The following is a 121,476-nucleotide window of genomic DNA, read 5'->3' as shown; positions in this document are numbered from 1 at the left end:
TATCTTTCAGATTGCCTCTTCTACATAGGATGTAGTCTACCTGGGTTCTCCTACCTCCACTCTTGTAAGTCACTCTATGTTCCTCCCTCTTCTGAAAATAAGTGTTCACCACAGCCATGGCCATCCTCTTAGCAAAGTCCACTACCATATGTCCTTCAAGGTTCCTTTCCTTAATTCCAAACTTGCCCATTACCTCCTCATCACCTTAGTTCCCCTCACCAACATGTCCATTAAAATTCACTCCCCAGCACCACTCTCTCACCCGTGGGAATACTCTCCATCACCTCATCTAATTCACTCCAGAATCTCTCTTTCTCCTCTAACTTACAACCTACCTGTGGGGCATAACCACTAACAACATTCAACATCACCCCTTCAATCTCTAACTTCAGACTCATCACCCTGTCTGACACTCACTTCACCTCCAGAACATTCCTCACAAACTCCTCCTTCAGGACCACACCTACCCCATTTCTCTTACTATCCACACCATAATAATACAGCTTGAATCCTGCTCCTATACTATGAGCCTTGCTACCCTTCCACTTGCTCTCCTGTACACACAGTATATCCACCTTCCTTCTCTCCATCATATCAGCCAGCTCTCTACCTTTCCCTGTCATAGTACTAACATTCAGAGTTCCTAATCACAGTCCTACACTCTTACCTTTCCTCTTCTCTCTCTGTCTGTGCACTCTCCTCCCTCCTCTACTTCTTCGACCAACAGTAGCCCAATTTCCACCGGCGCCCTGTAGGTCAACGGTGCCGATAGCGGTCGTTGTTAACCTGGGCCTCGACCGATCCGGTATGAAATTCGTATTGACGATTTGCATGGTTAAATTTGGCAAAGTTTTACGCCGGATGCCCTTCCTGACGCAACCCTCTCTATTTATCCGGGCTTGGGACCGGCACAGAAGTCACTGGACTGTGACCCCCATGGCCAGCTTCCCCAGTGGATTAGAGCAAATCAGGTAAAGTGGTAGAAAATGCCCATTATGAAATGACATGCCCCACTGATGGGGAAACACCCACTAGTGTTCTGCACAGAGACACACCTACATGATCTTCTGATCATCAACTACAAATCACTAGTGATGGCGAAGTGAAGCTTTCTTGAAGCAGTGAAGCTTTCAACCCACTTGTATCGGAAAAAGGTTAATTACTCGAAGCTTTTAAAATCAGAGTTCGATGAGGACTTCTCGTGGTGAAAGTGCTATCACAGAATGTTCCACAACCAAACAACGTATTAATATTAGAAGCAAAAACTAATGGATTAACAAATTAAGGATTGATTAGTAAATAAATGAATGAATATATTAAATACAATAATGTATGTTCTTATTGTATTTCTATAATTTACTATTTTACTTTTAATTATGCACAATGTACTTTGTTTAAATTTAAATTTAGAGAGAGAGAGAGAGAGAGAGAGAGAGAGAGAGAGACTTTGTTACTATTTTGATAATAAAATAACAGCAGCCCTTTTAAACCACTTAATTATTTTAATAATTAAAACTGAAGCAAGTGAATAAAATTTAAAGTTTTAGGCTTTTAAAAGGCTTTAACCTTGGCTGTTGGCTACATCTTGGACAGATGACCTGGCACTGTCATGCTTTGCACAAAAATGCCTCAACCTGGATGATGTATTATTATTATTATAGGCCAACTGCTGGGAATACTCAAATACAACACACGAGGGCGCGCCGCGTGTCGCGCACAATTTTAAACCTTTGAATCAGATAACGAAGCAGTCACGTGGTTGTGTGTGAAACGAAGCTTCGGACGTCATTGGTCACGTGATTTTGCCAGAACGAATCAAGCTTCGAAACAAAGCTTCAATGAAAATCGGTTAATTTTTTTTGACACACACATCGGAGCTTCTGTATCACTGGTAACATCACTACAAATCACTGTTAGTTCAATGTCACTGTCTCCACCTATGTGTGCTGTCGACTTTCATCACAATTTCAATGCTGATACTACACACTTTAAACATTGAAATGTCAATCTCTACCAAAATGATGGTTTGGATCAAAACTCAACATTGTATCAGTGTTACCATGCTGTCTGGGTATTTTCTATATGTTCTTCCTATTCTTCTTTCGTCTGCTCCTGTTGGGGTCGCCACAGCGGATACATATTCTCCTGTCTTCTGCAGCTTCTTCCATCACACCAACCACACCTCCTCCTTGACCTTCCTATTCTCCTCTTGCCCAGTGGCTCCATCTTGATTTTTATTCCAATTTACCAATTTTTATAGCAAGTCACTCTTGTCACTCTTCTCCATGCACTCCACCTTGCTTGTAATCTTTTCTTCAATTCTCCACCACACTCCATTACTTTGGACAGTTGACCCCAAATATTTAAACTCATCCACCTTCCTCAACTCTAATCCTTGCAATCGCAATATTTCACTACCCTCCCTCTCATTCAGGTGTATGTAGTCTGTCTTGTTCCTACTTACATTAATTCCCCTTTTCTCTAGAGTATACCTCTCCACTCACCACTGTCACACTGTGAAACATATTTTAAAACACCCTCCAAATGCACAATGCAACTCTTTCTGATCTTTTCTATACTTATCGAACAACACTCATAGCGTCTGTAATGCTCACTTCATCCATACTAATCCCCTGCAGTTCCTGATTCACTATCTCCACATCATCCAACCTTTGCAGGGCATCGACTAATCCAGTATGGAATTCTGGTTTATGATCTGCATACTTGATTTGAGACAAGTTTTACCCCGGATGTGGAGAATTCCTGACACACTTCAGTGGCTTGGTTAATCTTATGTATATAACCTTTGATTCTGTACGAAATTAACTGTTATTTAACATCTACAATTAAAACACAATATACTGTCTGCTGAAATATAAAAAATAGTATTGTCTTAGTTTGCCACTCTTTTAAGAGGTTAATTGTGTATTTTTTTCTTTTTTTTCTATAAACAATTTATAAATGTTAATGTAACTGATTCCAAAGAACAAAGAAATCTTTTAGGGTGCTTTCACACCTATAGTTCAGTTCATTTGGTCTGGACCAAAAGCAAAAAATGATACATTGTATATTTTTTTAGCAGTTTTGGTTCCTTTTCACACCACACTGATCGTTCTGTTCCGCACCAGTTGAAACGAACCAAAATGCAGTCATGTGATGACATCCACATCACTCATTGGCCGCATGTCTTTGAGCGTATTTACTAAACTGCTTCTCGATTGGTCAGGATAAACGTGCGGGAAATTTCAACGAAACTCCGGAAGTAAACAAAAAGAGGGAAATACATCGCTTGTATACAGCATTCTATGCAAAGTCTTAATTTTCAGAATGAAGCGCGGACGCGGCTTGAAAATATCATTTTAATGCACTGCAAACGGCGAAGCAAGACACTTCAGGAGGCGGCGAGCATTACTTTTGCGAAACTGTGACATGCTTATCTTCCGAAAATATTGCCAACGACCCACTACGGCAGCTGGTTTAGTCCAAAATGCGCAATACTTTTTGCAGTTAGGTCTATTCGATCTCGGATCGTGTTCGCACCACAAACGAACCGACCAGAGTTCGTTTGAAAGAACTCCTCTTCAAGGTCTCGGTACGATTGCAGAGTTCGATTGCTGCATTCTCACCTGCCCAAGCGAGCAATCGAACTCTGGTACGATTCAACCGAACTAAACAAGGCAGGTGTAAAAGAACCCTTAGTTAGTAAATGTAATAAACGATTTTATTGTATAAAATTCTAATCCACAGAATGTAAAAAAAGGCACATACAGATTTGAACAGACAGGCATTTGCAGGCGTAAAATGCTTGATGATAAATGCACCTCCCGTCATTATATCATGCATAGCATTTTCACCCCTTGGCCTAAAAACAAATGTTCTTTTAAAAAAAGGCCACTGCTGTTTGTTGATGGTTGTAATAAGTAATGATTACATTAACAACACTTGCTTAAAGTGTACTAATTTCTTAGAAATTGTGAAATATTACATTAGCTGATTTTTTACTGGGGCTTTGTTAACTGTGTAATAAATTAATTCTGATAATGTGATTCAGCAAAATGGCTGAAAATGTATATATAGATTTTGTGAAATAGAAAATAAAACTTTGTAAACAGAATTCAACTCACAGGTTGAATCTAATAAGCTAAATTAAAGTGTAACAAAATGACAAATACAATCAGAAAACGCACAAGTATACAGTATCTTACAGTGCACAAATGTGTAAATGCCAAGTGTAATTAATAGTTTCAGATGATCACAACACACTTAAAAAAATAATGCAGTAATTTGTATCCATCTAGGCATAGAATAATAAATTAATATAAAATAACACAAGAAGATAGCACTATTTTTTTGCAATTCAGACCTCTAATATATGCACCTTTCAACCTGAATAAGAATACAATTAGCAGACACTTTAATAAGATACTTGCATTTATCCAATCATGTGGCTGCAGTGAAATGCATAAAACATAGATACATGGGTAGAGCTTCAGTTATTTTCACATCAACAGAATGAGTATTTCAGAACAATGGTACCAATTGTGCATATATACACATATTTGAACATTTGTATATACATGTAGCTTTTGCGTTAATTATTGTACATTAGTGTGCGCTATTGTGCATTTTAGTTTCCATTTTCTGTGCAACATCATGGAACTATATTTCAGCTATTTTAAGTCTGTTTATATGTCGAGTTGTTTGCTCATGAGTGTGAGCTATATAGTTTCTGGAGGGCTGCCCTATTTTTTTAAATTATAATCATGTTTATATTATATTTATATTATATGCCTACAAAAAAAAAACCTCACCATGACACAAAAGAAAAAAGTCCATCTAGTGATCAGCTGTCCTTGAAGATGAAAAGTATGTCCTCATCTGTTCCATAGCTCATTCTTGCCTCTTCAAAATTGCTAATGCTTGTGCAGCAGACACCTGTTCAAAAAAGTCTGTTAGTCACTGAGCCTTCCAACTGAATATTTTTATTGAAGAGATCAAAGTTTTCTTTAAATCTTTAAGAAAATATTGCTCTGTTCACAACATTAACTTAAAACAGATTGTACTAAGCATATAAAGAAATGTAAACCTGATACATAAATTACATAAAGAACTTAAGTGATAAAATAATATTAAGGTCAAGTTTTTAAAAGGAAACTTCTGATTTATCTGGTCAAATGACATTCAAATGTGTAACTTAAAAAATAAAAACCCAACTGATCAGGACTTAAAGGCTATTGTATTATGATATTCACTGACTGGGCCCTTTAATATGAACACATGTAAGGAAGGCTATTGTAATCTAAAAATAATAGGGATCTGATCCAAGTCAAAGGTACGTAATCATTAAGAATGGCAAACTTTCAGTTTGTCCAGTGTGTGAGCTGCAGCATGTTTAGTAATTCTTTGTCCGTCATTACCATTTATATTACTTGTGATAAGTATATTTTAGTTAGCTCTCTGATGGAGAAGATAAGTTTGGAGGTGCGCAGCCAGACACTAGAGAGGGATAGTGATAGTAGTGTCATTTCTGTAGGGGAAAAAAATCTGGAGGCCTTAGGCGGAGTTAGTAACTTGGTGCTCCCAAAGGTAGCGCTAAGGCTTGCCCATAGGCGCACCACTCCTCTCCACTTCACATGTCTAACAGGTTTGCATTTAAGCACCCGCTGAGAAACCTGAAAGAGCTCTGGTTATAGGAGATTCAATCTTAAGGCATGTGAAATTAGCTAGGCCTTTAGGGGCTCCAGCAGCACTGGTTAGGTGTATTCTATTAGCCAGGGAGCCGGATATATCAGGTAATCTTAGGGTCTTAGGCAAGCATAGGTACTAGAAGGTAATTTTCCACGTAGGGAGCTAACAATAAATGCCTTCGTCAGTCAGATACTACTAAGAATAATATTGTAGAAGTGTGTAAATAAGTGAAGGCGATGTCCGATGCTGTAGTATGCTCTGGCACCATCCCAATAAGGTGTGGTGATGTAGCTTACAGCAGAACTGTGGTCGCTGAACTGATGTATGTCGAGTTGGTGCTCCAAAAACGATGTGGGCTTCATAGATAATTGGAGCACTTTTGAGGGTGAAGCTGGCCTGTAAGGATAGGATGGTGTCCTAATGCCAAATGCTGTAAATGTAAAATGTAAATGTGTCCATCCCACTCTGGAAGGTGCTGCTCTTATTTTTTGCAGCACAGCACATAGTTTATACAGACAAGCAGGCTAATTCTGACTGAGCTGCATTTTATGCTAACCTTATTAGCATAAAATTAGATAGTGAATATAGGTAGGTAGCTAGGACTATTAAATATAAGATTGCTTGCATCTAACGCTCTTATGGCTAATGAAACGATTACTGATCAGAAGTTTAATGTTCTGTGCTTAACAGAAACATGGGTCAAACCAAAGGAGTTTGTCGCATTAAACGAAGCATGTCCACCCGCTACATACACCAGCTATGCCTAACAGGAAAGGGAGGATGTGTCGCAGTGATTCATGATGATAAACTCGGCATCAAGCAAGAGTCTAGATACATGTTCAACTCATTCAAAGTTCTTTATATTAACATAACATATGCAGCCACAAAAAATAAGTCTACTGAGTCTTTGTTTCTCTAATTGCTATTTACAGACCACCTGGACCATATTCTGATTTCATTTCAGAATATGGTCCAGGTGGTCTAGTTGTTTCTTTAGACAAATCAGTAATTGTTGGACACTTTAATAATCATTTTGATAAGTTAGAAAATCCTCTAAGAACAGCAGTGTCTTAGATTCAGTAGGAATTAACCAGAATGTAAAAGGAGTAGTGGGACGCTTTACATCCCAGGAAGCCCTCATGTCTGTGCCACCTTCTGGCTCTAGCCTTTTAGTTATGCTGTCATAGCTAGTCTTGCCGGAGTTCCTGTCTGAACTTTGCACATAATTTACATTGTCCCTCACCTGATTACAATCATACTTAATTTTTCTTTTCTCTCTCTGCCACTCCTGAGACAATGGGAATTGTTAAATGCGCTATAAAAATGAATTGATTTTGAATTTAAAAATCTACAACCATGGTGAGCAAAAAATTAATATATCACAGAATACATCTTGAATCTTGAGTTTGCTGGGATACAAAAGCAAAAGAAAACATATTCCTGTCAGCAAGTATGAAAGAAATGAGGCTGCAGTGGGCCAGTGAGGCTGCAACTGTCCAGTTTTGATTAACTTGACATGTATTGCCATGATTCTGTGAACTGCATTGCTGCCACATAATTGGCTGAATGGATTGTTGCATAAATGAACACTGTACAGGTATTCCCAAGGAGTGTAGGACTGTCTGAAGGAGAAAACAATCTGACAAAAAACACTGCAGAAAGTGTTTTTGGTTATGGGCAGCATTGATTGTGTTAAACTTATTCAAATTCCCAAGGTTTATTTGCTGCAGAAATGCAATGCATTCTATTTTGGCCAATTAGCAATGAAAGAAAATAAAAGCTGATGTGCTACACAAATGTTGTAAACTATTTATTTAAATAATTACTAGACCTTTGTGGACTTGGCCAAGATGTGATTAACTTCTATAATTATATATTTGACCAGTGAATGAAGTGTTTCCGGATTATGTTTCTAGCTTTACACAACCTCTCGGCAATTTTGACTTCATTAAGAATAATATGAAACTAAACCAAACAGTAACTTAATAAACTTAATTATTTTTTACATTTCAAACTTGGCAAATAGACTAATAGGTTTGAACGTACCCACATAAAATTTTTTATAAATAACTACGATCCACAAACAATGAGTCACTAGACTATTCTAATGAACGTTTTAACAGAAATAAACCATTAGCCATACTATTGGATGCATGTGCAGTACTTACGGTCAGAATAAGCAGGATTGTTATAGAAAATGCACCCAGCAGTACGATTAAATCCACACACAACCACAAAGTGGCCTTGGTAATCAGGTGTACTGCAGAAACACTTCTGATTCACAGGTAGAAAGCAGCAGTACTTGACTGAAGTGGAGCAGAGTTCGCACATTAACACTACAGCATTTACCAGCACAATGGCCACATGTCCATGGTTCAGATGAGACTGGATCTCCTGAACAGGCACAGAGCTACGCACAAAAAAAAACTTGGTTAGAGTAATGGGACAGTAATTTTTAATCACGTATTTTCAGTGAAACATTTTCCACATTTGTCTAGATTTTCTATAGATTAATTTGATGGGTTTAACAATACTTCATTAACTATTTAGGAATTATGGCTGTTTTTTATTGTCCAACCATATTTACAGACCCAAAAGTAATTGGGCAATTGACTCATATGCTGTTTCATTGGTCTTTTCTGTGTAAGTTCATGCCTAATTAAGAAAGCAAAAGGTCTGGAATTCATTCTAAGTGTTGAGAACAAAATGATTTTAATAATCAGTGGATTAGTTGGCAGATCGTGTCCCAGGGGATCTCCTCCCATACGTGGATCAGGGAATCAATGAGCTCGGGACAGTCTGTCTTGCTACTTCTTGGCTTCAGATGCTCTAATACATAACTCCCAGAGGTTATCAACTGGATTCAGTTTTGAGGAACATGTGGGCCAGCAGTGTTGTATAAAGTACTAGAAAGCAATACTTGAGTAAAAGTACAAGTATCGTACTAGAAAAAGACTTTGGTAGAAGTGCAAGTTACCTTTTAGAATATTACTCAAGTAAAAGTCTTAAAGTATCTGATATATACTGTACTTAAGAATCAAAAGTAATTTTCTGATATTTAATGTACTTAAGTATTTGAAGTAAAAGTAAAAGGTAAAATTTCAGTGATTTTCGATAAGCATAAGAAGCACTTCATCTGGTAGGAAGAATCTTTCATTCCAATGTACAGAAACATTTCTTGCAAATGGGGTGGCCTGGGGATGGCCAAGGCAACTTTAGGGTCCACGGACTATGACACAAATTACCCTAACAAGGAGCATGGATGAATCCCATAATTGCTCATTAGAGATAGAATATATCTCTTCTAATCTATTTTATAATTTATAATATATTATGTTATAACTTTATCTTGTGCATGTCACACATAAATCAACACCTAATTACATTTTTATGTAAAGCCTAAACAGATGCAACCATCTATAACAAGCTAAACTTAAATTCTGAACTGGACATGTGACTGACTGACTGCCTGGTGGGTTCTCAAACCTGTTGGTGGTTCTTGTGAAGTCTGACTACTAGCATCAGGATGGAAGCTGCTCTGGGGTACTGTGCTGATGCAGGAGCCGGGGGCTGGGCTGGGGTCTGTTTGCACCTGATCTGTATGTGTTTGCTTCTTTAAAAAGAAGTCTGATATCTCTGCTTTCTTTTCATTTTTTATTGACCCCATGTAAAAATATGACACATGGATATAATACATTTAAGCATCAAATACAGATTTTTTTTATTCAAACTCAACTTTAACTACAAATCCCACTAAAATAATTGCTCTTTAAAATCAACTGTCAGCATAAATGACTACTTTAAATCACCTTTATGATAGCTAACAGGCTGTCTGCAATTGCAGTAATCTTTTGAGTAACGATACATAGTTTAATGACAACATTAAACGCTGACAGCTGTAAAACTAGTTACCTCATATTAGTAAACAGTTAAAGACTTACACACAGACACTGCACTGTATACTGTACGTGTATAACTATCAAAAATGTCAACCTAATGTATATTATGGCTAAACTTGGGAACGAACGATCTCTCTTGTCTAATTAATCTGTTAATAGCATCTAACGTCAATTTATATATATATATATATTTTATTTTTAATATTTTTCTGGAAAACTAAATCCTGAAGTTTAATCTCAAAATTTACCGAAATTTGATGTTTTAGTATTAGTCTGTTTTAGTATTCTCTAGCTCTCAACTCTTTCTTGTTATTGATTGATGGATTTGAAATATTGAGCGGCGCCGAGACCAAACGTCAAACGAAGACTTCTTTTGATGGGTGAAATGAGATGTCAATCAGCACCAAACTTCCAATGCTATAAAATAAAAATTCGGGGTGGCACCTGGGGTGGCCAATCAGATGTCAGGGGTGTTCAGTGCCACCCCGGACACTCCTCTGGCTCCGCCACTGCTTCTTTGGCAACATTACGCTGAAATAGAGCGTGCGGAGCTGCGTAATGCAATCTAGGAGCAGTGATTCACCAAACCTCCCTTATTGCAGTCGCACACATTTCTTCTGATTTTATTTTGCAGTAACGAGTAACAAAGATGCTTAGTGGAAATATAGCAGAGTAGAAGTATACATTTTATCTAGGAAATGTAGTGGATTAAAAGTGGACATAAATTTAGATAGCAAAGTAAAGTACAGATACGTGAAATTTCTACTTAAGTACGGTAACGAAGTATTTGTACTCCGTTACATTACAACACTGTGGGCCAGTGAATGGCATCAATGTCTTCATCATCCAAAAACTTCCTACACTCTGGCCACATGAGGTCAGGCACTATCATGCACCAGGAGAAACCCAGGGCTCACTGCACCAAAGTAAAGTCTGACAATAGCTCAAATGATTTTATTCTGGTACTTATCATCAGTAAAGGCAGCTTGTATAAAGCTTGGCGGTCTGTGCAACCCTCCATGGATATTCCTTCCCTCGCAAAAAGGAGTAGATACCCATCCTGCTGCTGGGTTGCTACAAATATTGACAAGGACCCCTACTAAAACACAAAACTAGAGATAAATCAGTCAGGATTTTTTTTTACAACCACACAGGTCGATAGGCCCAAGCCTGCAACTTTCTGGTGGTCTCCCACACCAAGGCTAACCTCCGAATGCACCTGGCCCCTCACACCTGTGGGATTGTGAATGTACAAGCCGAATTAAAGAACACCACTCCAGGAGCAAAGCTCTGCACGGGAATTATTTTGCCACATGAGCCATAAAACCACAGACCCTCACTTACAGACACTGTGTAGCCTGTAAATTACTGCTATTTTTTTTTTTTTACAAATTCATACATTCTACAGAATTCAACTTAATACATCAGGACTATGACTCTAAGGCAATCACGAACTACAGGACAGCTTCACCTGCCTGTGATAGTGATGCTTCCCTACCAGAGGTGTTGAATGACTTCTACGCTTGGTTTGAGGTGCAGGACAACATAGCAGCAAGGAAGACCATCCCTACCACCAATGATAAGATACACTGTCTGTCGATGGCTGACGTGAGGAGAACTCCACGCAGAGTTAACCCACAGAAGACTGCTGGACCAGACAACATTCCAGGCAGGGTGCTCAGGGAATACGCAGAACAGCTAGCAGATGTCTTCACTGACATCTTCAGCATTTCCCTGAGCAGCACTGTTGTTCCTATTTGCCTCAAGACAACCACCATCGTCCCCGTCCCAAAGAAGTCTACAGTGTCCTGCCTGATTGACTATCGTCCCGTCTCACTAACAACAATTGTAATGATGTGCTTTGAGAAGCTTGTCATGAGGCACATCATGGCCCAGTTACCACCCTCACTGGACCCCCCCACAGTTCACGTATCTTCCAAACCGCTCCATGGATGATGCCATTGCCAGGGCCTTTATTTAGCCCTCACCCACCTGGACAATAAAGACACATCTGTATGATTGCTGTTCATAGACTTTATTTCAGTATTCAACACAATCATCCCTCAGCACCTGACTGGGAAGCTGAGCCTGCTGGGACTGAACACCTCACCCTGCAACTGGATCCTGGACTTCCTGACTTGGAGACCTCAGTCAGTCTGGATCGGGAGCAGCATCTCCAGCATCACCACACTGAGTACTGGAGCCCCTCAGGGCTGTGTGCTCAGTCCACCGCTGTTCACCTTGCTGACTCACGACTGTGCAGCAACGCACATATAGAACCATATCAACAAGATCCCCAATGACACAACCGTGGTGAGTCTCATCAGCAGGAATGACGAGTCAGCATGCAGAGAGAAGGTGCAACATCTAACTGTCTGGTGTAGAACCAACAACCTGTCTCAGAATGTTGATGAAATTAAAAGAGATGGTTGTTGACATCAGGAGAACACAGTGCACCCACTCTACACTGAACATCGATGGATCACCTGTAGAGATCATCAAGAGCACCAAATTTCTTGTTGTTCATCTAGCGAAAAACTTGACCTGGTCACTCAACACTAGCTCCATCAGCAAGAAAGCCCAGCAGTGTCTCTACTTCTTACAAAGACTGAGAAAAGCCCATCTCCCTCGCCCATCCTGACTACGTTCTAAAGAGGGACCATTGAGAGCATTCTGAGCAGCTGCATCAGTGTCTGGTTTGGGAACTGCACCGTCCCTGCAGCGGATACTGAGGACAGCTGAGAAGATCATTAGAGTCTCTCTTACCTCTATCGTGGTCATTTACACAACCCGCTGGCCAACAGCATTGTGGATGACCCCACACACCCCTCACACACACTCTTCACCCTCCTGCCATCTTGAAAAAGGTAGCATTCGTGCGATCACGACCAGACTGTGCTATAATACTAATGTGTTCATTCCAGTATTTCTGCACATGTCACATTAATTAAACATTAATATTTATACTGGTTGGTACAGTTTTGTGTATTGTCTTGTATTTTTTTGTTTTGACTGTCTTTTTGTCTTGTCTTTCACTGTTTGCACCAGGTTGCACAGATGCACTTTATGTGGCTAGGACTACTTGCTAAGTCCTTAGCTCTGTCTTTGTTTTATGTAGCACCATGGAACTGGAGAAACATTGTCTCATTTCACTGTATACTGCAACAGCTATATATGGATGAAATGACAATAAAAGCTTCTTAACTTGAATTGACTTTGTAAATTATGTATTACGGTTTGTAAAACCTGTGCATTATTAATATACTTACAGTATATGCATACTATAAATGCCAGTTCATTATTAGGCTTTAATAATTCAACATATAATATATAATACAATAATTTAACATGTAATATGATGCATAACAAGTATGCTTATAACAGCAAGTATAAAACGTTTGGTATGTGTGATCGTCAAATAATTTCCCAAACCTTGGCAGTTTCTTGGCAGATTCTTGAGAATAATTTTGAGGAATCAGTCACAAAGTTGAAGTTACGCTGGGGCTGGATATTTCAACAAGACAACGACCCAAAACACTGCTCAAAATCTACACGGGCATTTATGCAGAGGAACAAGTACAATGTTCTGGAATGGCAACTGTTGTGACTGACACACTTCCTGGCACCTGTTGGTGGCGCTATGTCCGAGATTCACAATAGGCACATCGATGCGATCGGAATCCTTGGCCGATCGCATCGGGCAATTATGTACGCACATGTACGAGAGTTGGTACGCATATAGATCTCATCGACCCGAACAACTTTCGCGCTCTAAACTATGAGCTCTGCCCAACAGGAAGTCGGCCATTTTGGATTATTTCAATAATTGCATGCGGTGAACTTTTAAGTAGTCCTCCTAGGGAATTCATGCGATTGACATCAAACGTGGTGAACATGATGCCGAGACATTGCACTTGCTTAATTCCGAAGGGATTTTTGATATCTCGATCGTTGTTGCCATGGTGAGGCGACAAACTTATGGTGAATTCAGAGAAACAGGAAATATCTAATATCTAAAGCAAAAAATGTCTTATTGTGATGACACGCAGTGTGTATGTTCAGCCAAGGATTCCGATCGCATCGATGTGCCTATTGTGAATATTGGACATAGCTCCACCAACAGGTGCCAAGAAGTGGTAAGTCACAACAGTTGCATGTGGTGAACTTTTAAATACTCCTCCTAGGACATTCATGCGAATGACACCAAAAGTGGTCAGCATGATGCTGAGACGTTGCAGATGATAAATTACGAAGGGATTTTTGATATCTCGAACGGTGCTGCCATGGCGAGGTGACTAATTTATGGTGCATTCAGAGAAACAGGAAGTGTCTTCTATCTAAGGCAAAAAATGTCTTATTGTGATGACACGCGCGGTGTATGTTCGGCCAAGGATTCCGATCGCATCGATATGCTTATTGTGAGTCCCGGGTATAGCGCCACCAACAGGTCCCAGGTTCATGCAATTGAGACCAGACTTGGCCACCATGACTCAGAGATATTAGAGATGTGAAATTGCGAACGGATTTTTTGACATCAAACGTGGTGAACATGATGTCGAGACATTGTACTTGCTAAATTCCGAAGGGATTTTTGATATCTCAAACGGTGCTGCCACGGCCAGGCGACGAAGTTATGGCGAATTCATATGCCTATTGTGAATCTCGGACATAGCGCCATTATTTCAGGCATATTTAAGGCTTTTGGCGTGCTTAGATTAACTTGAAATTTGACACAAACTTCACTTTGTCAGCTGTTAAGTGTGGACAAAAAGGTCAGACAAAGGTGTGTCTCTTAAGTGGCTCAGTAACGCCCCCGTTTGGGGTTTCATTTACCTTCAGTCCCCAAATGGGTCAGTAACAACATAAAATAGTCCAATGATATTTACCCAATTCATGCACTTGCCCACCATGCATTGTTTTCTGGGAGGCACCGAATAGCAATAAAAAAAAACGTGCGAGGGTCCGCCATCGCTGCTTGCAGCTATATTTTTAAGTTCCTTTTTGAAGTGGATCTTTTTCAAAACCAACAACAAAACAACCAAAAATAATAATTTCATTCAATGAAAATCCAACTTTTTGTCTATTAACAGTTCATGCCTTAGAGTAGAAAAAGTGCATAAAGAAAACTAATATTCAGACTCAGTTTGCTACACTCTGATTTACTCTGCACATTGATCTAAGCCAGATACCTGGCATCTTTTCTTAGCTGCAAGTTCATCAATGTCTGGGGTCAGGCTCTGAGCTGAGGAAATTCTCAGGATGGATTGAAGGTGTTCATCACTTGCTAACATAGATATGTGCTGTCGAACCTAGAGAGCATTTGAGCAGCTTGGGTATGTAATTGGGGCATTGTTTCTGGGAGGAAACATGGAAACTGTGCAGCAACAACAGACTTATCATACTTTGATTTGAGTGTGTCACTACACTGGGGTTCAATTAGCTCCATATGGAGGTTGGTTGGTGCGCTTTCCATGTCGAATTGCCAGGTCCTCATACTTCTCATAAATGTTTCGTTTCATATTGTCTTCTTATGTTAAATTCTTTCGTTACAGACACATTAGCTCAGCACACAAGACAAACAGGTATGTCCTTTATATTCATGAACAGATAATCAGCCTCCCACCTGTCTTGAAAGCTCCTATTGTCCATCTTTCGTTTGGCCATTTTTGTGGAGGGTGGAATTAACTTGCCCGATGTGACTGTAGCATGGTTGTTAATGACTGTCAAGAGACAATGAGGGGCGCTTGCTGTTCGTGACTACATGTCAATACAGTGGCAAGCCATTCTGGGATTTGTAGTATTAGCTGAGCATGTGGCTAGCAAGCTGTAATGCACATTTGATATGATCTCGGGGGCCAAATATAATTACACCGCTGGCCAAAGTTTGACATATGGTCTAGAGGCTGTTACTTCTGCTAAAAGAGGCTCTACTAAATATTGATGTGATTTTTCTGTCGAGGTGACCAAATTTATGCACCTGTCTAATTTTGTTTTGATGCATATTGCGCATTTTCTGTTAATCCAATAAACCTCATTTCACTGCTGAAATATTACTGTGTCCTTCAGTTATTTGATAGATCAAAATGAAATTGCTGATCCAAACACCCAAATATTTATAAATGAAAATCATGGAAATTGTCAGGGATTCCTAAACTTTTGCATATGACTGTACTGTAAAATTGACAGAACATAAGAGAGCTTGTAGACCAATTCACAGATGTGTTATGGACAACAGTGTAGCATCTTGTACCAGTCATTTTAGATTTCATGTCCCAGGCACCCTAAATTTCAACATCTAACACAATGAGACATTCCTTTTACTAATAAAACCCAAGATAAGGTACTCTAAGGTTCTCATTCTTATAACCCTTTTTGTAATGTGTCCTTCTTTTAAGGCTTGCCTGACTGAAAATTATTTGCTCCTTAATTTCCTGACAAGGGTGTATTTTATTCATGTGTCAGAAAACAACATTGTATTTTAAAATCCGTTATACTCTATCATCATATCTTACTGATCATGGCATGTTAATGTATACCTGTTCTAATGCCGTATGCCCCTTTAAGGTCTGATGTCAGAATGTATACGAAGCTATCGTTTTCTTTTTACTTCCCTAATGAAAGTGCATCTTGTTTATGTTTCATTTTTGTTTCTTTGCCTTTATCTTTGCCTTGATTAATGATCTATGTATGTAATGTACCGCTGCCTTCATACCGTCATTACCCTTCATGTTTAGTATCCAAATGACCACAAAATTATCGGTTACTCATTTTTCAAGCACTGGTGTATTTTATTTGAGCACGAAAGGCGCCATACCATCTTAATACACCCTGGATCAAACTTTAAAGTCATCTAAAAGTTTGAGCCATACCATCTTAATACACCCTGGATCAAACTTTAAAGTCATCTAAAAGTTTGATAGCTAAATCACGCCCACAGACACCTGAAACAAAGGGAGTTTTTCCCTTCAAAATCCTGACCGAAGTATTGGTCATCTTCCCAAAGATGGGTGGAGTTCGCGACCTTTAAATTGTCAGAAGCACCACTAATCCGTGGTCAGACTTCAGGAACAGCTTCAAGACGCCTCCATCTTCCTTCAAAGAAGTTCCAGCAAGCTTCACTTCCAAGAACGACAACTTCAGGAGAACTTGGAAGAACGTCTGACCCCACCCTAACTGACTTTTCAGAGATTTCTCTGTTGCATCCGGACTCTTGTGCAGTAAGCCAATGCAAGTAACCGTTTCTTTACCAACCAATTTAGATGCGTAATTTTAAGTAGTAATCTTTCATTGTATCTTAAGGTGAATTTAAGTTTCTGTGACGATTTCCCAGTTAGGGTGTGATTAATGTTTGAGTCTAAGCTTGCCATTTCCTTTCCTTCCTTTCTCTAGTTTCTTCTTTCCAGTCTCTTCCTCCCTTTCCCCAATTTTAATTTCTTTTGTTTTATTTTATTTTTCATTTTCGTTTTCCCCATTTCTTTTGTTTGTTTGTGTAGTTAGTTTTATGTTGTGTTGGTCTCATTCATTAAATGTCATAATTTTGAGCCACAGGTGATTTTAAGGTACCTGCAACATCGGGTCTGAACTACATGCTCTATTGAGTTAATTTAATTTAAATTACGGTATACAGTAAAAGGAAAGCGAATCTTTCTTGGCCGGAAAGATACCGCCTTCATAGAATTAATAAAGGTACGCGGCCTGTTCGCCGGACGAACAGACCAAATAAGCGTAACCTTAATTCCAGTACCGTTAATTTCAACTTAGGTTAAAATATTTAGAAGCCACTATAACACGTTATAGTTACTTATAAATATTTACCTTGCTTCGTGAGCCAAAATCGCTACAACAGCAAGAATGACACACCTGGACCTGGTTGTACCAAAACTGAAATCTCAGACTGTGTAATGACTTCTAGGGGTCAAAGGCTTAAACATTTTACAGCTACCCCATCCTCTGCTTTATCTCTAACCTGGACCTCATTACCTGCTGCTAGATTCTAATTCATATATCCACTGTCTTCTAGCACATCACAGCTTCACAGCTCGAGTAGAAAAAATGACATTATCTGATAAAAATTAGACACCTACAAAAGTACACATCTTAGCTTAACAACACTAACAATGCTGGTCAGAGGGATTTGTCAGAGAGACAGACTCTGGGTGATCAGACCTTTCTCCTTACATGCACCAAATATACATTATTCAATTACAGAATTAACAATTAATTTATAGAGTTACATTTACACTATTCAAATGAGGTACTAAATTGCTCAATCCAAAATTTGCTCTTCATTGATGAATTCACTGCTGGTGATACTGAGTCTTAACAGCAAAATCACTGTACAATCCCATGGACAATGACTAAAACAGTCAACCCTTAAAAGTTTCTTCTAAAGAGCAAACATTTCTGATCAGCCTAAACAAGAAAACAGAGAACATAAATGTCTCCCATTTGAGAATGTTGCAAGGTAATATTTTTCATGCTTTATTTTTTGCGCAAGTGTCTATGTAAATTCTGTGTAAGAAACAACCATGCCACGGTCAAATAAATTTTTTCAGCAACTCATGATTGATATTAAAATAAAACACCAGTTAATCTGTATTTATATGATTTTATGCAATGTGCTACTTCCACAATTGCCTGATAGGTTAACTGCATGAATAAGGTGGAAGGTGAGTGGATATAGTTTACATTGACCCACGTCAAGATGGCGCTGCAGATGGCAGCCTCAGCACGACTCTCTCCACTACTTTCTTTCTTTTTGTTTACTTTCCCTACCGTGATAACTTACACTAGAGAAGAACTGCTTGACATCGGGCAGTTTACTCCAGACAACTTTTCACCAGTTTTCACAAACCCGGACAGTTTTTTGGAAATCTTAGTTGGAGGAGCAGCTGCGCTCTATGGTGTATGGAGGAGACGCTGGCGAGGGAAGCGCACCGGTGCGCTAGTGAAGCTGCGACAGAGGGGATTTAGAACTGCGCTCCCAGCTACCTGGCAAACCTCCACTCAATGACGAACAAAATGGACAAACTGTTTCTTCTCAACGTAACAAACAAGAACTTTTCACGCTCCGCTGCTGTCTGTTTTACTGAAACAGCGCAGTCATTAAATCCCGGACACAGGATTACTTCTCTCGGGCTTACACTTACACCGCGCGGATCACGTAACCGAGCTATCTGGTAAAATGAAAGGTGGCGGAATCTGCTTCTACATTAACAAATGTTGGTGCAATGTCACAGTGCTGAATAAATTCTGCAGCCCAAACCTGGAATTACCTGGAAACCCTTCTATTCTGACCGGAGTTTACATCCCACCGCAGGCCAACATGAGTGATGCACTGCAAAACCTGGCAAACCAAATATCTGGCTTGGAGCAAAATAATCCGGATTCTCTTTTTATTATCCTTGGAGACTTTAACAGGGCAAAACTAACACTTGAAATTCCAGAACACGGACAGCAATCAAGTTGCACTCACAATTTGTGAAGAGAATGTGAATCGGCTCTTTCAGAGACAGAAGACAAGGAAAGCTCCTGGCCCAGACGGGGTCTCTACCTCCTGTCTCAAAGCATGTGCGGATCAACTGGCTCCCATCTTCATCCATATCTTCAACAGATCACTGGAGCTGTGTGAATTCCCCTCCTGCTTTAAACTCTGCACAATCATCCCGATCCCCAAGAAACCCTACATCACTGGACTGAATGACTACAGGCCTGTCACTCTGACATCTGTTGTGATGAAGACCTTTGAACAGCTGTTATTGGCCGACCTAAAGACTGAAACAGAACAGATGCAGATCCCCTACAGTTTGCCTACCATGCAAACAGATCAGTGGATGATGCAGTCACCATTGGACTGCACTACATTCTGAAACACCTGGACTGCCCAGGGACATACGCCCGGATTCTCTTTGTCGACTTCAGTCGACAATTCCTTTAATACTAAAATTCCGGAAATTCTCCACTCCAAACTCCTAAGGCTCACTATACCCCCTTCCATCTGTCAGTGGATCATCAGCTTCCTGACAAGCAGGAAACAACAGGTGAGACTGGGAGGTGTCACCTCCAGCATTCGGACAATCAGCACTGGCGCTCCACGTGAATGTGTCCTCTCCCCACTGCTATTCTCCCTCTACACTAATGACTGCACTTCAAGTGACCAAATTGTTAAACTTCTGAAAATGGCAGATATACTACGCTCATCTGTCTCATTCAAGATGGCGATGAGTCTGCATACCGGCAGAAGGTGAAGCAGCTGGTGCTATGGTGCAGTCAAAACAGTCTAGAGCTAAACACCCTCATAACTGTGGAAGTGATGGTGGACTTTAGGAAAGACCCCTGAACAATACTCCCCCACACGATTTCAAACAGCCCGCTGTCATCTGTGGAGGCCTTAAAGTTTCTGGCCACTACTATTTCCCAAGACCTGAAATGGTAGTGCAACAAAAACTCCATCATCAAAAAAGCCCAGCAGAGGATGTACTTTCTATGCCAACTAAGGAAATATGGTCTGCCACGGGAGCAGTTGATGCTGTTCTACAGTGCAGTCATTGAATCTGTCCTGTGCACATCCATCATCATCAAGTTTGGTTGTATCAACAAAAAAGGACAGGAACAGACTGCAACGCACAGTAAAAACAGCGGAAAAAATAATTGGCGCACCCCTGCCCACTCCACAGGACTTGTGCGACACAAGAACCAGAAACCGGGCAGGAAAATTCAGCACTGACCTTTTGCACCCTGGACGCAACCTCTTTCAGCTCCTCCCTTCTGGCAGGTGCTACAGAACTTTGCTTACTTAAACTGACAGACACAGAAACAATTTTTTTCCCCAGGCAATCACCCTGATCAACAACTCACCATAACTATATCCACTGCTTCATATCTATAAGTACTGCATCAAATCATCTGTATATATTACACACACTACTGCTGCTATATATTGTACAAAAAGCATAATATTGCACAATATTCTATATTCATATTTAATACTCATTTTGTCTATATTGTATCTCATCATCTGCATTGTCTTGTCTGCATAGTATAGTGTTATTTATGTCTGTACTTTTGAGAGTCACAAACAGCTGGAACCAAATTCCTTGTGGGTGTCAACACACTTGGCCAATAAACCTGATTCTGATATACACAACAGAAAAACAGTTACTAAATTTCTACTTCCTTTTGTTGTGGACCACAAGGACAGTTTCCTTCAGCGGTAGTGGAGAATTCCAAATGCTCATTTGCTAAGTATGAGTATCCAATCTAAGTATGCCAATCACATTGTGACACTGACCTAATATCCAAACTAAGTATGCCAATCACATTGTGACACTGACCTAATATGGGCAGCCTATGACCATTCTATATCATGTCTCTGCCACAAAGAGATAAGTTTATTAAGTTTAAATGACTTCTTATTACAACTGCCCCTGCCATGCAAGGTGATTTGGAGCCCCTGTAATGCTATGCAGATCCAATAGCATCTTGAGGTATTGACCACTTGCCATGCATATATTCTCGATTCAAAGACTAAACCATCTGAATTACTAAATTATTATTTATATAAAATTTTGGCCTCATATTGCAAAAATTTATGCTGGATGAGGCACAAAAAACAAGTTTATATCAGTTTATGATATAGTTAATTTTATCAAGTTTATTATATCAAGTTTACTCAATAATACATTATGGTCCTTATTATGACAACTGTCTTCAGACAAGTGCTGCAATATTGTCAGTAGTTAGATACTAGCATGGACGTGTGGAGTTTGATATTAACCAGCAAAAGGGCATTAAATCAATTCTGTTTCATGAGCTGACAACATATTTGGCCACAACAGTCACATTACAGATGCCTGTAGAAATATCTAAAGATCTTAATCTGTTAACAAAAAAGGAACACTTTGTGCACGTTGCGCTTGCTGTCCAACTTCAGAGTTTACTTTATGTTTCTTCAAAGCATCAATAACTTGAGCTACTGTAAACCTCAGTAATATATGGTATCAGCAGTTTATGACTGCTGTCAAATTTTGAGGTGCACTATAAAGCACATTATAAATTTCATAAACTGCACTAATTCCAAAGTACACAATCCATAGTTATAAGATTAATTGAAAATTATCTGGTCACTTGTGTCATTCAAGTCATTGTGAATAGCCATAGGACAATTGTGACATACCAGGAACCTTAACTGGCTACCCATGTGGAGCCAAATTCACAAGGTGATGACTAGAAATTGGTACTCCAGAAAAACACACTTGAGCAATTAAGAAGCACAATTAACCTTCCATTTTCCAGATACTCTGGGAATTCTGATTTATGTACTAGGGCCTATAATTAAAATGGTACAATCATACAACATATTTACATATTGCATATATACTGAAAAACAAGTTTATTACCATTTCTTTACCATTATGCCTCTGCTCTCTGCTTTCAGAAAGAGTTCATTTACTCGGTCCTCTTCTGAATCAAAATGCTTTTTGTAGAATGACTACAACAGGAAGAAAAAAATGTTTGGTTAAGCTTTGGTCACACTGTACAATTCTAAAAGCTTTTGCCATGATGTTAAATGGTGCATTCACACTGTATATCTATAGAAAATCAAAACAAAATGCTCTTTCTTGAGAACACATTGGCCATATCAACCTGTCATTTCCAAACCCATTCACAATCTATGCAAGTCTATGCAAAATCTACAATGCCGATTGTAATCAAAACTAGGTTTGGATTTTATCTTGCACTCATACTGCATAAAAATATGTTGACCAATCTAATTAAAAACTATGTCTCATGCAATATAACCAAATCAATCATTTGCTTTTACATAAAATTATCTTTTATACACATTTGTCACACAAAGTTTGGTATACCTGGTTTTTAAACCCCTTGTCTACCCCTAATGTCTGTGTGCAGAAACAGTGTTTTACGCCTAGCTGGCCCATGAGATAAGCAAGGTCAATGGTCCACACACTTTCTGTCAATTTCAGTTCACAGCAGGCTCTCCGAAACTCATCTTCACTCACTGGATGTAGATATCTGGGAAATTTGAGAAATATTCTGAGTGAAGAACAATGAGCCATATTCAGTGCACGTCTGATCAACCAAGATGATTTGAAATAGAATGAAATAGCACTTACTTTAATACCATTTTAGAACACGCTAAACCGCAGTCCCAGTGGTACAACTGGCGGATAATTGGTACATTTAACATAACGACGTCTGTCGGGTGGAGGGACAAGTCATTTGACATTTTACCTTAACAAAAAGCAGACCAGTAAAATTATACATGGCTGAGTAAAAATTCATTGATATAAATGGCTCCCTCATAAGGAGGTCTAACTGTATATGTACTCAAGATATTTAAGATAACCTACCCGATATTACGATAATATATCTAGTCCAATCGATTGTTTACAGTTTATATAAGCTCACCATCGTAAATAATCTTCAACAGCATTAGCCAGTTAGCTACCAGTACAGTAGTTTAACGGATGATCGTTTCAGAGACAAATGCTATGAACAAAATTTTTTTGATGATAAACGAGCGGATTAATTCAGACGTAAAGTATGTAGTCCATACTTTCCAATGTAGAGGCATTGACGGTAAACTCGCGGAAATTTGTGGGTTCTCTACTTACGAGTAATGCTAACACTAACTCTCATTCATCCAACTAGGAAGTGGGAATTCGGCACGTGGACATGTCATTTCCGACCTTGGTCAAGTTGAGCTACCAAAGATATATACACTAGATGTCGCCTTGTATACGGCAGTACATTTTAACGAATGCGTCAACTGAGCAGCCATCTTGGTACAGGGGACCCCTTCCTCTAAATGCATCAGCGTCAATGTAGGCAAAGAAATAAAATCACCATAAATCGTCATGAATGCGATTTTCTAGTTTTTTTTGGTTCGTTCCAAAGGTCAGACATGTATTTATTATTGAGTCCAGAGAAAATGTAAGGTTTTGATATGAAGATAATCTACTTTTTCACAATATAATGCATAATGCTAGTAGGTGTAAGTTTATTACTTACATTCTTCCACTTGAGTAAACTTCATATGAACAATCACTACTTACCTTATAGCCTACTGCATGCAACACTGCTACAATGGTGTGAGTATACATGTTAATTTAAATTTGCTGGTTGAAGCAAATCACAAATGAGAGAAACATAATTAGAAAGTTAGATAGTTGAGGTGCCAAAGACTGTTCAATCTTTAATTTATTCCTTTCCCGCAATACTTTTGCCACATTAAATAAGTATAGTCACATAAACAAACAAACAAACAAAAAAAAACAAAGTTTGACTTTGAGGCTGAACTTGTGTGTTACACTGCCAACCTAACTGGTGACATCCTTCCAGGACTGTCAGCTGAGTTAAACATTTAAAAAAAAGTGTTTAGTGTCCCTGCAACTTGTCCATGACTGACGTCTCTGTTTATCACATGGGAATCTACAAACAGATTCAGATTATTTTATTTAATGCTATGTCCACAATCAAAAGCTATTTTCATGGCAAAAATTAAATTACAAAAACAAGTATCATATAAATACAATAAAAATAACAAGTCGTCAAACAAGTTGTGAATTTGTTGTAACATTAGAACAGGAGATCATGACCAGTTTTGTGCTAGTTACTAAGTAACAGTTACTAGTTACTTCAATCAAAAAGTAACTCAATTACTTTGTTGATGCGTTACTGTTAAAAGTAACTTTTTAGAACGTTCTTTAATGTTCTCATTAATGCCCTTTTGTGCATTATGGTCTATACAAACACAAAACTGTTTGGTAATCTGTCCCTGGCTAACAGTCCGGTTAAAATCTAGTCACTGTTGTTTGGCTGGAGGGGCTTGACTAACTTCGAGTGTGTCCACCGAAATCGGGTTAGCTTCTAGCTTTGTCGAGTCAAGTAGTTTCTAGAGGTGCTTCGATAGATTGGAGTTGCTGTTTATTGCAGTAGATAGATTAGATTATATTAGATTAGATTCAACTTTATTGTCATTACACATGTACAAGTACAAGGCAATGAAATGCATTTTAGGTCTAACCGGAGTGCAATAGCAGCAAGTGCAGAATATACTGTTTTTACAAGATTTAAATGAGTTAAATAAAGTGGTAATATAGAAGTAATTTACAGATGTGTGTGTACTATGAACATCATAGGACCTTTAGGACCTTTGAACCAGATAGACAGTGCTTACATTTGACTAAAAGGTTTTTGCCTTTAAATTGAATGTGTGTGCGTGTGCATGCGAGACAAGAATATGGCTGTGCTTGTAACTCTGAGGTTTTTTATTTTTATATATTATTATTATTATTATTATTATTTATTAAATTATTTATTTATTTGTATATGTTATTTTTATCTTATTTTTATTTTATATTTAGGTACTTAGGTATATATATATTTATATATATATATAAAATGCATCCCCATTAACGATCCATACACTTTTCACTCAAAGCTTAACACTAAGGACCAATTATCAGTGCTATTGCAAAAAAGTTGACATTTACACATAAACATTTACACTACATTGCACTTGCAAAAATTACATTTGATAGAACTTTGTCACTCAAAGCGATGTGAGCGATGTGGTCGCATTATCACCCCACCATGGCTGAATACACGTTCAACAGGTGCATTGATGCAGGGATGGCCATAACTACATTACTACATTACTGCTAAAATCAGAACTCGTACCGCTCTTACTTGCATAAAATTCCGGTACCCGAACTTAATTAATTTTGGTGTAGCGCCTTCCATGTTTCTTCACGACTGTTAAAGTTTATTAGTTAGTGCACGCTCTCCCTCTGCTTGCCTGCTGCGTCACGTGGTTAGATTACACTCTTGCGTGTGTAAAAAAAACATGTTAAAAAAAACAACAACAACAACAAAAAAAAAAGTTATTTCGAGTCATTTAACTCAAGTCCAAGTCAAGTCTCAAGTCATGAATGTCATCAAGTCAAAGTCAAGTTGAGTCTTTTTTTAATATTTGTCAAGCAAGTCTCAAGTCTCAAATTTGCTGTTACCATAAAGACTTTCACCTTGGTCATCACATTTGGTATGATGTTGTATGGTGTAGTTAATTTGTTGTGTTTTGGCTAACGACAAAGCACAGTGTCACCTGGCATGAAAGTGTGTGGCACGGCATAACGTCAAGAGTCTGCATGAGACTTCATCGTGGCTTTAGATTTTGATCTTATGTTTTCACATTACAGTTGGAACTACCCATTGTATTGTGACTCAGAACGGGTATCTTTGTGTATTGCATATGTTGACATAGCAGCTTGGCAGACAAATACACATAGAAAAGTATTTCAGATATTTCTTCCAAGGCATTAGCTCTGAAAATTAGAGAACTGACAACTGTTAGCCATTTTCAATCTTCATGACCCTAGGGATACCAAACATTTAAATTCAATTCAATAAAATTTTATTTGTATAGCGCATATAACATTGTCTCAAAGTAGCTTTACAGAGCATATTTTCTTTATGTAAATTGATCTGCATTTATCCCATATAATCCCTAATGAACCTGAACAAGCCTGAGCCAACTGTCACAAAATCTCCCTTTAATGATATGGGGAAGAAACCTTGTGAGGAATCAGATTCAAAAGGGAACCCATCTTCATTTGTGTGACACCAGAGAGTGTGATTATAAATAATGTCCTTTCTACAGTCAATTTTCAATTGTGTAACCAGGGACTCCTGAGAAACTTGTAAATTAGCTCATCATATGATTTCATTTTAGATTGCATTTGACCCATCCAAAGTGCACACACACACACAGCAGTGAACACACACACACCATGAACACACACCCAGAGCAGTGGGCAGCCATTTATGCTGCGGCACCCGGGGAGCAGTTGGGGGGTTCGGTGCCTTGATCAAAGGCACCTCAGTCATGGCCGGCCTGAGACTCGAACCCACAACCTTAGGATACGAGTCAGTTGACTAACAAATAGTCTGCACTGACACTATGCCAGGGAATTTCTGGCAAAACTAACATCTTCAACGGCACAATGAGTGTGACTGGTGAATTGACATGCAAGACAGCTACTGTATGTACTATTGCTTCTTCTCTCTGGTCAATATCTCTAAACCAGACTTTTGTTCTTATAGAGCAGTCTGAATTACAATTATGGTGCCTCGCGGTACAACAGCAGATGCATGTGAGTGACATGTTGTGAGTGTCCTATTTTATGCCATGTGCTGTTTCTGATGTGTGCACAGACTTCCTGAAAGTCTGTAACTGTCTCCCCCTTGATCTCTTTGAGTATCATGGCTTTAGACTTTGCATGGCTCATGATAAATTTGATGTATGCTTCTGCTAATTTTGTAGCTCATTTGCTGTTGCTTGTTCAGAAGGTGATATTAAACCGCTGGACTGTCAGCTCCCATTTTATACTTCACTTTGAAGTTGTAAGGTTCACGCCTTATTTTTTTCAAATTTGGAAGGTGGTTTTGACCTGGTATCTCACAGAAGTAAAGATACTGAACATTACTGAAGCAAACAATAATTACATCATATTGTATATAGAATTTTATACTAAATACATGTAAAAATATGTGTATCAAATATGATAAAGCAGGTCTATAAGGTCATTTATCTTAGTCATCACTGTATTGAATTTTATAATGTAATCCACATTATTCTTGCCACAATGGAAAATGTGGATTGCATTATGAATTTGGTTTCAGCTGTTTGTGACACTCAAAAGTACAGACATAAACAACACTATATTATACAAGACAATACAGATATAAACAACACTATACTATACAATACAAGACAATATAGACATAAATAACACTATACTATACAAGACAAGAAAATACAGATATAAATAAAACTATACTATACAAGACAAGACAATACAGACATAAATAACACTATACTAGTCAAGACATGATAATACAGACAATACAGACGATGTGAGACAATATGAGTATTAAATATGAATACAGAAAGACTGAAACAAAACAGATGCTGATCCCCCTACCGTTTGCCTACCATGCAAACAGATCTGTGGACGACGCAGTCACCATTGGACTGCACTACATTCTGAAACACCTGGACTGCCCAGGGACATATGCCCGGATTCTCTTTGTCGACTTCAGTTCGGCTTTTAATACTATAATTCCAGAAATTCTCCACTCCAAACTCCTAAGGCTCACTATACCCCCTTCCATCTGTCAGTGGATCACCAGCTTCCTGACAGGCAGGACGCAACAGGTGAGACTGGGAGGTGTCACCTCCAGCATCCGGACTATCAGCACTGGCGCTCCACATGAATGTGTCCTCTCCCCACTGCTATTCTCCCTCTACATTAATGACTGCACTTCAAGTGACCAAACTGTTAAACTCCTGAAATTTGCAGATGATACTTGGTCTCATCCAAGATGGCGATGAGTCTGCATACCGGCAGGAGGTGAAGCGGCTGGTGCTATGATAGTCAGAACAGTCTAGAGCTAAACACCCTCAAAACTGTGGAATTGATAGTGGATTTTTGGAAAGGCCGCTCAATACTACTCCCCCTCACAGTATCAAACAGCCTGGTGTCATCTGTGGAGGCCTTCAAGTTTCTGGCCACTACTATTTCCCAAGACCTGAAATGGTAATGCAACATAAACTCCATCATCAAAAAGGCCCGAACAGTTTTGTTGCTACACCAAACTTGATGGTGATGGATGTGCACAGGACAAATTCAATGACTGCACTGTAGAACAGCATCGACTGCTCCCGTGGCAGACCATACTTCCTTAGTTGACGTAGTAAGTACATCTGTCAACGTCAACTAAGGAAATATGGTCTGCCACAGGAGCAGTCGATGCTGTTCTACAGTGCAGTCATTGAATCTGTCCTGTGCACATCCACCATCAAGTTTGGTGTAGCAACAAAACAGGACAGGAACAGACTGCAACGCACAGTAAAAACAGCGGAAAAAATAATTGGCACCCCTCTGCCCACTCCCCAGGACTTGTGCTACACAAGAACCAGAAACCGGGCAGGAAAAATCAGCACTGACCTTTCGCACTCTGGACACAACCTCTTTCACCTATTCCCTTCTGGCAGGCGCTACAGAACTTTGCTTACTTAAACTGACAGACACAGAAACAATTTCTTTCCCCAGGTAATCACCCTGATCAACAACTCACCATAACTATATTCACTGCTTCATATCTATAAGTACTGCATTATCAGGACTGTCAGTCATCAAATCATCTGTATATATTTCACACACTACTGCTGCTATATATTGTACAAAAAGCATAATATTGCACAATATTCTAAATTCATATTCTATATTCATATTTAATACTCATTTTGTCTATATTGTATCTCATCGTCTGCATTGTCTTGTCTGCATAGTATAGTGTTATTTATGTCTGTACTTTTGAGAGTCACAAACAGCTGGAACCAAATTCCTTGTGTGTGTCAACTCACTTGGCCAATAAACCTGATTCTGATATACACAACAGAAAAACAGTTACTAAATTGCAGTCATTGAGTCTGTCCTGTGCACATCCATCACTATCTGGTTTGATGCAGCAACAAAACAGGACAGAAACAGACTGCAACGCACGGTTAAAACAGCAGAAAAAATTATTGGTGCCCCCCTGCCACCCCCTTTCTGGAGGCGCTACAGACACCGGAACAGTTTCTTTCCCCAGGCCCCTTATCACCCTGATTAACAACTCACCATAATTATATTCCCTGCTTCATTGCATAAGCACTGCATTATCAGTATTGTCAGTCATCACATCAATCGTGTATGTTACACACACTATTGCTGCTGTATAATGTACAAAAGCATAATATTGCACAATATTGTTATTTGCACTACCACGCACTGCTCACACTTTATGTACATAACTGATCAGGCATATATTCTGTATCCATATTTAATACTCATAATGTCTATTGTATAACGTCTGCATTGTCTTGAACCAAATTCCTTGTGTGTGTCAAAACATTTGCCAATAAACCTGATTCTGATTCTGAATATGTGACTCATCAGTTATGTACATAGTGTGACAAGTGTGAGAGTGCATGGTAGTGCAAATAACATACAAAACAATCATATGTGTAAATGTATTGTTTTTAGTTTAAATTTTGTTTAGAGGCCCAGAATTTTTTGTCAACTATTTCATGTGTCAGGCTTTGCAGGGTTAATATATTCTAATTACTTGTACTCCGGGCCGCTAGAGGGCTGTTCTTTTCAGTTGAGCCTTCCAGGTTTAAGACAAAGTAGAACGAAGGAGTTTATACAGTATGATTGGTGTCCTACTAGGTTATATTCTCAACAAATTCGTAAATTGTTTCACAAAATAATTAATGGATTCCTAATACCAACTATAGTATTAATGAAATAACATTCCATAAGGTTGTATTGTTTAGCATTGTCTGTGGCTTTGTACCCGATGTTTCTCGTGTTAAGTTTAGGTAAGATTGCTCTGCTGTAACAGAGCTGTTCGTAAACAAGCTTAATGTTGTTTTTATAAACAACTTCTTCGCAGACACGAGTGCTGTAACTTGCTTTTCAATATTTCGAGTTGCAATTGCTTTCTTAAACACAAAGGTACAGCCATTTTATGAGTTAGCTGGCGATATCTAACGATACATTTTTTTTTTACATCTCATGTCTAAAGCAAAACGTTTTGTGGGTTTAGTTCTAGTTGTAAGTTCAGCTCAGGTTAGATCATTATGCCTATTAAGTGCAGCAGTTGTGCAAAAAACAGGGCGGTGCTCAGACGACCGAAGACCGGCCATTCGTTATGTAAACCCTGCTTCTTCTGGGCTTTTGAGGAAGAGATTCACCAAACCATCGTTTCGGCTCGGCTGTTTAATCGTGGGGAGACTGTAGGGATCGGCGCATCAGGAGGAAAAGACTCTACTGTGTTGGCTTACGTTCTGAAAGTCCTGAATGTGCGCTATGATTACGGCCTCAAGCTGCTGCTGCTCGCAGTGGACGAAGGCATCACAGGATACCGCAACGATTCTCTAGAAACGGTGAGAAGAAACGAACAGCAGTACGATCTGCCCCTCACCATCGTGTCCTATGAAGATCTCTATGGCTGGACCATGGACGCTATTGTCAAACAAGTGGGCCGAAAGAACAACTGCACTTTTTGCGGCGTGTTTCGGAGGCAGGCGCTTGATCGGGGAGCCATGATGCTGAACGTGGACAAGATTTGTACAGGTAGTTTACACTTGAGATATGAAACAGAATTCATTTGTTTATGATTTTTGCCTCTTGTGCCGTATGTAATGCAACCAACTCGGCTTGTCTAATGAGCAACATTGGGGAAGTTAGTGTGTAAATTGAACCTATGGAACCATGTCTATTTTATGCAGAGTATACAAACGGTAGTAGTAGCTCAGTGAATTAAAGGCCCTTGGTTACTGAAATGGAGACAGAGGCTTCAAACCTATGCCATTACACTACTGAAACAGCATCTTGATTGGGTGCATGGATGTATGTTGTTGCCATCAAATTCTGACCCTTCCATTTGTGTGTCAAGTTTGGGTGCCCACTACGGTCTCAGTTTCCCCTTCTTGGCTGACAGAAGTGGAACCCAAAGTGGTTTATGGTGGGTGTGTATTTTTATTGGAGCTGCTGACAAGTAATCTACATGATTTTGTATGAATGAGTAAGTGTAGTGTATTCTTTATTAGGAAATCCTGCACATTTTCAGTTATCTAAGCAACTAATTATGTAGCCGCATTGAAATGCAAAAACATGCAGTTGCAGGTCAATAGTATCAAACATCAAAATGAAGGTAAAGTATAACACTTTGATTTTAATCCTAGCATGGATTTGAGTACAAGAAAGGCTGGTCTGAAAAAAGATCAGAGGGTCTTTTTCCTCACCCAGTAAAACAACAGAAGAGCCAATCAACATTTAAAACGGGAACACATTTTCTTGGTGTTTTTACTCTCATATATTAACAGGCACTTCATGGAAGCACAGTCCCCTAGCCCCAGTCTCTCATTTCAGTTTGGACATTAGTTGGTTTTCAAATTATTTGCTCTGAAAATGTCATCTTATTTTTATAATAGTATAGTCTAAACCAGGGGTGTCAAACATGCGGGCCGGAACCGGCCCACCAGGGAGTTCAGTCCGGCCTGGGGGATAAATCTGCAATATGGAAAAAAAATCATTTTAATTTTCGGCGGAACTACCAGCAGATGGTAGTACTGAGCTTCAGGGTCAATAGCTTAGTCAATAGCTCCTGAGCTAAATGCTGTTACTAGCAAAACGCGGTTGTAGCTGCCTCTCTACTTTACTACGATAGAAAAGAAGTGTTATTTGTGTAGCAACAGCATTTTATTTAGGAGTTATTGACTCGGGAAACTCCAATCTGTGAATATGTGGCCAACTTCCTGCTCCTTCAGTTCTCTCCAGCGCTGGAAAGCTGATCCTATATTAATACGGGTCCTACTTCTTGCCTTATCGTAAGCCTTTCTTCGCTTTCTTTCTTTTTAATCCTCCATGTCAATGTTAAAACTGTTTTCTGCTAACGTCACACATGCGCACTGAAGACACTCTCCGCACATATTGACAAGACACACCCCTTTCTGCTCACTGGCTGCACATTTGTTTTGTTTTTTGTTTTGTTTGGTGCCCCATCGCAGTTTTCTGAAGCATTTCTCAAATATCAGGGACCCCACCTTTACATGAGATTCTAAAATTGGCTGCTACTCAGGACATAATGCTATTTGATGCACTTGTGCAGGCTAAAAGATGGTACGTTTCGGGGACAAATTGATAAAATAAATTTGTTTACTTTAAAAAACATACATACTTACATATAAATTAACAATTTTTACAAAGATTTTCTTTTTAAAACAGCTGCCACTTAAGATTTTACGTGTGTAGAGTCAATTCATGTATTCAGAATTGCTTCCCAGAATTGGAAATTGGATTTTGAACAGTTTCTATATCTTGATGTTTGATTTATGTTAACATGCAGGACGCATGCATGTGTTTTTAAGTTCTACAAACCTGTGACTAAATGTTTTGTGCCATTGTGCAATAACTGTGTTCAGTTTTTATGCATAATGCACTTAAATAAATGTTAAACTGGGTAAAATTGTTGTTGAAATTGCACATACTACTTAGGTTGTTCATAATATATTTTTGTAAACGGACAATTCATTTAATATTAAGATTTTTATAATTTACTACTTCTTTGCACTAATACAAGTCGAGTTATATGTAATTTTGCTATGAATTTACTGGTCTGGCCCCCTTGAGATCAGATTAAGCTGTATGCGGCCCCTAGACCAAAATGAGACTCTGGTCTAAACACAATGTGCTTAAGCCAACAACACAAAAGTAATTAGAACTTATTATAATTTTTATGTCTTTATCGAGGGGGCACGGTGGCTTAGTGTTTAGCACGTTTGCCTCACACCTCCAGGGTTGGGGGTTCGATTCGCGCATCTTCCTTGTGTGTGTGGAGTTTGCATGTTCTCCCTGTGCCTCTGGGGCTTCCTCCGGGTACTCCGGTTTCCTCCATGCATGGTAGTATGATTGGCATCTCTGGAAAATTGTCCGTAGTGTGTGAGTGAATGAGAGTGTGTGTGTGTGCGCCCTGCGATGGGTTGGCACTCCATCCAGGATGTATCCTGCCTTGATGCTCGATGACGCTTGAGATAGGCACAGGCTCCCCGTGACCCGAAGTTCGGATAAGCGGTAGAAAATGAAGGAATGAATGTCTTTATCGAATACATACCTTTAAACATTCACACTGCTTTGGAACAAGTAAGTTTTTTAACATTATTATTTAAAAGGTAGATCTTGTTTGGCAACATACAACCAAGAATTTACTGTAGCTGTGGATTTTTAAACCTTTTATTCCTCATAGAACAGCTTCAGCTCATCCATATTCTTAGGGTGTCTGGTGTGAATAGTGCTCTCGAGGTCATTCCAAAGGATCTCTATGGGGTTAAGCTCTGAGCTCTGACTTGGATTTTTGAAACCATCCTGTAGATAATGATGCTCTCTCTACCATACTTAACCACTATTAAGACATTTTAATGTTGGTATGCAGTTTTCCTTTTACACCAGACAGTGCTGCCTGTTCTTCCCAAATAAATCAACCTTAGTTTCATCAGTCCACAATGGTGTCTAGTGTCAATGTGGTCTTTGAAAAGGCAATGAGAAGTGAGTACAACCCTCACAATTTTTGTAAATATATCTTTTCATGTGACAACACTGAAGAAATTCCACTTTACTACAATGTAAAGTAGTGAGTGTACAGCTTGTATAACAGTGTAAATTTTAATGTCTAAACTGAAGGGCACAAAAGTGAGTACACCCCTAAGTGAAAATGTCTAAATTGGGCCCAATTAGCCATTTTCTCTCCCCGGTGTCATGTAACTTGTTAGTGTTACAAGGTCTCAGGTGTGAATGGGAGCAGGTGAGAGGTCGAAGGGGTGGGGGTTCAGTATGTCAGTGTTCAGGTCATATGGAGCACTCTGCATCAAATTAGTCTGCATGGCCGACGTCCCAGAAGGAAGCCTCTTCTAAATATAATGCACAAGAAAGCCTGCAAACAGATTACTGAAGACAAGCAGACTAAGGACATGGATTACTGGAACCATGTTCTGTGGTCTGATGAGACCAAGATAAACTTAATTGGTTCAGATGGGGTCAAGCGTGGGTGGTGGAAACCAGGTGAGGAGTACAAAGACAAGTGTGTCTTGCCTACAGTCAAGCATGGTGGTGGGAGTGTCATGGTCTTGGGCTGCATGAGTACTGCCTGCACTGGGGAGCTACAGTTCATTGAGGGAACCATGAATGCCAACATGTACTGTGACATACTGTATCAGGGCATTAGCCCCTCCCTTCGGAGACTGGGCCGCAGGGCAGTATTCCGACACAACGACCCCAAGCAGCTCCAAGATGACCACTGCCTTGCTAAAGAAGCTGTGAGTAGAGGTAATGGCCTGGCCAAACATATGTCCAGACCTAAACCCTATTGAGCATCTGTGGGGCATCCTCAAATGGAAGGTGGAGGAGCACAAGGTCTCTAACTTTATCCAGCTCTGTGATTTCGTCATGGAGGAGTGGAAGAAAACCCCAGTGGCAACCTGTAAAAGCTCTGGTGAACTCCATACCCAGGAGGGTTAATGATGTGCTGTAAAATAATGATGGCCACACAAAATATTGAAACTTTGGGCCCAATTTAGACATTTTCACTTAGGAGTGTACTCACTTTTGTGGCCAGTGGTTTAGACATTAATGGCTGTGTGTTATTTTGAGGGGACAGCAAATTTACAGTTATTCAAGCTGTACACTCACTACTTTACATTGTAGCAAAGTGCCATTCAAAACTACTGGAAAGGCAAGGCCATTTATTTTTTTGTGGCATACATCAGAGTTTAGAATTTTAGCTTTTATTTCCTGGTGTTAAACATAGAGCCATTTGTATCAAACCACCCAATTATAGACAAGCAAAAGTATAAGAAAGAATAAGACTTCAAGCCAGTGACTCAGACATCACCAAATTTTTGGTTTCTTCATTTGTGATGCTTTTGTTTCTGGTCTATAGCCTCCTTTAGTTGTTGGGTGTTTCATTGGGTCTTAACCTTTGGTTTCCTCTTCAGGAGGTGAAATGCATCTTCAACTGGGATAAGGTCCAGTGGTTGACTTAGCCAGTTTTTTTTCTCTGATAAAGTATTTTTTTTATTTGGAAGTTTGTGTCTGATCCTTTGTAGTGTTGAGGATGCAGAAGATAGGGATAGGTGGAGAGAGATGATTCTCTGTGGCGACCCCTGAAGGGTAAAGCCAAAAGAAGAAGAAATGTCTAATCCATTGTCTTGGTGCATTATAAATTGATTGATAATTAATAAATGATTCCATTTAAATTGGAGACAAAATGCCCCCGTAAACTTCAAATTAAATTTTGCAGTTACCATAATGAGTTGCATCAGCAGCAAAAGTTAGCTCGTATGTTTTATATCATATCTGCTAATGATGATTAATCTTCTTCCTCCAAATTCTGTCATTTCCATCACTTTGGTACACCTCTATATATTTTTTTAATTTCAGTATGGCTTTCTGATTCTTACTGCTGATGGGTGCTTTTCATCTTGTGGTATTGCCTCTTTATTTCTGCTCTTGAAGTCTTCTTTGAATCATGGATTGTGATACAAACACACTGCCCTGTGAAGGTTGTTAGCCAGGTCACTTTTCATTTTCTTTTTGTTTCGTCTTCTCTTCATAAATTCCACAAATTCAATCTGTTGTTGTTTTTATTGGCAGTTCTGCTTGGTGTTTGTTTCTCAGTAGATTATTTCCTTTTAAAGCATTCAGAATTGTTGTTAGAAGTGACCAATGTTTAGACAAATACTATGCATAATATTTGTATAATTTGATATTCCCTTTTTTCGAAGCTTTAAAATAGTTTGCCTAAAATTATAAATGATAAATATTGTGCTCTCCTATACACAACACTCAGTAAAAAATGCAGTTTTTACAGGTGCATCCAAAGTTTAATAGCCAAAGTATTTAAAGCTATCCAGTGTTTAGACAATCTGTACAGTCAGTACTGAGCAGAATATAGCTTACATTTTCAATAGTTACCTTTATATACAGTAATCTGATGCAGCAAAAATAAGCATGGTCTCAAATTGCAATTAATTAAAACATTCAACATTAAAAGTACATCACTGAAAATTATTAGTTTGCATAATCTGAAAGGATTGTAGCTCAATAATGTATAATTTGACCTACCTTGATTCAGCTGGAGAATGTTGCCTTAAAGCAGATTTTTTTTAATTCCTGTAGCCTGTTCAAGAAGAAAGTGGGAATGGGAGTTTCAGAGGTGAAAGTGTGATCTTGATCAAGTTGAAATACTTATTATACCTCATATAATGTAGGTATTTCAAAGCAAAATGCCTAATTTATTATGTAGCCTGTTAAATATTGTTTGATACAAAGACTGAATAAGAACTTTTTCATCAAACAATACGATATGAAGATATGCAGTATGATCTCATTGCAGCCTGACTATTTATTTGTTAAGAGGGATCTGGTAAGCTAAACAGACTAAAGCAAAGGTTAGATGTAAACATTTATACTAAATAGTATTTTTCATCAAGGGTTTCTTTTTTCATATTTCAAATATAATTCATATTCTCTCTCTTGTTACATTTTAAGGTCACAATGCGGACGATGTGGCAGAGACAGTGCTGATGAATGTGCTGAGAGGAGATATTGCTCGTCTGCGTCGCTGTACAGTGATCAGCACAGCCAGTGATGGTGAGGGAGCAATACCACGCTGCAAACCTCTCAAATACGCATATGAAAAAGAAATTGTCCTCTATGCCTACTTCAAGAAGCTTGACTACTTCTCAACTGAGTGTATTTACTCACCCAATGCTTACCGTGGCCATGCACGTACCTTCCTCAAAGACCTTGAGGCAGTCAGGTCTAGTGCCATCATGGACATCATCCACTCAGGTGAGAACCTCTCTGTGAAGGAAGGAGTGAAGATGCCTGTGCAAGGAACATGCTTACGATGTGGTTACATCTCCAGTCAGGCACTATGCAAGTCCTGTGTGTTGTTGGAGGGCCTGAATCGAGGCTTGCCAAAACTCGGGATAGGCAAACCCCACCGGCTCCATGACAAGATCTTCACCCAGCAGGCTTTAACACAACAGGAGGAGAAGAAGCTAAAGTCAATGGAATTTTGAAGAGGTGTTTCTGCATATGAAAGTATATACATATATATTATATACACACACACAGGGTCAGGGTGCTATTTTGTTGCAATGATTTATTGTTGATCTCTCTTTGTTATTCTACAATAAACCAGACTATTGCATTGAATTTCTTTGACTTGTGTGTTTATTTCATTAATACAGATATTGTAAAAAAAATAAAAATTGTGTACTTATGAACCCTGAGCCTAATTTGTTCAATAATGCTTGCATAAAGTTGTGGAAAACTCAAGCATATATTTTGTTACAAAATATTACATAACATTAAGGTTACTCCCCATCATCCACTATTCAATAATTTCTTCAGCATCATTATTGAAGTTTATAGCCTTGTTACTTAGTTAAATGTGCTTAAGCTTAACTGCAATAATTCTACAAGTATGCACTTTAAATAATGTCAATTGTGACCTAATATGTTCTGTCTGGGGATTTTAAAAAACTAACCAGAATGTGTTACACATAGGAATAATGAACCTAATGTTTTAATAATTCTATTAGTTTTAGTAGATTTTAATAGCTGCAAAAATTGAGAACCAATGCTATGGAGAAACTGCACATGAATCTTCAGCAAATTTCCAATTACCAGTTACTTGAGTCGTTAAGCTCCTTTGTCAATTTCAAACGTACTTTTAAACGTTAGATATTAAGGCCTTAATAGTGTGTGGACGCATTAATGAAGTAAAGGATCTTGTACCTTTACAGTAGTCAGTGCTGCAGGGTGTACAGCATGCTCATCTCCGTGAAGATGCATTGGCTCACACAAAGCTCGAAGGTTTAGCAGAGGAAATCGATTGTCTTAATATCTGATTGTTCTGTGTTTCAGGCAGGTCTTAGAATGTGTGCGCGTGCATTAGAGGGCGCGCGCGCTCTGTGAATTTCATCTCTTTGATGTCGGTCCCGGACCTGCGCGTTTGAGGAACAACAACTTCACAACTTGTTTAAGAAAAAAAAAAGGTCACAGTTCTCCGCATTCTATTAGGGACGTGGACACGAACAAGAGAACAGTTTAGCGCAACATGGACGATTTGGGTAAGGCAATTTTCTTTCTGCATACCTTTATTTTTTTCTATAGGGTGGGGAGGAAGAACATAGCGGAAAAGTGTGGGTGGAATGGGGAAGAGCTAACGTGCTACTTCGTGTGTAGCTAACAAACTAGCTTTAAAGTGAACTAGCTATTTTCGTCAGTGTGTGGCTTTCTCTTTTCTGTTAACCAAAGTGGTTAGATTTTCAGTTCGAGCTGAAAGCAGAAGCTCGTTCGCGTTACCACTCTGTTGGCTAGCTTAGCTAAGTTTAGGAATGACAGAGCTTTACACGCTGGTCTAAGAAACATTTAAAAATATAATTATTCAGATACAAATACACCGTTTCTACGTCAAATTAGCGAGGTTTGGATTTCCTAATGGTTAAAAGAAACAACGTTTGACTCTAAGTTTTACTATTACGATCTTGTTTCTTGCTCTCAGAGTTTTCGAAATCAAATCCCAGCTTTCTTCATATTTGTTATCTTTATCTTAACTAACTGTGAGAGACAAAACTCACCAGTCCAACACTAGTAAAAGGCTCATTTAAGGGAAAATGTAGAACCTCAAATCTAGTTTCCCTGCTATGGACGTGTTAAGAATAGTAACAAATTCATTATTTACAAGTCAATATTTTAATTTTCTTTTAACTATGTTCTCTTGTCAATGACCTCTAAATTTTGTATAAGAAAATATTTTACACAAAATTTTTTACATCCCTTAAAAAAACGAGTTACATTTCTACATTTCCATATAGTCTGTTGATATTTTACCCCTCTGTATGTCCGTGTGTGTGTATTCATGTGTATACACACACACACACACACACACACAACTGGATACTTATTTAAAAGAAATCCAGGCAGTCTCTTCTGAAAATCGACATTAGAAATTAACATTTGTTCACAAAAACGTAATATGGATGTTAAATATTGCAATACTGGTACATGCATTTATGTATAAGTAAAACATTTTGTATGTCAGCATTCTAATATAACCAATATTGCCTAAACAAATGTCTTTTTTTATAAATAAATTGTATTAACAAATTATATTTGGTTGGTTTGCTCTTGTCTTGTCTCTCCACTCCTCGCTGGACTTCAAATTTATGAAGTGAATGGTACAGGTAAACTCTTAGAAAATGACCAGCATAGCCCAAAACATTAAGTTTATCTCTTGCTCTCGTGTCTGGCTAAATCATATTCAGGGCTTAACAGTTGTCACCTTAGTGTTGTCCTTGTATGATGTGTGCGAATATATATATATATTTTTTTTCCAGAAACATAAACAGATGAGCAGACAGATTATTTTGCTTATTTTATAGATTAATAAAACCTGTACATCTATAGTAAAGAAAATTTGTATTGAAAATGGATTGTTTTTGTTTTACTTAATTTTGTTTTTAAAAGGAAAAAGATGATTTAGCAAGCATTTATTACATTTTGTCAGTTTTGTTTTAAGATAGAAGTCTAATCTTAAAGATTCTTTGAATTTTAATTTTTTTATGTGATGCAGTACTGTTTTCTTTACATTTTTAACTGACATTTACAGGATAAACCTTGATTTATATAATTTTATATGAATTTATATTGTATTTACTGCTTTATGTACTTCACTGCATTACATTGTCTAGGCCGAACAAAGCACATGGATTTTATATTTAAATGATCCTTATATGATTGAAATATATTGAAATGATCCTAAAAGCCCTACTAGACTGAGTATGAACTGAAATCTTGGCACATGACTGAAACAAGAAGACCTCCCCCCACTCTAAAGCAATGTTTGTCAAATGTTCAGGTGTGTTGCACCAATACACAGCTCACTCATTTTCAACATGCATATTAACACTTGTTTCACAATACTCTGTAATTAAGATTATTTTTCATGATCCTTCTAGCCTGGGCCAAATCTGCTTTTCAGACTGTCCATGCTACTTATTAACCCTTGGCATTCCATAGTTTAAATGCTGCTTACTGCTTGTCCGTGTTTTTTTTTCCTTTCCTGACTAAGCTGCATTCTTTGTATCCTTAGTGGCCAAAGTTATTCATGCTAAATGACCTCTGGTTTGCACCTGTCTTGATTTCAGTACTCACTGCCAATTTTTCAGGAAACTGCAGAAAGAGGATGTAGCCTTTTGTCACTACAAATGACCATAAAGTTGCTGTTTTTTTTTTTAGCAGGCAGACACTAATACTGACTCTAATACTGTAGTTCTGTGTTTGTTTTCCCATACATCTATGTTCATATTTAGTTCTAGAATCTAAACGAAGGATGGTTCATCATATTAAATGTTTACGTTGGTACAAGAAATGTGCTTGAATTGCTCAAAAGAAATCTGGGAAATTTGATGTCAGTGAGCTATCCTTCATTTTGCTCAGCCAGTCTAATTGAAGTGAGGAAGTGAAGTGAAGTGAAGTGACATACGGCTAAGTATGGTGACCCATACTCAGAATTCGTTCTCTGCATTTGACCCATCCAAAGTGCACACACACCGTGAACACGCACCCGGAGCAGTGGGCAGCCATTTATGCTGCAGCGCCTGGGTAGCAGTTGGGGGGTTCGGTGCCTTGCTCAAGGGCACCTCAGTAGTGGCCGGCCCGAGACTCGAACCCACAACCTTAGGATTACGAGTCAGACTGTCTAACCATTAGGTAACGACTTGCCCCATCCCATAAAATAGAAGTTAGTTGTATGTTCCTTTTTTGAAACTCTTTTAAATTACAAATATGAAATATGGTTTGTGTGGTGATTAAAGTCGACAGTAAAGTCTACATTGTAATTTATTCTCTTTTCCCTTGCTGTCTTCTCCCAGGTCCTTTCTGAACACACTCTCCCCCTCTTCTTGACCATGTGTCTTGGTTATAACACAGTGTTTATTGTTTTCCTGATGCCCTTGGATGTTCCAGTTTTATTCTGAGTTTGAACAGAATTCTTACCACATGACTAAAACAAAAAGACCCCCACCCTAAGGCATTGTGTGTCAAATGTTCCAATGTAGTCATAGTAAGCTGTGTGCAAGTTAAACTGAAAAAGCCAGATATAACAGTGTTTGTGGCATCTGCTTGGAACATGTCCATATTTAACAGAATGGACTTAACCAATGTGTCAATCCACAGATAGTTATAGGTGTGTGTGTGTATGTGTGTGTGTGTGTGTGTGGAATAGTCCTCCCTTCCCCCGTCTGTATGCTTGGCCTAGGTCCATGTGGGAGGGAGAGCTTTTATTTTGGGCTCTGATTCATCTTCAGGGAAGTGTTGACTTTTTCTGCCTCGCTTGTAGAAGACATGAGACTTGGAGAGTTTTTTCAGTTTCTTGAATAGACATTCAGCTCATGTCTATTGCATTTACCTCAACTCCCGATGTTATTGATAAAAGCTAAATGTCTGCCTTCCTGCTCATTTTTTCTTTCCTGTCCCACAGTCCCTTGAGTTGTTTCCTTCATTATTTGCCTCCCCCTTTAGTAAGAGAGATGCATATAATTATTAGACTCACTGTTCTGCTGATAGTTCTCATGTGAGCCATAAGTTGGGATCTTAAATTCTGTCATTCTCGAGTTCACTTGCATCACAGGTATAAATATAGTCGGTCTAGTATTTCTCATGCAGGGTGTTCTGGTGTGTACAAGTAAACAGGGCAGTCTTCACTGACTTGTAGCTACATGTCCACTGCACATGGAAGACTGAGTGGAAGAGCTTGGTTCAAAGAAACGTTCTTATTCTTGCAGTTGGCAAGCAGAGATTTATCCAACGTTTTGCAAAAGTCATGATTGTTAATATAATAACAACGCACTTCATATTTGAATGAGTTGAAATAGTTGTAATCCTAATAAAATAAAAGATTCAGGTATTCAGTGAGACTTCATAGTAAATATGTAATATGCATATAAAGCATTTCTGAATGATTAACAATACATTTTATTCTGTATTCAAACAGAAGTAGGCTTTCTGTATAAGGCTGCAGTGAATGTGTTGACTGTTTTTCTATAATTAGGTGGGCGAAAGTCATGGTTGCAAACTGACACAGATGAACTTTGTCTTTTTTGTAAAACGGAATTTGTAATACAGCTTGGTCCACAGTTCTCTACGTTTCTCCATTGTTGCTCCTTTCTTTGGTGTTTCTGCAGTGGGATGCATGGAATTCATTTTGGGTCTGAAGGGGTCTCTAAAAAAAACAAACCTACATTTAATGTCGTCCCTAACCTTTTTTTATTAAATTGCAGAACTTCTGTATATTCATGTTTACTTTGCTCAGCAGTATTCCTGCAAGTACTTGCCTCTGCTTGTTTGGCCAAACCTTATGCAGATAAACAGATTTCTTCTTAAGATAAAGCATCCATTTTCTCAGTTCTTTCAGATGTGGGCAAGCAATGTGTGCTCATTCTTCTCCCCTCCTTATCATTATAGTTTACTAATATCAAGATTGTCTTAACACTTGGCTCAGTTTACATTTAGACTAGAAATCTCACATGATTCTCCATAAACAGCCCTACATGTCTCTTCACTTATTTTAATCTGAAACATACTACTGCCTCCTCCTGTTCTGTCCTTGGCATAACACAGTAAAGACATAAGTTGGTCTAGATAGTTGTCTCAGAATACACAAAGCTGTGGCTTATTAAATCAGTCTTATTAAATGAGTTAAATATGGAAAATTACATTACATGCTGTTAATGCCAATATCTTGCTAATGTAATATTGACCTAACCACTGGTAGGAAAAGTATGACCTAAACAGGAAGTCCTGTGTTTTACATTCCTGGTGGTGTAATGTTTGATTTGATGTTTGATATGGAAAATCAGTAATATGCTTTATACTTCAGGCTTTTGTAGATTTTTGTATCCCAATACAATTAATGTACTGATCAAATGTGGCAGGTAAAATGGAACATTTGAACTTTGCACTGTATTCTATTCAGTGATCCTTCTCATATGGATTTTAAATCCAGTCTCTAGATGTAATTTAGTTATAGGTTTTTATTATAGAAACAAATGATCATTCTTGCTGTTTTTCATTCTCATTTAACATACAATGAAAATATGGATTTAACCTGATGTCCATATTTGAGATTTTTCTGTTCTGCCATGGTTAGGTGTTATCTTTATCTGTATTTGGTTACTATGGAGACTTTGTTGAACCATGTAATTATTAATCACCCCCTAAGGTCACCAATATAAAGGAAAGAAACTGAGAGAAAGAATGAAGCCAGTACTTCCCTAGCATTTAACAGCATGACTGAGCATGCCTACCACTGTGTAGTTTCAGCTCATTTACACTCACATGCATGTTGATCCTTAAAATAGCTAAGCTATATGTTCACGTGGTTCTATACCAAGGGTTAGACATAGCACTTAACATAAACACACAGAGCATGTATATTTTATTATTTTCATACACACAATGTCTATATTTAAATGGTTTTTAGTTAGTTTTGAATTTATGGAAATCCTGTTTAATTTTAATTGAAATGGGCTGTTAACATGTTTTAAGTCTTAATAAAATAAATAAAATGGAACAGCTGAAACATAAGTAGACAGGTTTGGGTCAAGAGTGGGTTAATGTCCCCTGGGTTCATTGTCCCGCCTACTGCATTGCATTCCTTTTAATACACATGTACGGTCTCTTGTTCATACGAGCACACACACCATTCTCTTTTACACTCCGATTACCTTCTTTGACAGAGGTGTGGATAAAAAGATTGGAAAACTTTTGAGTTATACATGTAGAAAAAAATGTGAGTAAGTTTTTTTTTTTTTTTAAACATATTTAGAAGCTATAGAAAATGTGATATTGATGTTCTCTCATTTGTGTGTATGTTTCACTCATTGGGCAATATATATATATACCTCTGCTACAAGTTTGTTCAATGTGAAAATCATAATCAGAAAGGGGCTCTGTCTTTCTAAACTTTCCTTTTAACTTCTGTTATATCTACTTTCCTAATAAGAGCTTAGTCTGTACTGCTGATCTAAACAGGCATTTTCTCTCTTCTGTTTTATGAAAGTGCAACACTGCACTCTGCTAAGTCGTATTTTCATGTGATGACTTGCTCTTCAAACTTACTCATCAGTAATCTCCACCACACCTCTAGATATGGCCTGGGATTTGCACTCATAAACTCTGAGTAACAGTGGCACAGGCTCAGATGTCTGATGCCCCGGTTAGCATATAGCCGTGATGTAAGGTGTTAAACCTTAACTGTTGCAGTCTTTAGCTACCCATGCTGTCTTCCCACCTCTAAATACACACACTTTAATATGTCAGATAACAGCTATAAGTGACTGCCAGTTTCTCTCTCCCTCTCTTCTTCTCTCTCTGCATTTCTTCTTCTCTCTTTATTTTTCTCAGCCTGACAGGCAGCAGACAGCCTGAAATATGTGATTACTGTCACATAATTACTACATAACCATGTAACTTCTGTCTTCCATTTAATATTTAACACTTCTAAAACAATTGTTTCTTTGTTTTATGCTATATAGCCCAACCCTCTATACACATATATGCTATATAGCCCAACCCTCTATACACACTTATGATTTACTTACTGAGCAGTTATTTATTAGGACCAAGCAGGTTCTTTCTAGGTGTGTTGTTGATGGGCACTCCCTAAAATGACTACAGATATTTAGCTTCTTAGTACTAACTTGCATACCAATTACAGTGATTTGCATAAGGATTCATAAGTTTTAACCTTGTTGGAGTTTTACAGTCTAAAAATATCAATAAATATTAACCAGGGACATTAATATCCATCTCCATTATTTGCAATTGTGAAAAGTAAAAGTTTTGACAAGTATTAACCCCCTTTTGTGTGAAATCCCTGAATTAGTTTTGGTGCAATTAATTAGAAGCCACATAATTAGTTGACCATGTGTAATTAATGTTGAATAATCTCTATAAAAATACTCTTGCTGAGATGGAAGAAGCTGTATGGGGGCAATCATTCTGGACATACAACTAAGCATGGTTTTATTGGGGGGGGGGATGCACAGTTGCATGTAGGAGACCCGACAAAGTCTAGTCGGATTATAGTAAACTCTAACTTTCTAGCCTAAACACAACGCTCTCTGTTCACTGGAAAGCCAACATTGTTCAACACCTTGAGCAGGTTATTACAAAAGACTCTAAACTTGCTTAATAAAAGAAGAATGAAAACTGCATTTTGTTTGCCCCAGGTACATTTTCCATGGGTACTGTACCTAACTACTCCATTATACACTACTAACTTGCATAATGACAATCACTGACAATAATCATTTTAATTATTATTATTTTGTACTTTTATATGGTAAGAATAGTTGTCACGTTAATGTGCTTTTTGTTTAGAGTTGAGTAGAGAACTATTTTGATTTCATATTTTTAAATAGGCAGATTTTATGCAGTTATTTGGTGCAAAAGTAGAGGATGCCGAGGATAAAGTTAGATCGAAACAGATGATACGCTGTGGTGAACCCTAATGGGAAAAGCCGAAAGTAGAAGAAGAAGAAATAGGCTAATTTCTAAAATGTTTTCTTGTGTTTCTTAAATGGACTTTACCACTACACCTCTCTATTCCAATATAATGAAAACATGAATATTATTTAACTGATTAATATGGATCTATGAGAGTCTACATAATGTAAGACTTTGAAATAGTGTTGTACTCCGGTAAAAAAAAATGCTGTTGTGTATCTTTTGTGAATTCATGTCTGGTAGGGGCATGTTATGTACATTCAAAGACAATTTAGTGTCTGTGTCTTATGACACCTTCACAGCTCTAAGGCAATCACTGATATTGCTTTTTTGTTTCATGTAATAATGCAGTTTCTCTTAGTATTTCATTAGACAACATAAAAAGCGAGGATACTTGCAATACTGGGAGGTGTGTCCAGTTGAATTCTCAGAAACATTGTGTTGTAACGGCCTGTTGTGTCCCACCTCCAGCATATTTTATTCCGAGTTTCAGTTCAATATTATCAGAATGACATTTGTGTTTAATATAAAATAAATGTGTAAATAATATAATTTTCCAGCATCCACTGGAAAACATCCAGCACTTTCTAACACCATTAGACCACCTTCAACAGCCTGAACTGTTTTCCAGTCTTCCCCTGTTCACTTTTGTGTAAAAAAAAAAAAAAAAATCTAAAAGTCTTGATGTGTTGTGCATTCTGAGATGTTTTTCTGCCTGCCACAGTTGTAGTGAGTTAATGTGGTATTTCTGTCAGCTTGAACTAATCTGACCATTCCCTGTTGACACCTTTCAACAATGATTTTCTGTCTGCTGATCTGTTTTTCACTGGATGTTTATTTTTTATTGTACTATTCTTAGTAAACACTAGAGACTAGTGAGTGAAAATACCAAGAGAACAACAGTTACAGCAATAGTTAAACCATCATGTCTGGCACCTACCATCATGCCACAGTCGAAATCAGAGATCATTTGATCAAATTTTCCCCCATTCTCTGTGAAGCAATTTGAATAAGCCCTTCTTTTAGATTAGATTAGATTAGATTAGATTCAACTTTATTGTCATTGTGCATGGTACATGTACAGAGCCAATGAAATGCAGTTAGCATCTAACCAGACGTGCATAGATAGCTTATTTACAAGTGGCAGTTTAATAAATGAGGGTATGAGGTTATACAGAAGGTGTAGTAATATGTACATGTAACTGAATAAGGGTAAATATAGTGTGTGTTTTTTTTAATATAAGCATGATACAGTATGAAGTGGTATGACAGATATAGCTGTACAAAAGGAATGCCATTATGAATATATATATATATATATAATGTATGTATATATATATATATATATATATATATATATATATATATATATATATATAATGTATGTATACTGTGTGTGTGTGTGTATATGTATGTATGTGTATATATGTGTGTGTGTGTGTGTGTGTGTGTATATATATATATAAGTATGATACAGTATGGAGTGGTATGACGGATATAGCTGTACAAAAGGAATGTCATTATGAATATATACATACAGTACATGATTGCATAGTAGTGATTGTTAACAAAAACAGCCACAGGAAAGAAGCTATTTTTCAGTCTATTTGTTCTGGCTCTGAGACAACGGTAGCGTCTGCCCGATGGGAGAAGTGTAAACAGTCCATGGTTGGGGTGAGCGGGATCTTTGATGATGCCCCTCGCCCCTTGCAAACAGCGTTTTTTGAAAATGTTCTCCAAGGTGGGTAGTTCAATACCGATGATTGATTTGTTGGGCGGTTTTCACCACCCTCTGAATGGCTTTATGGTCTGAATCTGTGCAGCTGCTGTACCACACTGAGATGCAGTTTGTGAGGATACTCTCAATGGTACAGTGGTAAAAGTTCTCCAGTATCCTGTATCACAGGCGGGACTTTTTAAGTCTCTTCAGAAAATATAGGCGCTGTTGTGCCTTTCTGAGCAGGATGGAAGAGTACAGAGACCAGGTGAGGTCCTCAGAGATGTGTATTCCAAGGAACTTTAAGCTGGGTACACGCTCAACAGCAGTTCTGTTGATGTGAATTGGAGGATGAGTGTGATTGCCAGCACGTCTGAAATTCACAATGACCTCCTTGGTCTTTTTGATGTTACGTTCCAGGTAATTGTCCTCACACCATGCTACTAGGTGCTGGATCTCCTCCCTGTATGCTGTCTCATCGTTATCTTCAATCAGGCCTACCACTGTGGTGTCATCTGCAAACTTTATAATGCTGTTTGAGGTATAGACAGGTATGCAGTCATGGGTGAAAAGGGAGTATAGTAGTGGAGACAATACACATCCCTGAGGAACCCCAGTGCTGATGGTGAGACTGGAGGAGGTGACAGTGTTCAGACGAACAGACTGTGATCTGTTCGTAAGGAAGTCCAGAGTCCAATTGCGGAGTTGTGTGCTGATGCCAAGTTGGTCCAGCTTCAGGGTTAGCTTGTATTAAAATCTGTATTAAAAGCTGAGGGTTTTAGGGTTTCTTCCCACCTGTCAAATGTGGCTGCTTTATATATATATATATATACATGTGTGTGTATATGTATGTGTATATATATATATATATATATATATATATATATATATATATATATATATATATATATATATATATACACACACACGTATGTATATATGTATGTATATATACACACACGTATGTATATATGTATGTATATATACACACGTATGTATATATGTATGTATATATACACACGTATGTATATATGTATGTATATATACACACGTATGTATATATGTATGTATATATGTTTGTTTGTTTGTTTGTTTGTTTCTCATGAGCTTGGCCCATCAAGTCAAAGTGCTATCTTTCCCCAAAGTTGAACAATGTTAATGTGTGAATTAACATGCACATTGCTCTCCATTACTGAAACCTGCATCAATACACTGTGTTAATGTTCTGTGGTTTCAGTCTTTGTCTTTTCACAGGTTAATTAATTTTTAAATTTAGCTAATGATCAGATTCCAAAATCCTTTTTTAATGCAGACGCATTGCTGGCGGACCTGGAGTCATCTACTGCTAATATCTCAAAGTGTCCAGTGTTTCTCCCAGACGAAACGCCCTACTCTTTTCCCAGTAGCGGGAGCCTGCACCAGGATGACCCTCCTCCTGTGCCCCCTCCTCCATCTTCAGATGCTTTGAATGGGACTCTCCAAAAACAGGACTCTCACCACTCCTCACAACAGGTTAAGTGTTAAGTGTACAAAAAGAAGCCCTGAATGTATTTGCTAACTGCCTGTTTTCTTGAACACCCAATATGGAAGTACTGGTTGCAAAATATACAGCTGTATGCATCTCTCCGGGGTAAATAACATTTTTGTGTCCTCAAAAAAATACTTTACTTTATTACATCAAAATATTACATCAAAAGCATTCATCCTGTTTGGAGATTGCAGTGCCACAACTATCCATGATCTAGTAACCAAGAGAGCATTATTGTTGATGAGCGTTGATTAGAGAGGCACTATACAATCTTGGGTGTCTGTGAGAGAGGTAGAACTACTCTCTGAATTTATTTTTTTTTATTATTATTATATGAACAGTTTCATTTCATAGTCTATCCACAAAGACAGACAGACAGGCTTTCATACTAACCAAGCAGATAAGATTGAAGACCCTTCAAATGGACTAAATTAGAAAAAAAAATCTTTGCATTCATAATACCTTTCTTTTTTTTTCCTTTAATCTGGCCTCATACCTTTTTCATTTTTTTTAAAGAAATGAAATACATGAAGAAGCTGAAACATATTTTTTCATCTTAGCACATTCTCTGAGTACTTGTGTTTTTGGAGAGAAACAATTAGAGAAAATTAAAAAAAAACCCCAAAAGTTATCTTATCACAGATATCTGCAGATCTCTCTGTTCTGTTGACAGTAATACTTATCTTGCTTACATATTGTAGGCTTACAATATTTATTTTTAATCATTTTAAGTGAATTTTGCCTTGTAATCCTCTCTTTAGTCTCTTGGCTTAGCACAAAAAAGTAGATTGTCTCAAGACGGCAATAGTCCACCACTACCTCATACAGAAGAGGACCACGTCTACAGGTCAGTTACATGACCACAGATAGTCATTGCCAGTTTCTATACAGTGCTGAATCTTTCCCGTCTCCAACTGTTATTCTAGTTTCCCCAACAAACAAAAGACACCATCAGACTCTTCTGCCACAGCAATGAGCTCTGCACTGGGCAGCAACTTGTCTGAGCTGGATCGCCTGCTACTGGAACTCAATGCTGTTCAGCAGAACACACCATCCTACACCAGCACAGGTGTGTTCTTTCACCCAATAAAAGGAGCACAGATACATAGATTACGATTCTCAAAGCCTTGGATTAGATTTCTTTATATGGCATGTTGTACTTATTGACTTAGAACAATGTTTGTAGCATGTTGTTTTCACAAACATGCTAATGAGTAAGAACATGTAGGTGTCATATGTGTAATGTGTTGTCTTTTGTTGATGCAGAAGATGCAGCTCCCCCACTTCCTCCTTCCAGTTCTGCACATTATATCCAGGAAAATGGAGCACACTCAGGTATTACCCCTGCTGTGACAGACAAAGCTCTTGGTAATGGGAACAGAGGGCCAGAAGAAGGACGTCCCACTGTGGAGAGCCTACTGAATGAACTGGAATGCTCTATACCTGCCCCAATGTAAGATATTCACAGATTTCACAGATGACTATTTTATACTATAATTGCTGCATTTTTATCACATTTAATTGCTACAATAATTGCAGGCCTGCATCTGGACTTCATTCAGAGGGGCACTTGGATGTACCCTCTGAGCAACAGGGTCGATTGTCGGCCACGTCTGCGACTCGAGAGCTGGATGAACTCATGGCCTGCTTATCTGATTTCAAGGTGCAAAGCAATGTGAGTGCATATTTGTGCATACAGGTTATTTGGTGGAAGGTCAGGAATTAAACTTGTATGGAAGAAAGTTCCTTGTGGTGCCTATTTTAAATAGGCACTCTTCTTGCTCTCAATCTGTCTAGTTACTCCACACACCCACCCCTTTTACAAAGGTCTCAAACTCCTAGCTCAGGTGATTTTAACATTTGTCAGCTAGTCCGTTCATCCAGACTCCAGGCTTTATAAAATATTTCTTTTTACATTCTTTTTTTAATTTGTTTTCTTTCCTGCTCTTTCCCTTTTCCCTGTTGTTGTCTTCTAGCCAAGCTGTATGGCCTCCCTAAACTCTGAGACATTATTTGATCAGTCAATCAGCTTCTCTGCCATTGCTGAAATTCATTCTCCTCCTTCAGCACCAAGTTTTCCTTCTAAGCCAAACTGCTATAACCCACTGCCCTCCCCTCCCATCCCCTCAGAGCTACACATAGTGGAAGATTCTAATGAAACTGTCCTGCAGACCAGTGCACTAAAATCTGCCCCTTCAGCCCTGTACTCTACTACTTCAGTCCTTTCCAATTCTCCATGCCCCACTTCAAATCCACATCCAGACCCAGGTATCAGTGATTCTGTCTCCATGCTGAGCACTGAGCTGGAGTCACATATGGTTTTGTCCCAGACCAGCAATACTACCACAAAGGTGTCTACCACAAGCCCTGGTAATCAACAGCATATATCTGCCAATCCCGAGAGTCTGCTTCCCAGCAGTCAGACTAAATCAACTCTAGTGTTTCATGTGCCTATTGCTAAATCTCAAAGCCCAGTGAGTCAACCTGAAAATACGAAGACCTCAAAAAAAGACAGTCCTTTATTAATTCAAGCTTCTACTGATTACTGTCTTGTGACCAGTCCAGAGCCTAACAATGCTGCTGCATCTGTGATCTCTACATCTAAATCTGTATCACCCATCATACATTCCCTTTCATCTCCTAAACCTTTTTCTCTTAACACCACACCTCCTATCTCTACCGTACCAGTGCCCAAGACCTCAAGTGAACTTAAGCTACCTGAATCAGTCACTGTTACCACAAGACCACTTTCCATTATGAAGCCTGAGGCTCCAGCTTTGGAGCCTTCTCTAGATGATGCTTTGGATAATCTCCTCACAATGAACTTCAGCAAGCCTGAGGCTGAGTCACAAAATGGGGCCACATTAGTTTGTAATATGAATTCAGCAGAGCACACAAAAGTGTTTGATGGGACACTTGTTTCAGTGGACCGGAGAATGGTGCAGCTGGACATGCACACAGAGAGTGAGGCGGGAGATGGGCTTGTTGAGAGCCAGTCTGAGTTTCGGAGTGAACTTCTGGACTGGGCCGATATGGAACTCAAACTGTCATATGATGGAGCCGATGGCTCCATGACTCCCATGACTGAGGCTAGTTGGATGGATGACTCCCTTACCCCTTCCTCCTGCCCTGGAACACCAGATGCCCAGATGGACCTGCCCACATTACATCCCTTCAACACCATGGATAGGATTTCAGCATCTGGACATGTATGGAGTGTTTCAGTACAGCAATAGGATAGTGTCATGGATTGTTGCTGTTTTTTTAAATGCTGTTTGCCTGTGCACTGTGTGTTAAGGTCTGGTGTTTTGGCATGTGAATTAAGCATGAAGAACATTAGCATGTGTATCACCGCTCTATTTAGCATTTGTACACATGGTTTCATGCTCTGTATTTGACAGCATTAAAATAGTCATAGTTTAACATATTCTACCATGCAATAATTCTATTATGTGTTTTCTGTGATGATGACGGTTGCCTAAACTTGCTTGAAGGTCCCCTCTCCTCCACAACAGCATCTGATTTGTGGTTGAGCCACCATTTCTGACCACTGTTTGTTGCATGCTTTTTTCATTTGAGTATAAATCAACTGACAGGGTCTTTAACCCTGGCTCAGATCAAGTCTGTTATCAGACGTACAAAGGAGACACCCAACGTCCATCCCATGTATCGGGATGGCATCATTCGCAGGAAGATGGGCCCTGTAATTTACCACAAATGCAACTCTCAAGATCGTCTCATAGAAGAGCTTCAAGGCAAGCTGGGAATTGCTCGCAAGGAACGCCCCAAGAAACAACCAGATGATTGGCTGACCGAGGGTGTTATTGTCATGTCAAATCCTAAACGCTTGCGAGACAACCACAACAGGGAGGTGGATAAGGTAGATGTGTGCAACAGTTTGGGCAATTCAGAGTACACACATTTGCCTTCTTTTTAAATACTCTGCATTTACCTCTTTGTTGACCTGTTACTGCTTTTTCTCATCAGTCTTTCTCTATTAACATTTTGTCCTTTTCCTCCTGTATTCTTTTTCTGCCTCTATCTTTAGATTATTATACCCCCTGAGTCTCCTATTCCACAAAGAAAGGTGATATCAACTCCCCAGGCCAGCTCCCCAGCCCCCCGCCTCCCACACCCAACCGTGGATCCAAAGCCCAGGCCCACAGTAAAAGCTGTACCAGTTCCACCTCCCCCTCCTCCCACCCAGTCTCCACCTGTTCCTGCCCCCTCTCAAATTCCTAGGGAATCCACACCTCCTCCCCAACTCCCTGTAGAATGTGATCCTCCTCAAGTCCAAAAAAATCCCCCTACTCCTGGCCCAGTAGAACCTCCTTCACTCCTGACAAACCCTGCTTCAATGACACCTTCATCTCAGTCACTCTCGCCTGCCCCTGTTGTCCATCCCAAAGTGCTGGTGTCTGTGGGCTGTCAGACGGAACATGATATCTTCTTCTCTCCAATGCAGGTGCAGGCATGGAGAGCCCATTGCAAGGACCATTAATTTTTATTTAATTTAATTGTTTGTAAATATATTTAATGTTGCAGATTATCCATGAGACTCAAATCTCTAAATCTCAAACTAATTTTTCATTTTATTGTTTTACTACATAAATCTAGTCAGGTTTGGTGAGAGATGTGGAAGGATGACCAGCTTAAAACAGACCGTCCTCCCGTGTGTGGCGCTATAGATTAATTGATGGAAATGTGCATCCTATGTACTCAGCTGCAGGATGTGTTATAGATTATTGATCAATTCCTGTTAAAATAATCTATAACTTTATTTAAAATAATAAATGGCAAAAATGTATACACCTATGTATGTGTGTTTACATTCCAGAGTGTATGAAAAGCTTTGTTACACTATCTTTGAATTTCTGGGCAATAAATGAATGTCTGTTGAGCTGGAAACCCCAGGACAAAATTGTTTTTTTTTTTTTTAAACTCTGGTTTTAGCAGAATTACACTTTTTCTTTAAGTAGAGATGTCAAAGTATGTTTAAGGCAGAAAATGTTTGGAATTGCATATAACCTTGTTGGCCTATGATGAAATCTTGTTTGGTAAGTTTAACAAAATCAGGGGTATAATGAGTCAGTCTGCTTAAAGATGTCTGAAACCTTGCTTACCATGTGTACTATTTTCACATGATGACTGCCAGACTTTGATCATTATAATTGTTAAATAGCTAGAGCAAAACAATTTTAAAGATGAAAGATGTTTTAAACTCTTTGAATGACCTTAAAATATTTCAACAACATTCAATGAATTAATCATGTAAATATAAATTCTGATAAGGTCTATAAATAAACATATATGCATGACCAGACTTTAAAACTTTACTTGTGGTTAAGGTACATGTAAAAGAGTTCTCAATTCAGAGAAGCCTGTATTTGTCAATCTCAGAATTTTGTGTGTAAATTGTTTTCCCGGGTTTGCACAAAACTGATTCCTTGATTCATCTTTAATGGCTTAATGTCATTGCGGAATATAGGGAAGCTTTAGAAGAAATTTCATGTGCAGAATTTCCCCATATTTGTGTTTTTGCAATAAACAGACACACAGAAAAAACTTCTCAAAAGTCTATTTAATTTTAAAGTATCAGGATGTTTATTGACTGACTAAATCTCTTTCCTTTCCTATCTCTTTAGATCATGGCTCAGGGAAAGGGTCCAAATACACAGGTCAATAAACTAGACAACATGCTGGGTAGCCTGCAGTCTGACTTGCATAAACTGGGTGTAAAGACTGTGGCCAAAGGAGTGTGTGGAGCTTGCTGTAAACCTATTGTTGGCCAGGTGAGAAGCTCATTTTCTCTGACTGTACATGCTGTACATATTAGTGATTAGACAATTCATGGTCTGTTCACTTATTTACCCATAAAATGTACAATGTATATCTATGAATATTGTCACTTAATAGATCATTGTTAGTTTATCAGCAGTGTAATAAAGTTCACAAGTTATAAACAGAGTATGCTGCACACACTGATGGAGAATGATTGTAAAATGTTGCTTCCACAGGTAGTAACTGCCATGGGCCGCACATGGCACCCGGAGCATTTTGTGTGCTCTCACTGCCAGGAGGAGATTGGTTCTAGAAACTTCTTTGAGCGTGATGGACAGCCATATTGTGAGAGGGACTACCATCATCTCTTCTCTCCTCGCTGCTACTACTGCAATGGTCCCATTCTGGATGTGAGAATATTGTTGCAAACTAGTACACTGAACTCAAATATTCAACAGATTAATTCAATTATAATTAGAAGAATTCAATTATAATTAATAGGAAAAATGTAATGTAGAATATGAGAGAGTGATTTTGTAGAAAAGAGATACTGAGAAAATGTTTGCCCTTCTCATCTGCAGAAAGTAGTGACTGCTCTGGATAGGACATGGCATCCAGAACACTTCTTCTGCGCTCAGTGTGGGGCCTTCTTTGGACCTGAGGGTGAGTAGTATATTGTTTCAATAAATGCACTGACCTGGTTTGCAACAGTGCTGACTCTCACTCTCTCTATTTCTCTCTTTGTCTCTGTGTGTGTTTAGGTTTCCATGAGAAAGATGGCAAAGCATACTGCCGTAAAGATTACTTTGACCTGTTTGCCCCCAAGTGTGGTGGCTGTGCCCGTGCCATCCTGGAAAATTATATATCTGCCCTGAACAGCCTCTGGCACCCCGAGTGCTTTGTTTGTAGGGTATGTGTGTTTGCCTTATGACTGCATGACTGATAAACTCTATAATTTAAGTTGTTAATGTGGAATAGAGGTAACAAATTCTTATGAGATGTTGATTTCCTTTGTACTGTAGGAGTGTTTTACCCCTTTTGTGAATGGCAGTTTCTTTGAGCATGATGGGCAGCCATACTGTGAGGTTCACTACCATGAACGACGTGGCTCTCTTTGTTCTGGCTGCCAGAAGCCCATAACTGGCCGGTGCATCACAGCCATGGGAAAGAAGTTCCACCCTGAGCATTTTGTCTGTGCCTTCTGCCTCAAGCAGCTCAACAAAGGCACCTTCAAGGAGCAGAATGACAAGCCGTACTGCCATGGTTGTTTCATCAAACTCTTCAGTTAGGCACTGTCTGAGTATGTTGTATATGCAGCAAAAGAGTGTTTTGAAGATGCGTATCAAGATTAATTTGGGGGGGGGGGGTATTGTGTGCACATATCTGCTCACTGGTTGAGTGTGAACAAATTTGTTTTAGGAATGTGGCTTTGCATCAAGTTTGAATCAGTTGACCTGTGAAATTATTTTCACTATGAAACAATGCTTTGTGGTGCCACAGTGGCAAAATGTGGTCACTGTAATATTTGGATGTATGGTCAACAGTTTGTCCAACGTATTTAGCATTTGCAAGAAGCGATTTATATTACTGAGCTCAGTGCCTTGTTTTCTATCAGAAATTGAGTATATCAATTGTGCCAAAAATAATATTGTAGCACCTAATATGTACATTTCTTTGGAGAATGATGTTCTTGGTGTGCCAACAATTACCAGCCTATAACAAGCCAGCCATGATCACCTACATATATTAAATAAGAGTTGTGTGTTGATAAATGTTGTGGATTTCATAGTCACTCAAGTAAACTCCTGTAGAAATTGAATTATCCTACTCTTTTTATAAGCCAGGGTTTTTCTTCAAGGGAAATCATTAAATACATCTCAAAAATACTTTGCTGTATTTTGGAAACTTGTCCTAATTTTTTTTTACTTTTTCCATTTAAATAATCTCTAAAACCATTTCTTCAAGCAAATCATGGGTGGTTAAGTAAAATAGCTGTGATAATGTAGTGTAAATTCTATCACTTTTAACACAGTATATGATTGGCTTAAGGATAAGAATGTCACTCTTTCTATCTCAGAGACAATTCTGGGCAATGTTAACTGCTGTATTGCGTTATGGCCTTATGTTCCTTTTTTTGTGTGTGTGTGTGAAAGTCTCAAGTGTCACTGAGACATTTAAAAGAATGGGCTACGAGGGATGAAATGTGAAACATTAGACATATAATAACAGTTTTATAATTCCTCCCAAAATAAAAGTGGGTATTATATTTTTCAGAAGTATAAAAGTAATTGCTTGCCAAAAAAAGTGTATTTTAAAGGTCAGAATGCATGTATGAAATTACCAGCAGCTAAAAATATTTTATCTGTATACATTATCCTCTAATACATATTTTCATCACTGGTCTGAGGTTGCACTTCAAAAATTGCCTTTTCCTTACATAATATATATTAAAAAATAATTGTAATTGATATGCTGTGATAATTCAGAGATCTTTCCTGTCTCATTCTTCTTGTACTTCTGAGAGCTAGGTGCTAATATTGATAGTTCATATGCCTCAGATCCTATTTATGACACTGGTTTTAATTGTTTTCCCTTTTTGTTTTAGCATGTGATTTTTCTTTCAGAAAGTGGGCTTAATAGTTCCCTCTTTGTTTATATTGTTAGTTTATTTTAGTGGGCCTTCATATACTGTCTCTCAGTTACCAAATGTGAAACTGCAGGTATATATTATATTCAATAACTGCCATTTTTTTCTGAGTAATATCTGGCTAAATACATAGTTACCAATAAAGTGCTTTGATGTCATGCATTTTGATTAATCCTAGCCATTTTTCATTTCACGTTTCAGGAATTGGGGGAAAGAATAGGCAGTGGATCATCTAACAATTGAAAGTGTGTGTGTGGGGGGGGGCTTTGGGTGGGTGGCTGGGTGGGTGTACCTTTCTTTCTGTCTTTCTTTCTTTATTTCATTCTCACACCATGATACCTTACAACACAGTGACTACTTTTCACCCTTTAAATAGGCAGAATGACTTATGTTTGAAGACAAGTATGTTGCTAATTGCAGGACACACTTTAGTTTAACATGTTCCTATGGTCAAATTGTTTTCAATCTATTCTGGGGTGCCATCATTTTTGTCCAGGTCAGTTTCGATATTTTGTTTTTAAATGCTTCTAATGAACCAGAATTCAAAAGCAATATCTGATTTTCATTAAACTTTAAGGCTTACAACAATTTTGTCTGTGTGTGTAACTGTGTCCTCCTGAAAATGTGTCCTAAAATGTTGCATAATTGTAGTGGTGTTTTTTCTCCAAATCACGAGCACTAATTAATGTATCCATTAGTGTGTTTGCCTTGGCAATGATAGCAACACACTTCAATGTAAATCTGCACAGAAACAAAAAAGTGCTTAGTTATTTTAACAAACAAAATTTGATACACAAATTATTTTTTTTTACAACAGTACACATTTCATCTAGATGATATAGATACAACATGGTGTTTTTGATGACATTCCACCCAAGTTTTGGTGAGCGAAAGTACTTTTTGCTGCTCAGGTGTGTTCTGTTACATTAAGCAAATAATGTCTTTGAATGCAAGTCATGTTGAAGCTGAAAATGAAATTTTCAATACAACAAATGGAATGTCCTGAAAAAGAAGGAAAGCATTGACTAACAACCTGACTTTGAACAGGTTGGCCAAGGACAACAGCAGCAGTTGTTGGCACAGGGTTTTTTTTTTTTTTTTTTAAGAGTTTTGAATAAAAATACCAAAAACAAAAGTCGGTGACCTCAACACCTTCCCAGGGCAGGATAAAGGTGTGTGCAATTGTGTCCTCTATAAATCCACACCCCAGTCTGAACACATCCTCAGAATCACGCCAATGTTTGTGTTGGAGCAATTTAAGCACCAGTCCATTTGGACAGATTGACATTATTTACATATTATGACCACATTGTTTACAAATCTCATTAATTCTTATATTCTTCAGCTCCTCCCTTCTGGCAGGCGCTACAGAACTTTGTTTACTATAACCGCCAGACACAGGAACAGTTTCTTTCCCCAGGCAATCACCCTGATTAATAACTCACCATAATTATATTTCCTGATTCATATCTATAAGTACTGCATTATCAGAACTGTCAATCATCAAATCATCTGTATATATTACACACACTACTGCTGCTATATACTGTACAAAAAGCATAATATTGCACAATATTGTTATTTGCACTCCCACACTTCATGTACATAACTGATCGTTCATATTCTGTATTCATATTGTAAGAAATTACAGAAATTGCACCCAAATTTCCACTCCAAGGTACACATCTAAAAGAGCTCATTCCTAAAAAGGTTCAAGTATCATAAGGTAATACGTTTAGGACTCTAAACGTATAAACCTGATTCATTTATAAATATGGGAATGGCAGCAGGACATCAAGGATCACCATGAATAAAGGGTTTACGTGACTGCGATTACCATTTAAAGTGACAATTTGACTGATAACAATTGTAACAATAACAAGACAAGGTATACTTGACCGTGATTAACATTTAAAGACATCTGGCTAAATAACAAGGTGTGACCCAGCTATTTGGGAGACACTCAGATCCTACTCTCAATACACATTGAAAGTAGAATCTCATTTAAACTACAAAGAGGAAAGCAGTTTAAAATGTGTGAGCAGGATTTGCTCTGGGTTTGTGTTCCTTCTGACTCCGACGAGCCCAAAGTCGCCATGTATTTTGTCACTGCTATGCTGGAATAAACTTCTTGTTCTTTATTAAGATCTTCAACATCATCGTCTTATTTTTACACTATGCATTTTTTTCTTACAATATTTAATACTCTTACAATATTTTTTCTTACAATATTTAATAATATTTAATTTAATTACAATATTTAATACTTTTGTCCTAGACCCATAAATGAGGTGTCAAATCGACCGGCTCATTGAGGAGAGGTGTGCTATCTATTTTGTAAGCGATCAGAATTCCAGAATTCCCAGTATGGAAGTTCAAAGGGGTGTTTTTTCCCCATAGACTTGACTGGGGAATCTCTCTGTAGATGTGCTAACATCCAAAAGAGGGCAGCAGACACCAGTGAATCTGTCAGATCACACAACGTTGGAAGAAAAAGATCAAGGACGGAAGTACATTTTTCGGTCAGAAACGCGTTTTGGATTAAAAGGCTTACATATTCCAGTTCCTTAGACTCTTGGGGATTTTTTACAAGCATTTGTTTTGGAAAATATTACCCCAGTGAAGAAAGGTAAGCGCCGCCTATTTCCGGTGACTATCAAGTTGGATTCAATTAGTATGATGGCTATAAATCATATTATGCTTTGTGTGTGGGCTTAATAAAATCCCGAGAGTCTAAGCTTTCAAACAATATAACATTTAACCGTGTATTTAATGCTTAAAACTGGTGGTGGCGTGCCTTGGACGGCACGGCGGTCACATATGTTGTTGTTTCTGCCATTTGTATAACTTTTTGTGTAGTATCAGTGTAGTTTTTATATTTTTTATTTCACTTTAAACTAATGTCCTTTTAAGAACAGCAACGGCTCTTTTAAGAGCCACCCATTAATTAAAATTAAGCGCATTTTTTCTTTGTCTCCTCACATTACATAATTTTTTTTAAACATATGACACGTATATCACAAAGAATGATAAGAATGACTTTAATATAATAAAGCTTGGGTATTGTTAGACGTGCCATTCTTCACATTAGTGAATCAATACATAAAACCACAAAGGCTTTTTCGTGTTCCTGGATGGCATAGTGGACAGCAAATCCGTTTAGCATGCAGAGATTCGGGGTTTGAATCCACCCTTCGACAGTTTTTTTTTCTAAGACTTTATAATAAAGGTTCATTAGTTGACATTAGTTACCACATTACTTAACATGAACTAATAATGAACTGCACTTCTACAGCATTTATTCATTTTGTTCATGTTAATTTCAACATTTACTAATACATTATTAACACCGTGTTAACATTACTTAATATACTGTGAACTAACATGAACAAAGAGTAAACTTTATTTTAACAAAGATTACTAAATACAATAATTTATTGCTCATGGTTAGTAAATATTAGTTAATACATTACATTTGAACTAATGATCCTTATTGTAACGTGATTATATTTTTTCCCAGTAAAATCAATGATTGATGCTTTAGTTCAAGATCTTCATGGCGCTTGTTTCAGGAAAAGATAAATGGATTTTCAGGTGTGCTCTTTTGTTGCAGGTGAGAAACTAGTCTGCAAATATAACCATAGTAACTGTGCAGCCATACCCTAGCAACCATGTAGTGCACCTTACGAACCATATTGCAATATAAAGAAGCCATATCTCAGTTACACAACATAAAACACTCAGCACGATGAGGGGAACTGACGTCACGTGTAGCTCCGCCCCCAAAATAATCGAAATCAAAAATTTAGTACAACATGGACATGTCATATATCAAAACACTCAGCACGATGAAGGGAACTGACGTCACGTGCAAGCACGTTCACATTTTCTTTAGGAAATGTACCGTTCTAGTTATTATTATTATTATGTTGGCTTTGTAGAAGCCAACATTCTGATTTCTGTTATAAGCTTATTATTATTATTATTATTATTATTATTATTATTATTATTATTATGTTGGCTTTGTAGAAGCCAACATTCTGATTTCCGTTATAAGCTTATTATTATATATATTATATACAACTCTCACCTCTGGGCAGAGCTTCAACTAGATCCCGAGGGAGGTTGGAGATATTGAGTCCGAGTGGACCATGTTTTCCACCTCCATTGTCGATGCAGCCGCACGGAGCTGTGGTCGTAAGGTCTCTGGTGCCTGTCGTGGCGGCAACCCCCGAACCCGGTGGTAGACCCGGAAGTAAGGGATGCCGTCAAGCTGAAGAAGGAGTCCTATCGAGCCTGGTTGGCTCGGGGGACTCCGGAGGCAGCTGTTAGTTACCGGAGGGCCAAGCGAGCTTCAGCCCGAGTGGTTGCAGAGGCAAAAACTCGGGTCTGGGAGGAGTTCGGGGAGGCCATGGAGAAGGACTATCGGTTGGCCTCAAAGAAATTCTGGCAAACTGTCCGGCGCCTCAGGAGGGGGAAGCAGTGCCCTGCTCACACTGTTTACAGTGGGAGTGGGAATCTGCTGACTTCGACTGGTGACATCCTCGGACGGTGGAAAGAGTACTTCGAGGATCTCCTCAACCCCACCAACATGTCTTCCATTGAGGAAGCAGAGGCGGAGGGCTTGGTTGTGGACTCGTCGATCCCCCAAGCTGAGGTCACTGAGGTAGTTGAGAAGCTCCTCGGTGGCAAAGCACCGGGGGTGGATGAGATCCGCCCTGAGTACCTTAAGTCTCTGGATGTTGTGGGGCTGTCTTGGTTGACACGCCTCTGCAACATCGCGTGGCGTTTGGGGACAATGCCTCTGGACTGGCAGACTGAGGTGGTGGTCCCTCTGTTTAAGAAGGGGGACCGGAGGGTGTGTTCCAACTACAGGGGGATCACACTCCTGAGCCTCCCCGGAAAAGTCTATGCCAGGGTACTGGAGAGGAGAATTCGGCCGATAGTCGAACCTTGGATTCAGGAGGAACACTGGACCATCTCTATACCTTCACCAGGTTGCTGGAGGGTTCATGGGAGTTTGCCCAACCGGTCCACATGTGTTTTGTGGATCTGGAGAAGGCATTTGACTGTGTCCCTCGTGGTGACCTGTGGGGGGTGCTCTGGGAGTATGGGGTTCAGGGCCCTCTGCTAAGGGCTGTCCGGTCCCTATATGACCGGAGCAGGAGTTTGGTTCACATTGCTGGCAGTAAGTCAGACTTGTTCCCGGTGCATGTTGGACTCCGGCAGGGCTACCCTTTGTCACCTGTCCTGTTCATTATTTATATGGACAGGATTTATAGGCGCAGTCGGGGGCCGGAGGGAGTCCGGTTTGGGGACCACAGGATTTCGTCTCTGCTTTTTGCAGATGATGTTGTCCTGTTGGCTTCTTCAAATCAGGACCTTCAGCATGCACTGGGACGGTTTGCAGCCGAGTGTGAAGCGGCGGGGATGAGAATCAGCACCTCCAAGTCCGAGGCCATGGTTCTCAGCCGGAAAAGGGTGGTTTGAGAGTGGAGGATCAAGTGGAGGAGTTTAAGTATCTTGGGGTCCTGTTCACGAGTGAGGGAAGGATGGAGCGGGAGATCGACAGGCGGATCGGTGTATCTTCTGCAGTGATGCGGTCGATATACCGATCTGTTGTGGTGAAGAAAGAGCTGAGTCGCAAGGCAAAACTCTCTATTTACCAGTCGATTTACGTTCCTACCCTCACCTATGGTCATGAGCTTTGGGTCATGACCGAAAGGACAAGATCCCGGATACAGGCGGCCGAAATGAGTTTCCTCCGCAGGGTGGCTGGGCACACCCTTAGAGATAGGTTGAGGAGCTCAGTCACTCGGGAGGAGCTCAGAGTAGAGCCGCTGCTCCTCCACATTGAGAGGGGTCAGCTGAGGTGGCTCAGGCATCTGTTTCAGATGCCTCCTGGACGCCTCCCTGGGGAGGTGTTCCGGGCATGTCCAACCGGGAGGAGGCCCCGGGGAAGACCTAGGACACGCTGGAGGGACTATGTCTCTCGGCTGGCCTGGGAACGCCTCGGTATTCCCCCGGAAGAGCTGGAGGAAGTGTCTGGGGAGAGGGAAGTCTGGGTGTCCCTGCTTAGACTGCTGCCCCCTCGACCCGGCCCCGGATAAGCGGTAGAAAATGGATGGATGGCTTATTATTATAATTATGTTGGCTTTGTAGAAGCCAACATTCTGATTTCCGTTATAAGCTTATTATTATTATTATTATTATTATTATTATTATTATAGTTATTATTATTATGTTGGCTTTGTAGAAGCCAACTGTCACGCTTGTGACACGGTGAGACAAAGGCGAGTGAGGATCCAAATGCAGTTTAAGGTTTTAATAAACAAAACACAAACAAACAGTAGGCAGGCAAAACAGATCGGGACACTGAACAGGAACAGAGAACGACACAGACCAAACACCAACACAACCACAAACAACGACCAACAACAGGGAAGTGAACAGACAGAGTAAATATAGTAGACAGGAGCCAATTACAAAGCAGAGACGATTAGAGACAAAGACAAGACACCTGGGGAAGAGATGGAATGTAATTAGTGTCCATGGTGAGCAATGAGTGGGCGGGGCAAACAATTAACATCAGGGAGAGACGGCAGACAGAAACAAGGGGAAAATACAGACAGACACGTTACAGAGCCCCCCCCCCTACGAGTGGCTTCCAGATGCTCCCAAGTCCACAAAACCCAGTCTAGGAGGGTGGGGCGAAGGCGCAACCAGGGTGGGAGGGCGGGTCGGGTTCGTGTAGTGGTGGCGCCCGCTGAGCTGGAGGCCGGGGTGGCGCCGGCAGAGCCGGAGGCCAGGGCGGCGCCGGCAGAGCCGGAGGCCAGGGCGGAGCCGGCAGAGCAGGAGGCCAGGGCGGAGCCGGCAGAGCAGGAGGCCAGGGCGGAGCCGGCAGAGCAGGAGGCCAAGGCGTCGCCGGGAGAACAGGAGGCCAGGGCGACGCCGGCAGAGCAGGAGGCCAGGGCGGCGCCGGCAGAGCAGGAGGCCAGGGCGGCGCCGGCAGAGCAGGAGGCCAGGGCGGCGCCGGCAGAGCCGGAGGCCAGGGCGGAGCCGGCAGAGCCGGAGGCCAGGGCGGAGCCGGCAGAGCAGGAGGCCAGGGCGGAGCCGGCAGAGCAGGAGGCCAGGGCGGTGCTGGAGGCAGAGCAGGAGGCCAGAGCAGGACCGGGGACCAGGGTGGTGCTGGAGGCGGAGCCAGAGACCAGAACGGAGTTGGCAGCCAGGGTGGTGTTCTGGGCCTGTGAACAGAGACAGGAGGTAGAAGGGCTGGCAAGTCCAGCGAAGCAAAACACAGGAAAACAGAAACATGCATAGGTTCAGGCCAGGCAGAGAGTTCAGGTAGTTTGGGTGTCATGATGTCGACCGCGTTCTCTGACTCAGTCATTTCGGTCGACCCGGCTGATTCGGCTGGTTCCGTCGGCTCGGCCGGTTCCTTCGACCCGGTCGGTTCCGTCGACCCGGTCGGTTCGGCAGGTTCCGTCGACCCGGTCGGTTCCATCGACCCGGTCGGTTCGGCAGGTTCCGTCGACCCGGTTGGTTCCGTCGACCCGGTCGGTTCGGCAGGTTCCGTCGACTCGGTCGGTTCCGTCGACCCGGCTGGTTCCGGCGACCCGGCTGGTCCAGCTGGCGGCTTAGGGACCTCAGCCGAGCTCGCCGGTACGGTAGCCATGGGAACTGGCTCAATCACGGGTGTGCACGGGACTGGTCTGGGCGGAGGCACTGTGGAGCATTCAGGCGTCCGTGGCTGATTCCACTCTGTGGCCCACGGACCCCGATGCTTGCTGCCCCCCCCCAAAAAAATACTTACGGCCGGCTTCCGTCTCTACACTGCTCACGCTCAGCGCGGACCCGCCCAGGAGCAACGCCAAGTTGACGAAGTCCAAGAATGACTCTATCTCCCGGCTAGATGGCATTAAATGGCGTACCTTGCTCTCCAGTCCATGCCTGAAAATGTCTTTTAGGGCCTTCTCCCCAAAGTTGACCTCGTTGCACAGGTCCAAGAATACCTCCGTGTATTCCTCGACTGGGGCGTCCTCCTGACATAGACAAAACAGGATTTCTGCTGGATCCATGTGGTTGGTCGTTCTGTCACGCTTGTGACACGGTGAGACAAAGGCGAGTGAGGATCCAAATGCAGTTTAAGGTTTTAATAAACAAAACACAAACAAACAGTAGGCAGGCAAAACAGATCGGGACACTGAACAGGAACAGAGAACGACACAGACCAAACACCAACACAACCACAAACAACGACCAACAACAGGGAAGTGAACAGACAGAGTAAATATAGTAGACAGGAGCCAATCACAAAGCAGAGACGATTAGAGACAAAGACAAGACACCTGGGGAAGAGATGGAATGTAATTAGTGTCCATGGTGAGCAATGAGTGGGCGGGGCAAACAATTAACATCAGAGAGAGACGGCAGACAGAAACAAGGGTAAAATACAGACACATTACACCAACATTCTGATTTCCGTTAAAAGCTTATTATTATTATTATTATTATTATTATTATTATTATTATTATTATTATTATTATTATGTTGGCTTTGTAGAAGCCAACATTCTGATTTCCGTTATAAGCTTATTATTATTATTATTATTATTATTATTATTATTATTATTATTAGACAAAAATTTATTTAAAAAATGCGGCCAAACTTTACAAATCTAATTATGTTGGCTTTGTAGAAGCCAACATTCTGATTTCCGTTATAAGCTTATTATTATTATTATTATTATTATTATTATTATTATTATTAGACAAAATTCCGGCATTCCCGGTTCGGAAACTCAAAGTGGCCTTTTTTCCCATAGACTTCCATTATAAACTTTTGAGGTTTATAACTCGACAAGTTTTCGAGAGATTTACACCGAACTCGGACAGGTTCTTTAGGATCTTACTCTGGACAAAATTTTTATTCCGGAGTTCCGACAGAATTTTCAGTTTTCCGTAGTCGACGATCGAACATCCCATAGACTTGAATAGGGAGTTCCGAAAAGTCCTCTAAGCTCTCACACACAATACATCCAACATTAAGAATTGCATGTACTGTTCTATGCAGTATAATAAGTAGAATCCCATAATGACTGCAGTATTGACATGAAACCCTCCAAACCCTCAGTAGCCACTTTTTGCCAAAAGTATTGGCACCCCACCGGGTATTCTGGTGACGTCACTCGACACCACGTGACGTCACGTGTAGCCCCGCCCCCAAAACAAGCGAAATCAAAAATTTGCACAACATGGACATGTGACATATCAAAACACTCAGCACATTGAGGGGAACTGCCCCACGGGTATTCTGGTCACGTCACGTGACGTCACGTGAAAATTGAAAATTTGCACAACATGGACATGTGACATATCAAAAAACTCAGCACAATGTGGGGAACTGCCCCATGGGTATTCTGGTCACATCATGTGGGGCAGTTCATGTGGGGTCACATCATGTGTGGCAGTCACATGACATCATGTGAAAATTTAAAATTTGCACAACATGAACATGTGACATATCAAAACACTCAGTACAATGAGGGGAACTGCGTCACGGGTATTCGGATCACGTCACATGCTCATGTCATGAGTCAGCGCTGATCCACAAGCTACTAAAGTTACTCACATTCAGTCATGCCTGACAGCCCCTCCGACTCTAAATAAACTAATATCCCGGAGTATATGTAACTCCTGTACACTGAACTGAGACATGTTGTGCTGAGAGAACTGTGAGCTCAAGCTGTTGATAGTGCGCATGCGTGAAACACTGAACCAATACAGCGAATCATCAGTACACTGAACTGAGAACTGTTTCTTTCGGACACGTCCAAGAACCCATAGATATATATACACTAGATGTTGCCTTGTATAGGGCAGTACATTGGAACATATGCGTCAAATGAGCCGCCATCTTGGTACGGGGGACCCCCTCCTCTCTTAATGCATTAGTGTCAATGTAGGCAAAGAAATAAAATCACCATGGATTGTCATTAATGTGATTCTAGTTTTTTTTGGTTCGTTCCAAAGGTCAGACATGTATTTACCATTAAGTCCAGAGAAAATTTAAGGCTTTGATATTAAGAAAATCTACTTTTTCACAATATAATGCATAGTGCTAGTAGGTGTAAGTTTATTACTTACATTCTTCCACTTGAGTAATCTTCAAATGAATTATCAGTACTTACCTTATAGCCTACTGCATGCAACACTGCTACAATGGTGTAACTATACATGTTCATTTAAATATTTAAATTGTATTGGTTTATTAAATATGATACACAAATTCAAGAGGAACATAATGTGAAAGTTAGATAGTCGAGGTGCCAAAGACCATTCAATCTTATATTTATTCCTTTCCTGCAATACTTTTGCCAGATTAAAGTATATAAATAAAGTCACATAAACCAAAAAAAAAAAGTTTGACTTTGAGGCTGAACTTGTGTGTTACACTGCCAACCTAACTGGTGACATCCTTCCAGAACTGTCAGCTGAATTAACCCTTTAAAAAAAGTGTTTAGTGTCCCTGCAACTTGTCCATGACTGGCGTCTCTGTTTATCACTTGGGAATCTACAAACAGATTCAGATTATTTTATTTAATACCATGTCAGCAATCAAAAGCTATTTTCATGGCAAAATTCAATTACAAAAATACAAATATCATATGCATGCAATAAAAACAAAACAAATATAAACAGCAAGTCATTCATTCATTCATTCATTTTCTACCGCTTTATCCGAACTACCTTGGGTCACGGGGAGCCTGTGCCTATCTCAGGCGTCATCGGGCATCGAGGCAGGATACACCCTGGACGGAGTGCCAACCCATCGCAGGGCACACACACACTCTCATTCACTCACGCAACCACACACTACGGACAATTTTTCGAGAGATGCCAATCAACCTACCATGCATGTCTTTGGACCGGGGGAGGAAACCGGAGTACCCGGAGGAAACCCCCGAGGCACGGGGAGAACATGCAAACTCCGCACACACAAGGCGGAGGCGGGAATCGAACCCAGACCCTGGAGGTGTGAGGCGAACGTGCTACCCACTAAGCCACCGTGCCCCCAACAGCAAGTCATATTATACATTTTTTTATTTTAATTAACAAAAAAAATCCAAATCTTTTTCAGACATAATGTCATTAAATATGTCCTTAAGTGAAGTAACTTGATAAAAGAGCATTCTGCTTGTGTTAAGTCCAGGACAATCTAATATAATACGTTTGAAAGATAAGGGAATCTTACAAAACATACACAAAGTTGGGTCTTCACTTTTAAGCAAAAAAGCATGGGTCAATTTTTAATGTCCTTATTAAGAGCTTCGGAATCTACAGACATTGTCTGTTTTCCTAACTGTCAAAAACTAAAGGGTAACTAGCATGGATTAGCTGCGGTGGATAACCAAGGACTGAAACAAACCAACGTAACCAGAAATATAATTTCCTACCATTCAATATCATAAAACACATTCTCACTTGCGAAATGTAATCCCTTGCCGTCTGGTTTTTAGATTTCTTTCGTTTGAACAACCAAACGCAGCACAGAAGTCCGGCATCGTCCATGCATTTGAAGTAAAGGAACACCGTACAAAGATGGCGGCGGTTTTGACGCATTTTTAGGACCCCAAGGCGACATCTAGTGTATAGATATCTATGCCAAGAACCGATGAGCTGTTGATACTGCGCATGCTTGAATAACTGAACTGATACAGCGAATCATCAGTACACTGAACTGAGAACTGTTTCTTTCGGACGCGTCCGACATACTGAGAACCGATGAACTGTTGTTACTGCTCATGCGTAAATCACTGAACTGATACAGCAACAAATGGAAATGGTTATGATTTAACATCTTATCAACGTATGAGTGTTTATCTCAGTTGCATTAGTTTTTGAAACAACTGATGGAGCGAAAGAAACATTTCAAAATTATTTTGTTTTTTTGTAAGTTTTTGTAAGTTGATTAAGATTAGTTTATTAACTTTATATCTTTAAGACACGTAAAACACACACTTCACATCAATGCCTGTACTGGGTGTTTTTTTTTTTTTGCAAAACTTAAATGTAAGAAACGTAATAACTTTTCGAATGTGTTAAATTGATTGTATTAATATCTGCCGGCAGCGGCGGGATGAATGAATATACGTCATGACGTTATGACGTAAAAGAACTGGTGAACTGGATTATTGAACTGGTTCTTTAAAACCATAGATATCTATGCTTTAAAACAAACTGTCCGAAAGAACCGTTTCGCGGAAATGAACCGAACTTCCCATCACTAATACCAACTGTGTCCTGTAGGGGTCAGCCTATTGAATCAGCGGGCAAAGACAACGACGTAGTGAAACGGAAGTGAAGATATATATTTTTTTTCCTTGGTCGAGACCGGCAAGATGGCTGCTGACACGCAGGTTTGTGTGCGAATCGTGGCATGAATTTATGCTTTGCTGTTGGGTCTTTACATGTTTTAAATATATTAACCACACAAATTTAAAAAAGAGTGATATGGAGTTATTTTGTGATTGCTGTTCTTAAAGATACATCACAACAAAGTTACTATGCGAAGAGATTTCACACAGCACTGAACGAAGCCATGCCAAAGGCTAAGCTAATTTAACTGCTATCACTTTGCCAACTATATCACTGTTAGCGTCACAAAGATGATTGACGATTAGATCACACCAAGTAAACAGCTAAATTGGGTTAGCTATCGTGACCGTTGAAACTACAGAAATTAATTTCTACACGAACACTGAAAATGTGTCCTAAAATGTTGCGAATGTTTTTTTACATAATTTTTTGGTATAATTGTAGTGTTTTTTCTCCAAATCATGAGCACTAATCTATGTATCCATTAGTGTGTTTGCCTTGGCAATGATAGCAGTAACACACTTCGATGTAAATCTGCACAGAAACAAAAAAGTGCTTAGTTATTTTAAAGACCAAAATTTGACACACAAATATTAAATAAAATATTTAAGCAGTACACATTTCATCTAGATGATATAGATACAACATGGTGTTTTTGATGACATTCCACCCAAGTTTTTGTGAGTGAAAGTACTTTTTGCTGCTCAGGTGTGTTCTGTTACATTAAGCAAATAATTTCTTTGAATGCAAGTCATGTTGAAGCTGAAAATGAAATTTTCAATGTAACAAATGGAATGTCCTGAAAAAGAAGGAAACCACTGACTAACAACCTGACTTTGAACAACTTCCCAGGGCAGGGTAAAGGTATTACAACTCACTTTTCAGGAAATACTTTCAGAACAGAAATATGGAGACTATATCACAACCACTTATCAGAAGGATCAGCAGACCAGCTTGGAGTTCACAAAGAAATCCATATATGAACTACAAAAGTTCTGGATCTAATATGGACCTCTACCAAAGCAATAGAAAGGCCACAATGTTCAGAAAAGTTCTGCACTTGATCCAAAACCTATAAGTATTTTGGTCAAACACTTTGGAGGTAGTGTCATGGGCTTGGGCTTGCATGGCTACTTCTGGAATGGAATCACAAGTCTTTACTGATAATATAACTCATGATGGTAGCAGCAGAATGAATTCAGAAGTCTCCAGAGAAATTCTGTCTGCAAGTGTACATTTTTACTTTACAGAAAAATGCTTACATTGTTTTTGGTGGGACCTTTAACATGCAGCAATACAATAGTAATAATCACACAACAAATAACTTAAATAAGGGAAAAAACTAAAGGATTTTTAGACTGGCCAAAATAAATCACCAGACCATAACACTACTGAGCATGCATTTTACTTCCTAAAGGGTAGAGAGAATCTGGCCAAAACAAAATGCAATCTCAAATAATTAGTTTGTTATATAGTTCATCAGGATAGGGTTGGTGCCCTCAAAGTTTCCAAGTTGTTTAACATATGTATAACATATGTATATGTAATATAAATATCAGTAATCTTTTCATCTCGAACCCAAATGTTTTCAGTGTATAGCAAAAACAAAAGAAATAGCATTTGTCATATCTTTCAATAGCAAGCTGTTATTCCTCTGAAAGGCCACAGTTATGTTTAACTGGTGCTAAGCTTGTGTAGGCAAAAATATTTCAAAGTTTAATTATGGAAATGTAGCTATTCTTATAGACTTTCAATAACTAACAAACTGACTTATAATTGCAATCTCCTCAGTGTGTTTTTTTCATTGTTCATTTAAGGCCTTTTTCATTTCCGTTCATTATACAGCATGCATTTCAGTCTATAAGACTGCTGTTTAAAAGCAACAGCAGTGGTCATGTGATGACCAAAACAAAATATCCTTAGGCTTTTTTTGTCTGTTTTAACTTATGGACTGTTTGTATATCTTACTTTCATAGCAAGTTTCAGACACAATGAAGAAGTTTGCCATGAAAGTGACAACATCGAGTGTTAAAGAGCGCAAAGACATTTTAGGAGAACTGAAGGAATGCATTAATGGAAAGAGTGAGTATGCATAGATTCTGTATTAAGTATTCTTTAAACCCCATGACTCGATTTAAGTTTTGTTCCCATGTTCTTTCAGGTCTGCCTGAACCAGCTATCAAAGGACTATGCAAGCTCTTTTGTCTTACCCTTCATCGATATAGGTGAGGGGAAATAAAATGTCCACGTTTCATAAATGTATGGATGAAAGGACTCAACTAGAAAAGAAGAACATTGTTCACCATGTCATTAGATGATCATGAGTTTGAATTTTACTTCGATGATGAATTGTGACCATGTTCAATATCTTGTCAAAGCTGAATGTTATTTTTGATTTGCCACAGGGATGCAGCTTCTCGCCGTGCTGTGCTTTCTGTTATTGAACTACTGGCCCGAACACAGCCTCATGCCATTGCTGCCCACCTAACAATTAACTTGCTCACCTGTGGAGTTGTCAGTAAGGGCATAATGCCAGGGTATGATTATAAAATTCCTACACTTGCTTCTTATTCTCTTACTCTTTTATAGAGAAATTGTATACGTTTGTACAATTTAGATTATATTTTGACTTTTCCTGTTTGACTGTTTCCTGATTTCCACTGGCCTCATATTTGTTGCCTTGTTGATTTTGTTAATGGATTGATTCTCATTTGTTAATGCAGGAGGACCACAGCATCCGCTTCTTGCTCTGCCCTGCCCTGGATTTGCCTAATAGTGCGTGTAGTCTTCCCTATACCAGAGAACAGAGAGGCACCCCACTGGGAAAAAATGGTAAGCTTATTCTGGAAATGTCATACAGTTCTTTTTTTATTCCTGTTATTATTGATTTGGTTATAAAAACCCAAGGAATACAGAATGTAAAACTCTATGCAATTACAGAATACAATTTCCCATACCAACATATATTAAATAAATACAAATTAATAAATATATGAAAAAAACACACACATTATTATATTAACAGTTATCAGCAATATCAATCATTGATATAATTCACATCTGATCGCAGTTTAGTCATCTGTATGTAACATTATCTACTAATTAACTATTTGTATATTTTGAAGAGCATCAGCCATCTCTTTGATCTTTGATAGCAGGTCTTTAAAATGCTTTTCCAACTTTAATATGCTTGCATTTACAACATGCCTTACAGGATATCTATAAGCAATATAGTTTCCAAGGGAATATTACCACCAGTCATTTTAAAGATTAACTCATGAACCTCCTTCCAGAACGCCTGCATATTTCTACATACAGTGAAAGTAAAATGAATTAAAGAGTGGTGGTTTTGAATGTTTTTATTTTTTAATATTATGTTGTGTTTGAATGTTTTCTAAAATATATGTCTATGTGTGAGAACAGGTGGAGGTGCATAGTCTGCTTTTTGCTGAGGTCATGGGTGGAGCCTCCAAAAATGCTATCAAGTCTGTCAACAAGCAACTTAACAAGTTGTGGAAAGATGTAAGACTATCAGCAGCAGGATAACATATTGGCCATTTCTTTTTAAGGCTGGGGGTCTCATTTATAAAAGCCTATACACTGGTATAAAGTTAAAATGCATGAAACATGAAGCGTCTTGTGCTTTAATGCACAAAAGTATTTAATAGAAAACTTAACATTTGCAGAATAGCTTATAGATAACCGTAAGTGATTTGAAGGAGCAAAACGTTGCGATCACAATTAAAATATTACCTACAGTAGCCAACAAGGCATTTGTTTTTGCATGCTCATGTGAAATAGTTTTTTTCATTCTAATGATCAACAGAAAAAATGCATCACATAAAGCTGATCATGCAAGAAGTTCTCTGGAAATTATTCTGTGACCAGGGATGAACTTGAAAAAATAGGATAGTCACATTTGACAGTATGTTTGGTTCAGTTATGTGTTTCCCTCATAGGGCAACCACTGCAGGCAAAAAGACACAGCAGGTTAATTTTAATGGACTTCTGTGTACCTGGACACAATTGGGCAAGAACTATATTTCTTAAGACAAAATACAGAGAAGAGAGGTTTTTTTTTTGTGGTGGTAGAAAGGTGACTGAATTAATCTCAGGATGAATCTGCAGTGAATACATTTTGCTAATGAAAAATAACTCAATAATGAATAAAAAATAAGCAATAATTCTAACTAAATAAAGCACAGGTACTTAAATACAGCTGTTGTAAAAGAAGAATTATATGCTGACATACTTATAAATGGGGCTCCTGCATGCCATAGATTTTTAGTCTGAGAACCTAAATTGAAAGCTTTATATCTTCATTTCTTTTATTTTTTGTTTATTTAATTTCATTTGTTTTTCCAGATTCCAGCGTTGGTTGATCAGTACATGAGCACCCTTTTGAGCTTAAACCAGAATCCCTCCTCAATGCCTATGTTGGCTGCGTGTGTAGACTTCTGCACTTCTCAAAAAGATATGGCCACCATCAACAAACACAAGGTCTGTTTCTTCCCTAACACACAGCTTCTCAACAGCTGCTCACACATCCATAATTTTTCAGGCTTGATTTCAAACCCATGTTACATGTTTTCTTTTAGGCAGCTATCTTAGATCTATACTTAAAGACTGTGTTGATGAGCAAAACCAGACCACTCCAGCACATTATGGTGAGTGGGACTAGAATCTTTTGGACAAGGGCTCATTATTTTTTGAGCATTTTCCATTATCTTGAAAAAACATCTTTGTTTTCAGGTTAAAAGTGGTTCTCTCCTTCAACATGTTTCTCACTCTGAGTTCAAGGAGCAGCTCTTGCCCACTTTACAGAAAGCCCTGCTGCGTAGCCCTGAGAACTCCATACAAAGTAAGATACAAACTAATACACATTCTACACTGGAACTAATATTTTTTTGACTCATGTTAAACTGGTGTCCTATTCACTCAATTTATTTATCTTTGTCACCCTTTCTCTTTCTCTCTCTTAAACATGCATGTTTAGCCATCTCCTCACTGCTGGCTTCACTTACTCTTGATCTCAGCCAGTACGCTTTGGACATTGGGAAAGGCCTTGCCAGTAAGTTTAATACTACCATAAATTTAACTGAATATAAATTGTCTATGTATGCTTATATTTTAAGTATTTGTGTCCTTGTGTTTGTGTCCTTGTGTTTGTGTCCTTGTGTTTGTGTCCTTGTGTTTGTGTCCTTGTTTGTTTGCATGTTTGCGTTTGTCTTCATGTTTTTCAGGCCAGCTGAAGGCAAGTAACATCGAATTAATGGAGCATGCAGTTCAGGCTATGCAAAATTTGGCCCAGCAGTGTAGTGACCCAAATGCCATCCAGGATCTTGTAACACACCTTTTTAGCATTCTTGGAGGTAAGAAAAATTTTCACGTTTTAGTATTTGTGGTGGGAAGAATACGAGCATAAGACACAATGCAGGGGTGGGTGAATTACCAGTCAAGTTTGTATCCACACTGTTGTGTTTGGAATCATAATTGCTCTGGCACCAATTACCAGCATTATTTTCCCTCCTCTTAAAGAAAGAAAAAACCTGGCTTATTGTTATTTTTAACTTTTAACTCTAAACTTTAGGCAAACTTGAACTTTTTTGGGCACTTTGTCTGTATGATTGGTTTGAAAATGTTTTGTAGCATCTTTTCAATGTAGTGCACTGAACAAAACCAGCCGTGGTTATTTGACTACCACCATCCCCCACCCCCCCTCCCTTTTGTGGATCTGTCAGGCATACTTTGTGTGTTCTGTTTTACTACCAAGCTGCCTTAAATCTCCACAAGGTTTACAATGAAGAATGACAAAACGTGTGCACTATTTGGCCAAATGTTTATGGACACCTGACCAAAACTAGGCCTTTTCCAAACTGTTGCCACACAGTTTGAAATTGAGAATTACCTAGATTGTGTTTGTATGCTGTGGAATTAAGATTTTACTAGAATGCTGACTGCCTCCTCGCCTGACATAATACCTGCCCTCAGTAATGCTCTTGTGGATTTCAAATAGGCAAATCACCATAAATGAGCATGATAAGTCTTCTCAGAAGAGTGGAGCCTATTACGAAACCAAAGAGGGCACTTGATACATAAGATGAACAAGCACGTGCAACTGTGATTGATAGGTCAGGATTTCAAACCTCTGTGTTGACGGTACATGTGCCATTCTGGAGGAGCTGAATTACCTGTGCAACCTGATTTGGTTGCAGGTACTGTCTCAAGCTACAATTGGTGATAATGACCCTATCAAATACAGAACAAATCAGTCAGGAAGGATTAAAAGTGAGCAATTTTCTGTTGCCACCATCTGCAAAACCCTTCACTTTTGGGGGTTGTCTTGCTCTGTCCTCTCCAATGTGCCTGCTGTCACTTTGATTTGCACCTAAGCAGGTAAAATTGATTCAGTATACTTATGCTTTCTAAAATAAATTGTGATATGTTTTCTTTTTTTGCTTGCAGGTTCAGAGGGGAAAATCACTGTAGTGGCCCAAAAAATTAATGTGCTTTCAGGTATGATTGTATGGAGTTTCAAATTAAATTATGAGAATCAAATCTTTAAAAAAATATTTAAAAATATACATTCTCTACTTCTACGGTTTTCTATTTGTAGATTTTTCATGATTATGTAGTTGTCTTGTAGTTTTTTGCTTCTGAAATCGTTTCTGCTTTTATTTCTAGCAGCAGTTAAACTGTACTGCAGTTTTAAATTTAGGCAAATTAGAAGCTAGCTTTAACCTCCTCACATAGACATTTTGAAGTGCTTCTTAACTGGACAGAATGAAGACACTTGTATGATTGGGAAAAATGTATAAATGCATCTACAAACAATTTAGTAGCTATTTAAAAAGCTAAATACTTAAAAAATCATTTAAGGCAACAACAATATAGTTTCCCTTGAGCACTTGGCTCTGATTCTTCTAACATGTCAGATTGTTTGTAGATTGCTCAAAGTGTTCAACCCCAATAAAGTTTGAATGTCCTCTAAGTCTCACCCCAGCAAGAAATGTGCAAAGAATCACATGCAGAAACTAAAAAAAAAAAACGGGAAAGTGGGGGCAAAAATACTGCATGGAAGAATCCACAAATCTATAGTATATTATGAATATGTAGTCTTTTTGATCTATTTTGATTTGATTCTCATTATTTGCATTCGCAATATGTTTTATGTTTTGCTAGTAATATATATATATATATATATATATATATATATATATATATATATATATATATATATATATATATATATATATAAAATATGTGTGTGTATGTGTGTATATATATGTGTATATATATATATATATATATACACACACACACACACACACACACACACACATATATATATATATATATATATATATATATATATATATATAATATATATATATATATATATATATATATATATATATATATATATTGTTTATTTTAAACTATTCAAAACAAAGTTTAGTTTATGTCTTTCTTTTCCCTTGTCTTTTTCCTGAACTCATTGATTTCAATATATGATTTCAATGTTTGTATATTCTGTTTATAGGGATTAAAAGCTGTAGCTGTCATGCAGTGTCTGGCCATTCCAGCCAGTCGCTCAGCTCCAATGTGCTTTTGCAGTTTATTCCACTTCTTCAGCAGGAAGGTGAGCATTGGGCATCAGGAGTAGCTAAACATGGGTAATTAAATAATTATAAATATCATGGTGATTTTGTGTGTAATAGTACATGAGGGAACACTGGTGCATGCTGTGTCTGTGATGTCTCAATGGACGGCACGCCTGAATGTTGAGGTTCCAGCTGCTCTGAAGGACTGGCTTAAGAAAGCCTTCACACTGAAGTCCTCCACCTCTGCTGTGCGCCATGCCTACCTGCAGGTCATGCTCAGGGCCTTCAAAGGTCAGCAATTAATTGTGATTTTTATTATTTATTTATTTATTTATTTTGATTTATTTAAAAATGTTTATTTGTAGGCCATTTGTTGTTTATAAATTTGTGTTTGTCTGAAGCTAAATTTTTAACATTTTGCCCTTTCTTTATTCCTCTGTTGTTTACAGGAGACACATTAAACCAGGCTTTGGATTTTGTTCCACTCCTCATTCAGATAGTAGAGAAAGCAGCTCCTCAGAGCTCCCAGCTTGCTCTCTCTGAGGCTGTGGCAGCTTCATTGCTTTTATGTCATCTCTCTATGCTGGACTCAATTCCTGGTAAGGCATTCTGAGTTTTGAAATGCAAATCATAACAGTTTTTTATGGTCTGTTTATGAATGTGTAGTTAATCTTTCCTGGCTTTGGATATTTATCTTTTGTATCTTTATATTTATCTGTAGAATCTAAACTGACCTCCTTTTGGAACCTTATTTTGGATGAGAAAAAAGCTCTCTTTACCACAGAAAAATTTCTTGGGCAGACCAGTGAAGAAGGTTGGTGTCTCTCAGTTACTGTCAGATAAATTGAACTGGCACTCTGGCATGTTCAAATTTATTGTTTTGTATTTTTTTTCCCTTCAGCTCTGTGCACTGTACTGAAGCTGTGTGAGAGACTGTTCCTGGACCATCCACAGAGGCTCAACAACATCAAGGCTCAGTCAGTTCTACCTCATTATGTCTAAAAGCATTCCATTGACCTGCCCTCTCTCTGTTTCTAGTTTGTCTCTATACACACACAATGGGTAAAATAAGTTTTGATTGTGTCACCATTTTTCTCAGTAAATATATTTCTTAAGGTGCTGTTCACATGAAATTTGAATGACGATAACAACCCAAGTAATCCATACAAACAAAGAGTATAAACACACACAGTGTCACTTGAAAGTTTGTGATCTCTAGAAATTTTCATATTTCTGCATAAATATGACTCAAAGAATCAAAAAGTAAAAAAGTCCTAAAAGTAAACAAAGTGAATGCAGTCAAACAAATGAGCCAAAAATGTTATACTACATCCTTTAATTATTGATAAAAATGATCCAGCATTATATATATCTGTGACAAGCATAAGTATGTCAACCCTTGCTTTCAGTAGTTGTTGTGCAGCAATAACTGCAAGTAAAGTTTCAGGGAACTGTTTATCAATCTTGTACAATGGCTTGGAAGAATTTTATCCATTTATTGAGTAGAGAACAGCGTTGGCACTGGGATGTTATTGGGCATCCTCACATGAACTTCAGGTTCTTCCTGAAGTTATTTTGTATTAAGGTCAGGACTTTGACATGGCCATTCAAAATCTTTGTTCCTCTTTAATCATTCTTTGGTAGACAGACTTGGATGCTTGTGGTCCTTGTTTTGGTGTTTTACCAATTTTCTCTTGATATTCAGTTTATTCACAGATGTCCTGCCATTTTCCTTTAGAATTTGCTGGTATAATTTAGAATTCAATGTTCCATCAATGACTGCAAGCTGTCCTGGCCCAGATGCAGCAATACAGGCCCAAAGAATGATACAACCACAATCATGTTTCACAGATGGTATAAGGTTCTAAGGTTTTAAAGATTTTTTTTTAAATTAACCTTTAATAAGGTTATTTTTTTTCTCCAAAAATAATACTTCTCTTTAGTTGCTTATAAGTTACCCTGGTTTCCATTCTGGTACAAAAGACTATTGCATGTCTTGCTTTTGGAGTGATCTTTGATGGTTGACCACATCTGCAGAGGGTAGCAATGGTCTCATAATCTGATGATGTTTTGTTATATTTATGTAGGAATATCACAAACTTTCAAGAGACACGGTGCATACACATTAGCAGTGCCTGGTACCTTTGGAAATGTTTTGATTTCTTCTCTGTACGATCTCTCTCTCTAGGATGTACCATCGGGCAATAGTGGCTGTGCTTCTTTGTCGAGTATATAGAGTGCGGAAGCATGCCCATCAGTGTGTAAAGAAACTTTTTTCCTCACTGGGTGGCTGTAGTCTTGCCCATGGCCTTCTGAGAGAACTCTGTGTTGTCATCAGCAAACATAAGGTCAGAGTTTTTACTTTAAGAGGAGAGAATGTATGTTTTGCCTTCTAATTTCTATATTTAAATTATTTGTGTTACTGTTAATCTCTCTGTTTTAGGTTTTGCCCCCAGAAGCTCTTCAGACTGAGACGGGAGAAGTGACTGAGCTGGGCCGCTTATATATCCCTCCGTGCATCCTCTTAGAGGCTCTAAGGGCTCTGTGTTCAGCAGCAGGCCAGTGGAATGACTCCAGTGAGGCTGAGAAACTGGCCCTAGATATTATCCTTGTGGCTCACCATCCTTCTATTGGTTTGTTAAATTTTTTACATTTATATATATATATATATATATATATATATATATATATATATATATATATATATATATATATATATATATAAATAAATAAACCAGTGGTAAATAAAACGGCCTGCATCTAACAGTCACAAACTCTACTGACGATGAGCACACGACCACCACGTGTTTGATGTAAACACACACACCACCGCGAGCCTTAAATCCATATCAAATCAATATTTAGTGTGACCACTCCTTTGCCTGTAAAGTAGCATCAGTGTTTTTAAATACACTTTCAAGTTTTTGGAGGAACTTGGCAGGTAGATTTTCAAACGTCTTGAAGACCTAACCACAGATCTGTGGATGTGGGCTGTTTCAAATACTTCTGTCTCTGCATGTAATCCCAGACAGATCCCATAGGGTTCTATGGGGGCCAAACCATCACTTCCTTTTTCTTCTGTTTGGAAGCCGTTTCTGTGAATCCCAACATGCGGTAAAAAGTGAAACAGACCATCATTAGGATGAAGAAATCCCTTGGAGAGAAAGCAGAAATGTTTGGAGTGGTCAAATAAACAGTTTGGTTGATTGGATGACTGAAAACCATCACAAGTTACAAGACCCTATCCCCCTAGCACTAAGGCCACCACAAGGTGCAAACCATTAATCAGACTCAAAAATAGAAACATCTAAAGAAGCCGGCCCAGTACTAGAGCAGCATTCTTTGGACGTGGAGATCAGTCTCATTACCAGTGATGGGGGGAGAAAGAAAGTATGGAGCAGGCTAGGAGCAGCTTATGATCCAAAGCACACTACATCCTCTGTAAAACATGGTGGAGGCAGTGTGACTGCATGCCCTCGCATGTTTTCCAATGCCATTGTGTGACTAGTGTTTGTTGATGTGACAGAATACATAAGCAGTCGGATAAATTCTAAAATGTATAGGGATGTAGTGTCTGCTCAGATTCAGCCAAATGCTGCAAAATTAATTGGACGGCAGTTTACAGTACAGGACAGTGACCCAAAACATACTGCAAAAGCAACCCAGGAGTTTTTTAAGGCAAAGAAGTGGAATATTCTGTAAAGTCATTCACCAGATCTCAACCCAAAGGGGCATGCATTTCATTTGCTTAAGACAAAACCAAAGAATCAGAATCAGCTTAATTTGTCCTTTGCATGCGCTCAAGGAATTTGTTATAGTATTTTAAGGTGCTCTTGTTCATACATACATACATACATATCTGGCATGAAAACAGTAAACATTTAAATTGTAAGGATTTACATAGTACTTGAGAAAGAGGCAGTTATTAGAGATGAAGGATGAATTACAGAACACAGGTATTAATCCTCGTATTAGCTGTTTAAGCCGTATATGGCATGGTTTGTGCCTAGATGTTCTAGTGCACAGAGATCTGTAGCATCTTCCTAAAAGGTGCTATAAACCTTTTCCTATAAACCTTGACCAGATAGACAGCAGCAATTAAACTCTTAATAATTCCTCAGTCATACATGAAACAGTTTAGCCTTTAGCTTTTTAAAACATACTGAATAACAAAAAATAGATTTATTCTGCAACATATCTGAACAATAAAAATAAACAATCTCAGTTTAAGAGAAGTTAATTAATGTATCAAGCTGTAAAATTAAAACTTACTTTCAAAGTAATGAGTACCATATTTCATATTTTGTGCCATACACGGGTATTTTGTTTAATATGCGCCTAAAAGACAGAGATTCCACAGTGCGCAGCGGTAGCATCTCTTCCACTATGTAGCCTGCAATCATTTTTTTAAGCTCACCTTCAGTCACTTTCTGCACTGCCGATGTAAAATCAAGTTTTGCCTGCTTAACAGGGGTTGCCGCAGTGTTATCTGTTGATGAACATGGATCACTCAAAATTGTTCGTCGATGCTGTCTATTCAGGTGCTTCAGTAGATTACTTGTACTATTGACCGCGGCCGACAGTTTTTTCTCACCAGGACATAGTTTACATTTTACCGTAATGTTCTTGTCTACCTGAGACAAAAATGTGAAGTAATACAGCTACTCGGTTCTGCCGAAATCTTCTGCTTCAGACAGCTTCACAGGCAACTGGCGCGAACTCGCGCGCAGCTGTGCTACGATTTTAAAGAGGCCGCTTTCACGTTTACGTTTACATTTAGACGATACATTTAGATTTTAATTTCATTATTGATTTATACAGAACTGTTGAACTAATTTACAGTATGTAACGCAAGTACATTACAAGTAACTGTAATTAAATTACCTAAAAATGAACAGTAATCCCTTACTATACTTTTTCAATGGATAAGTAATTTTATTACTAGTATTAGTTACTTAGTAACGCGTTACACCCAACACTGTCTGTAATCATATTACCTACCTTTTTCTTCACTTTATTCAAGGTTGGGCAGGTGTACACCAATGATTCTTTCTGCTGTCCTAACAGTTTGTTGCAGTCTTCTTAAATCTGATTTGAAGTCCCATGGTCAAGTCAAGTTGTCATTTTAACTGTATATAATGAAACAATGTTTCTCCTGGACCATGGTGCTACATAGAACAAAGACAGAGCTAACGAATTTAAGTTAGTCTTAGCCACAAAAAGGGCATCTGTGCAAACAGTGCAAGACAAAAGACAGTACAGGACAAAAGACAATACACAAAAGCAGTGTAAATACTGTGTGTTCTATATTGCATGTGCAGGAATACTGGAAATGTAACGTATTGTGCAAAACAGCAGTCGAATGAAATGTGAAAGACAGCATGTGCAAAGAGCAGACGTGCAAAAAGCAAAACAGCATGTAAACAGTTTGATATGGTGGTGCTGTGTACATGGATGTATACTGGAAGAGTGTATTTGGTGTAGGTCAGTGCAGTCCACACAGTTGAGTGTGTATGCCTTTTCTTATCTTCTGTTTGCTGAAGACTTTGAGTACATCATCTTCACAGATCTTGAGTACAGACTGAGGAACAGTAGGGGGGAGGGGGTTGTTGATGGTCGTGTTGTAAGATAATCAGAGCGGGTGTGAGGTGTCCGTAGAACTCGTTCAGGTCTTCAGCCATTTGTTGATTGGCCTTAGTGCTGGGGGATGGGGTCTTGTAAATAAGGATGTGCTGGGGGATGGGCCTGTTTGTACAAGGCTTTGTCACCACTTCTGTAGGCATCCTCTTTGGCCTGACAAAGCTGTTTGAGTTTTGTGCTGATCCAAGGTTTGTTGTTCAGAATCAGGATTATTGGCCAAATGTGTTGACACACACAAGGAATTTGGTTCCAGCTGTTTGTGACTCTCAAAAGTACAGACATAAATAACACTATTATACAAACTATACAAGACAATGCAGACGATGAGATACAATGTAGACAGAATGAGTATTAAATATGAATACAGAATATGAACGATCAGTTATGTACATGAAATGTGGGATTGCAAATAACAATATTGTGCAATATTATGCTTTTGTACAATATATAGCAGCAGTAGTGTGTGTAATATATACAGATGATGTGATGACTGACAGTCCTGATAATGCAGTATTTATAGATATGAAGCAGTGGATATAGTTATGGTGAGTTGTTGATCAGGGTGATTGCCTGGGGAAAGAAATTGTTTCTGTGTCTGTCAGTTTAAGTAAGCAAAGTTCTGTAGTGCCCACCAGACGGGAGGAGCTGAAAGAGGTTGTGTCCAGGGTGCGAAGGGTCAGTGCTGATTTTTCCTGCCCGGTTTTTGGTTCTTGTCATACAAGTTCTGGGGAGTGGGCAGGGGGGTGCCAATTATTTTTTTTTTACTGTGTTGCAGTCTGTTCCTGTCCTGTTTTGTTGCTGCACCAAACAAGATGGTGGTGGATGAGCACAGGACAGATTATATGACTGCAGTGTAGAACAGCATCAAGTGCTCCTGTGGCAGACCATACTTCCTTAGTTGATGTAGAAAGTACATCCTCTGCTGGGCCTTTTTAATGATTGAGTTTATGTTGCGCTCTATTTCAGGTCTTGGGAAATAGTAGTGCCCAGAAACTTGAAGGCCTCCACTGATGACACCAGGCTGTTGGACATTGTGAGGGGGAGTAGTGTTGTAGTCTTTCATAAAGTCCACTATCATCTCCACAGTTTTGAGGGTGTTTAGCTCTAGACTGTTCTGACTGCACCATAGCACCAGCCACTTCACCTCCTGACGGTATGCAGACTCATCGCCATCATGAGATGAATGTTAAATAACTCCTGGAGGGAAGACACACGTCCTCACAGAAACTGATTTAGGATGTCACGGTGTCAGCGAGCTCATCCAAATCATTAGCTGCCGCCTCAAAAACACTCCAATCTGTGAGGTTGAAGCAGGCTTGTAAATCCCGCTCTGCTTCAATTAGAACAGGCTTAGCATATTTAGATTTCCGCTTGTAGGCTGGTAAAAGATGACCCCAACAGTGATCAGAGTGTACAATAGCTGCACAGGGGACAGAGTGGTATGGATTCTTTAAAACAGTGTAGCAGTGGTCCAGTATATTGTCCCTGGTGGGGCATGTTGATGTGCATTCTGTATTTAGTTAGTTCATAGGTGAGATTAACTTTATTAAAATGAGCGAGAATGATAATGAATGAGTGGTCAGATGATGCTGTGTGATCTGATCGGCCAACAGTTCTAGCACCGCTTTCACACATGCCTCAGGAGGTATGTACACACTTACCAGAATAAAGGATTAGAACTCCCATGGCGAATAAAATGGCTTAAAGTTAATAAAGTGAGCTTTCAAATTTGGTTAGCACATCTATATATGAATTGTTTTGATATATGAAGTGTTTTCCCTGAAAACTCGGTAAAGTGATCCGCTTTGAACAGCTGTAATCCCATTAGATGTAATACCCTGTTCGGGATAGGTCTGTCTAGCCAGGTTTCCATAAAGCAGAGCGCAGCAAAGTTTAAAAAGTCCTAATTTGTTTAACTTAATTGCAAGGGAGCAGAGATTCGGCAGATGAATGCTTGGTAGCGAGGTACTAAAACCGTGCTATCTGAGTGCTTCCCTCATTTGGTTCAGTTGGTGTGCTTGAATAGGATCACAGCTCCTCTGACTAAAATGTCCAGTAAAAAATCTGACTGCTCAAACATCTGCAAAACTTTGTTTGGTGTGCTATGTCTGATGTCTAGGAGAATTTCTTGTAAAAAACAAACAAAAAAAAAAGAACAGGACAAACAAACAAAAATGGTACAAGGAGCAACCAACCGAATCTGCCATTTGTGGCAGCATCTTGGATATCAATGTTAAAGCAGAAAGACCCACAAACACGCAACAAATAAAGACAGCTGCAGTAGCGGCCTAGCAAAGCATCACAAAGGAGGAAACACAGCGTTTGGTGATGTCCATGGGTTCAAGATGTGGGGGTGGAGATGTATCTTAAGTGTACAGTAAAATCTGGTTTATTAACCAGATAATCTTTCACAGCCTTTATAAATTTCCTGCTCCCAGCTAGGATTCCATTGCTACCTGGATGTCTTGGCCATACTGACTCAGAAATAATCCATCAATCCATTTCTAAAGTGGTTAAACAAAAAGCACTCTTGAGTATAAGGCATATGGAAATGTCTTCAAGGATTCTGGGAGCAGAAGGAAAATATTTTTTGGTCCGATGTGACAAAAAATTCAAAACTGTGTTTGCTGAACTCCAATTGCTATGTCAGGTAAAAAAAACAGGTACTACTCATCAGCTGTCCCATACCTTCTGTACAGTAAAGCATGGTTGTGGCAACATTATTCCATGGTGGTGTTTCTTATTGACATGGAAAAATTAATGCTAAATACAGAGAGGTCCTACAACAATGCTTGATCCAGGTGCACATAACACAGGCTAGGGCATATTTTGGCTTGATAACAAACAAAAGCCCAAGCCCATTCTTAAATCCCATAGAACATCTGTGGTGATATCTTATGATTCATCCACTCCATATCAAGCCTGATTCAGCTCGAGAGGATCCGCCAAGAGGAACATTAGATACGGTAAAAATCTAGGTTTGCAAAGCTAGAGATTTGAAAATAAATTAAATAGCTTTCATTTCAGATGTTTGGTTTACAAAATGTGCAAGCATGTTTTGCATTTTATGTTGTGTGTACTGGTGACAAAACAGTTAATTAAATTAGATGTTTAAAACAATAATGTATTTAAAATGTGAGTTCTGAATACTTGAAGATGATTTTGAAAATCATGAAGATTCTGTACTGCTAATGATTTAATTTAATTTTCTTGTTCATTTATGGGTCTATGAATCCTGTTTACATTGTAATATTAAGGTCACCTTGTAATAGTACAATATATTTTTTCTTTTCTCTTTTACAAAGTGGCTGAAAAATCGGAACCATGGCCTTTGCTGTTGTCTAGCATGAAGATCGATGCTACTGTTTTTATTGACCAACATTTACAGACAATCCTCTATATGTTGATGGAGGGAAATACTGACAACCAGGTGTGACGTCACTTTAACTTATGATCAATATTTCTGTAAAGGAAAATACAAAATTAAATTTTCCCATTCCCCTCTCTCTCTCTATCTCTCTAGGCTGTAAGAAATGCTATTGGGGAGCTGTCAGTCCTTTCTCCTGGGAAACTACTTCCTTGTGTAATGGACTGTGTGATCCAAAGGCTGTCTAATCCAGCACTGAAGCAGGTGACACCTCAGGAATATGCCATCATGAACACCCCAGAGGGAGAGCTGTATGACAAGAGTATCATTATGAGGTAAGAGATGGGAAACTCTTAAGTACAAAGCAGAGATCATTGCAGTTATCCTTTTCTGTATGTTCACTGATTTAAATATTTACTGTTTATAAATTTGCTACTTTTATTGTTTCTCTTGTGTACTTGGTGCATCTTCTTGTATGAACCCTACATGTCATTTTATGCTCATTCAGTGCCCAGCAAGAGAGCACCAAAAAGGGCAATATGAAAAGAGAGAATAAGGCATACTCCTTTAAAGAACAGATAATTGAGCTTGAGCTAAAAGAGGTAATTTTGAATGTTTTGGTATGATGAACATTTTATTTTTTATTTTTTTCTATTTATTTTATTAACTTTTACCTATTTTTCATTGCATCTGCTTTAGGAAATCAAAAAGAAAAAAGGAATTAAAGATGAGGTGCAGCTTACCAGCAAACAACGAGAGATTATGCAGAACCAGCTGGAGAAGGAGTCCTCTATTCGGAGGAAACTGCAAGAGGTGTTAAGGGACAATATTTGCATTTCATAATAAGAAAAGAAGGAGAGAAGCCTTTTAAATGCCTTTCTTTGCATATCCAAGCTTGTTGGGGTCAGGTTTGGCCATAGTGTGTTGTCACTGAAGCAGTGTGCATTAAGGGCCTTGGTATTTGCAGTGCTGGGGCTTGAGCCCTGACCTTCAGATGAACAACCCAGAACCTTAACTGCTTGAGCCTAGCCAGCTAATTTAGTTATATTCAGACATTATAGGAAATATTTCAAGATTTTTTTTCATATGTAGAATGAATAATGCATGTTTCAAAATGTATTGAAATGTAACTTTAGGTACATACCACTCTATCAATTTTATTGGGAACATCTGCACATTTAAGCAGTTATCAATAATCCAACCATGTGACAGCAATACATATAATCCATAAAATCATGTAGATACAGGATAGGAGCTTCAGTTCAAGAATGGGGTAAAATGTGATCTCTGACTTTGGCATGACTGTGGCATGGTTTTTGGTAGTAGATCAGCTGGTTTGAGTATTTTGGGAACCTCTGATTTCTTGGGATTTTTATACACAAGAGTCTGTGGATTTCAAATAATAGTGCAGTAAACAAAAACATTTTGTGAACAGATGGCCTGCAGGCTTAAACACATTATTGATTGAGGATATCAGAGGAGAATGACCAGACTTGTCTGAGCTGCCAGAAAGGATGTAGTAACTAGTGATGCGCGGGTCGGTATTTTCCAACCTGCGGGTCCCGCTTTTATGAAATTTTTTTATGCCCCGTGCATCACTAGCAGTAACTCAAATAAGCGCTCTTTACCACCAGCCATGAGCAGAAAAGCATCTCCGAACACACAATACATAAAACCTTGGGGATAAGGATGAGCCAAAAACAGGAATCTGAAGTTCTTGTGGGCAAAGGCTCACAGAGACTGGAAAGTTAAAGACTAGAAAGTGAGCTTGTGCCCTTTTTAGCTTCAGATTTTTTGTTCTTTTTCTAATTTGTCTTTGGCTCTTGTAGGCCATTCAATTTAAGGGTTGATGATTTGTGCATACTGATATGCTTTTCTGCTTACCACAGTTTAACTGTAGTAACATATCCCTTCTGGTTCAAACCAGATAATCTGGTAATTTTCCTCTGACATCTCTGATTAGAAAGGCATTTCCACCCACATATGTTTCACTCTCTTGATGTTTTTTGTTTTTTCACACCACTTTATATAAACTGAAGTTTTTGACCAATATCTGTATGCTAATCTGCTAATTAGATAACTGCATGAATATGCAGGTGTACAGGTATTCCTAACAAAGTGGATGTTGAGTGTAAATTATGCATTCTTGCCTAGTTTCTGAGCTCATTTCTCTCTTCTACAGTTGGATATGGAACTGCAATGCACAGTGGGTCTTTTGGAGGCCATTATGGCACATCACCCTCCTCAGATTTCTCAGCACATTCCTGGAGTCCTCCATGTGCTTCTGCCCCTACTGCACTCACCATTAGCTGCTCCTCATGTGTACCAAACCTTCCTCCATTTTGGCACGTGTGTCCTGCAAAAGCAGTTGCAATTTCTGGGTAAGAGCTACATTCTACTCTGTTTATTATCATGGCTTTGCTATTTTTGTTTTCTGTTTTTTTGAAGTTGTATTTTCCCTCTTTATGGCTGTTTTGTGACTGTCTAGCACTTCTTGTGGGTCATGTGACCTTGCGTCTTTTGAAACCGGAATGTGAACTGGATCCAGCATGGTCTCAGGAGGACCTAAACTTAGCTACACGTCGGACCATCCAACTGTTGCACACACACACAGTGCCACACAGAGAGGGCCAAACTGGTGAGCGAGTACATTCTAATTAGAAAAGTTTATTCTTTCCACTGAACTGCCTGACTTGTAGTGCTGCATCATACCAACATTCACTTACATGGGCCTTTGTGGATTTCTAGGCAACAAAACTGAGCTTATTAGTTTTACACAGTATAATATGGGCTATTTATATTGTATACTGAATGTTTTTTACAGTGTCCATGTAGCAAAAAGAATTTATTTGGAACACAGCCCAAATTGCTCAAAAGTTTGTGTATAGTGTTTACTACAAGGCAACTGTGACCACAAAAAATTTCTAAAGTTACTTTTTATTGCAGATGCACGCCCTCTGTCTGCACCTGGATTCTCTTTCTGTTTCCCACTGCTTCAGGCCATCCTCAGCAGAAATAGTGGGATATCTGAGGATACTGAGCTCATGCTGACACATGCCCTACAGATTATTCACACACACGCTCAGTTGCGCTCCAGCAATGATGCCAGTGATGTACTAATTGATGAGGTATTGACATTGACAAGAGTTGGCAGATCATTTTAAATGCTGCTGCAGTAGATTTATTTAAAAAAGGAGGAAGGATTACAATACTTTTTAAATAATTATATGGTAATGAATAAAACATTTCTTTGTTTTGATAACATTTTTGATTTTTTTTAAGGCTTCTCCAACCAAATAACAACACTTGTCTGTTATTGCAGTGCAGTATAATTTTTTTTAAAAATTACCTTATACAGCTGTTATAGTGTACATTTTTCTGTTATGCCTTTACTGATGTTGAATATAAATCTGATTATGAATATTTTTGGCTGATTTAACAGAATGGTCCAGAGCTAATCCCCCGTGTGAACATGCTGTTACTGCTCACCAAAGTGATTGGTACCTCTACACCACGACTGCAGGTATAAAATGGTGTTGGTGAGATATGGATATATGTGGTCGTATAGTCTCGGTAATTGACTATGTTAATGTGTTTTTAAATTTGAATGTGTGTAATAGGTGCTTGCATCAACCTGTCTCACAGCTCTTTGTGTGAGTGCTGGAGGGCAGGAGGGCTGTGCATTGGCTGAACAAGCTGAGATTGATGTGCTTCTAGAAGCCCTGCTGTCTCCCTGTTTTTCTGTTAGAGATGCGACCCTCAGGGTGTGTTTGCTCTATTATTTTCTTAATCATCAAACAAAAATATTCAGGCTTTATATTTAATTTACGTATACGTGTGTGTGTTTTTATATATATATATATATATATATATATATATATATATATATATATATATATATATATATATATATATATATATGGGTAGTTGACAAATGACCAAGAATAAGTACTTTTTTTGGAAAGCATAAGAACTAAGTACTAAGAAATTATATTAAATAACAAAATAAATACTTGAGACAGAATTGTTCACATTATTAAAACATTATTTTCTTAAAGTGATATTTATTTTACATGAAAGTACTAATTAGAATCATTTTCACCATGAATAGATGTCACACCAAAGGACAAAAAACTTAACAACTTCAGTGGTCTTAAAACATAGTTAAATATTTAAACAATTCTGAGAGAAATACTTACCATGTGCACTTCTCATGGCCTTCATAGGCGTCTTCAGTCACATGACCTTAAGTGGGGTCTTTCAATTAAATGTAGTTGTCCATGATATTGCCCAAATTAAAATTAGGTTTTTGCATAACACCAAAGGACATTTTTTTCTGTGACAAACTTTATGAAATTCCTACACTTTTAGAAATGTATGTATATGAAAAGTGATGGCCACTTAGTGAAATAGACACTTGCACAATTATGCCAGGAGTGTTCATTAAGATTTTTAAATATTATTTTCTTTATTTATAAAATGTAATATTTATGAAATAATGTTGTCTACGTCACACCATAGGACAATTTTGAGATTTGGCTCAAAGTTCTAAAAAAATAACAATAACAATAACTTGGGTATTAAAACAACAAATTCATATAAAACAAGAAAATGTTTAACCATTTACAGTATTCTAAATTATGAAAATGTGAAATAAATTATGTTTTATCTTCTGTGACAGTGAAAAAGCCATGTCACGTCAACTACCCATATATATATATATATATATATATATATATATATATATATATATATATATATATATATATATATATATATATATATATATATAATACACACACACACGCGCATAAATTAAATATAAAGTTGTGTGTGTGTTTGTGTGTGACTATTACTTGCAGGGCCTTTTGGAGTTGAAGCTGGCTTTGCCCACAGAGAGTGCAGAACCCAATGGGCTCAATGTGCTCAGGAGACTCTGGGTGGCCAAATTTGATGTGGAGGAGGAAGGCAGAATGCTAGCTAACAAGTGAGTCAAGAGCCTGTAATGTCATCTGTAATGTCACAAGTAATTGCAACTGGCAATGATCATGATCATTCTATTCAAGAAATTATTTGAATCCAAGCAACTGATATTGTGGTCCTGGTTATCTCATGGTTCAGTAAGTGATCTCAAGTAAGTGAACCAGTCAGTATCTGGTGTGACCACCATTTGCCTATAACATACACCTGCCCATACCATAACCCCACTGCCACCATGGGCCACTTGATCCACAATGCAAACCGCTCACCTACATGACACCATACACGCTGTCTGCTATCTGCCCTGTACAGTGAAAACCGGGATTCATCTGTGTAAAGAACACCTCTCCAAAGTGCCAGACGCTAGTAAATGTGAGTATTTGCCCAATCAGGTCGGTTACGACTATGAACTGCAGTCAGGTCGAGATCCTGATGAGGATGACGAGCATGAGATGAGCTTCCCTGAGACGGTTTTTGACATTCTGACAATTTATGCAGAAATTCTTTGGTTTTGCAAACTGATTGTTGCAGCAGCTGTCCAGGTGGCTGGTCTCAGATGATCTTGGAGGTGAAGATACTGAATGTAAAAGGCCTGGCTGTTGTGGTTACACGTGGTCTGCGGTTGTGAGGCCGGTTGGATGTATTGCCAAATTCTCAGAAACGCCTTTGGAGACGGTTTATGGTAGAGAAATGAACATTAAATTTATGTGCAACAGCTCTGGTGGACATTCTGCAGTCAGCATGCCAATTGCACACTCCATCAAAACTTGCAACATCTGTGGCATTGTGCTGTGTGAAAAAACTGCACATTTAAGAGTGGCCTTTTAGTTTTATAAAATGGAATTTATATAGGGAATTTATAGGAAGATTTTTTTTTATCATTAGCAGGTGAACTCAATTTATAAGTTCCCTGTTTCATGAATTTTTTTTTTATGGTATTTAAGAAATTAGCATCATCTAAGATTAGATTTTTGGCAGAACTGGCTTTTTTTTTTTTTGATATTCTATGGTTGTTCATATTGTAATGAATTATTTTTTTCTGTTCAGCCTACATACTATAGTGAAACGGGGCATTGTTAAAAGCATCAACATAAACCCTGGGGACTGAGTAATTCTAATGAGAAATCAACTATATTATTAGACTTATGATACTATGTTCTACTATAATAATCATAATTAGTAATAAATTATCCTCTAACGTCTAATAATTTGAAAGACTTCCTGGTTTTACCTTCTACAGTTTTTTTTAAACATTTGATTCAGAAACTTGTGTTTATTATTTTCAGTGTCCCAAGTACTCAGTAATGCAAGCTTCTTCTTTTTGTAATTCTTTTTTGTTTTCCCTCAATCGAATGCTACAATACAAAAACAATTCAAGCATCTTGATTTTACAGTTTAGCCAATTATATAGCGAACCCATGCTCTTAAGTTATCATCTGATGTTGTCATCAGTTTGATAGTAACTCTTTAGACATCTCATCTAGTTTAAATGAGATTTTGGTGGTGGTTCTCCCTCTGTTTTATTATATACATTTTTCTACTTCCCTAGGCTGTGGCAGACTTTGTGTCTGGAGTTGGTTCCTGAGATTTGTCCACTGTTAATTCAAGATGTGACACACCATGAAGAAACAGTGAGGGTGGCAGCAGCTGAGGCTTTATCCTGTGCCATGAGTCAATACCAGGAAGAATCAGCTTCGGTTCTGTCTCAGCTTACCGAGCTCTATCAGCAGAAACTTTATGTGAGTGTCTGTCATTCTCATCCCTGCCTGAACATTGTCCAGTCTCGGGTTTCATTCCAGGGAAATAATACATTTTATTTTGACGGTCTGTGCGACCATGGTTCAATTTGTGCATATGTCTGAGATCGTCTACTGCATATGAAGAATAGTTCTCAAGTTCACCTTTTCATCACATCCATATGTGGTGATGCAGCAAAATGGAAGCACACAGTTGTATAGGATGCTATGCAGTCCATGCTATGAAGCACACAATTGCATAGGATGATGTGCAACAAACTGAGATGCATTGGGTATTCTGACACCTTTCAATCAGCACCAGCATTAACTTAAAAAAATTGAGCTTCAGTAGCTTGTCTGTTGGATTGGACCAAGTAGGCCAGCCTTTTCTTCCCATGTGCATCAATGAACCTGTTCTTGGTTCACCGCTGTTTCTTCCTAGGGTTAGGAAGCTGCCAACCGGAAGCTCCCCCACAAGAGCTGCAGTTTTAGAGATGCTCTGACCCAGTTGTCTAGCCATCACAATTTGGCCCTTGTCAAACTTGCTCAAATCCTTATGCATGCCTTTGAACATTGTCAATGTATTTTGGGATGTTTTATCATGTTTGTTTAAGTTCAGGATATTGGATCATCCACAACAGGAACACTGTACATCTGATCAGTTAGAGAAAACATGTAACAATCATTCTGCACAGCCTGATTGGAAGTACCTTGAAAGCTCAACTAGTTTTAAGACGTGTGCGATTTTGTGAGATGATAGCTTTCCTTTGCAAGCATCAATAATAATAATAGTCTTAAATAGTAGAACAGTGTGTTGGTTTTATACAATCCGACGTATAAATAAGTAGTAGTATTTGAGAATAATTGTTTCTCAAACACCAACTATAATAATAGGTATGTGAGAACAATTGTGATACTTTATTGTGCAAACTCTACTAATTACATTACTAATAATAATGTTTTTTAAATATTTAACTAATTATTTGAAATTATCGATTGAATTTCAAGCATACATGTTGGTCTATTCTTAGAACATCATTCAATATATAAATTTCAGAGACCACCACCAGTCCTGGATGCTTTGGGACGAGTAATCTCAGAAGCACCTCCTGACCAGTGGGCTGCGAGGTAAAGCCCCTGTTCCTTGAGTAACACTATTTCCACATAAATACCATTTGTACTGAAGTGATTTGTTTCCTAACTACAGATGTGGGATAGCACTTGCTCTTAATAAGCTTTCTCCGTGGCTAATGGAGTATCAGGTGACTCCCATCTTTCAATTTTTCGTACCTGATGCTCTGAATGACCGGCACAGTGAGGTGCGACGCTGTATGCTGGATGCTGCACTGTCTGTCCTCAACACCCATGGCAAGGTATCTCACCACCCAAAATTAGAGTTATTGATTTAAGTAGAACATACATACTGTGTGTATGTAATTTTTAAAACTTACCTAAGATTGTATACCTGTGAAGTTGTAGGTTTTCTAAAATTCTCAATGTGGAAGTCTACGTGAATATACATGCTATACTATAAATGTACACGATTTATCGACTACACTGTAGCTAGTTTTCAAATTATTTGCAATAATAATTATGTTGTAAAAATGTTTGGTTTTGTATTACAGGATAATGTGAACTCACTGCTTCCAGTGTTTGAGGAGTTCCTGAAGAATGCTCCTCAAGATGCCAGCTACGACTCAGTGCGTCAGAGTGTGGTCATCCTCATGGGCTCACTGGCTAAACACCTGGACAAGAGTGACCCCAAAGTAAAGCCTATAGTCGCCAAGCTCATCACTGCTCTCTCAACACCCTCTCAACAGGTAAACAATGTCCTTTTTGTCCAATTACAGGTCTAAATCACAAGTAATTTAATTATTGGGGAAACGATGGAGTTAGTGCAGTAAATGAAGAATGCAGATTAGAGTACAAGAGTAAAAGAGCTTTCTTTTATGCTTCAGATGCATAGGTAGATGGATGGATGGGTGGGTGAGTGGGTCAGTGGCTTTTCTCCACATACAAAGAGGCTGTACTGGACATAACAATCTCAACCTCTGTTCCTCTATAGAAGACAATGGAGGAGGGTGGAAAACTGCCCTTTTAGGTAGTAAACAGCCTACTCAGCCTTTATCAATATCCCTGAACTAAGAGATGTTTGGATCCAAACAAACAGGAATTATGTGGACAGGCTGGCCCAAAAACTGAACAGTTGAAAACTAGAAAAAAAATCTGTCCAGCTTGGTTGAGTCTGTGCCCATTATTCTGAGCCTCAAATTATTGTTCTTGAGGATGTGGTAGGATCGGAAGGTCATGAGTTCGAATCCCAGGTCCACTAAGCTGCCACTTCTGGGCCCCTGAGCAAGGCCCTTAACCCTCAATTGCCCAGTAAGGGTGTCTGAGGTGGATGGGCTACAATGGCAGACCACCTCAGGTTCCACTCCTTTTCTGCCATTTATCATAGTTTGATATGTATTCTGAGATTCTTTTCAGCTAACCATGGCTGTAGAGTGCTAATTTAACCCTCTGGAGTCGATAAATGCGTATACACGTTTTGTGGCATAATCTCCTGTTAAGGCCGAAAAGAACTTTAAATTACACTTTCAGTTTCGATCGTACAGATAAGAGCAATACATCATTCGAATCTGTAAAGGGTCTACTTGTTTGTATACACACATAACAACAAACCACTGCTTTTGTAGAATAAAGAAAATAAACAGAGTGTGTTCTCTGCCGTCTCGGTCACCACTCTTCACAGTCACAAATAAAACAACCCGAATCTCAACGAATACTTGCCTCAAATACAAGATAAATATATGCATAGAAAGCTTGAAATGTCTATTTTCAAATAAACAAATTCAAGTCAAAAACAAATAATCTATTTTTAAGTAATCCGTAAGAAAGTAAGGCGTGGTCCGGTTTCTCCTGTTTCACCTAATTGTAGCTAATGTGTTCCTGCCTCCCTGTGAGCGCGCTGTTCATATGCAAGGGAACTGAGGTGAGTCAGGTAATCACGTACACGCTCCGAGACACAGGAATGACCCAGTACATGAAATACAGACCTGTGTGCTTGGAAATGCCTTGGAAATGCCAGGCATGTGATGTTCACTTGTGTGTTCAGCTGAAAAGGAACTGTTTCCTAGAGTGGCACAAAGATATATAACTGTTCAATTCTGGGTACTATGTGACAGAGTAGGGTAGTGGGCTTCTACAAACCTTATACCCTTTTTTATCCTGCACTCTTCCTGTTGACACGTTTTCTTTTGTTGCACAGTTTTGCCCTGATTGTGTCTTCTGTGTTATTACTAACTTCTAAAGTGATTTTGTGTGATAGTTAAATATTCTAAATAAACTACAAACAAAAAATAGACATTTATTTTGTCCTCACATTTCTTTCTTGTAACTCCTCTCTGTCACGCACCTGCCTGAAAGGCTCATTATGCAGGCCTTTGTCTTCTCAGGTGTGAATCACACTAATATTCGTGATAGTTGATGCCTACTCACATTTTACAGACAAAAAGTGTCTTATAAAATTTAAATCAATATATTGTTTTCTGTGAGCAAGTAAACAAGATGATTTTTACAGAATTTTGAAGCAAAAACTCTAGGCTACAAGATCCAGTTCTCAAAAATCCCGTGAACCAATGTTCTGTATGTGTTTTATGGCCTTATTCAAGTGAAATTTAAAATGTTTCATTTTTCAATAACCACGCATAAACATTGTTTTCTCAAAAACACAATCATGTTCATACATGCTGCTCGCATATTATTGTAGTCCAGTTTGTGCTGATTACAGTGATATTAGACTTTTAGCCATTTATATCTTCATAAGCAACTGAAAAAAGCACAAATGTCAGGATATGGCAAAACTTCTATTTTTAGGCCCTAAAAATACCCTTAGACCTCAGAGGGTTAAGTACTATAAACTTCCTCAAACCAATTTAGTAATTCTCTTCTGGTCTGTCTCATCAACAAGGGTTTTTTTTCCAAAGCATTTTCTGAACCAGCCCACCTGATACCAATAACCATGCTACCGTTAAAGACACAAAGATCATGTTTCCTGATTCTGATGTTTCTTCTGATCATTAATTGAAGCTCTTGACATGCATCTGCATTATTTTGACCATTGCCCTGCTACAATATGGTTAGCCTGTTAGATAATGGCATGAAAGTTATTTAGTGTTCACTTAAAGTAAATGGTTAGTGTATATTATATGATGTATATTTGCAAATTAACTTACAAACCACATTCAGTATTATTTTACTGGCAGGTCACAAAATTTTTAATTTGTCTCTAGATGAGTGGACAAAGTGTACTGAGTGGAAATGTTATGTGCTATATAATTTGGAAGAGTTGGTGCAATATTTTGTACAAAAAATAAAATTATCCAAAAAACTAGTTAGCAGAGATAAGAGTGTCACATCAGCATATGTTCCTCTCTTACAGGTCCAGGAGTCAGTGGCCAGTTGCTTGCCTCCTCTGGTGCCTGCTATAAAGGAGGATGCGGGTGACATGGTGCGCAAGCTGCTGCAGCTGCTGCTGGAGAGTGATAAGTATGCAGAGAGGAAAGGTGCTGCCTATGGTTTAGCTGGATTAGTAAAGGGCCTGGGAATCCTCTCGCTCAAACAGCAAGACATTATGACTACACTCACTGATGCCATTCAAGACAAAAAGAATGCCAGGTGCAGAGAGGGTGAGTGTTTTTTGTAGACTTTTTATGATTTTGTTGTTTTATATTGCTTTTAAGCCTATGGTCATTATGCAAAATAAAAAAATAAGTACAAATAAAATGTTTAAGAACTTTTCTGATGTCTGGATTTTTCCAGGTAAAAAGATATTTACTGGTAAATATGGTTGTGACAGTATGCTACATGGTTAGACAATCTGAAATGTAATTCCATACCAACATATAGATCATTTTTGCTGTTTTTTTGTTTTCACAAAAAAAAACAAGCAGTCTAAATTTTTCCTTTCACCCCTACTCCTCATCACTATGGTGAATGTAGCTTAATGTAATAATATTTAATATAAGAGTCAAAGTTGTGATTTCTCTCTATGTTCCAGGTGCCCTATTTGCTTTTGAAATGCTGTGCAACATGCTGGGAAAACTGTTTGAGCCATATGTGGTACATGTGCTGCCCCATCTTCTCCTCTGCTTCGGAGATGGGAACCAATATGTCAGAGAGGTAAACACAAACTTTTATCTTTTTCTTCTGGTCTTTGTCTCTGTCATTTCTCCAGTTTTTACCTGTTCATGTTATTTCCTTCTCTCTATCCTAGGCAGCAGATGACTGTGCCAAAGCTGTAATGCGCAATCTGAGTGCTCATGGGGTGAAGTTAGTTCTACCCTCTCTCCTTGTAGCCCTAGAGGAGGAGTCCTGGAGAACCAAAGCAGGTCAGCATTCACTTAAAACTTGCTCTTCTTTATGTTAATGGCAAACACACTAACAATGAGAGAAAAATTTCTGTTATCATGATTTCTGATGTCATTGTTAATATTAAGAATTCACATTTGTACTAGTGAAAATGTAATTCCGGATATCAAAAATAGACAAAAAAAAATTGCATTCCTCATATTAAGAATTTGCATTTAAAACTTCATTCTGTATATCAAAAATACATAAACCATGAATGACTAAAATATACAATAGATAGATTATAAACACCTAATAACATGTCTGAGGTGATAAACTTTTCCGAGCTGCAGTTTAAAACATTATTATTCTTTGGCATTTATCAAGTGTAAAAATGTATTTCAGTAGCACTTTTGTCAGGCACAAAGTCACAGGAGACAGCCGTGGAAGTGGCTGGCAAGCAAGCAAGATACAGACAAAGAGATAAACCGACTGCATCGGCTAGGTTAGCAAGACGGACTAAAGAGATCACATTGACATAGCTATTAACTATTATTTGTTGACATCAAATGTGAAGAGGACCGAACACATGCTTACCTCATTGCTGATCTCACAACTAAATGTTGTTGTTTTTTCTCTTTACGTGGCCATATGGATAGTTCTGCTACATATTGTCTTCTACACTGTAAACGTTTACACGTGTTTTGAAAGGGGGAGTTAGGACCTTGGGTAATTTGCGGGGCCCTACGCAACTTGCATAGTGTGCGTATAGGACTGATCGGCTCTGTCACCAACAACTTTTATGGGGAGGGTTAAGGTATTACAAGATACCATTTGAAGAACTTTGAGAGCTGAAATATCATGTAAACTGCTCATCAGCAGTGAGAGTCTGAAGGCCATATTGGAATTCACTAAGGCCCCATTCAAACTGCAGGTAAAAGTGGCCCAAATCCGATTTTTTTTGGGGTCAAGTGACCAAGTCAGACTTCTTCAGGAGTAGTATGAACACTCAAATCTGGCCCAGATCTGATTTTTTCAAATCAGATCTGGGCCACTTCCATATGTGGTCCTGAATCAGACCCAAATCTGATTTTTTCCAATGTGGCCGCAGTGTGAACAGCCAAAGCGGATTTGATGCGACTTTTACGTCAATCTACATCGACATTCGTCACAATTATGCGCCAGCAAAGACTTTTTTGCTTAACACACTCACGATGCCAGTCGCCGCGTTTCTGTCACGTTTTCGCCGCCGCAAAAAAAAAAAATTATTTTTTTTTTTTTGTTTTCGCCGGCGAAAACGTGACAAACGCGGCGACTGGCAAACGTGACTGTTAAGAGTGTTATATAAAGTGGTTACGTGATCCGCTCATAATGTTTGCATTGAATACATCACATTATAGCATTCCATATGTTTGCTTGCACCAGATGATACAAACCTTCCTCCATAACCTCGCCAACTTTTTAGCGCAACGGCATGCTGCGTGTGACGTCATTGTTATTGTTCGTTTGCGCATGCGGGTCAGTTCGAAACAGCAAACTGTTCATACTGGTATCTGAGATAGGCCACATTTTAAAAAGTAATGTGAACAGCCAAACAAAAAAATCAGATCTGTGCAAAATATTTGAATTGAGCATTAAGACTTGCAGTGTGAACGTGGCCTAAGAAATAGAGATGAGCCACAAAGGTTCTGAAACCTTAATTAACCTGTAACAAAATTGATGTAAATACTATATTTTTTAAATTTATTGTTATTGTTCAATGGCTGCAATGATAAGATTAGTGCATTATTGCAAGCAAGGGTTGTGCAGCATATCTAAAATTTAGATGTAATTCTCACATATGAAAAAGAAAAAAGTATAAACACCTGTTGCTTTTTTCCAGCTCCCATATCATTTTGTTTCTGTTCTCTACAGGCTCTGTGGAGTTGCTTGGTGCCATGGCATTTTGTGCCCCTAAACAGCTGTCATCATGTCTACCAAGTATTGTGCCCAAGCTAACTGAGGTTCTCACTGACTCGCATGTTAAAGTGCAGAAAGCTGGGCAGCAGGCACTGCGGCAGATTGGCTCAGTCATCCGCAACCCTGAAATCCAGGGTAAGAATTGGATAAACAGGATCATTTATCTAGCTGTGGTAGAGTTGTCCATGATGGTTTCTGCTCTTCCTTTCTAACCTGTATTTCCATTTCATCATATTTTCTGTGATGTTTTGCTTTAGCAGATGATGTCACTCACTCCATTACTTATTTTCCCACTTTTCCCACTTCTGTTTTATAAAAATGCACTTTTTCCTTATTCATGTAAATGCATAAAGGTGAAAAACAGGAAATAACGCTAAGGCAAGTGGACTTGTGCAAGAAGCTTCATATTTTGATCTAATTGGCAAATGCACTTTTTGTTAATTTATTTCACTTGGTTATTAGCCATCACTCCCATTCTGCTGGATGCGCTTACGGACCCGTCACACAAGACACATCACTGTCTGCATACACTGCTTGAGACCAAATTTGTACACTTTATTGATGCACCTTCGTTGGCTCTCATCATGCCCATTGTCCAGAGGGCTTTCCAGGACCGGTCCACAGACACACGCAAAATGGCTGCACAGATAATCGGAAACATGTACTCCCTCACTGACCAAAAGGTGGGCACATGGATTCTGATAAAATTGCATTTACTATGTGGTGTTCAGTTCTTTCCTATTATTGATTTATTAGGCATATCCCATTTTTTTTTATTACATTATTGTTACATCACCTATTTAATTACTGCTACTAATGTGTCTTGCATTTGGAACAGGATCTCTCGCCCTACCTGCCTAGTGTGATACCGGGACTCAAAACATCCCTACTGGATCCTGTACCAGAGGTTATCCATAATATATCAATTAATCTAGACTCCATATGCATTCTGTTTAACATGTATATATTAAGATTTTATATTGTATTATTTAAAAAATCCTATACAAATATTCCGATTGAAATCACTAGACAACACTTGTATCTCTAGGTTCAAGGTACTTTGTCAATGCCACCATATGTGCAGACATACAGAGGAATAGAAATACTCCCCCTCCCCCCCCCTCTTTCCCTTTAAGCGATCAGCAGCGATGCTGATGGCTCTGCTAGTGAGGCGGGTGTGAAAGATGTCCTTAAGGAAGGGCAGAGAGACACCGATTTTCTTGCTGGCTGCATTCACTATTCGTTGCAGAGTCTTTCGATAGGAGGCAGTGCAGCCCCTGTACCACACAGTGATGCAGTTAATGAGGATGCTCTCAATGGTGCATGGTAGAAGGAGCACATGATGGGAGGTGGGACTCTTTCCTTCCTCAGTTTGCGGAGGAAGTAGAAGCGTGACTGAGCTTTTTTGGCCAGCTATATGGTGTTTGTCACCCAGAAGAGGTCCTCAGAGATCAGCATCCCTTGGAACTTGGTGCTGCTCACTCTCTCCACTGCTGCACCGTTGATGGATAGTGTTGAGTGCTGTGGAGGTCCTCTTCTGAAGTCAATGACTTTTTTCTTTGGTCTTCCCAATTTTGAGGAAGAGGTTGTTGTCATTGCACCACTGGACCAGTCGGCTCACCTCGCTCCCGTAGATGGCCTCATTGTTGTTGGAGTCTACACTTTGCAGTGTCATCTGCAAACTTGACGATGTGGTTGGTACTGTAGCTGGGTACACAGTCATGGGTTAGCAGGGTGAAGAGAAGTGGGCTGAGCACCCTTGTGGTGCCCATGTGCTTAGCGTGGCGATCTTAGATGTTTTTCTGCCTACCCGTACTTTCCGTGGTCTCTCTCTTAAAAAGTCCAGTACCAAGTTACAGTGAAGGGAGTTGAGTCCCAGGTGTCTCAGTTTGTTTATTAGCTGCTGGGGGATGGTCATGTTAAATGCTGAACTAAGATCCAAGACCAATTAGGAGTCTTTGGTGTCCAGGCATGTAAGAGCTGGATGGAGGGTGGCTGAGATGTCATCCCCAATGGATCTGTTTGTTCTGTATGCAACCTGGAACGAGTCGTGGGCGGGAGTAAAAATGAATTTTATGTGCTGTATGACCAGTCACTTGAAGCACTTCATAATGATCAGGGTCCGTGCAACTTGCCGGTAGTCCTTGTGGCTGGATGGGTGTGGCTTTTTTGGGATGGGAAATATTGTGGTGAGAGGAGGGCCGCTTTGTTTGTACACATCACCATCTGAAACCCATTTATATATACATATAGGAATACAAGTGTTGCCTAGTAATTTCAATCGTAATATTTGTATAAGTAATTAAACACCTTTAAGACTTATCTTTTCTGCCCTGGAAGGTGCGGACAGTGTCTGCAAAAGCTCTTGGCGCTATGGTCAAAGGCATGGGTGAGTCGTGCTTTGATGATCTGCTGCCTTGGCTGATGGAGACTCTAGCATCTGAACAGAGCTCTGTGGATCGCTCCGGAGCAGCACAGGGTGAGAACAGCAAACCTGGGATCAACATAAGAGGAAAGATCTTTGAACAAAATATGGTCACTGAATTAAAAAAAACTTTGTATGGTTCCCCTTTTTGTGTTATTGATTTAATTATCTTTGGTGAGTTATTGTAAACCATATTGCTCCTGTTTGCTGCATTTCTTTTTTCACCTTGATGCTGAATAAATAGGTGTTTCTGGCCACAGTTGGTGATAAAAAGTACCCGATCTTCTAGAAATAGCTCATTTTGAATCCAGTCTATATAATAACATAGTCATGGAAAACAGTTTTGACAGTGATTTATAAATTTTGTGTTTTGCAAAGTTTGCTGCTTCAGTATTTTTGTTATTTTTCGACATGTTTTTATGGTACACAGTGATACGCATTTCATAAGGTTTAAAGGCTTTTATTGGCAAAAATATTTAAGATATGCAAATAGTCAATATTTACAGTGTTGACTCTTCTTCATAACATTTACAATTTGCTCTGGCATACTGGATATTAGATTCTGTGCAAAATCCTGATTAATGGCGCTCCATTCTTGCCTTATTGGTGCAAGTTGGAGTTGGTCACAATTTGTGGGCTTTTCACACTCACCTTTTGAGGATTGACCACAGGTTCTCTATGATCAACATAATGATCTTTGAGCCATTTCGTTATCACACTTGTCTTGTGATATGATACTCCATCATGCTGGAAAATGCACGGATCATCACTCAATTGCTCCTGGATTGTTGGGAGAGGTTGCTCTTGCAGAATGTTTTGATACCATTCTTTATTCATGGCAGAGTTTTTGGGCAGAAATATGAGCGATCCCACTGCCTTGGTTAAAAAGCAACCCTCCCATATTCATGGTCTCAGGATGCTTCACTGTTGGAATGACACGGAACTCATGATAGCGTTCACACTTTCTTCTCTCATCTCGCTGTGCGTGCAGATGCATTCTCACCCACCTGCGCACACCCATTTCTGAGCAATCTCTGCACTGGAGGAGACAGTCCTTGCTGGACACCTTGGGACATTCTTGCCCCTTCTTCAATTCCTTGAAGTTTTTGATGGTCCAGTATATGGTTCTTTCAGGTGCATTATTCTTTTTGGCAATTTCCTTGCATTTGAGGCCATTTTGAAATGATAGCTGTCAAGTCGTTGGAGGTAACCATTGCTAACAAGAACACAATCATTGGAAGCATTCTTCTGTCCTTTTATAGTAATCAATCTGCTCTTAAAATCAAATCAGTATGATTTCACCTGACTCAATAAAATTGCATTCCTTGGTGCATTATTAGTCATATTCTTATTGTGTTGTAAAGCAACCTTGAGTGTAGTAAAGAAGCTGATAAGTTTCCTCTCTTCTAGGTCTTGCAGAGGTGATGGCTGGGTTAGGTGTTGAGAAGCTGGACAAACTGATGCCTGATGTTGTCCAAACAGCAAGCAAAGTGGACATTGCTTCTCATGTGCGCGATGGCTACATCATGATGTTCATCTACCTTCCACTGACCTTTGGTGAAAGGTTCACTCCTTATGTAGGACCAATTATTCCCTGTATCCTCAAGGTATAGAGCTTTATTGTCCAGTCTATTTCTTTTCCAAGCTTGTGCTTTCCAAAGAAAATGTCTGCATTCTTAGATTTTTCCTTTGTATTTTGTTCCACTTTATAGTATATTTCTTTCTATAGTAACCCATTTCTTTAATATATATATATATATATATATATATATATATATATATATATATATATATATATATATATATATATATAAATAAAAAGACATTATTTCCTTTATAATACTGAACATATCTGGTCAGTTAGCCAAATTCTATTTATAAAATACACAAGAGCTTCTCAGGAAACTGTAACTCCACTGATGCATTAGGAACATATTGTGTGTTACAGTATAAAAAATGTGAGTATACATCTGAACAAAATCATTTAAATGTTGATTCAAAATTGTACCAACTTTTAGCAATTGCATTATTTCTAAGTTGATAGTTCAACAATCAAAAACAAATACTTTGGAAAGACTATAATGAAAATATATGCAGCAAAAGTGGAAAAACATGTTGGATCACACCCTCACAAGGCACAAGATTTAGAAAATCACTGAAACAAAAATTGAGAATTTAGTTAGAATAATTGCATGAAATTGGTTATAAAATTACTTGTGAACACCAGAAACCTTTGGACCTATGGCTATCTGTCTTCATGTCAACATCATGGCTCCACATGAAATGGAATGGCCAGAGGTATTGCAAAATCTGATTTGAGACTTTACAAATGCCCCTTTTCCACCGAGGCAGTTCGAGTGCTGGTTTAGAACCAGTTCTTTCTGTTTCGACCGCCAAAGCACCGGCTCCGAACCAGGAAAAGTGGTTCTTAAGTAGCACCAAAACGTTGCTGGTCTAGACTTAAGAACTGCTTGCGTCAGGAGCTGGGGGCGAGGCTACTGTTAGCGCATTTGATAATGTACCTTAAGTATACTAATGTTTAATACACTTTTACTTTACTACTACTATCATGTGTGCTGATACATTATCAGCACACATGATAGTAGTTAGCTACATGCTAAGGCAAAAATTTTTTCTGTGTTAACGATAAAATAACGTTATGTACTTTATCGATTACAACCTCCGTTTATACAGATTACATGGAGCTGCACGTACACATTTTATTCGCCGCGTTTGGATGCCAATGTAGGTTCGCAAAGCCATGAGCATTAACAGTAAAGCAACATCCGCCATTGTTGTTGTGTTTGTGTTTGCCGCTGCTACTCAAACGTTGCTGGGACACTTGACACGTATACAGTGACGTCACACTCGGCCCTGTGATGGCTCTCTAGCCGGTGGAAAGGCAAACCGGTTCTAAGAAGGTTCGCCAGTGGAACCAACTTTGAACCAGCACTAGTGCTTGCTCTGAACCAGCACCCGCTTCTTTCCGGTCTAAAAGAGGCAAAAGATAGAAAATCATACAGGGAATTCTGTTAGTCAATTCCGCAGTAATCAGAATGTATAGAACAGATCATAGTACCACTGAATTGAGTTGCAGTAGATGTCCTCCTAAATAACACCATGGATGTGTTACTCACTCTAACTCTGGAAAAACAGAAGGGGAAGTGCTTCAGATTTAGCACGGGGTTATCACTGCGCATTAACACTTCTGTGACACTCTATCGATATTATCTAAGAAAAAGAAAAATCTCTTGCTTAAACTTATTTTGGCACAAAAACACACACACACACACAAAATAAATAAATAAAAAATAAGCCTGGTGTTTTGGGAGCACATTCACTGGTCAGAGGAGACCAGGCTAATTAGATTGGGCCTAACATGTTTAGCTTGAATTTGCCCAGGACTACCACAGTCAACACCTAGTCTTGACAGTGAAAGTCAAAATGAAGTGAAACGGACAGTGGGAATGTAATGAAATGGGCTGCATGAGTGCAAACGATGTTGGGCGGATGACATTTAAAGTTGGCGCCATGAATGCCTGAGGATATACTAAATATACTGGACAACAATATTGCTCCCAGTCTCCAGCAACTTAGAAAATTAGCAGAAGAGGAATATTCCAGAATGATGAAGCATGCTGCCAAAATCATGCAATTTCTAAAGAAGATAAAATAAGAACTATAACCCAGCTGAATCCCATAAAACACCTTTCTATTACATGAAAGTTTGAAAATCTATCCAAACATTTGTGAAACAATTGTATTTTCCATGCCTGTCATCAAAAATGAAATGTGCAATAATTTTACAGTAAATATAAACTGTTGGTTTTTATTATTATAAGAACAAATATCCTGCTCTTCAACCTGGAAGTAAAACTGTAAAGTCATACATTCTTGAATCTTTTGGCATTTAATGAGTGCACAGGGTCTACTCACTTCTGTTATTTATGCAAACATTGTGAGATACAAAAAGTTTTTAAGGGTTAACAAGCTTTTAGACATACTTTATTCTCTCTCTCTCTGTCTGTCTCTGATTTTGTCAGGCTCTGGCTGATGAGAATGAGTATGTAAGAGACACAGCACTGAGAGCAGGTCAGCGCATCATCAGTATGTATGCAGAGACAGCCATTGCCCTTCTGCTGCCTGAGCTTGAACAAGGCTTGTTTGATGACCTCTGGAGGATCAGGTAGAGGACTGTTTCATTAACATTAAAAAGTGGTGTTTTTTTTTTTTTTTTTGGGGGGGGGGGGGGGGGGGGTGATTATTTAATGAATATGTAAATATAATGATTATATAAGACCAATTTTATTTTGTCTTGAACTCATTGTAGGACCTCAATCTTTTTGTCAAGTGGGTTTTTGTCATTCCTCAAATTATATTTTTCCAGGACCGTAGTGCAACGCAACAGTATGCAAGACTACATAAATTGCAAATACACAGTGTGAGATGAGTGCAAGAAAATAAATGCACAGGGCAATAAATATGCTTTTCAGTACACTGTGTTGTAAACTACTGATACAGATTTCCCAACTCTTCAATGTCTGATGTAAGGGAGCATTTTCCAGTATATTAATATTCAGATGGTCAATGAGCGGGGGACAAAAATGTTACAGTATACTGAATCCAAACAATACAGGTGCTGATACCATAAACTTGCAGCTAATGTGGCTGTCTGATGCAGCACATCCTAACAGCAGAATTATGAGTCACAACAGGGAAAGCTAAACAATTATTTTGTTACCTTCTAAGAAATTTTGAATTTTGAATCTTTATCTTTGGCAGCATCATCCAGAGTGCAAATATCAATATCAGTTATGATAATGACAGAAACTATTATGCCGGAGAGGTCTTTGGCTATAGTAAAGATACAGTTGAGGCCAAAATTATTAGCCCCCTTATGAAATTAGACAAAACTCTTGATTTCTCCATGGAAATGACCATTAACAAGAAGTGTTTTATAGTGTATTTGTTTCCAAAATAACAGACAAAATGTCCACTAAGTTTGATTAGCATATTTAGTTGAAATAGTGAGTTGAAACAAGAAAGAGCAAAAATGAAACGTCCAAAATTATTAGCCCCCTGGTCGTCAATAGTGTACCCTTTCTGAGCCACAACTGACAAAAACCTCTTAGAGTAGTTCTTTACTAGGTTGGCACAGGTCTCCTGAGTGATTTTAGCCCATTCTTTCATTGCAAATTGCTCCAGCTGGTCCAAATTGCGTGGTTTCCGAGCATGGACATTCACTTTGAGCACTCGCCAGATTCTCAATAGGATTGAGGTCTGGGCTCTGTGCAGACCACTCCAGGACCCTTGGTTTTGGTATCCTTCAGGAACTGTTGGACCAATTACGATGTATGCTTTGGATCATTGTCTTATTGAAAGCCCCAGCGATGACCTAAGGTTAGACTACGAGCAGATTTCTGCATATTATCCCTCAAAATGTCAACATAATTTTCATTTTTGATGATGCCATGCACCCGAACAAGGCTCCCTGTGCCTGAAGCTGCAAAACAGCCCCACAGCATGATGCTCTCACCACCATGTTTAACTGTGGGAACTGTGTTCTTAGGGTTGAAGGGCCTCACCCTTTCTTTGCCAAACATAAGCAACATCCATGTGCCCAAACAGTTCCAGTTTAGTCTCATCAGACCAAAGCACGGACTCCCAAAACTCATCTTTACCTTTCATATGTTCACGGGCAAACTTCAGTCTGGCTGTGATGTGCCGCTTTTTTGAGTAAAGGGGTTCTTCTGGGACGATGGCCCTGAAGCCCACCACGATGAAGAGCCCTCACAACTGTATTCCTTGAAACATCAACTCCAGAAGAGGCCAGGTCATCTTGGCAGATGTCTGGGCATCTTGCTGACATCTCTGACTATTTTCCTCTCCAGAGTTCTTGAAATCTTGTGCTTACGACCACACCCAGGTTTGTTTCTTACAGAATTTGTCTCCTTGTACTTGGCAATGATGCAACGCACAGCGGTTTTAGACACTGTGAAACACTTGGAAATGGCAGTATACCCTTCCCCATTATCATGAGCCTCCATTATCTTCTTTCTGAGCTCAAGACTGATTTCCGGTGTCTTCCTCTGTTTGGCATGGTGAGTAAAAGTAGTCTCGCCCAATAATGTGATCAAGTGCCCTGCTCCTTGGAGTCCTTTTGTGCTGATTGAATGCCCAGGTGTTGTTAGGAAGCCAATTGACTGCAGAGGTGTATTTTGAAAGCTTAATTAAGGTGTGTTTTGAAAGCGAAAATTCACATGGGGTTAATATTTTTGACCACCCCATTTTCACTATATTTGATATAAAGCAAGCCTAAAAATGTATTTTATATTCTAAAATGTACCAAAAGCTACTAAATAGCACTGGTGAATGTTTGATTACATCAAGTTTTATCAATGCTGCAAACATTGGAATGATCTTTAGGAAAATGTTCCAAAATTCCTGGGGGGCTAACTGTATAACACATGCATATATGCCAAATATATAAAATATCTCTGCTCTTAGGTTTAGTTCAGTGCAGTTGCTAGGAGATCTGCTCTTCCACATTTCTGGGGTTTCAGGGAAGATGACAACAGAGACCGCTTCAGAGGATGACAACTTCGGGACAGCACAGTCCAACAAGGTATATACATTGTGCCAGATGAGTAAATATTCTTTAAAGAAAGGTAAACATTTGTCTGTATTTACTCTATTAGCAATTAAGGTTCACTTCAAACCTTATTTTCGAGTTATTTTCCAATGATTTTGTAGAGAATTTAATATTTCAAAATATATCATGCATTTACTTATTAATGTTGCTCAACAGTTACAAATTAATATTCCTATCAATGTGGGTATAGCTGGTGAATTTGTTTCCCGAGTTAAGTCACTTACACTATAGTACCTAGACATTATAGCACCTATACTAGATTAGGCAAGGCAACTGAAACAATACAGTGTTGGAGGCTTCACACCAATATGTATGAGGCGTGTTGGAAAATCTTTTCAGATTTCATGTTCATGAGAGAAGAGCACAGTGTAAAGGATAAATTAACAGAGCAGTAGCACAGCTGTACATAAAATATTACAGTATACACAGCACAAAGGAAGACAGAATACAAACGATGAAAAATGGCAAGTCTTTGGTGTATTGAGAGCCATGGTGTTGAGGGTAATGTTGGCATACCACCACGAAGGACCAACCACATCCTTTTGATAGATTGGTTCTTCACTGCCAAGGACTACAGAACCATTCTCGAGGACCATGTTGGACCCATGGTACTGTATTGGCTGTAAAAGGGGGTCCTACACCATGCTGTTAAACTATTGTGGTTGAAAACCAAGTTTTTCTCCTTCGTTCTCCAACTTGTATAAGTCAGTCCCTCTCTTTTTGCTCTTTTCAAATTAAAACGATGTTGTTGGAAAGCAGGTTGTTGTATTACAGAGAAACAACTTATTTTCCAAAGACAGTCCTCTTATATGAAAGCTTAAAGAAACTGCTTTAACTCATTAACTATTAAAAAGCACTGACTTTAGAGTTGAAATGTTGTGGTCTGTTTTTCATCAATAATGCCTTAAGTGTTTAGTAAAATGTTTGTATTACCTAGGCCATTATTGGTGCACTGGGAGTTGAGCGAAGAAACCGTGTGCTCTCTGGCCTCTATATGGGCCGCTCAGACACGCAGCTTGTGGTGAGACAGGCCTCCTTGCATGTCTGGAAGATTGTAGTATCTAACACTCCGCGTACACTTCGAGAAATCCTGCCTACACTCTTTTCCCTGCTGCTGGGCTTCTTGGCTTCTACCTGCCCTGACAAGAGAACGGTATACACACAAAATTAATTTTTTAATTTTTTAATTTTAAGGTCTTAAATTGTATACAGTGATGGTAATTGATTGCTTAATTGAATTGTTTAAAAAAAAAAAAGGTCAAATTATATTTTGTTCATTTTAAAATATCTAAATTTTAATGAAAGTTCTATAGTCCGTAGTCACCAGTGTTTTCTCTAGATTCTGTAAATACACACAAATCTAACTAGAAATCATCTGTATATATTACACACACTACTGCTGCTATATATTGTACAAAAGCATAATATTGCACAATATGGCACTCCCACACTATGTACATAACTGATCGTTCATATTCTATATTCATATTTAATACTCATTCTGTCTATATTGTATCGCATCGTCTGCATTGTCTTGTATAGTTTAGCGTTATTTATGACTTTTGAGAGTCACAAACAGCTGTAACCAAATTCCTTGTCTGTGCCAAGTGTGTTGACCAATAAATTGGATTCTGAGAAATTACTTGCTTGTCCTTGTTGACATACTTCAAAAATGCACTTTGTCCTTTGCCAGATTGCAGCTCGTACTCTAGGGGATTTGGTGAGGAAACTTGGGGAAAAGATCCTTCCGGAAATCATCCCTATTCTCGAGGAGGGGTTGCGCTCTGAGAAGAGTGACGAGAGGCAGGGTGTGTGCATCGGCCTCAGCGAAATTATGAAATCCACCAGCAAAGATGCTGTATGTTGCTTATCCCTGCCATTCTGATGTTTAAGATTTAGTGTGTTTATTTTAAGTGTTTAGCTATATTTCATTTATGTTTGTGTATCCAACAGGTGCTGGTGTTCTCTGAATCCCTAGTGCCTACAGTGCGTAAAGCTCTGTGTGACCCGTTAGAGGACGTGCGTGAGGCTGCAGCTAAAACCTTTGAACAGCTACACGTCACAATTGGCCACCAAGCACTGGATGACATCCTCCCTGCTCTGCTTAAACAGCTTGTGAGAACAAAACTCAGCTTTTTATGTCTATTTTGAACCCATCTTTTATATTCCTTTTCTTTATATTTCTGTTGCCACTTATTTGTCTATGGTTGAAAACACAATTGAGCTTTCAGTTTGATTCATGTTTAATCAATTGAAAGACTGCATCAACAAACACTATCAGTGTATGAACTCTTTTGAGCCACTGAAAATCAGATATAAAATTAAAGCTGAAAAACATGTTTGCTATTACGTTTTAAATTCTCCCTTAATAAAGTAGGTATCCTAATTTACTTAACAAGGAAAATATATTGACTGCATCTTAGTACTAAAGTCTGGAACATTCTTTTATACTTACATATCAGAATAGATAATAAAACAAAAAACTGTTTGGCAGAATGTGAAATCCTGATTCTGCCACAGACTCCCAGCCATAGATGGCTAAGATAATAAAAACTAGCCTTGTTCTTTAAGTGAGACACACTCAAAGAACACAAGACAATTATCACTCATTTATGTGAGTGTGTTCAGGTGTCCAGTGACATAGCATGAGTAACATTTTGATAAAGATGGAGGAAGGACATGGAAGCAACAATTTGACCCGCCATGGTTAGTAGATTTAGTGATTGATCATTTGCAAATTCCCACTCACCAGCTAGCTTTTCCCAAATTGATGTATAATGTAAAGATTTTTTTTTTTTGTAAAGATGTAATTAGGCACTGTTAGAGATTTTCCCCTTATATTTTTCAGTGCTTGATTAGAATGTCCATCCTGTTAAGAAATATTAAATCATGTTGCTTCATTTGCAGGAGGATTCAGATACTGCTGAGTTTGCTTTGGATGGGCTGAAGCAAGTTATGGCTGTGAAGAGTCGATCAGTGCTGCCTTACCTGGTGCCCAAGGTTGACGTTCCTTCCATTATCTTGTCCCTTTATTACTCATTCATTAACACCGTCTGTCATAAAACCTGACTGATTTCTCTATCATTCACAACAAAAAAATAATAATGTGGTTTATCCTTCCTGCTTAGCTTTAGGTCCTTGATTCAGTTTTTTTTCTTATCTCACTTTTTCCTTGTTTGTAGCTGACTGCTGCCCCAGTGAATACACGTGTGCTGGCCTTCCTGTCTGCTGTGACAGGTGATGCTCTGACACGTCACCTAGGTGTAATTCTGCCTGCTTTGCTCTCATCCCTCAAAGGAAAGCTAGGCACTGAGGAGGGATCTCAGGTACCTTCACTACATTAAAATCTTCACTGCTCTGCAAGGCAATCAAGTCATTTTACTTTATTGTACTGCTACAATTTTAGTTGGAATGAAAACCATGACACATTTCTCTTACTTGTTTTGTTCTTAACAATTAGGTCTAGATTATATAAAGCTGCATAATTTATACATAATTTTGTAATATATAAGAATTGTTGATCTATTCACTCCTGTACAGGAATTAAGCAACTGCCAGACTGTGATTTTGTCCGTAGAAGATGAAGTGGGTCAGCGGATCATCATTGAGGACCTACTGGAGGCAACACGTGGTGTAGATGCTGGTCTTAGGCAAGCATCTGTTACCATATTAAATTCCTACTTTTCCCGAACCAGACTTGACTACAGTACTCACACCCGCACACTGCTTTCTGGCCTTGTGCGCCTGCTCAATGACCCCAACCCTGAGGTGCTCCATCAGAGCTGGGACACCATCAACTCCATCACCAAGGTGTGAAAGATAAAGCCAGTTCTTCCTTCATCATTTCTTATTTATAATAACTAGTTGCTGTGTCCTTGCTCAGAAATTTCCTGTCTCCTGCTTAAAGATGGCTGGAAAGAATTTATTTTTACCTGATGTATATATGTAAACACACACACTTGTATGCAGAAGCTGGATGCTGGGAGTCAGCTGGCCCTGATCGATGAGTTGCACAGAGATATCCGTTCAGCGGCAGCAGAGGTCAAGGGTGAACATCTGCCTGGCTTCTGTCTGCCCAAAAAGGTACAGACAATATTACTTATGTTTTGGGTCATATTTTAAGTTTTAACTATTGGAGTCTCACTATTTTCTTTTCTGCCTCAGGGAGTGACATGTATTCTACCTGTTCTGAGAGAGGGAGTGCTGACGGGAAGTCCAGACCAGAAGGAAGAAGCAGCACGTGCGTTGGGTGCTGTCATCAAGCTTACCTCTGCTGAGGCTCTGCGGCCCTCTGTAGTCAATATCACTGGGCCACTCATTCGTATACTTGGAGATCGTTTTGCCTGGACTGTGAAGACAGCTCTGCTTGAGACACTGACTCTTCTGCTTCGCAAGGTTCTGCTTTGCCATGTATTTATGCTGCAGTTCCATGGACCTGCAGTAAATTGAGGAATTTATCTGAAAATTGAATTAGATATTGTGTAGTATAAATATTGTTCAAATCACTATATAAATTAAATTATTTCATATGTTGCTCTCTCTAGGTGGGTTTAGCACTGAAGCCGTTCCTTCCACAGCTCCAGACCACATTTCTGAAGGCCCTACAAGACACGAGCAGGCCTGTGAGGCTAAGGGCAGCTGAGGCTCTAGGACAACTTGTTTCTATACACACAAAAGTGGATCCACTATTTACAGAGCAGCTCTCAGCCATTCGTAATGCTGAGGACTCGGGCATCAGGTGCACTGCAGTCTACTTATAACTTTGTTTAGCAAGGAAATTGGTTACACTGATACAGTATTTTACTAAAATACTCAAATTCCATGATTCAAACTTTTAAAATGGGAAGATTTAGCTTAATAATTAAAAATTCATAGAGCTGCATGTTTGGATTAAAAATGTTGCTTGTGTTAGAAGCTATTCCCTTCCTAAAGATCTGGTATGTGATGCAGGGAGACCATGCTGCAAGCCCTTAGATTTGTCATTCAAGGTGCTGGAGCAAAAGTTGACCCTGCCATCAAGAAGACTATGACCACCATGTTGCTAGGCATGCTAGATCATGATGAGGTATGGCAATCTTCTGTAACCTTTAGTCTGTGTATTATCACTGATTTTACTACTTTAAGTTGATTTAAAAATAGTAGATAACAATGTTATCCAAGTAAATAACCAGCCTAGTTTGCCCGACCTGGGAATATGAAGATGAATCTTCAAAAAAGATTTTCAGCACAATTCGGCATTGATTATCCTTGGCTATACAGTTCACTTCAAAGGTAGCAGAGTATTTAATGTGGTAACTGCATGATTTCTTTTTTATTTATCTTTTGTTTCAAAATGTGTGGTGATAAATGTTAATATTGATTATAGCAAAATTGTACAGACCAAGCACAATGTTATTTTTTAAAGCAAATTTTAGTAGGAATAAGATGGATGGAAAAAGTACAATTACAATTTAAAATTATATAATAATCCTGGCATGCATAATAATACTGTCAGCAACAACAGTGGGTCACTAGCTACATAGAGAGGTAATAGTATAGTAGTATTGCAATAAATAAATCTATCATCACAAAGGCAAATGCATATTTGACATTTCAGTGTAAAACCCAGTGTACTGATCTTGAAGGATTTTTGTGAACTATTTAATATTAATTGTATTATCTTTGTGGTGACAAACCACTTAACATTTTTAAACTTTAGTTTCAGTATTAAAGGTTCTTGTGTGTGTCTAGGATGCCACTCGGATGGCTTCTGCTGGGTGTGTTGGTGTGTTATGTGCTTTCCTGTCTGACGAAGACCTTAGAACTGTTCTAGAACAGCATGTCATTGGTAAGAGCCAACAAACAGAGACACATTGGGTGTCTATGCTCGTGTATAAGGCAAACAGTTAAGATAGTGAAGCGTTTATATGTTAATGATATGATTGCAATGATAATGTTAAGAAAAAAAATACTGTATTCAGTAACTGTTTAGTTTAGTTTTTCTTCATGAGCCACACTTCTCTGTTTTCCTACTCACTACTATCCCCTAAAATACAAATTATTTTCCTTTTTTGGCACCTTGTTCCTTTATGAATTGAATTGAAATCTCGTATGCAAAATATACTGTTATATAAGCTGGCAGTTTTGAAATTGTCATTTAAATTTTTTTTCTTTAGTACTTTCCATTTTTACCCAAGGCCTCCCAGAAATAAAGAAAAGACCCACAGTTTACTTGATCCATTAAAGAAAGCACTATATTATATTGCATTAGGTCATATAGCCTTTTAGAGTCAGAAGGAGCAAACATTACATTTGCAGAATGGAAGGTTATTCAATGAATATGGCAGAATAAATTTTTCAGTTAATGCAAAATTGTGCTAAATTTAAGCAACACTTTACTTCTCTCTATATGTTAGACATTTGTACTGATTGATGTGAAATCTCTCATAGCGGATGTGTCAGGAGTGGACTGGATGGTGCGCCATGGCCGCAGCATGGCTCTTGCAATAGCGATAAAGTCGACACCGGATCGGCTGTGCTCACCTGAGTATAGCTCCACTGTACTGGATGTCATACTATCCAGCGCCACTTCAGACAGAGTAATGTCTTGCTAAAATTCGTTTCTACATGGTGTATTTTGCTAAGATATAGTAATAATTCTGCAATAGTATGATACTGAAAAGAATGAACAACTAGTGATATAATTTGCCTTATATCTATTATTCAGTTGTTTCTAATTATTAAATTATCCATTATTTAGAATATCCAGCGGTGTAAAAGTGTTTGTCCCCTTACTGATTTATTTTTTTTTTTTGCATGTTTGACACACTAATGTTTCAGATCATCAAACAAATTGAAATATTAGTCAAAGATAACACGAGTAAACACAACATGCAGTTTTTTAAATGAAGGTTTTTATTATTAAGTGAAAACAAAATCCAAACCTATATGGCCCTGTGTGAAAAAAACCTAATACTGAAACATCAAAGTGTGAAAAACGTGCAAAAAAAATTTTAAATAAGGAAGGGGCAAACACTTTTTCACACCTCTGTATATGAAATAAATCAGAATATAATTTACACACAACTTGTTTTGTTTATTTTAATATACAATAAAATATAATATGTGGTAGCCTAGTGGTTAATGTGTTTTACTACTGAACCGGAAAGTCATGAGTTCAAATCTCAGGTCGACCAAGCTGCCACTGCCGGGCCCCTGAGAATGGCCCTTAACAACCCTCAATTGCTCAGTTGTATAAATTAAATTGAAATTAATTGTAAGTCACTCTGTTTAAGAGTGTCTGCTAAATGCCAGAAATGTAGATATAAAATAATGATTTAATTTAAAAACAGTTTTATGACTAAAGTTATTTTTCTAGTCTTGTTACATGCTACCATATGATATTAGGTATTTTAAGTGTTCTGTTTGATTTAGTTTGTTATTCATTAGTATTGCTTCTGCTTTGAGTAATTCATTTTTTTGTTACTTTTTAGCTAAATATAAATGACAATAGTAATAGTTTTTCATATCCAAATAAATTCTACACTCGAAATAATGGAAATTGTATTTGACCAATGTAATGATCACTAACACATGTAGAACATATTTATTGTCTGTTTCTTCTTTTCTTTTCCTTGTGTTTCTTGTGTGGTGGTGGTACTTTAGATTCCCATTGCTTGCAGTGGAATCAGGGCAATGGGTTACCTCATGAGACACCAGCTCAGATCAGCTGGAGAAAATGCTGTCCCACCTCGTTTTATCACTCAGTTAGTCAAGGTTAGTGCTACAGACTGCATTAATTTAAAATACATTTAAAATGCATTAAAATAAAAATTTTTACTCTTGTTTTATTGTCATAGATCATTCTCTTTCCCAGAACTTTGGTATTCTGCTGTAATACATTGGTTGTTGATTAATGTAATGTGATGCAGAAAATTTTATCATTGTGTTCTATTAAAAAAACTCTCCATTTAGGGCACATAGTACTACTTGTGCACATCAGGATGTCATGTACAAACAGTCACACATGACAAAAGTATTTATAATTGCATGTAATGTGTTTCATGTAGGTTACGGCAAACTGGTATTTTTCTGGGGGAAAAACATGAGAAACCTTGCAATAAATGATTATAAGCCAAGTGAATTCTCACTGAAAGCATTTTGGAGGTGTTTTAACTGTTTCTGTTTAGTAGTATTTGTGCTTTGTTTTGACCTCCACTATGTGTTTATTAGCCTTTTATTAGAAGAAAGCCGATTGAAATTGCAAGATAGGATTAAACTGGACATTATAATGCCTCATGTGTTATATAATATATTTTAACACGGTATCTTTATTTCTGCATGCACTGAAATATATGCATGTTCTGAAATGTAAAGTTCATAAAAAGCTTCATTAACCACAGTTTTACATTTATTATTTTGGCCAAACTGTGATGTTTAGACAACTGTTAAAGTATCTTCAAAACAGCAGACTTTGTAGTGGTGTTCCGGGTGTGCAGTGGATTAGTAACTACCAAAAGTGGTCCAACAAAGGTCAACCAGGAAACCGGTGACAAGGTCATGAGTCCCAAGACTTTCAGAGCTCAATCAATCTACTTTGGGCGTTTTTTCTATATACCGTGTTGCTTGAAAGTTTGTGAATCCTTTACAAATTTCTATATTTGTATCTTTACAAATAATTTCAAATTTTAATTTCAAATTTCTATATCTCTATATCTATATTTCAATTTCTGCATAAATATGAAACAAAACAGCATCATATTTTCACTCGTCACAAAAGCATACAAAGAGAACCCAATCAAGCAGATCAAAAAATTATATTATACTTGCTAATTTTTTATTCAAATATTATACATCTGTGAGCAGCAAAAGTATGTGAACCTCTAGGTTTAGTACTTAATTTCAAGGTAAAATTAGAATCTGTCTGATTTCAGTCAATGAGGTGACAATCAGGTTTCCATGAGTGTCCTACTTTATCTAAAGAACTGAGATGTATCAAAGTCTGATGTTAATGACCTGTGTTTGTGGAAGGGGATCACTTCAAAAACAATAGAGATTTCTGAGGACTTCAGAAAAAGTTATTGTTGCTCATTGGTCACAAAATCCTCTCTTAAGAACTTGGACACAAAAGCAAGACGTTCTAGTCTGCTGGGTCAGAAATGAATACAGAGTAACTTATAAGCAACTAAAGGCCTCTTTTACTTTGGCTTATGTTAATGTCCATGAGTCATCAGGTGAGCACTGAACAACTTTGGAGTGCAAGGTAGAGTTTCAAAGAGAAAGCCACTACTCTCCAAAAAGAATAGCTTCCAATGAAGTTTGCTAAAGATCAAGCCAAATCAGAGGACTATTGGAAAAATCATTTGTGGAGGAATAAGTAAAACTTTATTTTAAAATGAGAAGCATTATTTCTGGAGAAAGGAAAATACTGAATTACAGCAGAAGAACCTTATACCGTCTGTGAAACAAAAAAAAATCCAAAACAAATTGTGGAAGGACCTGAAGAAAGCAGTTCATGTGAGGACACCCAACAAAATCCAAGTGTTGAAGCTGATCTGTACTGAGTAATGGAATAAAATTCTTCTAAGCTGTTGTGCAGGACGGATCAAAAGTTACTGGTAACTTTACTTACTGCACAAGGGCTTACAACAGATACTGAAAGCAAAGTTTCACATACTTTTGCAAGTCACAGATATGTAATGCTGGATCAGATTTCTCAATAATTAAATTATGTATAATCTTGTATCATTTGTTTGATTGTTTTAACTTTGTTTACTTTTAGAACTTCTGATTTCAGAAAATCTGATTATAATTTGGGTCACATTTACACAGAGATTATAATTTCTGAAGGGTTCACAACCTTCCAAGGGACACTGTATGTATAGGGGTGTACTTGTTCTGCAATAATGTTTAGGTAGGTGGTATGCATCAGTCTGCATTGTTTGTGACATCGGCCAAATATATCCTATAATATTGCAATTACTCCCATCTGCGGAGAAAAGGGATAAAATAGTACCTGGTATCAGATAGTGACAGATTGTTGTGCAAGGATTATGACACAAATACTGAAAGCTGTAAATATGAGCTCTCCTCTATGGGTTGCCCTCTAGAGTCTACAGAATCAGTCGAGTGATATCCGCCTGGTGACAGAGCAAGTGCTGTGGTGGGTATGGAAGGAGGCAGACACCCCAGTGATGGACCCCAGTCTGATCAAACCAATTATCAAAGCCTTGCTGGACAACACCAAAGACAAAAACACCAGTGTCCGTGCTCAGAGTGAACACACAATCGTCAACCTGCTACACCTTCGCCAAGGAGATACCGTCATGCAGGTACTTTTCATAAAAGACTAGTGAGGTTTAATCCGTTCATTTTTAATGCATGCTTTGAACTTAAGAACATTGAATACAGATTTCACAAATTCAAAAAGTGCTTATCAAGAGATTTTCACAAAGGTATTTCAGTTTCTTCTGAATTTCACCTGTTGACACCCCTTTCACCTGCTAAAATTAGGGTTTAAATATTTTAACTAGCCAGCTACTGTCATTTGCTAAATAGTGTGCACCCCTGATGGTGTACTATATTTTCATACCATTTTGTAGACTAGTATACCGTTGAAGCTCATCAACTACCAGTTGTAGTTGATGGACATTTCTAAAAGTTCCAGATTTCTAACTGGAATTTCACTAATATTTCATTAATGCATCCTTGTTCATATCTTTGCATTTTTATTTCAGAATATCAGTGCCATCTTGGACTCGGCCAGTAATGAGCTATTGTCTGAATGTTACCGTCGATCGCTGAAGAAGATCTCGGGTCTGCCTGACTCCTGTGAAGAAATCGATGACACCATCCTCACATGATTTGCCAAAATCATCTTTTCAAGATGGTCCATTCTCATTTAATAGAAGATATGAAAGTGCCACATGGCTATCAATTATGTTAAGTCTCGCTTATCAAATGGTAACATACTTCTGATGCCCAGTTTTGTTTTTTATTGGATGATCACCAGTGTTCTTTCATTCTGTTTTGCTTTATAATCTTATTTTATCATGCATTTTCAGCATTGCTGTGCTATTCATTGAGTCTGTACTGTATGTTGAGTGATGCAACCTGAAGAATAAGACACTGATTATTTTTAATCAGCACTGTATCCATTGATAGTGGTTATAAAAATAAAAGGAGAAAAAATGATTTAATACTTTTAAATCATGATTTATTACTTTTTTTGACTCCCAAAAAATAAAACATTCTTCTTCCAGGATCTGAGTTGCAGAAAAATTGTTTATCATTAGCAGATTGCAAGTTGCATCCTGACACTGTCATAGCCAATCTATGAGTGGGAGCCAAATTGGTGGTGATATTTGGGTAGTAGTTGCAACAATATTAACTTATGATGGGCTGGATATAATGTTAGTTGCAATCCTGCTTAGTTCCACTTAGTCACAAAAGGACCCAAGTATTTGTTCAATTCAATTCAAGTTTATTTGTATAGCGCTTTTTACAATGGGCTTCGCCTCAAAGCAGCTTTACAGAACATGAACAGAAGTTAAACAAAATTTGTCACACAACTTTCTTCCAAACGTATCTCCTAAGTACCAGTGTTTATGCAAAGTACATTTGTATCATTATGATCCACTATTAATTGCACAAATCAGTTGAAAATCTGCAGTTATCCATGTAGAACTAGTTCAGTGTACAGTTTAGGAAAAGCTATCAGAATGAAAAGGCAGTTTATCAAAAGTGTTTTTTTAATCGAGTAGAAGCTTAAGATACTGATAAATCTCAGGAAACAAGTATGTGAACTGTTAGTGTACAACTACAGTGCTCTTGGTCAATTCAAAATGTTAAACCCTCAAACTTGAACATTTAAGTAGTAAAAGTGAAGTTTTGGCTTTCTTATGAGAATATCTATAGGCACACCATTATTAGGCAA

General features: G+C 38.6%; 4 protein-coding genes across 19 annotated transcripts; 3 read left to right on the top strand and 1 right to left on the bottom strand.

Moving 5' to 3' along the window:
- Positions 1-3,707: 3,707 nt before the first annotated feature.
- Positions 3,708-23,281, bottom strand: gucd1 (guanylyl cyclase domain containing 1). Of its 11 annotated transcripts, none has more exons than XM_047800004.1 (6): positions 23,019-23,281; positions 22,724-22,841; positions 22,457-22,643; positions 21,986-22,077; positions 7,857-8,098; positions 3,708-4,935 (listed from the first exon to the last, which is right to left on the bottom strand). In XM_047800004.1, the coding sequence occupies exons 1-6, from the start codon at positions 23,041-23,043 to the stop codon at positions 4,844-4,846; spliced, it is 756 nt and encodes a 251-aa protein (XP_047655960.1). In that variant the 5' UTR covers positions 23,044-23,281; the 3' UTR covers positions 3,708-4,843. The 11 variants fall into 11 exon arrangements, with proteins under 11 accessions (XP_047655960.1, XP_047655963.1, XP_047655967.1 ...); XM_047800007.1 differs by having other exon boundaries at positions 22,724-22,805; XM_047800011.1 differs by having other exon boundaries at positions 22,724-22,805; positions 22,961-23,280.
- A 6,542-nt stretch (positions 23,282-29,823) lies between these two features.
- ctu1 (cytosolic thiouridylase subunit 1 homolog (S. pombe)) lies at positions 29,824-37,438 on the top strand. Its single transcript, XM_027166907.2, has 2 exons — positions 29,824-30,796; positions 36,767-37,438. The coding sequence occupies exons 1-2, from the start codon at positions 30,301-30,303 to the stop codon at positions 37,300-37,302; spliced, it is 1,032 nt and encodes a 343-aa protein (XP_027022708.1). The 5' UTR covers positions 29,824-30,300; the 3' UTR covers positions 37,303-37,438.
- A 714-nt stretch (positions 37,439-38,152) lies between these two features.
- pxnb (paxillin b) lies at positions 38,153-57,634 on the top strand. 5 transcript variants are annotated; one of them, XM_047823061.1, is made up of 14 exons: positions 38,153-38,358; positions 48,829-49,028; positions 49,806-49,891; positions 49,971-50,113; positions 50,311-50,497; positions 50,584-50,707; positions 51,021-52,253; positions 52,661-52,924; positions 53,093-53,509; positions 54,690-54,836; positions 55,062-55,235; positions 55,407-55,488; positions 55,587-55,735; positions 55,848-57,634. In XM_047823061.1, exons 1-14 carry the CDS (start codon positions 38,346-38,348, stop codon positions 56,112-56,114), a joined length of 3,486 nt encoding a protein of 1,161 aa, XP_047679017.1. In that variant the 5' UTR covers positions 38,153-38,345; the 3' UTR covers positions 56,115-57,634. The 5 variants fall into 5 exon arrangements, with proteins under 5 accessions (XP_047679017.1, XP_047679016.1, XP_047679018.1 ...); XM_047823060.1 differs by having other exon boundaries at positions 50,584-50,719; XM_027166905.2 differs by lacking the exon at positions 38,153-38,358 and adding an exon at positions 43,941-44,081 and having other exon boundaries at positions 50,584-50,719.
- Positions 57,635-69,736: 12,102 nt separating this feature from the next.
- Positions 69,737-120,734, top strand: gcn1 (GCN1 activator of EIF2AK4). 2 transcript variants are annotated; one of them, XM_027166880.2, is made up of 58 exons: positions 69,737-69,891; positions 71,827-71,932; positions 72,012-72,075; positions 72,256-72,387; positions 72,574-72,682; positions 73,274-73,372; positions 74,216-74,350; positions 74,449-74,517; positions 74,603-74,711; positions 74,847-74,921; positions 75,094-75,222; positions 76,316-76,366; positions 77,394-77,492; positions 77,572-77,745; positions 77,904-78,053; positions 78,176-78,268; positions 78,356-78,431; positions 79,643-79,802; positions 79,898-80,087; positions 86,400-86,524; positions 86,618-86,796; positions 86,970-87,063; positions 87,161-87,274; positions 88,644-88,842; positions 88,950-89,099; positions 89,408-89,589; positions 89,904-89,984; positions 90,082-90,225; positions 91,324-91,448; positions 92,991-93,180; positions 94,235-94,305; positions 94,385-94,550; positions 94,803-94,997; positions 97,619-97,865; positions 98,237-98,358; positions 98,453-98,567; positions 100,441-100,620; positions 100,948-101,168; positions 101,324-101,392; positions 102,826-102,964; positions 104,321-104,517; positions 106,954-107,096; positions 109,418-109,535; positions 110,500-110,715; positions 111,256-111,420; positions 111,516-111,677; positions 112,470-112,562; positions 112,745-112,888; positions 113,103-113,372; positions 113,535-113,645; positions 113,727-113,957; positions 114,107-114,300; positions 114,513-114,627; positions 115,293-115,389; positions 115,992-116,140; positions 117,207-117,317; positions 119,651-119,872; positions 120,278-120,734. In XM_027166880.2, the coding sequence occupies exons 1-58, from the start codon at positions 69,874-69,876 to the stop codon at positions 120,401-120,403; spliced, it is 8,010 nt and encodes a 2,669-aa protein (XP_027022681.2). In that variant the 5' UTR covers positions 69,737-69,873; the 3' UTR covers positions 120,404-120,734. The 2 variants fall into 2 exon arrangements, with proteins under 2 accessions (XP_027022681.2, XP_027022680.2); XM_027166879.2 differs by having other exon boundaries at positions 113,532-113,645.
- The last annotated feature ends 742 nt before the right edge of the window (positions 120,735-121,476 follow it).

Source organism: Tachysurus fulvidraco, chromosome 14 (assembly GCF_022655615.1).
Source record: "Tachysurus fulvidraco isolate hzauxx_2018 chromosome 14, HZAU_PFXX_2.0, whole genome shotgun sequence".
Lineage (NCBI taxonomy): Eukaryota > Metazoa > Chordata > Actinopteri > Siluriformes > Bagridae > Tachysurus > Tachysurus fulvidraco.
The sequence above is the reverse complement of the archived record's forward strand: the minus strand, read 5'-3'. Positions and strand labels throughout refer to the sequence as shown.

What these genes read in the sequence shown, in the direction of transcription:
- gucd1 (XM_047800004.1), bottom strand. Translation starts at nt 23,043, where the DNA reads ATGCTGTTGAAGATTATTTACGATG. An exon ending in GTTGAAGATTATTTACGATG is followed by an intron (nt 22,842 to 23,018) that starts GTGAGCTTATAT and finishes CTTTTTGTTAAG; the next exon opens with GTAAAATGTCAAATGACTTG. An exon ending in CAATCCTGCTTATTCTGACC is followed by an intron (nt 4,936 to 7,856) that starts GTAAGTACTGCA and finishes TTTTTTGAACAG; the next exon opens with GTGTCTGCTGCACAAGCATT.
- ctu1 (XM_027166907.2), top strand. Translation starts at nt 30,301, where the DNA reads ATGCCTATTAAGTGCAGCAGTTGTGCAAAAAACAGGGCGGTGCTCAGA. An exon ending in CGTGGACAAGATTTGTACAG is followed by an intron (nt 30,797 to 36,766) that starts GTAGTTTACACT and finishes TTACATTTTAAG; the next exon opens with GTCACAATGCGGACGATGTG.
- pxnb (XM_047823060.1), top strand. An exon ending in GGATTTCAGCATCTGGACAT is followed by an intron (nt 52,254 to 52,660) that starts GTATGGAGTGTT and finishes ACCCTGGCTCAG; the next exon opens with ATCAAGTCTGTTATCAGACG. An exon ending in GTAAACCTATTGTTGGCCAG is followed by an intron (nt 54,837 to 55,061) that starts GTGAGAAGCTCA and finishes TTGCTTCCACAG; the next exon opens with GTAGTAACTGCCATGGGCCG.
- gcn1 (XM_027166879.2), top strand. An exon ending in TACTGGATCCTGTACCAGAG is followed by an intron (nt 101,393 to 102,825) that starts GTTATCCATAAT and finishes CTGCCCTGGAAG; the next exon opens with GTGCGGACAGTGTCTGCAAA. An exon ending in GCACTGAGGAGGGATCTCAG is followed by an intron (nt 112,889 to 113,102) that starts GTACCTTCACTA and finishes ACTCCTGTACAG; the next exon opens with GAATTAAGCAACTGCCAGAC.